The sequence below is a fragment of the Lipophrys pholis genome (assembly GCF_963383615.2).
Source record: "Lipophrys pholis genome assembly, chromosome: 22".
Lineage (NCBI taxonomy): Eukaryota > Metazoa > Chordata > Actinopteri > Blenniiformes > Blenniidae > Lipophrys > Lipophrys pholis.
Window position 1 is genome coordinate 4348584 of NC_137644.1, and position 121126 is coordinate 4469709.

General features: G+C 46.1%; 1 protein-coding gene across 1 annotated transcript; it reads left to right on the forward strand.

Annotated features, from left to right (window-relative positions):
* Positions 1-29547: 29547 nt before the first annotated feature.
* large1 (LARGE xylosyl- and glucuronyltransferase 1) lies at positions 29548-109152 on the forward strand. Its single transcript, XM_080492085.1, has 15 exons — positions 29548-29786; positions 55248-55434; positions 70454-70752; positions 71531-71613; positions 75067-75190; positions 75317-75488; positions 92980-93084; positions 95029-95141; positions 97293-97418; positions 99406-99561; positions 101484-101647; positions 105460-105738; positions 105811-105957; positions 106879-107074; positions 108504-109152. The coding sequence occupies exons 2-15, from the start codon at positions 55329-55331 to the stop codon at positions 108699-108701; spliced, it is 2268 nt and encodes a 755-aa protein (XP_080348211.1). The 5' UTR covers positions 29548-29786; positions 55248-55328; the 3' UTR covers positions 108702-109152.
* The last annotated feature ends 11974 nt before the right edge of the window (positions 109153-121126 follow it).

Below are 121126 nucleotides of genomic sequence, written 5' to 3' on the forward strand. Positions count from 1 at the left end.
TGGCATCACTGGTTAGTTGTAACGAGCAGGTTCAGTCAGACAAGTTTTACTGATCCTGCAGAAAACCTGCTGAATGACAGGCTGTGGTGGAGATTTGGTGAAAATATTTCCTGGAGTTTTGACGTAATCCTTAGAAGCCTGTAAAATGAAATCCTGATCCAGAATCCAGATCCTGATCCTGATCCAGATCACCTTTACCAGAATCTTACATGGCCTAATATCTACCTGCGGTGAAAATTCCAACAAAATCCGTAGTTTGGACGTGATCTTGCTGACAGACAGGAAGCTGACTTTATTACGTCTTTGGTAAATATAATAAAGTCTCCAAATTCCAACATCTCAGCTAAAGACTGAGAGTTTTCACTGACGTTAAAAACAGAAATGATCAATGCATGTTCAGACGCAATGAATCAGCCTTTGCACATTAACCTATCAGCTCTAGTACTCACAGATTTTGCACGATCTGATATTACACACTGTAATTCTGCTAAAAGGACGTATCGTCTCACACACAAAGTCTCACTGAACCCTGTCAGGTGTGTGTGCTCACATTGTGTCATTTGTATTTGTGCTTCCTTTAGTAGATCCGGCCCGTGGTGATTTGTGCTGTCACCCATCATGTCACTCGTTATCAGCAACAACCAGCCAGAGACTCCGGGGAGGAACGGGATTCTCTGTGAGTTGGCAAAGTATGGGAAGAAGTGAAGAAGTGAAGACACAAACATGTTATTGTTACTATGAATGTCTCAAAATAGCCTTTTGAGGAAGATCAATACTTTCATATTGACCAGTCAAATTCGACTTGACTGAAAACAAAGAGTCAACAACTGCTTCCATTAATGTCCCGTATGTCATCGAAGAAGGTATTTTCAGAGCGAGATGATTCAGATGTTTTGAGGGAAGTGCTTTTAATGCAGACACTGTGAATAATTAAGGATGACACTGCAGTGTGTTTAGTTTTGTGCACTCGGGTGTTGGTTTCTGGTATTGGGCTGCTTTTTCCTCTCAGATCTGGCAACCCTGATAACCTCTTCAAACCCGGGGACTCTGTAACGTCACGCTGAGGCAGATGAAAGTGAGCGACTGCGATAAACAGCCTGCGCTTCCCCGGATGATGTTCAATAGAGGAGAAGTGTTGGTAGCTGACTGTCAGTCCACAGAGATGACGGCAGCTTTCTACTGTATATTTATAGTCGCTGAGTCAAGGTGACATTGGAAGATTGTTATTGCAGCGGCAGTGGGTGTGTTTCATTGGAGTGGAGAATAATTCTCAGGCCCCTGCAGGAACACCTTTTAAAACAAATCACCGGCCCTGAGTGTCAGACCTCCAAGTAAAGCATGTTGCCCTCAACAATCGTATCGTTCATGTGACTCGTGGATCAAATAAAACATCAACAGAAGAAAGATTCACTTCAGCCAAGATCAGTTTTCCTCCATTGTGATATCATCAGATGTGACATTTGTCTCTCTCGCTCTCTCTCTGGAGGACCAGGACCAGGACCAAGACCAGGACCAGGACCAGGACCAGGACCAGGACCAGGACCAGGACCAGGACCAGGACCAGGACCAGGACCAGGACCATTAGAAACATTTCAGAAAAGTTGGGGGTCAAAGTGAACCGGTTAAAAACCACAATTCCTGAAAGATTCACGATTCGATTCATTAGGATAAACGATTCACCTCTTTGGGTGCTTCTGATAAGGAGCTCAGTGCAACTGGAGATTTTTGTTACTTTGAAAAAAAGAAGTCTGTATTTATGCTGATAAAAGGACAGTTTGTCACTTTGAGCAGGAAAGTGTTGTGTGGTTCTGACACTGGACTCCAGTGTCGTGGTCAGTGTTTCCTCACGGCGCATCAGCGGGTCAACTTCAGAGATTGAGTAGGTTTACGTCTGAGTTTCTGTGTTTACCTTTGTTTTTGTTTTTCACCCTGAAGCCCAAAAGCATTTGGATAAGTTTAACTTCTGACTTGTGTGATGATGTGTGTCAAAAACGCCACTTGATATGTTTCCATCGAGGAACAATGCAACTGAGGGAATGACCTCAATCGGACCTGCGCAGCACCAACATGTGCAGTCGTTTTAGCGACAGCAGGAAAAGCAAGAGCCCATATATCTTTTTAGGTTTTTCTTTCTGTCATTTTCCAGAGCTCAGAGCCGAGCAGCCGCTCCCTGAAGGGACTTGGTTTGTATTCCACAGTGGGCAGATGCGCTGGTTATAGAGTTAGAAGGGGCGACAGCGGGCTTTATGAGTTTCTTGTCCAAAGCAGGGTGCCATTACTCAGCCATGTCAGAGCAGATCTCATCTCAAACCCAGCTGCCCCCGCTCAACACCCAGCCACATAAAAAAAATTCAGTTTATCAGGCCCACTAAAGAGCCGGGCGAAGGGCGCAGCACTGCGCACTCGTCCCAACGCCACACGTCAGGAATTTAAAAAGTCTCAGTGTCGGGAAGGGTAAGAATTGTATGAATGTGTCAGCAAATGAAGTCGGTTGGAGCTTACGTGATGTGGATTCGCCTGCTGTAAAGACGAGTCTGCAGTGATTTCATGAAGCAAAGCCTCAAGGTCATGAAGCAAAGTCTCAAGGTCATGAAGCAATGTCTCAAGGTCATGAAGCAAAGCCTCAAGGTTCATGAAGCAAAGTCTCAAGGTCATGAAGCAAAATCTCAAGGTCATGGGGTAAAGCCTCAAGGTCATGAAGCAAAATCTCAAGGTCATGGGGTAAAGCCTCAAGGTCATGAAGCAAAGCCTCAAGGTCATGAAGCCACAAGATGTTCTCTCTCTGTAATGAACAAAACACAAACTGCGGCCAAACGTCTCCAGGAAATAAGAGCTTTCCAAGAAAGCCACAGACTGCAGAAAACATACTTAAGGCCTCCACCAGTAATTACTGAAGGTGGATGTGAGATGTTGTCGGTGGGGCAGAAGTGCCGTCCTGTGTTCAGTTCTGTGTTTGGGGCTCTACGGGGAGATCGAGCATATTGATTTAATCTTCCTCCTTCAGGCCAGAGTGTGTGTGATGTCATGAGAGTTTGTCCACAGCTTCCTGGTCCTGAGCTGGGAAACAGGATCCAGACCCCCGAATGACAGACTGTCATTTTCTCCCATTATCATGTTGGAATCAGAAATGTCGGGATGATGTGTTGAATATAAATCAAACATGATGCAGTGATTTAGAAACAATGTTGGACTTTAGGAGAAGTTCTTGCTGCTCAACAATCCCAACAAGTCTTCGTCTTTCTGCAGTTTAGTAATTCAGTTTTAGCGGCTGTGGCTCTCCTCAGCTCTGGTAATGCCACTCAGCTGGAATGCCACCTCGTGCTGAAGAGGAAACCAGGTTCACACACTTTAAACCAAAGTCCTGGCTGTACTTCAGTCCAAACTCATGGTGACTTTGTAGATCCATGTTTCCAAAAACAGTCTGTTGTTCTTTCCACTGCTACTAGTGTTGAAATTGTATATCGATCACCAGTACTATTAAGGAAGTAACAAAAATGCTATTTTGATGCTATTTCAGAACACAACGCGTCACATCCGGTTTCATTCGCATTGTGCTGTCAGTGTTCGGTATTGTTCAAAAATAAAATGGTATCTAATGTGATTTTAGAGAAAGACTGTTGGTTTGGCAGATTATATACTGGGTGTAATATGAAGGTCAATATGAGAGGAAATGTGCTTATTTAGTCGTTTCTACATGAGGACGACTTGTAAAGAAACGTCTTGTTTCTCATTTCAAAAAACTTTTGTCCATCATCTGGTGTCATCATGTAGGAGCTGCATGACCTGGACCTGGACCTGGACCTGGACCTGGACCTGGACCTGGACCTGGACCTGGACCTGGACCTTCCTGTCGACCCTCAGGATTCAGGACTCGTTGGGTCTTTTGCTGCAGATCTTCCTCAGCAGATGGATTTTGTGGGTCAAGTCCATCCAGGAATTGGAAATCGTTCAACACTGCATACATTTAATTCAAATTTCACCGACCCATGCATTATTCACGTAGCTTGAAATGTTCCCCGGTTCTTGCAGTTGGGTGGAATTGGAACTGATTCTTCCCACAGTCCTCCGACCCAGAGCCGCTCCTGCACAATAGGTCCTCCTCCACAAAGCTCCTGGTAAAGTGGAAACCTGCAGGGATTTCTGTCCCCGGAGTCGTCTTCCGCAGAGAAAGTGCTTCTTCTCAGGCTCTGCAGCCGCTGAGAAATGGTCAGGTGAGACTGAGGGTCAGAAACTGTGTGTGAAAACAGATTTTAAAGCTCAGAGGAAGGTCTGGAGTGATCAGTGGAATCCCCGGAGAGTGAAACGCTCTGCAGAGAGGTTTCTTCAGTTCCTGTGAGCACAGTCTCGTTTTCTCTCCCGTCTGAGCCACTGGAATATCTGGCTCCACTCAAACAGAGATTCTCGTTCCACAAAACGGTATTTTTTTCCTGCCATTTTTCCACACTTCCTGTGTAGCTCTAGTTGCAGTGCTACCTCCACAACGTTGACGTGACGTGTGTCTGTCAGTCCTGATCAATTCATTGATACAGACTGAGACGAGATGTGGCAATCCAGTCAAACCTGTGCTATTTAACATCAGAAAATGTACTAAAATGACTAAAAGACTGAACTGAGCTCAGAAAAACACTCACCGGTAGCTCCGCTATTGATTTCCTCACACTGAGTAACGTAAAGCTGCCTCATACCGAGATCAGTCCGCCTTCACTGGCTTTACTGGTTTGGTGGTAAGCTCTGATACTTCACACTGCTGAGGCCATTCTGCGAGGAGTTTGACTGTGTACTCTGTCCCTGTGGAGTTTTCTAATTTCCTCCCACAATCCAGACAAATGCCTCACACTTGCTGCTGAAATGATGCACATTTCCTAAATGGCTCGAATAATACGACCGCTTTAGTTCAGTTTGTGGAAAAGTGTTGCCAGCAGACCCCTTCCCCAACACACCTGGTGCCATTACACAATATGATGGTATGTGTCAGGTGACCATTAAAGAACGGTGTCTGCCGGGCCACGGGAGGGCGCTGTTGCTTATTTTTGTAATGATCAACACACTATAAGCGTGAACAAAATCAAGAGTACCCGACGTTCGAATGGACAGATGACTAATTGGATGCTAATTGGATGCAGAGGACTGTGACTGCCCCATGCTCTCAGCCAGTCACCAATTGGTGGAGGCTCCCAGGATTCAACACCTTGGAATGTCCCCACCTTACCAAACGCATTTTTTTCTCTCAAAAAGCTTTTGCTCCAGCTCTTTGATGGACGAGGTGAGCTGCATCCCAGCAGCTCAGCTGTAGCCTAGCCTGCTAACAGCTAACACCAGGGGCCTGCAACCAAAGGCCTCAACTCCTCTGCTGACCGACCAGGAGGGTCAGACCTTCCCCCTGATCCAGAGACCTGCACCCAGCGTCTGATCTCTCATCAACCAGGGAAAACCAACCAGTTTCCCCAGGACGAGGTCTGGGAATCGACACCTCACAGAACCTCTTTGTGCTCCTTCCTGAACAAGCAGCTAAAGTACCACAGACCCGAGTGACCAGCTCCTCCGGTCTGGACAAGAGAACAACAAGGACGCTGCCAAGAAAGACTCTCCTGAATCATCAACTTTGTCATCTTCTCATCCTGCAGAACGCAGCCAACCACAGTTAGCAGGAGGTGCTAACTGCTACAGAGGCCAGCAGCTTCTCTCAGCCTGGACAACAACCAAACACCTTCAAGACATCAAGGAAGTGGTAACAACCAACTGGGCGTCACATGAGACGATTAGTTAAACATGATGCTATGCGGAGAACCGTTTAACGTTTATGGAGATGTTGATTCTATTATAGTGATTGAGTTCTATTGAGAATGATATCAGGAGTAGTTATCAACCTGTAAACCAACGTTAGCTCTGCCACACACACACGAAGCATCTGCATGCTACTCTTTGCTTTACTAACCTGGTAACTCACAATCCTACACATTTCACATCAGACAACATCACACAGTAACTAACCACCTTCTGACGACTCCAGACGTTTTACAAAGCAAATCACATTCACATCAACTCATTTTAGAAATGTTCCTTTAGCAGAGACACACAGGAAGTAGACGCTAAAGACTAGCTTCTATGTTCTATTGTTCTCCAGCACCTGGTGGAGACCGAGGACAGACTTCCTGCTCTCTGGTAACCACCATGCGGAATGTAATTTATTGTGATCCGCCATCTGATGATGTCGCTCTCTTTCTCTCTTTCTCTCTACACACACACACCTACAGGCACCAAGCTGTATCTAGGTAGTTAGAATCTGTGTTTTATTTGTTTTCATTGTAAATAAATAGAATTTTTGGAATCATACTTGCCGTTTTGTTAATGAGCACAAAGGTGAATGAAATGTCGGCCCCTTCTGTGTCAAGGACTCCAAAATCCTTCAAGCTTTACTGTTAATTCTGGTAATTGTTATTCATTTAACTATTAATTCAAATTCCTAATTAACTGTTTAGTATATCTTATGAGACTGATATAACTGAATTAGCTATAATTTTCTGTTAAACAGGTGGTGCTCCTGAGGTATCTGATGCAGATCAGATTAAATGTTCAGTAACATAATTAATAACTATCTTTGATAATTATTAATCATTATCGATTGCCAAACTGCCAAAACACTACATAAATGGTACCAAGTGATCCTTATGAGGTAAGAAATCCCTACCGCTGTAAAGCAAAGCTCCGTGTTTACTGGTCGGTCTCCATCTCCACCCTCGCCTGTGGTCATGAACTTCAGATCTCGGATACAAGCGGCGCAGGCGTCAGTGACAAAGTGAGAAGCTCAGCCATCAGGAGAGACTCAAAGTCGAGCTGCTGCTCCTCCACATGGCTAGGAGCCAGTTGAGGTTGTTCATCTGATTAAGACGCCCCCTGGTGGCCACCCTTTATAGGTCTACCAGGCACGTCCAACTGGGAGGAGGACCCCATCGGCCCAGGACTCGCCGGAGAGAGTATATCTCTGGCTTGGCCTGGGAGCGGCTAGGGGTTCCCAGGAGTGGAGGAAGATGGAGGGGACCAAGATCTCTGGGCTTTTCTTGCCCTTCCTGCTGCCGCGACAAGCCCAGATGGACTGAGTGGGAAAGAAGATGGATGGATGTTGTATTCTGTAACAATGAGTTCCTTTTCTCTGAGGATATCCTCTTGGGTTCACGCTCTGTCTGATGATGTTTGGTGGTCTGGAGCCGCTTCAGCTTGAAGTTTCAAACTTTCATTTGCCAGTTTTTCATAGCAGAAGATGCATTCAGCTCTAATTCCATCTGTTGCTTCAATGAAGCTGCTGGCACTTCTTTTCTTTTTCATCAATTCATTTTCTCCCACTGCTGACTTTGTGAGCTTACCTTCATATGTTTTACATTAAGTAGAAGATACACTGTCATTGTAAGTGTTTATGACATAAAGAATTACACATAAAAACAATGTCCTACCCCATAAACCGGAGCGCTTCGGGTACCTCTGGTTGGGAATCACTGCTCCAGGGTATACGCAGGAATACGGTGTTTACCTTCGCTGTGTAAACCCACTTCTTTATCAATGCATAGACAAGTCAAAAGTAAACTGATGTGTCCAGTGAGCCACGGTGTTCAAACAGTATTACTTCTAAATCCAATCGGTGTGATACCATGAAGTTAAACTGGAGCTATCAGACGTACGAGAGCAAACAGAGCAGAGCATTGGGCACAGGTGAGTGTTGTTTGCGGAGCTCATTGACGCAGGTCTGTGTTACCGTATAGTACAGTCTCACACCGGGACTGTAAGAAGTGTGCATCACCGGCTCTCTCTTAGCTTCGCTGCATAATTTGTATCTGAAATGCTAATGTTAGCCGAGAGTTTGCTTGAAAGGCTTTTGAATTCTTTAAAAGGTCAGCAAAAAATACAACGGGCAATATGAAGCCCCAAAACAAATATGAATTGCACATTAGTTTGGCTCCCCAGAGGTCTCATTAAGATTAAATTGATTTATTTACTGAGTACTTTGCATGCGAGTCAGAGCCACCAGGCTGAGAGCCGTCCTCTGCTCTCTAACAGAAACTTCAGTATTGTGCTGGTCGATCTTTCATTACTCCGCAGGCCCAGAGCAGAGCTGCTGCAGCACCGGTCCAGGCCTCTGCTGGGTGGAGGGACATGGCAGTAACCCCCACCCCACCCCCAATACCTCTGCTGCCTCCAGCAGTGTGCTGCCGAGAGGCTCAGTGGGAGGAAGATCAGTGCCTGTTTACATCAGGGAAACCGGCTCCGATCAGTGCCTGGCACTCTGTGGGGAGTTTTCATTTCGGCTGTTTGATTTAATATCGAATGAGAAACAGAAGAGCTGTAATGTGTGTGAGCGGGAGCATGTTATACAGCTGCTTGTAATTACTCTCCAAGGGAGTCCACAACCCCACCGAGATAGAAAAACAGAATCGAATGTGAATTTTTTGTGAATCATATTCAACACCAGAAATCCTGACCTGAGAGACTGCGTTGATATAAAAGCCTGAAAGGGTTAACGTGCAGTAGGAGTCTTATCCTCAGAAAGAAGCTCTGCGGTTAAAATGTCTCATGCTCGGTGGAAAGCTGTGATCCCAAACCTTTCAGTCAGGCAGCAAAGCTGATGGAGCATCCCCTGTTGTCATGACAACAGCTCCAGCCTGGTTATTTTTGCAGGGTTTCTTCCATTCATCAAGCTTTCACCCGTGTCCTTCCCACTCCCTGCAGGTGCTGTCGGCTGGCTGGCCGCCTCTTTTACCCTCATTCTGCAACATGTAATCACAGCTCTGCGAACGTCACCGTTGTTTCTGCATGTCTGACGCTCTGTGGTGGGAGAAAAAAAGCAGAGGACGGGTCGACTGGACATCACGAGTAAAACATCTCAACGAGAACATGAAATAATCACTTATTCAGGGCGGTCCTGTCAGGGTCCGTCTGTTCATTCTTTCATTCACCTGTTACTCCAGTAGATTCTTCAATCAGTTGATGTTTTTGAAAAGATTCCATGACAGAAGGTCAGGGAGTCATCATCATTAGAATCACAAACAGATTCAGAATAGTAAATAGCTTATCATATAGTTCTCTGAACAACGACTCTGGAACTGTTAATGTCCTTCTTTAAATGACTGATTTATGACATGGAACATTTCAAATTTAGGTCTCTACAACAATCATCTGCTGATTTTAAGCGGTAGATTTCTTGTAGAAGGAAATATCTTTTTTTTATATTGTGACATGGCGGATGTGTGGATGTCATTACCATTACAGAAGATCAATCATTTCCCCAACAAACTGGAGGTTGAGTGGTGTGTGGAAGAACCAACCAGAGCCGACGGCCGGAGGTCTGAACTATACCATCGCTACCAACAGGAGTTTATTTTCTTTTTTTTACAGAAAATCAACCTGTGAAGTGAGAATTGTAATTTCAGAGTGTCTCTCTGGACGTCACTGATCTGTTGGTAAGAGAAGCTGAAGGAACATGCAGACGATGTGAAGCTTCTTGTTGAGACGCCAGAACACTGGTCAGTGTGCATGAACATGCGGCGCTTTCAGTGATGCTCTCTCTCGCTCTCTCGCTCTCTCGCTCTATCTCTCCATCTCCTCTCTCTCTCTCTCTCTCTCTCGCTCTTTCTCTCTCTCGCTCTCTCCTCCACAGTGAGGCTCAGCTGCGTTTCAGGCGTCTGATTCAGTGACACTTTGTCACATTGTGGCACTCGGCGTTAAAGCAGTAACTGATGCAACACTTCCTCTCCCCTCACAACTCTTCATGGCAACACAATCTGTTCGCTCACTTAACAGAGCCCACAGGTCTTCAGTGTGGCCTGTCTCAGCCAATACAGTCAAAGTGACTGTCTGCTGAGTGCAGCGCAGGAACAGGACGCTCTGCACAGCAGCCGTGTCGTCGAGGTGTCTGTGACACGTAGGGGCCCGGCGAGCGACTGTAGAGCGAGCACGATGAACAGGATCTGAATGTATGTGAACTGAAGCCATCATGTACATTAAATGATGTGCTGCAGCAAGAACCACAAAGCCCCCTGGGCCTCAGGTTCTGCTAAATGTTCCATCAGCCACGGCAGAACCAAATCTCTTCTGATAGACAATATGAATTCACATGACAGGCTGTGGGATTTTTAATTATTGGCTTTGAGTTTGATTCAATTATAGATATAGATGGCAGTTATTTCTGCACTTTAGAAAAGATGTGATTAGATTTGTGTGCACTGCTGTGAGGGGAAGGACGTCTTCTTAGAACTTTACGTTAGGTTTTTACTTTTCTAAAAAAAAAACATTCATGTTTTTTTTTGGTAAAGATGTGAAGAGAAGGCAAGAGGAGGCGGCAGCAGAGTAGACTAACAAAACACCACAAGAGTGTGAACACAGAGCTGAACCTCCACTGACGTGGCCGGGGGAGGAGTAGAGACCAGACATCATCTGAACAGTGGAGGGACAAAGTGTTTCAACAAATCAATAGAACGACAGAGTGAACCAAGCCTTCATCCAGGTCATTTAGGAAGTTACAGGCCAACATCTAACTGTCCCTGTACTTCTAAGGGTCTGGAAAACGTTGTGCATCAGCTATGTGACCATTTCTGTCCAAACGATGTATGAGACAATTATCAGTTTGCTTCAGAGCTTCATCATAGCACAGAGACTCTTCTCATGAGCCTCTAACAAAAGCTAAAGCAAAGACTGTGGAGCCATGTTCTTGTCCTCACATGTTCTCTTCTTCTTTTAATAATGTATCAGGATCTATTTCATGGACCTTCGTTCTCCATTAACCTCACTGAGTATTGATGCGACACATTGCCTAAGAAGTGAAGACACTGGACAGGCGTGACGTGTTCTTGTTCTTTAAGGTTCTTGGACTTTGTTTCCTTCATTGACACGGGAGACGATGGTTCATCTGACATGTGTACCTCGTCATGACAGAGCTTCTGCTGTGTTCCTTGAGAAAGGTTGTTTGAAACAGACCTCGCCATCAATGCCTGCACATCCTGCAGATGCTGACTCCAAGTCCAGTCCCAATCCAACTTGGTGGTCTGTCCACTAGAATGCCCATGTTCTCCCACCATTGACGTTTAGAGCTCATTGTTCTCTGCTGCATGTGTGTGTGTGGTTTCATTACAAAAACAACCAACAGCACCAACTAGTGGCCCAACCTGCTAACTACATTGTTTTCAATGTTTCTGCTTCTTTGTTTCAGAACGTCGTCATGTAAACGTGAAACTTTTCTGAAACGAAAACACAGAAACAAGTGTTTTTGTTCTTGAAATGTCGTTGTGTAAACTGTGCTTTCTATTTCACGTTTCACATCTCTGCTTAGCCGAGGCGGCGGCCTGACGGCCTGCTGAGAGTCACACAAGCGTAGAATCCAGTGTGAGATGATGTAAACAACTGTAAACTGAAACATCGTGAGGAAGTCAGTCGCCATAAATAGACTGTCAGTCGATGGGTTCCCACTCATTTCTGAGGGGAAACGTAAAATAAGGAGAGTCTCCTTTTGTTTCTGTTTAATGTAAAGGTTAGTGAGTGAAAGAAGTGGCAGGCTGACTACAAATAGTCCACTGTTTGAAATCAGATCTGCCTTTGTTGCCTGAATAGCTGTAAGTCTGAATGAGAATTTAAGTTTATGCGTCAGTGATGGCCAACAGCATCAAAGTTTCTCCAACATTCAGGGTCTGCAGTCAGTGTCAGGGTTTTGTCTGGTACTTTAGTTCTCTCACAGTCTAAAAACATGCGGCTCCGAGCATCGTGGTCATGTAATTGGATGAAAACGTTGTGCAAACGGGCCTCAGTCAGTAGTTGTGGAGCAGCTGAAAGCTTCCTGGCGGCAGAATATGAAATCAAAGGGGTTAACTTTTACCAACAGGATTTTTTTCCATTCAATTGTATGAAGAAATGCTGGTGTAAAGAAATAACTGTAGAGTAAAAGGCACTAAGAATATCAGTAATTTGTGGCTAGTGACGCCAAGATGCCTATTGGTGGGTTTGTGTGACTGCCTGACCGGAGTGTTCACTGTGTTTTGTCAATGATTATTTATTAAAAACCTGAAACTATCATCTGTCCTCCCGTCACATGGTGTCCTTGAGCATGGCACTGAACCCCACAGAGCTCAGAATCATGAGTGAAGAGAAGCCAAACATCAGGACGAGATGCCAGGAGATGCCAGGAGGGCGGCAGCAGAGCTCACGACTCCCCTTCGACTGAAACCAGGGTGCCATCGTTCTCCGGGCTCAAAGCTGATCCGTCAGACCATCAAGCTGCTGGAGATGAAAGTTCAGAAAAACATGAAGTTCGGTGAGAAACGATCTGACTTTATGAGTTGCAGTTCCACCAGGATGTAATATTTTGTATCGTGGAAACTACAGGAGAGGTACAGGCAATATCAGAGCCACCGTGTGATGTCTTCATCACACCTGGAAAAGGCCTGCGACACACTGCTGATGAAGGAGCGGGAACCACCAAGTACATTCAGATTACATGCACACCCAGAGCGAAGCGTGTCTGTGATGTCGTGCTGGAATAACTGAGCTTTCTCCTTTGAATGTGGGACTGTGTGATATCATCATGGACAGGAGGAGTCAGGGAGGGGGCACCTTGGCAATCATGTTTATTGATGATGTCATGCTGCGGACCTGGAAAAGTGAGGAGCTGCAGGGAGCCGAGAGGGTGGGACCCCTCCAGGGACTGAAGATGTTTGACTACATGATGATGAAATGTAAAGGGCTCTGAGGAGATGGAGGTTATTTACCTCGACAGCACACTGCAGGTGGAAACAGTCGGGGTCAAGAGGAGAGAGGAGCCAGGCTGGAGGAACTGCAGCAAGACGACAAGGCGATGCAGTGGAGGGAGTGAAGGGTGAGATCCACAGCCCTGAAGACCCTGTCCCTCGGTCGGCCCAGCAGATCGGCATCTGGGTGGACGAGGAACGCCGGGCGGAGAAATGAAAGAGTGGAAAACACCAAGAGAAGGTGCAGAAATATAAAGGTGAGATGGTTTGATCATGTAGAGATGAACAGAGCTGCGAATGAAGAACCTGAAGACTGATGGAAAAGACAGTCGGCTGGCAATGACACTGACTTGTCTGCTGTACTTAATCATTCTATTCATCTCAACAGCTGCTAAAAACTCAATGGAGCATCTTCCTCTCTGGTTTGACATCAGCTCGATTCATTTGAGAACGAGTGAGAGTAGAGATGTTTTCAGGAATTTGTTAATTTTGCTCGTTTATAAGAGGTTGTGACTCAGGCCTTCGTTGTTCTGATCGTCTTCCATTTCTCGGGTTGCAGTTCGATGCCCCATCTCCTCCCGTCCACATGTTGATTGGACTCTGATTTTAAAGGATGTATAGACATGTACAGACCAGAGGTAAAGATTTCGTGAGTAGTGAGGCTTCCAACGTTGATTTTTGTTGTAATGTGGCAACATCCTTGAATTTCAGGCTCTTCTTCCTTTTATCTGTTCCTACAGTTGAAGCTCCGACCACATTCTTCCTCTAGAGCAACACATCGGCTGAAATGTTAAATCTGACATGGATGTTCTATTTAAGGTGACAGCTGCCTTTTTCACCAATTTCACTGGTTCTCTCAATCACAAGTTGATGATAAAGCAGACAAATGATGGATTTCTTTTGACATTCACAAAGGATCCATATGCTCACCTTTGTGCTGACATGTGGAGGAACATATGTACTGTGTAGTGTTGATGTGCTTGTGAACTATGACTTTACATTGATGATAATGTATCACAAAACTAGCTCTAATTCTGTGAAATGATATCTGGAGTCTAATGTGATGGACTGACGACCTGTTCAGGTGTGTCTCTTCTCACCCATTGTAAGCTGGGATTGAATCCAGCATCCTAAGAGCCTGGCTCAGTGACAGCTGACTGGTGTCAAACATATGATGGCTGATCATCTGTGGCCAATTCAAAATAGCTATTCTTCACTGTATTGACAGTTTTCCAGAACTGAGGCTCTTCCTGTCATCCATAACATGATTTATATTAATGACATGAATCTGGCATGTACTCCGTGTCTGGTGTATTTGTGTGTCATGGCCATTATCACTCGATTTTCTGTGCCTGTGGAATATTTTTCCATGTGAGAAGCTTGGAGTTGACAGATGTTTATCAAATGTTGTAAAAGATGAAAAATGTTTGCATCTCATGCATATTTGTTGGATTGAATTTGCTTGGAGGGAAATGGGGGAGGTGGGGGGGAGAGGGTTGCTGCACAGCTCTGCTTCTGCTGAATTATTTCTATATCACTGGAGTAAAATTGTGTGGTTGACCAGATTATGTAAATATATATTCTATTCTCTTCCTGATGTGTTCTCTATGATGTGAAGCTGTGGCTCAATCTGGGGGCTCCGAGGACAAATGACTAGGAACGACCAATGAAGTGCTGCTATTGTTAAACTAATGAAATCAGTGATGGTTTTTTACCCTCAGAATCAAAACCTATGGAGATTAGATGGCTGGTATGTTAACTATGGTGATCCTATGTTATCAACCCACAGTCCAGACTTTGAACTGTCCAACTGAGTAAGACAGAACAGAGGAATAGAAGGAAGGAGGAGGAATTAACCTGCGGCCAATGCTGACATTGGTGAAACCCAAAAGGGTTCTACTATATTATTCACACACTCTTCATGATATACATCCTAAATCTATTAAAACCACGATGAAAAGTTACATGATGTGGTTAAAATTTCTGTTGGGCAGATTTCAATGAGTGTGCTCTGACAAAGTGTAACTGGAGTGCAGTTTCAATATCAGTGAAGATTAATTGTCATTGTCCCTTTTCCACATATTATAACCTTAACTGCAGCTAATGTCATCTCATCAATCATACCAATGAGTTCTCATGCAGGTAAATGAGGGAGGATGACTGTAAATGATGCATTGGCCTAATTTATAATGGCTGAACAGCCTCATGGATTTAGTGAGGCTGCGGATGATACTCTGAGATTCCTGCAGGAACACTGCAGCACAGGTACTTGACTTGTGAATATATTTTAGCCACCTGTGCACCTCAAGTAGTCCAGAATGCAGAATCCATGGTTCAAGGGTCCAATAAAGGGTCAGGACGAGAGTCAAAATCCCAAAACACAAGCGACAGAGCTGAGCTAAAACTACACACAAAACATTGTGAGACAAATTGCCACTAGAAAAAAGACAGCACATTTATCTCCGCAGCGACAGAGAAAACAAACAACTCTCAGTTGACAACAATCAGGATTCAAGGGATCTGCAATGATATAGGAGAGGCGTCAGAGGGTCTCCTGAAACAAGAGAAGAGTCAATTGGAAAGCTCAGCCAGCCACAACATGAAACAGGAATAAAATTACAACAACTTCAGACAAGAAATGCATCAACTTGAGAAATATTAGATACCCGCCTCAGAGCAGTGGAAGAGCCTGGGGCCCAAGATGTTGCTGGCTGAACCACAAGAGCATCTTCTGAGCCATAACCTCCTGACCATGGCCTTGGCGGCGTTCATCAGCGAGTCATTTGACAGTTTAGGCCTCATGGCTCTAAACGACCCAGGGTGTCAGGGGGCTTGTTCGGGGACACCAGAGCACTTTCTCTTTATGCTTAAAACATGAAGTGTAGGGTAATTGTAGAGGATACTTGGCAATTGGAGATGGATAGATGCTGGGTTTGCTACAATAGAGATATTGAATGGGCCCACGAAGCGAGGAGCAAACTTCCAGAATTCCATCCAGTGGGGGAGGTTCCTGATGGGCACACCCTCTGTCCTGGCTGGTAGGTGGGGGCAGAGCAGGGACTCTTATCTGCTTGGGCCTTTGGGAGAACCTGCTTTACGTATACCCATGTGTGTTGGCGCCTGCAATGAAGAGACCAGGCACAGGAAACACACATCTCCACTACCACCGCATGGAACACCGAGGGCTGGTAATCATCGGAACATTAAAAAGGGGAAACGCTCCTTCAGGAACAAGTTGAAGTGTGAGACCCTGAAAGCTTCTCTCCACCTCCTGATTGAGCCCCTCTGTCGTGGGAGGGTAACTGTGAGGTAAACTGGGTCCTTGTTCTGATGTAACCAGAGGGACTCTATTAAGCACACGTGTCGAACTCCAGGCCTCGAGGGCCGCAGCCCTGCACGTTTTGCATGTCTCCCAGCTTCAACACAGCTGATTGCAATGAGCAGCTCGTTATCTGGCTTTGTGCTGAATGTGATGATGAACCATCAGGACATTCAGGGGAGGGAGACATTGAAAACGTGCAGGGCTGCGGCCCACGAGGATCTGAGTTTGACACCCCTGCTATTAAGATTGACATGATCCAATGGTACATCTTCTATTTACCTTGCAGAGGGAAACCTGGACAGAGGCAAGAAGTGAAGTTTGTGGAAATGGTCCACTCCTACAATAGACAGCTCATAACCATGAATTTTATCATGGCATGATCTGACAGACGTCTTCTATATTTTCCCAGATGCTGTAAAACCAGTTAGTGAAGTGAAGTGCCATTCAGACCCAAGAGCTGTCTCAGAGATGAGCTCACTCAAAAGGATTTGTCCCTTTATTAGGAGCATTCGCAAACTGAAGGAGAGTGGCTGAGTGGAGGCCGGAAGGGAGCCAGCTCGTTCAGCAGGATGGGGGACGGAGGGAGTGGAGGGCTGGAGCTAAGGATCGGCGGCTCCTCCACACCGAGACTCAAATAGGTGAAAGACCCACAGTGCAGGCTGAACCTGAGCAGAAGGACACAGCAGATCAGCTCGACGAGCCACAAGGGAAAAATACAAATAGACATTCTCTAGAATGTCTAGTTGTATTCTTCCCTAGTGACCCTGACCAGGGAACTATCACGTGAGGTAAACGGATGACCAGGCGATGAGCTAAAGAAGAGTCTTTAAGGCCGATTCATAGTCCCAAAGGAAGAAGAACAAAGTTTGCATGCTGATGTCAGCTGGCAGCAGAAAAAATATAGTTTTCATCATTATATTTCGTACTCCAAGAAGAAGCTGTGGGAAGCCACGCTCACACAGTAACGAGGCAACAAGCTAAATGCTATATGCTGAAGAGCTTTGGGGCTCACGCAGTAGCAAGGCTACATGATAAATCCTACGTGCTCCATGCCAACGAGAGTCCACGCTTACACAATAGCAAATCTACATGCTAAACATGATTAAAATATGACTGAAGGACTCATTAGCGAGCTGGAGCGTGTGTGTGCAGCACATGGCAGTCTGTAACTCGATGCCATGCACCTCTGAGGAAGACTGCAGAAGCAGCCGAAACATATCAGCAAGGTAGAATCTTTCCTGCATCTACCTGTCATTAAAAAAAAAGAGTGTAATATTTGAGGTTTATTGATGTGTACATTGGAACCTGGGGATCTGTACATGACGCTCTTGTCCTGCGCAGATCCTCCATGTACCAGCAAGCACTGGTACCAGCTGGGTACTTTCTGTTGGGCAAGGGAGGAAGTACTGTATCCACCAGGTACTTCCTGCTGGGTGACGGAGGAAGTACTGTATCCACCAGGCACTTCCTGCTGGGTGACGGAGGAAGTACTGTATCCACCAGGCACTTCCTGCTGGGCGAGGAAGGAAGTACTGTATCCACCAGGCACTTCCTGCTGGGTGACGGAGGAAGTACTGTATCCACCAGGTACTTCCTGCTGGGCGATGGAGGAAGTACTGTATCCACCAGGCACTTCCTGCTGGGTAACGGAGGAAGTACTTTATCCACCAGGTACTTCCTGCTGGGCGACGGAGGAAGTACTGTATCCACCAGGTACTTCCTGCTTGGCGATGGAGGAAGTGCTGTATCTACCAGGTACTTCCTGCTGGGCAATGGAGGAAGTACTGTATCTACCAGGTACTTCCTGCTGGGCGGTGGAGGAAGTACTGTATCCATGCCTGCAGAGCAAAGTTGTTATAACACCGTGCTGGCATCCTGGTTTATCTCAATAATCCCAATCATGAACACTAAGGAAACAATAAATTCTGATTCATAATTACATCAAAATATATCAAATGTTTTCCATGTGAATTTTAACTGCCAAAGCCGCTGGTGCTCCATTTTTCTGAGAGCCCTGGAGATACGTGCTCTTGTTGCTGCCTGCTGCATCCTCCAGAACATCTGTGTGGCAGCGGGTGACATCATGGAGGTGGAGGACAAAGGTCCAGGGATGATGATGGAGACGATTAGGTGATGCTGAGGACGCCCAGAGGGACCTGGCAGGAAGTGATGTGCGAGCGAGACTCGCTGTCCAGTTACCTGCTCCAGAAGAACGACCTGCAGGCCTCAGAGAGCAGAACTACATCGAGACAGGAAGCTCTCCTCATGGACTCATGTTCCCTAGTCATGTGTAAATATATGGAGATAGATGGATAAAGACAGTCTTTTACAATACTGCTCTCCTTGATTTGACAAATTTAACCTTTTGACTGTAAATGATTGTTTATGACTGTAAAATATAGAACTTAACATTTTTCTGTTTTATTTGATAAACACTGTAATGTTGCTTTAAAGAAGAAATTGTCTCGGGTGAATTTCAACAATTCCAATTTATTTACAAGTTTTTCAAATATAGAGCTCTCTCTCTCTCTCTCTCTCTCTCTCTCTCTCTCTCTCTCTCTCTCTCTCTCTCTCTCTCTCTCCCTCTCCATCTGTTTTGTCTGTGTTACGTTTGTGAATTCAAAACAAAGAAACAGGTAAATTACTTTGTATTTCGCCTTTAGATTATCCTTTTTTTTTGCCTATTTGACCATCACATCCAACCCTGTCTATGAGGAGGACATAAAAACAAAAAGAACGACACACTACCAATTCTATAAGTTATTAACACCTGTAAGAATAAAATATATACATGCAATAATTCAAGCATTCAAAAACAATCCTCACTCCTCATCTGGAGGGGTTCCTCTTCTCCACTGGATCAGGCTTCAGGTTCCTCAGTAGTCCTGGATTAAATTAATTCATAGTGTTAGTTTGAATCCACAGCATCATCCAGTAGAACCAGTAGAACCTCCAGTAGAACCAGTAGAACCTGGAGTATAACGAGTAGAAGACATTTGTACGACTGAGACAAAACAATATGGCCAGTAGTACCTTCACCTCTCATTTTAAACATCAAAATGAAGTTAAATAGTTTTAAACATGATCTTTCCCCCCAGCAGCAAATTGAAATTTAAATGAACACCGTTAGATTTAAACATTTATTATTCATGTTTAACCACAGTAGAGAATCACAGCCTCGTCTCGGTCTGGATCCACAATCTCTGAAAACGTCGGAACAAATGTTCTAGTCAGCGTGATCTTGAAATATCAACCTCATATCAACATTTTAAACAACTATATTCTCACCTAAAACCCTCTTAAAACTACACTCTGTGAAACAATGATGCTAATATTTCCGATTTCTTACACACCATTGTGTGTTTCCTCCTCCGGCATGTCTTGCCAAATGCATTATGGGTAATTTGGCTTACCAAGCCTGCACAGGTCGATGCATCCTCGATAAAGTGGGCGGAGCTAAGACACATCCAGGTATTCCATATGCACTCGGAGAGAAACGGGCTAAGAATTGGAACAGCACTTGGTCTCCCACTAATGACGTTTCACGGGTAGGCGAGAACACAAGTATGGACAAGTATGGGTATTGGAAAACGGGCGTAGTGTTCCGCTTTGACAATGGCAGAGGGACGAGTGAAATGAAGAGGAGGAGGTAGATAAACAGATGTTTGAAGCTGAGGAGGAGGAAGGTTTGGTATTGAGACATGTTAGATCCAAACTAATGAAGAAGAAAAGGTGACGGAGGTGCCATCTGTTTTTGTTTGCTCGCTGGCGGAAGTAACCAAGAAAAATCTGACCAATCACATCACAGTTTGCAAACCACACAGCGGAACAAATTTTGTCCCAGACAACGGAGCCAGGTGCCAAATTTCTTCTGACAGAAGGAGCTGCGCAAAGAAATGACGCCATTTGTTCACTCAGACCCCCGAGTGTCAGAAGTTTCTTCATCCTTCTTCTGGAGTATGAATCAACCTTTATTGTGGTGGTGATGATGATGGCTTCCAGGTGTGCAGCTCAGCCAGAGGGTGGATCATTCTGACTCCGCCCACCACACAGACACGAGAGAAGGGGAGACATGAGGCAAGGAGAAAAACACCAAGAGCACAGTCGACGCTGTGACACTCAATGAAAATTCAAACAATTTCAGAAAGTGGTCTGATAAGGCTTGTGAGAAAAAAACTTAATTGGTGGATGAATATACCATAAAGGGGAGGACGAGATCAAGGGTGTGATTAAAGTATTGAGTGTACTTATTCACCTTCTGTGTTTCATAATGAACTAAATGTAATGTTGAGACTCATTGTCACCTTCTAAATGAACGTTAACATCTCCCACTATAATGACTTTGCCTGAGCTCAGGACTAAAGAAAGTCTGAGAATTCAGATCAAAATCTGAGTCTGGACCTGGAGGATGATCCACTATGATAATACAGGAAGTCCGGCATTGAAACAGGTCCTATTTGTTTAGTTTGAGACAAACGGCATGCGGATTAAATGTAATCGCATACGCTTTGCTCTCCATGTGTGACGTGAGCCAGTCAGGATTTACTTCCATTCTAAATTCGATGTTTATGATGTGTTTTGCTTAAGTAGTCTGTTTACCATTTTCCCCGCAACAATAAAAAAGAGTTCAACAGAAGAGGAGATACGGAAGCCTCAGGGGATCACACATCTCCAGGTAAGTCACACCCGGGGACAAACTATAAAGTATTTAAAGACTCTGAATTTGCTTCACACACTTTCAGACCTCCAGAGAATGACAAGTCCATTATTTATCATCTCCATAGTATCCGGTAACAGAAGCGTGTAAATTGGTGTTTCAGATAAACAACGGTGGCGGTCGTCTGGCAGTGTTCATCCCCACCACTCTGTCATCGGGTGAGAAGAATAGAGCCAAACTCTGATGTTTCTCTCAAGAGCAGCCGGCAGTCATGTTTGAATGTATCAGAGAGATTCCTCAGTGGGCTGGAGAGTCGGGCCTGGCGCCGTCTCCCTGGTGGGGATGAGATTTGGAGAGTAGCTGAGGCCGTGCCAGCCAGCGGTGCAGCCCAGGGACCGGCTCCCCGCCGAGGGCTTTGAAGACAAGCGCTGCAGCTTGCATCCACTGATCCGGCTGCTTGGACTTTGACGTTGTCACCCACATGGCAGAGGCAGGAAGCTCCGTCCTCCGCCCAGGAAAGACCCAACCTCATCGGATGAATGGCGATTGTTGCTTATGCAGGAACATGACCTTCATTCCGCGGAGGAAGAAAGATGGCGGCGCACATGGGCACAGCGGCAAGGAGCTCCGCCATGTTAGTGTTTTGTTTTACATTTTATTTTGGTGGTACTGGTAGTTGGGAGCTCGGCTGCAGATTGGACCCTGCAGAGGGACATAAACACCACACAGAAACTCATCAGCTGACCTCTGCCTCTCTGGAGGAGATTACCAGCTCCGCATGCCGAAGAAGGACCACTGCCATCCTCAAAGACCCTCCCATCAACATCTCCTGTTCCTCAAAGACCCTCCCACCATCATCACCTGTTCCTCAAAGACCCTCCCACCATCATCACCTGTTCCTCAAAGACCCTCCCACCATCATCACCTGTTCCTCAAAGACCCTCCCACCATCAATCACCTGTTCCTCAAAGACCCTCCCATCAACATCTCCTGTTCCTCAAAGACCCTCCCACCATCATCACCTGTTCCTCAAAGACCCTCCCAACATCATCACCTGTTCCTCAAAGACCCTCCCATCATCATCACCTGTTCCAAAGACCCTCCGATCAACATCTCCTGTTCCTCAAAGACCCTCCGATCAACATCTCCTGTTCCTCAAAGACCCTCCCATCATCATCACCTGTTCCTCAAAGACCCTCCCATCATCATCTCCAGTTTGAACTGATGTTACAGGTCGATGAAGACCCGCACATCCAGACTTTAAACACTGTTTATCCTTGGGTCATCAGAGCCTTCAATAACAGCAGATCTGGGGCCTCATTTATAAAACCTTGTGGAGGATTCCTCCGAAAAGCTGAAAATGGCGTGCGCCCAAAACAATTTGGATCATTAAAACCGTGCGTGCACACATCTGCACGCACTTTCCTTTTGTAGATCACAGTCCACCTGGAAGGTCGACAGTTCAGGCCACGCCCCCAACACGTCCACTTTATACCATAAATGGTCAATGCAAAGTACCTCGTCAATAGTTTTGCATCTCATTCAGCCTGTTGATCGCCGGCATTTGATGCTAAATCCTGACAGAAAAAACGAAGAAAAGGAATTATACTGAGCGAGAAATAGTGATGGAGGAGGTGGAGGTCAGGAGAATGATATTATTTGGTGTCACAGTAGTGGAATCACTAATATAAGAAAATATAAGCGATCAGCAGCGCGTCACTGCTGTAAATAGTGTGAGAGTCACAGAGAGATCAGTGACTGTAGAGGTGGAGGAGAAGAATCTGATGGAGGTCAGAGGAGAGTGACATCATGGAGGTCAACACCAGAGCTCATTGCTGGACCCCAAAACAGCGTCATGGTTGTGACAGCCAGCATGTGTCAGAGTGTCAGTGGACTTTACGTTTTATCCTCAGTCACTAGAGGTGGAGGTGGAGGTGGAGGGTGGAGGAGGAGGTCGTCTGTCTCCAGCAGCAGTGTGTCCAGAGCACCTGACTGTACCGGTGTTGTGCAAAAAACTGATTCCCGTCCACGCGAGTGGCTTTTATCAGGTTTTACAGCCATTATGTAAAAATATACTAAACTGTACTACGTATGTATGATGATAAAATAAGCAATATAAAATCAATAATTTCTTTATTTTACATGTACCCCATTAGTAAATCATCTCAATTGCAGTTTGTTTTTTGCCTGAGACTTTCCCAGAGCCTCACTCTAGTTGTTACCGTGTACATACAGTTTAGTGTATTTGTAGGTTATAGCTATAAATCCTAATAAAAGCAGCTGGAACAGAACAGACGTCCCCAGTGACTGGGGACAGCCAGTCAGTGTGCTCCTGTGGACAGGAAGCAGTTTTTGTGTCTCTGTGTTTAATTATCTACTTTTTACATACTTTTAAACTTTCTATTGGTGTATTTTTATTATGACTGCCTTTACAATACTGTAGGTACTATCTATGTTAAGTGTACTTTTGCAAACTTTATTGATTGATTGATCTTAAAGGAAGCAGCATCTGCAATGTTATTATAGTACACATACAACAAATTAAGTAATATATTCTATTCATTGTGTTGAACGGAGCAGATGATGAAAAATGAGGTGATTTTAGTCTGAGCTCCAGCTCTCAGGGATTATTTGTAGTAAGACTTAATTATAAAATCTAATTGGTTGTTTGGAGCTGCTGAGTTTCCCCTTTGTAGAAAACAGTAATTACCAACTATCATATAAATGTGAAGCTCAACAAACTAATTTAGATTTGCTGCAGGTCGTCACACTGAACCAACAGAAAGGAAAGGCCAATATTCCGTCAGCATGAAAGCCACAGATATCAGCGTACAAACCGCCTGCAGGACTCACACACCCAGTGGCACCCCGGACACACCGCAGGGATGAACTGGTGGAGGAACCCGGCGTAACTCCATCACGCTGAAGCGTCATGTTACTGTGACACCACAGCGTCGGTCAGCAGCGAGGCCCCGGGTCACACCACATCCTTTCAGGCGAAAACGCATCGTTTCTACGTTTTCATTTTAGAAAAGTTTCATGTTTACATAGAAACGCTGAAAACAATGTAGTTTTCATGTTGGTCCACTAGTTGGTGCTGTAGGGAGTGTAGAATAGGAATGCCTGAATGTGGAATGAAATATCCCTCAAGCTAAAATGTAGTAGTTTATTTTATAAACATGGGTATGGTTTTTAAACTGGTTTGATGGATTTACATCTCCAGGAGGAGCCGGAGGCTGAGAATCTCTGAAACACTACCAACTATTACCAGATTACAGGATTTCCGTTATGTTCATGTTAGTTGGTAAAAAGAAATATCGTCAGCTTTGTCTCTTGATTGCAATTTGGTTTTTTTTGAGAATAGGAGTAGAATTCATGCAGTATTCACACATTCCTGCCAGGTTCTGTTAAAGCCATGCAAAGAGCTGCCAGTTGGCTGTGCGGCCCCAGAGCGGCAGCTGAATCTGTAAGCACGGATTTAATCCCAGACTTAAGCCAGAGAGATGCCGTTGATGGGGGAGCTGGAGGTGCAGCCGAATGAATGGAACCTGGACAATGATTACTACGATGTGAGGAGAGTCGGGCTGTTTTTAAAAGCAAAGAATATTTCATTTTGTGCCTAAAGGAAGTGCGTGTTATATTGAGCAGCATTTTGGAAATGTTGAGCAGATCAGATGCGCTTTAAGGATCAAAACAAGTGTAATCTAATGCGCGTGAACCGCACGCAGCGGAAACGTGAAATAAAAGACCGAACAGGTAGATTCACAACTGCTTGTATGTAATCGTGTTGGCTTTCTGCCTCTCAGCGCTCCCTCCATCAAGATGGTGAATAAAAGCCTTCATGCTGTTTACTTTGATTAATGTGTAAAACTACACCTTGAACATTACTTGCTTACTTTTAAAAAACAACTACGGTAGCGGCCTCATGTTTTACATTGAAAGGTCTGATTGCGTGCATCGACATACATTTATGTTTGCGGCTTTCCAGTTTAACCTCAATTGTCATCTATGGCGTGCGCGTGGTATGAATATGGCCATGATGAATGTATCTGAGTCGCTTGTTTGGGTCAATATACTTTATTTGTGTCACATTCCTCTGAACATGATTTCTCATTGAGCATAAACACTTTATTCACTGCTGGTATCAGACATGAGAGGGTCGTCATACATCCATGATATCAATTTTAGAGCTTTCACGATCAACCTGTATGTTCAGTCATCACATGACGTGCTCCAGAGGGTTAGTCCATCCATCCAGCTCACCTCCTCCAATCATACATTTAAATGCTCCTTCTCTCTCCGACTACATCACATCCACCTTCCTTTACTCCTGTTAAAATCACCACAATCTCCAACATATCGGCATACACACTTTCTTCCGTTTAAATCAAGTTGTCTGCTTGTTTTTCCTGCGGAGGAATTACACTAATGCCCGAGCACTTTGACAAAGACACACTCTGACATGGTGCAATTAAAGTGTGAGTGTCCCTCACTGTGTCTGACAATAGGGAGACATGCATAAATACATATTGTATGACGCCACATCACGGAGCGGTTATATCACAGGAGGAGAACATTAGTTTCTGTTAGTTTATGTGTGCACCTCAGTGATGGACACAGCTAGAAGACCCATGAATTCATCCAGTCACACGGACGTTGATTCGGTAGAGCAGCTGCTGAATCGGCACGGAGTGAGCGATACCGAAGAGCTTTCTCATGATCTTTATGCTTTAGCAGACAATAGATGACGCAGTGTAGGCAGAGGAACATTTACATCGCAGTGGATTTGTGACAGATGGTAATCTGAAGAGTGAAAACAGAGGAAAAGCTGCTACAGAGCATCAATTCAACAACATTTATAGCTTTGTTGTAGCACTTCCTTTTCCACGTAGGACTGCCAGAAGTGTGTAGACTGAATGGATTTCCGCAGAGTGGAAGCTGGTGCGAGAAAAACTTGGTGAGCTGTGTTAATTAGAAGACACACACAATCAGTGTGTAGAAGCATTATTTTCTTTTGAACACTGGACACGGAGAACAGTAAGCAGTTCTGTAGGAGTGAGAAGCGATTTTGATTTGACGTTACCGTATTTTTCACCTGTTTTTATTTGAAGGAATGAGTTTGGTTCAGAGAAGTGTCTTTTGTTTCCCTTTCTTTTCTTTTCTTTTGCCTGGTGTATTGTTGTTTGTGTTGTTTTGGGCCCCGCTCCATTACTTTGGTGTTATGTCCGACCCCAGTGCATTCAGAGTCGAGCATAAATCGTGTTTGTGTGGGACATTGGATACCCTATACTTAAGACTATTCTATTTTTTATTTTTATTATTATACTTTAATTCTGTACTCATTTGTAAAGTTCAGTCGATGCACCTTGGTTAACACTTTTTAAATTAATTAATTAATTAATTTATTTATTCAATATTCCCTTACTATTCTCCAGAGGGGAGATGTGCTCATGGAATTGACCCATCAGTAGCAGCCACACTGCGCAGCGCTCAGGGGGAGCTGGTGGGGGCCGAGGGTCTTGCTCAGGGACCCACAGTGAGGTTCATGAACTGTGGAAGGAAACCGGCATACCCGGAGGAAACACACACACACACACACACACACACACACACACACACACACACACACACACACACACACACACACACACACACACACACACACACACACACACACACACACACACACACAGGCCCTGGCCGGTATTTGAACCCACGACCTTCTGGCTGTGAGGCGATAGCTTTAACCACTAAGAAATGAATGAAGCAGAAAGAATCACACCGTTATTCTCAGTACATTTAACAACAGAGGGAAAAGATCAGCAGGAGAATAAAGATGAAATCAAACCAAAGTTTGATTTCCTTGGAAATTTGCAAATGGTTGTAATTGTGATGCTTTGATCAGCCTGGTGATGATATGGTAGTGAGGTGGTAGTGAGATGGTGTTGAGATGGTAGTGAGAGATGGTAGTGGGATGGTGTTGAGATGGTAGTGAGATGGTAGTGAGATGGTGTTGAGGTGGTAGTGAGATGGTAGTGAGATGGTAGTGATGTGGTAGTGAGATGGTAGTGAGGTGGTCGTGAGGTGGTAGTGAGATGGTAGTGAGATGGTAGTGATGTGGTAGTGAGATGGTAGTGAGGTGGTCGTGATGTGGTAGTGAGATGGTAGTGAGATTGTGTTGAGATGGTAGTGATGTGGTAGTGAGATGGTAGTGAGATGGTAGTGAGATGGTAGTGAGATTGTGTTGAGATGGTAGTGATGTGGTAGTGAGATGGTAGTGAGATGGTAGTGAGATGGTAGTGAGATTGTGTTGAGATGGTAGTGAGATGGTAGTGAGATGGTACTGAGATTGGGTTGAGATGGTAGTGAGATGGTAGTGAGATGGTAGTGATGTGGTAGTGAGATGGTAGTGAGGTGGTCGTGATGTGGTAGTGAGATGGTAGTGAGGTGGTCGTGATGTGGTAGTGAGATGGTAGTGATGTGGTAGTGAGATGGTAGTGAGGTGGTCGTGATGTGGTAGTGAGATGGTAGTGAGGTGGTCGTGATGTGGTAGTGAGATGGTAGTGATGTGGTCGTGATGTGGTAGTGAGATGGTAGTGATGTGGTCGTGATGTGGTAGTGAGATGGTAGTGAGGTGGTCGTGATGTGGTAGTGAGATGGTAGTGATGTGGTAGTGAGATGGTAGTGAGGTGGTGTTGAGATAGTAGTGAAGTGGATGGATGGATGGATGGATGGATGGATGGATGGATGGATGGACGGGGATGGTCATGGCATCACCACAGCAGGTTTCCACCAACCAGCTGTCTCTCTTAATCCCCGTCTGGTGGAGGTCGTCGCTGCTCCGCGCGGCTGTCAGCCAGATTAACTGGCCATGCTAGCCGTGCTAATCAGTGGCGATAATCCCTCTGGCATAAAGCTCCTGATACGGTGCAAATGAAGTGTTTACTACAGCCTCCACTAATGCGCAACAAGAGGAACAACACGTATTTACATTTGCTATAGAATAGCTTCAATTATCTGTAAGAGCCGAGTGGCGGGGCCAACATTTAACGTAATGGTTGTTATTCTCATGTAATTCACTTTGAAGTGTCAAACTTTAGCCTTTGAATGAGGTCATTTCAAACGGGACAACAATCACAACACAGTTAATGTTCTCTTCAGGCTTGAAGGAGTTACACAAGCATTTACATTAAAAAAAACAACCAAAAAGCTTGTTATCAAACTGCCCCGAGCAGTTTATTTGATCCGTCACCCTTCATTTAGAAAGAGCAACAGAAAGAATGAGAAGACAAAGAAATATTCGTGTTTTATCAATATAAATATTCATCATTTTGCTTGATTGGTTCCCTCGTCGTGGAGGAAATGATTTAATTCATTGTTCATGCAATAAAATCTGCAATTATAAAAATGTAGCAGGTTTTCTTGTCACATTTAACAACATGAGATTTTTATCAGTTGCTGTTATAATATGGAATTATGAGGCTTTGAAAAGCTTCTTACTTCCAATTATCTGTCAAATGTGATTATAAAAAGGTGTTTTTTAACCGTGAGCTTGTTTTAAAGAACAAAATGATAACGCAGGATGAGAGTAGAACAGTAGAACTCCTGAGGAGCTCAGTCATTCTACCTCCTTTGGTCTAAATAATAAATAAATAAATGAATAACGAGATCGAGAAAAATATCTGTGCGGCCTCATGCTGTCCAGACAGGAGGAGCAGCAGGAGCAGCAGCAGGAGGAGGAGGAGGATGGGGCGTCTTCATGCAGAGGAGGAGCAGGAGGAGGAGGAGACAAGAGCAGCAGGAGGTGAAGGGGAAGCAGGAGGAACAGCAGGAGGTGGAGGAGGAGGAGGAGGGGGTGGAGGAGGAGGAGGGGGAGCAGGAGGAGGAGGACACAGGAGCAGCCGCAGCAGCAGGTGAAGGGAAAGCAGGAGGAACAACAGAAGGTGAAGGGGGAGTAGGAGGTGCAGAAGGAGGTGGAGGAGGAGCAGGAGGAGCAGCAGGAGGTAAAGGGGAAGCAGAGGGAACAACAGAAGGTGAAGGAGGAGTAGGAGGTGCAGAAGGAGGTGGAGGAGGAGCAGGAGGAGCGGCAGGAGGTAAAGGGGGAGCAGGAGGCGCAGGAGGCGCAGAAGGAGGTGGAGGAGACAGAAGCAGCGGGAGGTGAACGAGAAGCAAAAGGAGAAGATGACAGGAGCAGCAGGAGGTGAAGGGTAGCAGGAGGCGCAGCAGGAGGTGGAGGAGGAGACAGCAGCAACGGGAGGTGAAGGAGAAGCAAAAGGAGAAGATGACAGGAGCATCAGGAGGTGAAGGGGAAGAAGGAGGTGAGAGAAGAGCAGGAGGAGCAGCAGGAGGTGGAGGTAGAGCAGCAGGAGCAGGAGGATGAGGAGGAGACAGGGGCAGGGGGAGTTGAAGGAGAAGCAGGAATAGCAGCAGCAGGAGTACTAGCAGCAGCAGGAGGAGCAGGAGCAGCAGCAGCAGCAGCAGGAAGAGCAGCAGGAGCAGCAGCAGGAGCAGCAGCAGCAGCAGGAGGAGCAGGAGGAGCAGTAGTCTCCGTGCAGACTCCAGTCCAGTGATCCAGTCCTGGCTCCGCCGCATGCCGCCGCCGCGCTCCGATTGGCCGCAGTCCGCTTTGTGAGGAAGAAAGAGCCGCTGTGTGGAGGCCGAGGACTCAGACTCCAGCAGGACCCGCTCGGCTCGGGATTACCGGAGGAAGCGTCTGGAGCCGCCGGACTGTGTGGAGGCTTCTGGAAGTGTCGGAGCCCCGCAGCGCTCCGTGTCTGCCTGGAGGCCGCGGCTCTGCCTCCTCTCCCCGCTGCGTGCCGCCTCGGAGCGGCTCTCTCTGACCGGCAGCTCGGCAGCCTGCTGTCGGATTCCGGCGGGCAGCGGGCGGCTCGGCCGCCTCGGAGTGTCCGGCGCTCGGGCTCAGGCTGGGCTTCATGGCCGGAGCGCGGCGGAGCGCCGGGTGTCTTGTTGCGCAGCGAAAACAGCTGAGCGGGGCGGCCGTCAGACAGCAGCCCGCAGCCGGCTGCATGGCTCCGGGTCGCTGTGGGTCCAGTCTGGAAGCAGCAGTTTGAAGCGTCTTCAGCAGGTGAGTGCAGCCGCGTCTCGGGCTCCTCTAGCCTGGTTCCCCAGCTCCTCCGGTCGGCTCCTCGGCTACTCCAGCCGGGGTACCCCGGCTCCTCCGGCCGGGCTCCTCCAGGATGGAGCCCCGTCCAGGGCTGCTCCACCGGCCGCAGTGAGGCTCCTCCGCTCCCTGCTGCGTAATGTTTTCCTCCAGTTCCAACAACCTGGACACCCCAGTAAGGCCCGCAGATCAGTTTATAAGCTCTTATTATTGCGGATCAAACGCTTAAAATCGCTTAAATTCTGTTAATCACCAATTTAAGTTAGTTACACACCATAAAAACATCCAAATGTAATTCTATAAATAGCAGCTGCGCATTAAAAAAAAAAAATCAGTGCTACAGTTCCAACAACAGGTTATCATAACAGTAATAATGATATTAAAAATAGCTAATATTATTATTATGATGATGATTAATCCTAATTTCTACAAGCAGAGTACAGATTCCAGCCGGCGCTGATACAAACATGTCGCTCATTTATCTGAATGTATCACTTACCATGGACACTTCACTAAAGACTGAATCATGTCTCTCCATGGCTCCACGTCCCTCCATGTCAACAAGTTGGACAAATCACATGAAGTCCTGCTGCTCTGGATTATTCCTGTTTCCCTTCATTAGTTCAACATGACTTTGTATTCTGAATGAACCTGGTCCAAAAAGAAAAAGGGCACTGTGATTTTAATTGGAAAGACATCAGCATCCAGGTTTAGTGTCTATTTAACACACACACACACACACACACACACACACACACACACACACACACACACACACACACACACACACACACACACACACACACACACACACACACACACACACACAGTGAGAACATGTAAAGTCCACTCAGGACGACTTTATAAGGGACATTACTTCCACTCTCAGATTAACTTGTTTCAGGTTTTTTTTAATAAGCCTGCATTTATAAAGCATATACAGCATTATACATTAAATTTAATTTCTCCGTTGATCCCGCTGGGAGTTCCTGTGTCCAGTTTGGACGCGGAGGTCAGATGATGGCCGGTGGTCCTGAAGGCAGTTCAGCCTCAATCCAAGAGGTTAAATTTATCTCCTTGAATGAACAAAGAGTGAGATTGGGTCCCAGCAGACATCAGAAGAGACTCTTGGTCTTCCATTCAGTCCGTTTTCTCTCCCGTCAGCTCCTGATAGCACTTCTATTGATTATTGACTCAGATCAGCGTTTGATCACGGTGTCAAATAACATGAGAGCACATATTGACAGTGCGCTTTCAGCGTGGATCTACAACCGATTGTTACCTTCATCATCAGCCTGGAGAGGAATAATCCTGCAATAACTCTTCTCAACACTCAAACTAAATGTTTGAAGTTTTCAACAATTCCACCAGTTTGAACTCTGCTGATATTGAAGGCTCTCTGCCCCCTGCAGGACTCTGGAGGTTAGCATTTAGCATGTAGCATTGTCCCTGCAGGACTCTGGAGGTTAGCATGTAGCATTGTCCCTGCAGGACTCTGGAGGTTAGCGTGTAGCATGTAGCATTGTCCCTGCAGGACTCTGGAGATTAGCATGTAGCATTGTCCCTGCAGGACTCTGGAGGTTAGCATGTAGCATTGTCCCTGCAGGACTCTGGAGGTCAGCGTGTAGCATATAGCATTGTCCCTGCAGGACTCTGGAGGTTAGTGTGTAGCATGTAGCATTGTCCCTGCAGGACTCTGGAGGTTAGCATGTAGCATTGTCCCTGCAGGACTCTGGAGGTTAGCGTGTAGCATGTAGCATTTTCCCTGCAGGACTCTGGAGGTTAGCGTGTAGCATGTAGCATTTTCCCTGTAGGACTCTGGAGGTTAGCATTTAGCATGTAGCATTGTCCCTGCAGGACTCTGAAGGTTAGCATGTAGCATTCCCTGCAGGACTCTAGAAGTTAGCATGTAGCATTGTCCCTGCAGGACTCTGGAGGTTAGCGTGTAGCATGTAGCATTTTCCCTGCAGGACTCTGGAGGTTAGCATTTAGCATGTAGCATTGACCCTGCAGGACTCTGAAGGTTAGCATGTAGCATTGTCCCTGCAGGACTCTGAAGGTTAGCATGTAGCATTCCCTGCAGGACTCTGGAAGTTAGCATGTAGCATTTAGCATTGTCCTGACAACGTGCATTCAGACTCAACATCTTCCAGAAACTCCAAGAAGCTGTTTTTGTCAGAAGCTCCCACTTGGATCAAAGGAGAATGAAAATGTGTTTTTGTTGACCTGAGATGAAGCAGAAGTACTCAGAGTCGTTTGGATTAAAGTACTGTTGCCATATTTACAATTTGATTCCTCTTTCTACTGTGACTCAGACGTTTTTACTGAACTGCACTGACGTTTTGGTTCAGTCTCTTCAGATTATCTCTCATTCAACAAGAAACGACACGTTTCCTTTCATTTTACATTGAAATGCTGCAAAGTTTCATGTTTGAAATGGAAATGAAGTCACTGAGCAGATTTGTTGTTCTTCACAGATCTGGAAGTAAGAGATTACAAGTTCATTTGATATCACTTTAAAAAAATATTCTTTTAACACATTGCATGTATGCTTCTTTAGAAAATTTATTATTAAAAAACTAATTTTAAATTTAAAAAAATTAAAACATAAAGAGCTGAGATATCGGTGCTGCTGCAGTGAAAGATAGCAAGCTGGCATTCGCCTCAAAGCCACGCTGTCCCTGTGAGTTTGTAAAAATACCCAGAATGCAGCGGCAGGAGAAGTTTTCTGGACATTTCACTGTATTTTCATTTCATTTCAAGTTTCATTATTATTGGCTTTATGTTGAGATCGGCGTCATTTTCTGTAGTAACTGTTTGATTTTGTGAGAAACTTTGCATCCGTCTTATTTCACATGTTTTTGCTTAAAAAAAAAAAAAAAACACTGCAGAAATTCTCAGTTTCAAAGATTGGACCAATTTTTAAGAAAGTCTCTTCCTCTGAGCCTGGTTCTGCAAGTTTCACCTCTAAGACTGGTTCTGCAGGTTTCTCCTCATGACTTAGTTCTGCAAGTTTTACCTCTAAGACTAGTTCTGCAGGTTTGTCCTCCCCTGAGTCTGGTTCTGCAGATTTCTCCTCATGGCCTGGTTCTGCAGGTTTCTCCTCCCCTGAGTCTGGTTCTGCAGGTTTATCCTCATGGCCTGGTTCTGCAGGTTTCTTCCATTTAAAAAGGGGAGGGTTTCTTTTCCATTTGCTCGTGTGGAATTGATGGTTTTTCTCGGTAAACGTGCCTTGAAACAACCGTTGTAATCGGCGCTATACAAATAAAGTTGAATTGAATCAAGACTCCATCCAGACGTGGAACATTTTCCGATGCATGTTTCTTTTTAGACTAAATGGTTATATGAGACACATTGTCCCGGTCCCCTGTCCATGAAAGCTCCTCCACAGCTCATTTGTTCATCACGTCCCTGTTTCTTCCTGGAAACTCTGTTAGTGGCAGAGCGTCCATCTTGAAGCTGGAGCAGGAATAATGCAGAGCGACATCAGCAAATCCATCTGTTGAACTTCAGGCCAAGAAACGCTTTTGAATTTTATTTGACAGGATCTGAAGGAAATATTATCGAGCGAGAGACTCCTCTTCCTGGCGTGTGCTCAGACTGGCTGGAGTGTGGAACTGACCGCCAGCAGCGATTGGATACTGGGAATGTCAATCAAAACTTTAACACACACCTGCTGGGATTATGACCTGAAGCTAAATTAGCATCAGCGCTACCTCCCACCATCAAAAGTGCATATTAAAGGTAACGCCCTGTTGGGTGGAAAGATTAGGGATGGTACAATGAAACCTCTGCTTTAAACCACCGATGATGATGATGATGATGATGATGATAGAGAAGCACTGTCCACGCCAACATACATCCTCACAGCTCCGTCATATCAGTGGGCAAATGGTGATCTGAACAATGAAGGGGTTTGTTTGGGACTGTGTAGGACGTCTCGGTGTCCCATGAGGGACTCTGAAGTCCTGGACTGTGTTCGTCTCCTTGTGGAGAAACAACATGACTGATTGATTCTGTGTTTAAGTTCTACTTAAAGCATTCTGCAGTTTTACATTTCCTTTATGTCCGAACTGTCTTATTTGTGTTTTAAATATGTTTTGTATTTTATTGTTTGGGGCCTTGTCAAAGTGAAATTTCTGTCACTGCTTGGGACAGATAATTCTGTCCTGTCCTGTCCTGTCTGCACATACCTGTCGTTGCATTATGAAAAACAGTGCTCCCACTGGTGGCCTGGCATGCAAACAACAACATTTTCAATATTTCGAGCTGTCCAGTGTGTCTGGAAGTCTTTATTGTTGATATTGCTGGTTTTCCAACAGATTCTTCTCATGTGAACCGGGACTGAGTCGGTGGTGTTGATCGAGGACATCAGTGAGGTCATCGCTGAGGGCCTTGGACATTTATCTACCTTGAAGGTGTCAAAATTGCACATTAAAAAAAAATCTAACGACTTCCTGGAATCTCGAGCCAAAATATACCACACGCTTTAATAAAATATCACTGTCCTGAAATGAAGCGTTTACGTATAAATACATCAGATTCCTCTCGCTTTCCATTTTTATGTCATTTGTCTTCTTGATCTGCAGAAATCTTTGACTATATAAACTGGGATTTTAACCTGTGACTTAATGATGAAACTCATAATTGGAACGTAATGTGAAATAAAGGTTTCCCAGCATCACTCATGTTCCTCACTACGACACGGCGCCAATGACCTGTGTCTTAACGCTCAGGTTGTCTGTAATGAAATAATTACATTTCAGTGCCAGTAACCACATTAGTGGGCAGTGATGGCGTGAGGCCCGCTCCGGCGTGTTTCCGTGGTGTTGATCTAATAGCAGAGGCTCACGTCTTCGTGAGCTTCTCCGCTAATGAGGTTGATTTCAGTGACTTCCAGAACAGGAACGGGGAACATGCTGCGTCCTCGGAGCTCCGCTGGCCTTCCCGTCCCTTCGTCTCAGTTTGTTTGTCTGCTGACGTTCAAATTACGTTCTCAATGAGCAGCACGGCATGAGTGGAATATTAAAAACAATATATAAATATCAAACTAAATCCAGTCAGTACAAGTAGATTTCATACTAAATTAATTTTTTTTGCAGTTCTATGAGTGAAGAGTCGTTGTGCTGTGTGGCCCCACTCTAATGGGCGTCCTGCTGTTGGAGGTGAAGGAGGACAGCGGCTGCAGCTCTCACTCTCTACAGTGTCTTTATCATTTTCCACTCGGTCAGGCAGTGGTGCTGCCGTGACCGGGCGACTCTGACGAAGGCTCTGACTTTCCTGGTGCAGCAGGTCCTCTAATCTGATTACCTGCAGATTATCCTCTGGGATGTTTGGGTGTGCTGGAGAGTGAAGTGCAGACAGGATCCATACTGACCGACTCAGGATTGGCTTCGTTAATGTCCTGGAGCAGCTCACCAGCGCCCTCTCCAGCAGGGGACGGCTCCGGCGTGGTCGGAGCTTTGCTGTGGTGTTGATGGTGCTGGTCACAACCTGACTGACGAGAACTCTGAGGAACTTGATGAGCAGCACAGTCTGCGCTCACTCACCACCGACAGCTGAGGAACAAATGACGTCTTTAAGACATCTTCAGGGAGGCCAGAATGAACGTTTTTTTTGGACGTCTTTCCTGGACATCGCATGGACATCCTGTCTGGACGTCCTAACAAGACCTCTGGATGACGTGATGCAATGGAAAAAATTTAATTAAATTGACCTGGGATTGAATCCAAACCTCTTTCATGACGGGTACGATTCCCAACCACGAGACCAACAGTGCACTTGTGCTCATGTCAATTCTGACAATACATTTGTAAGCATGTCATTTATATATATGACAAGCTTAAAATAGTACTTTGAACCGATGTTATCGAGGGCACACGCTTCGTCACAATGTGTGTGTGTGTGTGTGTGTGTGTGTGTGTGTGTGTGTGTGTGTGTGTGTGTGTGTGTGTGTGTGTGTGTGTGTGTGTGTGTGTGTGTGTGTGTGTGTGTGTGTGTGTGTGTGTGTGTGTGTGTGTGTGTGTGTGTGTGTGTGTGTGTGTGTGTGTGTGTGTGTGTGTGTGTGTGTGTGTGTGTGTGTGTGTGTCCTAGTTGGACATTTCTTTGATGTCCTGCCAGGTTTCAGGCCCTCCGTCCACAGCCTGCTTCTTGGAGCAGTGCTTTGCTTTCCTCATGCATTTCGTCGCCACAGTTCATCCACAGTTTACGCTGTAGTAACGGCGTATTGTTGCACTTTCCCTACAGTTGGATCTGTATGGTTCTTGTATTGTTCCTGTAGCCTGTCCACCGCCACCCTGGCTGGACTCTGATCGTGCCTGTTGTTGGAAAACAGGCGGCTGTGGTCTGACCGGTTGAAATTGATGATTTGAGAAGCTTTGATATGTTGCAGTGGGCCTGCTCCAAAGTATTGTGTCCTCAGGTCATGAAGTCTCTAAACTGATTAAAATTGTGCAGGAAGGTGTTCTGGATGCTGTAAAAGCCCCCTGCTGTGATAAACACACTGTCCAACCTTCTGCAATCGGTGGATGGAATTCTGAAGGCCGGCCGAGTTCATCGTTAGCTTGTAAGCGCTGTTGGCCGATGAAACGATCTGCATGTGTTGAAACCTTCAGGGAGCAAAACACCTCTACGTGGCAATGAACCATGTTTACACACACACACACACACACACACACACACACACACACACACACCGCTGGTCCGTGGTGATAGCTGCTCGTTTGGGCTCTGTAGACAGTCAGGCCTGCCGTCTGGGACGTTGGGCCGGCTTTCAGTGAAAAAGAAAACACGTGTGCTGACCGTGTGCACCCCTCGTCTCGGTTCGTCGATCATGTTGACAATAGGCCGGCCGTTTGCCATGAGCGGGCTTGGCAGAGACGGTCAGTCTGGTGAGCTCTTTAGCCGAGAGTGATGCCTCGCTTCCTCTCCAGCCTCCACCTGCGTGCTGGCTGGTTGTCCACCGAGTGCGCCACATTAACAGTTTTGTCCTTCAAGTACTCGCATTGTGCTGCTGGTTGTAGGAGGTTGAAGTTAATCCAGGTAGGAAAGAGAAAGTAGAAGGACAAGCTCCATCTAGACAGAGAGAGGTTCAGGATGTCTGCAGGCCGCCTCTCCTTCAGTCTGGAGTGTGAATGATCGTAGCCCATCGTGCTGTTGATCTGCGTCAGTCTCTGCAAAGTGATGCAGCTAAATAAAAAATAAGGTGGGAATTCCCCAGACAGAGGCTGATGTGGTGCATCCATTGCAGCCCTGTTTCAAGTCATTATGTCCAAGCTGCTCTTCAGCTCCTTCTGCACTAAAGAGTTAAGGCTGTGCGAGTGTTTCCTTCTCCGTGTCTCGTGTGGCAGCGCTGGACTTTCTTCAGGACGAACGGTCTCCCTGCAGAGCCTCATGAACTGATCACTTCATTCGATGCCATTGCTGTATCGACCAGCGACCAATGAAATGCATCATGGAGCATAAAGAAACAACAAGTAGGAAAAAGATGCATGGAAATATGGGAGTGTTGCGTTAGATCTTTTTTTACCTGTACAGTACTTGTTCTAAAGTGATGGTTCCCGACTGTTTGTCTACCTTCAAGCCCCTGCAGAAAGGAGCTTTCTTTTCTTCTAAAGCCTTCGCATGTAAACACACGTTTCCCAGATCGGATCCACATTCTGCAAAGTTTGTTATCCTGGTTTCTTTTCTGATTTTCACTGCTTGTTTTTGCTGTTGAATGTCTGAAATGCTCAGAAGATATCAGAATGCCATTGGAAATGAATGAACTGGCTCTGGGGTCGGCAACCTTCAACACGCAGAGAGCCATTTGGACTCGTTTGGTGTGGCTGCAGGCACCGGGTCGTCCAGGACTGGTGTGGCTGCTGGCACCGGGTCGTCCAGGACTGGTGTCAAGGAATCTCTCCAAAGCTGGATCGTTTCCTCTGGATACAAGGCGGTCCGATGAGGTGGTGCTTGAGGCCCAGACCGCTGCGTTCTCATGGACACTTGGTGGACTTTAGAGATATAGAGCTTTTTATTCCTCCAACACCCTCGGCATGCTTTCATCAGTCACATTCACACTCTGAATGCTGGATTCTGAGCTGAACCTGAATCTGAGCAACACAAGGTTCAGCATTTTGCCAGGGGGACCAGGGGGGATGGGTATTGACGCTGATCTAGAAATCTGAAGACGGCCCACTCTTAAGATCTCAGCTCAGTGTAATTGTATTGTTTGCAGCCAGTTGCCAGAATTGCTAAAAATTGATCGTTGAATTTAAAGTTTCATAATCGATTAGTTGTGCTGTGATGAATCTGTCGTCTGATGCTCAACATGACCGTCACTGACAGGCAGTGTCACTCCACCAACGTTTTCAAGCTGTTGTTACAGTTGTCGTGAGCTCTGCTGTTCCACTTGAGAACATCTAAATAATCCGCTGACGTGCTGCGGGATTCGTACCTTCCAGAGTCGGGCTGGTTTTGGCCCACCAGCCACGTGTTTGACATGTTTGGCGTTGATGTTTGTTAGGCCCTTGTTAGAGTACGAAAACTGTGCGAAGCCGTGCAGAATGAGCAGTCGCTGTCAGAAAATCAGTCAAATGTAAACATGGAACACTGCCCTTAACACTTAAGCACAACTGAAGTCTTGCGCAAAGTTTTATTCCAGCGTCTGAAACCAGAACGTCACATTGACAAGCCTGAACACAGAAACAAGAAACTAAACTGCAGGCGCACTGAATGTCAGCTCTGACCATGATAATTCATTCAAACCATAAGTCGTTCCAGCAGCATTACTTTCTAAAAATGAAATCTTCTCTTATGGTTTTATTGCTGGTTTGCTTGTTTCTCCAGTGTCCAGTCTGACCAGGTAAAGTTTGAGAGGATTGTGTCACGTGTGCAGCTGTTGTTACACTCATGGTTTTGCATGAAATAATTAAAAAAAGAACTGAGTTGCTTCTGTTAACGGGTGTGGAAGGCTTTTAATAGCAGCTTTCTGTTGTCATCTCATGGTACCGCATGTCTGGAGAAGCACACAACCTGCCAAACATTTTCTCCCGGCAAATTTCAAGCTGAGCAACACTAAAAGCTCTATAATACTTAGGCTGGACCGGATTATCTAGAACACCCGGTTGCTGTGGTGTCTGGATATTAATTTGGATATGTGATTAATCGCCTCCTCCCCGCAGCGCCGCGCTGCGCTGTGACTCCTCTCGGTGTGCACAGACACGTTTTAACTACACGGCCTAATGAGCGGACGGCCTCTTCACGGCGCCGCCGCGCTGTGATTCCTCCTGGGGAGTCAAACTCACGATACATGGCCCCATTCATTCTTTCCTTTTACGCGGATCAGTCGCCCTGGTCCCTTTGCAGAAAAGCAGCCCCAAAGCATGATGTTTCCACCCCCATGCTTCACAGGAGGTATGGTGTTCTTTGGACGCAACTCGGCATTCTTTCTCCTCCAAACACGACGAGTTGAGTTTTTACCAAAAAGTTCTATTTTGGTTTCATCTGACCATATGGGATTCTCCCAATCCTCTTCTGGATCATCCAAATGCTCTCGAGCAAACTTCAGACGGGCCTGGACATGACCTGGCTTAAGCAGGGGGACACGTCTGGCACTGCAGGATGTGAGTCCCTGGCGGCGTGGTGTATTACTGATGGTAACCTTTGTTACTTTGGTCCCAGCTCTCTGCAGGTCATTCACTAGGTCCCCCCGTGTGGTTCTAGGATTTCTGCTCACCGTTCTTGTGATCATGTTGACCCCACGGGGGTGAGAACTTGCGTGGAGCCCCGGATCGAGGGAGATTATCAGTGGTCTTGTATGTCTTCCATTTTCTAATAATTGCACCCACAGTTGCTTTCTTCACACCGAGCTGCTTACCTGTTGCAGATTCAGGCTTCCCAGTCTGGTGCAGGTCTACAATTTTTGTTTGTGGTGTCCTTTGACAGCTCTCTGGTCTTGTCCATAGTGGTGTTTGGAGTGTGACTGTTTGAGGTTGTGGACAGGTGTCTTTTATACTGATAACCAGTTCTAACAGGTGCCATTAATACAGGTAATGAGTGGAAGACAGAGGAGCCTCTTAAAGAAGAAGTTACAGGTCTGTGAGAGCCAGAAATCCTGGTTGTTTGTAGGTGACCAGATATTTATTTTACCAATTTATTCATAAAAAGTCCTACAATGTGATTTCCTGGATTCTTTCCCCCCATTCTGTCTCTCATAGTTGAGGTGATGAAAATTGCAGGCCTCATCTTTTTAAGTGGGAGAATTTGCACAATTGGTGGCTGACTAAATACTTATTTGCCCCACTGTACTTAAAATCAGCCCCTCTTCTCATTTCCAATCGTTTCTTTGTACAGAACGACGAGTTGATTGAGCTGTTCAAAGACCTGAGAGCGTCACGTCAAACTCAACACGATATTTCCTCCTATAAATGCTGCTAGATTTCATCATTCTGTTAATGTGTTCAAGACCTCCAGTACCAGAGTCGGTAAAGCAGCCCCACACCATGATAATGCCTCCACCATGCTCGGCATAGGGCTTGCTGGACTTTCTGAAAGCCATTCTGTCCAAACTGGTGCTGCGTTCCCAAAGAGGTCTGGTGTTCGAGTATTGCTCCATTATATACCATTTTCCGCTAAAAGAAATATCTATTTTAAGTGTTTTATTAATTTTTTTGGTTTTGTTTTAGCTATTCTGCCTTCGAGCAGTTTCAGGTGTTTAGTTATTTTAGTTGTTTAAGCTCTTTTTGGTGTTTTTTTTTCTCCATTTTCAGCAGTTTTACCAGATTTTAGCCGGTTTAACCACGTGAGCTATGTCCCCTCCTTGCGTGGCCCATTTGTCCTCCCTGATGAAAGATAAAGGAGCAGAGTCTCTTTGAAATGATGCCTCATGTGCAAAAGAATTCAAATGATATGAAAACAGAAGAATGGGTTATTATGGTGCTGGCAGGTTTTCATATTTGGGCTCTGCCACTCTTTTTTATTACTTAATCAAATTATTTTCTCCAGAAGACGTCACATTAAAGCACCTTCATATTTCTTCATCAGCGCTGAATCTATTGAGCAAAGGAATATTGTTGCAGTGGATTCCTCGCTGATTGGAGGTGTAATTGGTTCCTTATTGTTTCCCATTGATTGGTTTTGGTTGGTTGCAGGCGTCTGAAGACGCTTCAGTGAATCTTCACCGTGTGATCAGGAAGGTAATCAACTGATCAGAAACGTCATGGTGGTGACTTTCTGAATGTGAGCTTGTGGTCAGTCTGGTAACGTGTGACGGTTCTGACGTTCCCTTCTCATCTTCCACAGTTCCGTGGGTGTGCAGCCCGGCTCTGCCGAGGCGGATTGATCTCTGTGGAGCAGGTCTGTGGCAGTGATGCCAGATTGGGCTGTTTTTGTTTACGTCAGGCGGGGAAAAAATACATTGGGCTGGTCATTAACATTTGAGCTGCTTTTATCCACATTTGGTGAGTTTTTTAATATTGTCAAAACAGCTCTCTCTCTCTCTCTCTCTCTCTCTCTCTCTCTCTCTCTCTCTCTCTCTCTCTCTCTCTCTCTCTCTCTCTCTCTCTCTCTCTCTCTCTCTCTCTCTCTCTCTCTCTCTCTCTCTCTCTCTCTCTCTCTCTCTCTCTCTAATAAATAAATACCCTAGATAGATAAATGATTTGATTCTGACCTGGCTTCCCGTGACTGTAAATAGTTCAAGTTCTCAACATTGAAGTTAATAGAAAGACGCTGATTCTGTGTAAAGGTGAAATGATATTTATGTCACATTAGCTTATTTGCACTGGGACTGATTTTGGTAACTCTAGCCCACTTACAGTATTCTATTGTCTTTGCTCGTTGAATTAAAAACTCAATCAGCTGCTGTGCGGCCAGGTTGTTGTGAGTCTTTCAGCACCACAGGTGTGGAAAGCGGCGAGGAGAAAATGGAGGGAGGGAGGGAGATGCGCTCTGTATGTGCGTAATAGTTTTGTTTTAAATTGTTTTGCATGTAGTCCTCATACAGGTCATTTGTGGTGTAAATAACGAAATATATGAGTCCTACATGACTTTAAAGTGCACATTTTTACGTGCAGTTGGCATTATTACTAATCAGGGCCTGGCGCTAGGATGCCAGAGGTTCATTGTGCAGTTTGTTTAGGTTGATTTACTGCACTCTTGTAGGTTGCAATTTGCAAAAACCTATTTATCTATCATTTATATGTGGTTAATTGATGCAGATATGAAGCTCTGGGTGTGTTTTCATTTGCATGTGTTGTGATTTTGCGGGGTTTGCACCGGTGTCTGGCAACTTCGAGGTTTGGGCTGGTTTTTATTGGAATGGGCGGGTTCTAAGACGTGATTGGGCTGGAAGCTGTCAATCTGATCTGGCAACACTGGTCTGTGGCTGTGTATCGACCTGATGGTGGCTCCACCGCGCCCGGCTGGTGGCCCGGTGCAGGGCTGCAGATCGAGGTAAAGTTTTCATCACTACAGTTCAGATTAAAAGCCATTGTTACACCTTTAGTGGTTCTGCTGTTCTAGTCTCCTTTGCCATTTTAACTCTTTCATTCCTTTTTTGCTCTTTATAGTGGGTTGAAGTGATTTATTGTTTCTAATCCATTTTTTAGGAATTGCACCTGTTTTCTATATTGAAGTTAGTGGCTCTGTAAGCAAATGATGTAAGAAGTTGATAAAAAGGTTTGAGTGAGTGAGCACTACGAAGAAGATGTAGAGTTGCCAGAGGAGCTGTAGACACCGTTACGCTTAACGCCGGTGACGTACGCGGTTTTCTGGGGGCCCTTTGCGCGTGCGTACGGTGTTAATGACGGAGTCACCTGCACCCTCTGCTCCCATGCCGTTTCAAAGCATGGCTATAGCAACAAACGCACGCACGGCATCACAGCGTATGTTTAGCATGTAGCCTCGCTATTGCGTGAGCTCGTTAGCATGTAGCAGGTAGCACGCATCGGAGTTGGTGATGTCCCTGAACGCGTCACTCAGGGCTGTCAGCTCCCTGGACCAACAAGGTGGCCTGGACACACACCTACACTTGAAATGTATTCCTGAAAACGTTTGTCGACAACTGAACTTTCTTCTTGTTCCTTTGGGAGTATTCAGGGACCTTAGCCCGTGCCTTTATTTGCTTAGGTATACTGGTTTTCATGGTCCAATAACTTGTTTTTATTATTGACCGAGGGCCTAATGTAAACATCCACTGATGCAGTTACAGTGAGTCTGATCTTATTATATGTTCAACTACCAGAGTCACAACATGATGGGCAATGATTAGGAAGAAATGTTGTGACTTTACTCAACTGACTTGATAGTTTAAGATTTTTTAATTCAGTGTTTTACCTTTACTTAATGTTTGTATTAAAGCATTGCTCGTCACCCTGCGAGGCATCAGAGTGTGGAGATGTCGAGGTTCTGCCGGTTGACATATCTTCCACTGATTATAGTCCTCCACGATACCAAATAAGCCGTTTCAATAGCCTAAAACCTCCGAGCTCCCCCACTGATCCCCCGGCCTAACTTACAGTGGACCAACTCCTACGCTGTCAGAAACTCCTGGTGAGAATCCTGATACCGTCACCATAGAGGATACGAGGAACTTTAAGTGGTAACTTGTACTGGATGAGCTCGTGCGATGGGGCTGGCGGGTTACCAGTGGTTTGTATCGGTGTCACGTGGTTTGGTTTGAGTCCCCGGAGAGAGCAGAACAAACTGAAATATTTGCCTTGATGAAATCAGCTCTTTAAAAAGGTGGAGGAGAGGTGACGAACAAAGAGAAAAGACTTGTGTGTGTTTGCTTCTGCTGCTTGATGTTATCAGAGGGGACCGGGGGCAAGATTAGAGATGTTTTCTTTAATCCAACTTCCCCATGAATGCAGAAATCCTTTATTGAAGGAGCCTGTTGTACTCACCTCTGAATATGTTTGGTATTATAAAAGCAGACAGTGGGATGCTGGAGCCCTGTCACCCTGCTGTTGCGGCTTCAAAACCTTGATGTCGTTTTTATAGACAAACATCTCCTGCCTGCTGAGACGTGACTGAAGCTGGTTAAGATTTGGTCGCCGCCTCTAGCAAACTTTAATTGACCTCAAAAAGAAGAAAATGTGTGAAGGAGGTGGAGTCGCTTTGAAAAAGGTTGGTTCATGTTTATCCAGCGTTACGTCAGTGGTGTGGTTTCTAATCGAAGGGCTGATACCATCTGTATGAATTCCAATCAAAGTCTGCAGACACTTTGAGATGCAAATATTGCGAACAAAATGTTTCTCAACAATACGTCTGAAGTCTTTTAGGCCCCGTTGACACCTGGAAGCGCTGAAGCGCTCATGTTGGGCCACTAGTTGGTGCCGTTGTTAGTTTTTGTAATGAAACCACACACAGGGCTCTAAGCATTAACAATGGGAGAACACAGACATTCTCTTAGACAGAGACCAAGTTGGATTGTTATTACAGCGATTGTCAAAATAAAAGTACCAAGCCTAGGAGAATATGGACTCGGAGTCATGACACCACGGAGGAAACTTTGTTCTGATGGGCTCTACTGAGCATGTGCAGGACAGATCAGGGGCGTCATTTATAAAACATTGCGTAGGATTCCTACGAAAAATGTTCATGCGCCCAAAAGTTTTTGGATCGGTAAAACCATGCGTACGCACATCTGCACGCACTTTCCTTTAATAGATCCCAGTCCGCCTGGAAGGTCGACAGTTCAGGCCCCGCCCCCTACACGCCCACTTTCTACCATAAATGGTCAATGCGAAGTGCCTCGTCAATATTTTTGCATCTCATTCAGCCTGTTGATCGCCGGCATTTGATGCTAAATCCTGAGAGAAAAGAAGAAAAGGAATTTTACTGAGAGAGAAATAGTGATGGAGGAGGTGGAGGTCAGGAGATGATATTATTTGGTGTCACAGTAGTGGAATCACTAATAAAAGAAAATATAAGCAATCGGCAGCTCGTCACTGCTGGAAATAGTGTGAGAGTCACAGAGAGATCAGTGACTGTAGAGGTGGAGGAGAAGAATCTGATGTGAAGGTGGAGGTCAGAGGAGAGTGACATCATGGAGGAGAGTGACATCATGGAGGTCCGCACCAGAGCTCACCGCTGGACCCCAAAACGGCGTCATGGTTGTGACGACCAGCGTGTGTCAGAGTGTCGGAGAGGGAAGGAGACATTTGGATGGAGACACAGCAGACCGATAAAGTTCAGTTTTATCTGTTTATTAAATGTATAAATTAAATATTTGAACAGGGACTATGAAAAGGCTCAGTGGACTTTGTGTTTTATCCTCAGTCACCCTGCAGCTTTACGCATGGCGGCTGTCACCGCGCTATTTATGTCTTTACTCTGATTATCAATTGTGACAAAATGTGTAACAACCAGTCTAATTTCAGTCAGTTCTATCGGCTCCATCACTCTATCATGGTGCTGCTGATTCAGTAGCAATGTTCCACTAAAGAAACATCTAGAACACTGCAGCTTGGCTGTTCATCATTATGTCTGATATTTGAAGATATTGAGAGGAATCTGGTTCAATCCTCCACCTCACCATCACCACCAGGTTCCCCGTCTCCAAAATGTTTGTGCGCAAGGTTCAAAGTTTGCGTACCGGTACGCACATTCTCCCGCAAACATTCTCCCAGATCACAGACTTTGCGTGGGAAGTGGCATACGCATCTTTCAGGACCTGTTTTGTGCTCCAGCAACCTTTTATAGATGAGGCCCCTGGTTGTTTGACGGTGAATGCGTGTGGACTCTGTGAAATCAGACTAATCCGTCAAACGCAGTGAAGTGCTGAAGAAAGCGCAGACTTGAATCCTCAGACAGGTTTGTGCAGCGACGGTTGGTTTCTTCTTGGCATGGAGCCTCATTAGGAGCTTCCTCCTCCGCAGTGACGGGCTGAACACTGATGACACCGTTTCTGTTTTTAGTCTTTGGCCTACTTCGCTCCCTGTGTGTGTTTTTGGAGGAGCACAAGGACACTGCAACATGACTCAGGGAAGATTACAGTCTTCTCACATGTAATCATAGTAATGAAGAAGAGAAGGTCAAAGAAGCGGGCCGGGAATCACCCTTTCATTTTAATTCTGTACCTCTCAGTGGAGAGGGAAAAGTATTGCCTGCAAACCTACAAAGTGGAACTGCCTGATATCTGGGGAGCATACGCACTGATGTTTTCAAATATGTGATAAAAACGGGAAGGAAGGAAGGAAGGTGGAGTCGGAGGGAGACGAGGAACTAAACAGAACCCCCTGAAGATGAATGTTCTTTCCTTCTGTTTAGCCTCCAGCTCCGAGTCGGCTGTGATTAATTGCTTCATCTGGGCCACTAAAGGCCTGCGTCCTTCCCTCTGAGCAGCACTTCATCTCCAGCTGCTGCTGGGTTCCGTTGTGCTGCTGGAGGTGAGGAGAGGCTCCGCCCAGCCGGAGGGGTTGTCCTCCGCCGAGCGATATTCAACCTGTCCTCTCGGAAACTGTCCCGTCACGACCCGGAGCCGCCTCGCGCTGCCGGAGTCATTCAGGACGAAGCTTCGTCTCGTATTTAAAGCGAGGAAGGGTTCACAGCCAACGGAGTCATTAGGAGGACTGGAGTCCGCTTTGGGCCGCGAGGTTTTTCTGTTTCTTCTGGGAAACGTGAAAAAAGAGGTGGAGAGGCCTTGTGAAGTAGAAACATGCATGATTGTGCACCAAAAGTTTAATCTTTTATGTATCAAGGGAAGGACAAATTAAATGAAGAGACATTCATTAGTTTTTCAAACTTTCTAAAGAAATTACCAATATCAACTCATTTCTTCTGTCGGCTAAAAACACTTTTTAATTGCTCGTATGAAGAAGAAAAAAACACTCAGAAAAACATCCGATTTATGTGGAAGTATGTGAGACATTCTCCATAAAATACGTTGTGCTGTAGAGAAGACCGATGCATGTTGAGACTCCCTCAGAGACAAACTGATTAAAACACGTCGCTGTGCTGGCTGCTGCTCGGCTTTCAGTGACCGTGACTCCTGGAAGAAGACCCCGGTGGATTCCTCTGTGCAGCATGAAAAGCCAGGCCCGGGATTAGTGTGAATGCCCCTGGGAGAATGTCCCTTCGGTCCCTGGACTCACCGCGGCAGCGTTTTGGCTCGTCCAATCAGCTGCATGTTCACAGCCGGGAAGAAAGCCGCCTCACCCAGAGAAGAAGAGAAAAGCCACTGTGACGTGAGCCGGTGAATCTGAGGAGCACAGCGTGAATCTTTAGCGCTGACGACGTTCAGCACTGTGGCTATCCAACCTTTCATGACAACATGTCCGCTGTTTGGACGTATCTTACGCTCGAAACGCCTCAAAGCAACGCAGCAACGTGGATGTTTGCAAAGCCGCTGTACAGCGAGGCGGTCGCTCTGCAGCCAGACGTCACCGTTTTTAAAACATCAGCTCGCCGAGAAGAACGGCACTTAACCCGCCATCACAACAATGAAAAGTAGCAGGCGATTCACACCTCCGTGAAGCTGCGTCCTACTCCCTGAAAATAGTCCCAATCGTTTGTGCTGCATTGCTGGAGAATTTCCCCAGGGATTAATAAAGTGATTCTGAGGTTTTAAAGGTAGAACTAGTTTATTATGAGATGATGATGTCATGCAGACCCCCACATTGTCCAAATGGAACGAAAATAGTTTGTCCTGATTCCTTTTCTGACCTGATACTAACCTCAAGTTGTCTTTTGAGAGAATACATGCACACATTAGTACATTTCATACTTGCCTGTAGAGAGGAGTTTATTACAGCCTCATATGAAGTCAACAATAATGATAATAATGATATTTAACCCAACAGCTCTGGTATCGGAATAGTATCGGTATCGGCAGATATCCAAATTCAGGTATCGGGATCGGATCGGAAGCGAGAAAACATGAATTGGTGCATCCCGAGTTGACGGTACAAATTATTTCATACATGGTGAAAACTGGACAGAAATCAGAAGCACAAAAATTAAAGTAAAAGTTAAAATGACAGAAACATCGTCTACCTCAGTGTTTTCTCAGAAATGGTATTGTTACCCCAACACTCAAAATCACCCCACGTTTTCCAGAGGCCTGAGCTGAAGTCAAGTCCTTGTGTGCTTTGAGACCAGATCCCCCGGCCCCCGACACACTGAGCTGAAGAGAAATCCTCTTTTAGGATCAGGATCCTTCTTTCTTGACGTTGCTCTGAAGCTCCAGTGACTGTGGATCCTTCTATGTTAGCATTACTAGCTCTGAATGCTAATGAGCACTGCTAACATAACGTAACGCTCTCGATGTCTGTCCCGGAGAGGCTCGGGCCTCGCTGCGCTCTGCTCCTCCGGCAGGATGACGGGGTTGTTTTTAACCTGTTGGAACTATCGATTCTCCTGTCGAGAAGGAGTCTCTGGACTCTGCCCACCCTGGTTGCTGTAACCAGCCAGCCTGTGGCTGTAATGTCTGAAGGAAGGATGCTTGGTGCTGACCCACTCTGCTCGGGTCATTTCAGAAAGAACTCTCTCAGGCTGAATTAGAGTTCGTAACACAACATGGAGACGGGTGGCCAAACAGGAAGTGGCAGATAGCTGCTGGCATAAGAGCATTACTATCGGAGCCATCCCACGGTGTTCATGCTTCAGGCTGCAGAAATCCACAGTCCTGAGAAATGTGTACATGTTGTCATAAGTACATTACGGTAAATGGAAACTATTTCATGTCTTTGTCCTCAAACTGAAGGAAAGATGTTTGTATTTCCAGACGATTGCCTTCTAATTTTCCTGGTTTGGCCCAGTTGAGATGAGATTTGGTTGGAGGTTGGAGGGCCCGTCCTGCCCCCGGAGGCGCCACTTGGGAGAGCCAGAGGTGCTCCGGGGGCTGGGAGGGGGAACGGAAGCAGAAGTGACAGGTTTAATAAAGTCACAGTGCTCTGCAGTAAAGACTCTCCCGCCGGGGAGTTGCTCTTCTCGGGCCGAACGATGAATTCATTATGTGCCCTTTCAAATTCAAAGGGCAAAATTGGTTTCAACTATTTTCAGACTGTCAGAAATGATCCTGACTGAGGCGGGTCGTGTTCCAGAACCTCGTCATGTCGGGGACCTCAAACTCACTACTTGACCACATGACTGATCAGCGTCTGTCACTAGTTCAAAGTCTTCAGTCAAAACTGTCAAACCCGCTGAACTCGTGTCGCTGCTGAAGAACGATTCCTCCCAACGTTAATATCCGAAGCATCTTCAAGACGAGATCAAGGTCGGGTCCAGATTTTCACTTTCGTTTGTAATCTGAGAGATTTGTTGACAAAAGCGATCACTGGAATGCACAAAATAACTCTGTGATGCAAGAATGTCTTTGTAAACGGGGATGAATGAGCTTTCCATGAGCTCCACGTTCTGGCCAACACGTTCAGGCCGTGTCCGACGTCACTGCTGGTCGTAGTCTAACTTCAGTCTTTGAACATCAGAAGCAAAAATCACTGAAAATGACAACAAGCTGCTCCTCTTCTGAAACACGGTGCGAGAGTCCAGTCGGTCTTAAGCTCTATTATTTGGACGTTTCAAATCTCAAAGCACAAAGACATTAACATCATCAAATTGTATTAAAAGTCCTGAATAGTCTATTATAAATGTGTAAACATTCTGTTTTATTCCCTCAATTCGTGTTCTTGAATAATGTCTTTTTCATAATATCCTGTAAAACAAAGAAAAACGCACAAAGTACCATCAGACTTTGCAGAATCATTGTTCGACTGACTTCTTGTGTTAATGTGATGCTGTTCCACATTTAGCTCGTCATTGTTCCCTGGTGACTCGCCACTACTCAAAGCTTTGGTTTTGGTTTCAGTCGGGTTCGTGAGCATCGCTGCAGTTATTGTGTATTGAACTCCGAGCTTTTCCAGAGCGCAGGCAACCTGAACGGCACGCAACACTTCCGGTCTCTGGAGATTTTGCAAACCGCTCAGCTCTGCTGATGGACTCTGGGAATGACCTGAAGACGGTCCAGACTCCCGGCTCAGGCGTGAAGATGTTGCTATGACGGAGAGAAAATCACACTTGACACACTCCCCATTTTAACGCCTCATCAAGCATATTTAATCTTTTCTTCATGTTTCTTCCAAACTAATACTGGTAAACTGATTAAACTGTTGTGCGAAACATTGCGATGGCTTTTGCTGGTTCTACGCCTTCTTCTTTGTCGCTCCACTGTCACTAATCGTTTGATTGGAAAATAAGCAGAGAAAAAAAAAAAACCTGAATCGAACGTTGAACTCTGAAAACATGTATATTTTTATACGCGTGCTTTTTTTTGGTCATAGTCAGGTCGTGATAGTCATATTCAGTATTATGTAGTCGGTCTTTTACTGAAATACGGTGACAATTATCTACAGTGGAGGGATTTTGAGCCTGAAATGTGTGTGGTTTTGACTTTGTTTTGTTTTTTTTACACCGATTGGTTTAGAAATATTGAAAATTCCCTCTGAGGTCGAGTGTTTTAATGAGTTTCCTCTTTAGGTTTAAGGTTGATCAGTGTTTATTGGTTTATAAAATTCCCTTTTTTTTCATTTCCAGATCTGAGCGTGTACGAAAAATTATAAAGTTGTTCACACGAGGTGTGACCTTGTTTAAATTTCCACGAGGGACACAAGAAAAGCTGATTTGAAAAAGTGTTCTTGTTGTTCACGTAGGCCTCAGGTCAGTGAAGGCCCATCAGTACAATACACAGTTAAACTTTGGAATGTACCTGTTGGCTGGTATTGGTACTGAAATACAGTATATTGAGTGTATTTGTGTGTGGTTGGGTAAAGTTGCTTCCTGTGGTTGTGCATTGCTCCAGTGGAGGGTTTTATGTTTTATTGCTGCAACTTTGTTTTCATTCTGTTGATGAAAGTTCTAACGGACAGTGGTAGTTTAGGAGGACTTCCTGGTTTCGGAAGACTTCCTAGTTTTGGAGGACTTCCTGGTGTCGGAGGACATCCTGGTTTCGGAGGACTTCCTGGTTTCAGGGGACTTCCTGGTTTCAGGGGACTTCCTAGTTTTGGAGGACTTCCTGGTTTCAGGGGACTTCCTGGCTTTGGAGGACTTCCTGGTTTTGGAGGACTTTCTGGTTTTGGAGGACTGTGTTTTCCTCTGAGCTGTCACCAGCCTGACTTGCAGTTTTCTGGAGCTCTGCTGAAGGTGGAGGCAGCAGCCGCTTGACTGGTAAACTGAGCTTTTGGTAATTGGACTGACAAGTAGTTGTGGTACCGACTCCTGTGGTGGCGGACATTTATTGGTTTAGCTAACTAGTTGCACAGACCACTAGTCCCAAGTGTTTCCACGAGACAGACGATGATTATGAGCTCCAGGTTTACCTGAGTCCATCAAAAAGGGTTTGACTGAGGGACTTCACCAATGAAACATGGCGTCCATAAAGCAGACACAGTACCTGAAACTCTGATTTTGATTTGAAGTAATAAGTATGAAAACTCGAAGCAGAATCATGTTACCGCCATGGTTTTGTGGAGATGGTGTATTTAAAGTTAAGCTGGACTAACTGAAGTCAACACAAACCAACTCGCTCCGTCACAAACCACCGTCAGCTGAGCTGCAGCTCAACGGAGTTTCAGTTCCTGGATCAGAGAAGAAGTTTTACAAAGGTCGCATGTCACGTTTTCTTGTTTTGTAAAGTGTAAGCTCCTCTTCCACCTTTCCTTGAGGCTTCACCTCATTCAGGAAATAAAGTATTCCTGAGTCAAGTGTGAATTAATGAGCTCGGAGCCCTGAAGCCGGAGGCTGTTTCGCGTCCTTCGTCTTTTCCAGGTTTCCGTTTGAGACGTTTGACGCTCGTCAGAGTCGTTTGTGTCCCTGCACCGTGAAAACAAATACCATTTTCAAATGTTTTCCTGCGTGTGTACACATCCTCCCTCCACAGAGAACAATTCAATCAGCCTCTCTGCATGTTTCCCCGTGGCCCTTTTCCACCAATAAACCGCGGCGCTCGCAATCATCGCTCATCACTTTTAGTGTCAACACACAGCAATTTACTATTGAGCTGCAGATAGAAAATTCCATTTTCTATTAACTGACTGTTGAGCCATGAGGGAAGGCTTGCCATTGACAGCTCCAGCAATGGCTATAAATTGGAGGCCAGTCTGTGGATATCGCATTTCTCTTTGCCGGCGAGATTAGAAGAGCTTTGAAATGAGTCGTCGCACTTCTTCTTTCCCACATAAATATTTGTGAGTTTTGGGGAGAATTGGAGCCTTTACGGCGCGACTTGAGTTGAGTACGGTAAGGAGTCCAGTAATGCTGTCGATGCCTCATTAAACTAAAGACAGTGTTTGTGAGGAACGTCAGCAGTTATTGTCTTACTGCAGTAACTGGGGAGTCTTTAATCCCGGCTGCTCTTCTCAGAAACCAGCAGTTGCAATAACTTACATACGCAATCTTCACGGAAACGCTTCAGGATCTCCAAACTGACCCATAAAAAACAATCAAAACTAAACTAAATGCGGCCAACCGAGAAGCCGTTCTGCACGTTCTCTGAATAAACGTGAGTGGAAATTAAGGGTTTGCATCAGTCTCATTGGAAAGACGTGTTATTTGTCCGTTGTCTCGGTCTTACACCTGAACACGTTGCTGATGCTGGAGTCGGTTTGCTCATTCAGGCAACATTTGTGGGATGTGCAGAGTCTGATCCATGGTCTCATAACTTCCAGGACTTGGCGTCGGACTCTCACACCCTCAAAGTGATCTGCCTCCTTAGAAACACCTTTTGACTGTCTACACGTATTACCAGTTTACATCTTTCAAAACTGATTGAAAACAAACAAAGACTAGAGGAATGGAGTGGAGAGCTGCTGGCTCGATTCTTGTTTACAACAGATTGTGGAACTGCAAACTTTAACAGTATTTTACAGTTTACATCTTCACACGCGAGTAGAACTTCACAGAACTGCTAATAACGTCTCTAGAAACTCCAGCTGGAAACAGGACACCTACACAGTTTTTCTCTTGTTTTCCGCGTCTTGTCAACCCAACAGCAACCGCAGAAGTTCAACGGTTACCATGGAAACCAGCAGGTCAGAAACAAGCTTGTTCAGGTTAAATGTTCCTTCTGCTGCTCCACACGGCGAGCGCCGGACTCTGCTGGTTGCTCCGCAGCAGCTCGGTGCCGGTCAGGTCAAACTGGCGAGTCTCGGTGTTTCAGCCTCCGCCTGCTGCTGGTTTCCTCCATGTCGCATCGTGGAGCAGCTTCTTTTCCGCCGTCCGCGAACGTACAAGTGGATTAAGAAATGGATCGACGGAGGGGCAGCGTGTCCCTGCGGCTCCGCAGACCCTCCACCGCCTGCAGCAGGAGTGTGTGTGTGAGTGAAACCCAGCAGCAGTCTGGCAGTGAAGGGGTTACGCAGCGAGACGGGCGGCCCGGCGTGAGCGTCTGATGACCTAATAGCAGCTGAAGATGTCCTTCATCCTTCTAAAAAGAAAGCGTCTCCTCCCCACATCCTGCTCGCCTGACGTGCTTCCTCCGCGCTGCCACACTCTCCTCGGATATGCTAATGAACGTCTTGAGCGCGGCATTTGCATTGTAAATGAGGGAGTGCAGCGGGAAGCTAATATCGCACCGGGGGCAGAGGTTAAGGATCTGCTGAAATGATTCATAGTCTGCCTATCAAAGCACTGTTGTCCTACTTGAAACACTCGTTTAATCTCCAGTAGCCTGGTTTAACCTCGTCTCACCGCCGCCGCCCCCCCGGCTGCAGAAGTCACTGATTTCTGGGTATACTTTCGTTTATTTTCTCCTCCCTCGGCTGCATTTTGCTGGGTGACACTGTGATAATTGGCGGGGGGGGGGGGGGGGGGGGGGTTGTGTACGTGCCAGCCTCCGCAGTGCCAGCCAGAGGTATTATGTTCCATCGCTGGGCAGACTCTGGCGAAGATTAGAAATCGATTGAGGTCACGCGGGTAATTGGACCAACGTGGTTCTGGCGGAAAGAGGATTTGGACTGATGTCATATAATGAGACTTCTGTACTCTGCAGCCCTGCATCCAAACGTAAATTAACTAATTAGTTTGGGTCATCAAGCCAGATTAGTATGTGTCTGTCTGATTTATGTGATATGTAATATTGTGAACGACTTGGAGCTCAGCTGGCAAGTTAAAGGTTGAAACACTTCCTGCTCACACACATTGGTGTCTGAACCCTCAAAGGACTTTAATGGAGCAGTTTTTCTTTTAAAGGGTCTGGGACCCCCGGGTCTTGGATCCCCGGGGAGGGGGGGTGGGGGGGGGGGGGAGAGATCACAGGGTCTGATTTTCAATTTTTTAAACAGGTTGACAAAGGAAGAGGTTGCGAGGACTATATCTCTTGTTCTAAACCAGGGGGTCTCAACCTTGCTGACCTCTGACCCACTGCTCCCAGTACAGCGTGGCCCCAGTTCCATTTTAATATTAACAATTTAATTTCAACGGATCCGAGTCTTGGTTCGATGTCTATTCAATTACTAAATCAAGTCCACTCAAAAACATTTCTTTATCTGGTGAATGGGAGAGTTATGCTCTCTGCTCACTACCTCCGTTCATATATCACATATTTCCCCTTTGAGGAGGTGGTGGCATCACTCTCGTCTTCTTTTATACATTTCAAAAGTTCATTTACACCAGTGTTAACCCTTCCTGTTCCAGTCACCCGACCGAGGCCAGGAGACGAACTCCTGTTCCGGCCGAAGCCCTCCTCAGCTTCAGGGTTTAACTCCCTCCTTCACAGCAGTCAGGAAGCAGGACTCGGTTTCTAGGATCAACACCTGGAGCTTTTATTTTCCAGTAACCAAACATGTACAGCACGTAGACCTGCTCCCATCGCCCGCTCCTCTCCCTCGTTTCACCGAACCTCCGACACGCTCGCTCACACCGGTAAAGCGACCTGCACACCCAGCATCTGTTAAAGCCCCCCCCCCCCCCCCCACACACACACACACACACACACACACACACACACACACACACACACACACACACACACACACACACACTCACACTCTAATGACTTCTGGCTTCTTCTGCTGCTGCTTATTTGAACATGTTGAACAACTGAATGATGCATCACTGTCCCATGTGGTGGGAAGTGGCATTGCGGTCCCGCAGCCCTCTCAGCCCACAGGATCAGGACTGAAAGTATGTTGCGGCCCAAGGATTGAGAATCAGTGTTCTAAACGATGTTGTTTATGCAGACCACAGCTCATGTCTGCAGATTGTTGTTGGTAACAGAGTTCATGTAAATCTATAACAGGAGATTCAGCTTTGGCCTTTTAAATATATTGACTGAGCTGAAGCCACATCTCCTCCTCTGGGCTCGCTCCTCTCGGCCGGTTTCCTCTGGAGAAGAGTTAAAAACCGTGAGGCCATGTTCAGTGTGTGTGTTGTCTTTACCTGGTACGCTGTGTGTGTAGAGACTTCAGCTGTGCAGGTGTGAAAGCTTTCTCCTCTCCGCCTCTCTTTCAGTGCCATGAATCCGCCTGGACAACAGCTGCTCCCCACATAGAGGTCACTTCACCTCTCGTTCCACTCGCATCGGTCCAGAGGATGCTGGGAATGTGTCGCGGGCGCAGGAAGTTCCTGGTGGCCTCCCTCGCCCTGCTCTTCATCCCAGCGCTCACTTGGCTTTATCTGTCCGTCGGGAGCTTTCAAGGTAAGGACAAGCAGTTTCTCTGGGTTTCCTTTCACAGAACAAATCAGTGGTTTAGACGATGTGTTGGGCCTAAACAGACCGCAGGTGGAGGAGGGTTTCCTTTCTTTGTACATCGGTCCAAGATGTTTAGACTCAACTCTTTAAAGGAGTCATTTTATTCAAAATTGACTTTCTAATGGTTTCCCAACAGTAATAATTGTCCCCATACCTGGAGTGACGCCCCAGAAGTGAAGAAAGTCTGTGTCTCTGTCCCTGCTGTAGCGCGCTGTGGCGAGGGGTTAAAGGTGTTGGTTGAATTCTGCAGCAAACTACTGGACACACGATTTCAGCACCTTGTCTCTTCCCGGTTGGTTCCAGACTCGCCCCAGAAGGCTCCGAGGAACTAATTTCCCACAGACAAAGTCACCCTGTGCTGGTGTCTTCCTGGAGGAGGGATATTAACGAGTTACTGAGGCCTGTCCAAAGTTGATTACTTCCTCCAGACAATATAGTCCAGGAGTTCTTGGAGCCTTTTTAATGACTTTGACTCACAGGATTGAAATGCGGCTGTCGTGCCATTATTAATTATGATTAAATTGACAATTTTGACTTGGGGTCACAGTCGCTGGAGACTGTATGTGAATACACTCCCATAATGCAATAGTCACCGTGGTCTGGAAAGTAATTATTGGATTTGGCAGTAAACTCCTGGCGGTGGGGAGTCGTTGCTTGGAGTGTGATAAGTAGTGAAAGGAGCTGCTGCAGGGAGCGCTGGCTGGAGGTGAGACGGGAACAATGAGCTTCCTCTTCACTCTCCTTCACAGGGCTTCACTGGCAGCAGGGCCGGAGCTCAGGCGGGCCGGAGCGCCATCATGATCACATAATTACATCTCCAGCCTTTCTCTTTGGGAAGAAGAACTAAAGCAGGTTGGACATTATGGATGTAACAAACATTCAATTAATCATTTTTACTTTACTGACAAAAGAGAACCAACGAATCCTGAAGCAGGTGATTTATGTGGGGAGGGGGGGGGGCGAGGAGGAAATGATTAAAGTCGGTGGTTTCTTCTGAGAAACATCACTTGGTGAGCTCCGGTGAGACATGCCAGCAACATTGACCCGCGTGTGAATGTGAACCAGATGGATTGTTGAAGAGGAATTGTTAAGCAGCTCTCAGCTTTGTGTTGTTGATTCAGATTAAAGCTGCTCGTTTTACCGGGTTAATAAAGTTATTATTGAAATTGTCTCAGTTCAAACGCTGTTAGCGGCCGTATCCAGGACCCGAGTGACGCTCTGCATGTTCTTAATTGGATCATTTTTCTGCTTGTCAAAACGTGGAATTGTTTGAAGGAGCGATAGGTCAGTCACATGAAGATCAACTGTTGAATCCCCACATCCACTGACTGCTACAATTAGCGTAGCTTCTCTCCAGGGTGATGCTCTGCAGCGCCGGTGTCGAAGCTAAAAGGACAAAACTGTCTTTAAAGGCAAGTTTGTTAGAAACTAATGCCGAGACTAAAGACGGAACGTTGAGACTGAAGATAAGACTTTGAGAGAAAAGACGGGACGTTGAAACTAAAGACAACAGGTTGAGCTTAAAGTTTGTAGTTTGACACCAGCCTCACTAGTTGTGCTGTGCTTTGAGCAGAAGCCTGTGCTGAGCGTTACGTCAGGTGTTTGTTTTGTGTTGAGTTGAAGGACTTGTTGAGTGTTACTGCATAATCAGCAGGAAGCTGAGAGGTCGTAATGGAAGAATAATGAAGTACTGTCGAGGTGCATCAGCTCCTCGTTTCTCTGACATGAAAACAAACTTCACTTTTACAATGAAACCGCATCCTGACATCCCTGCGATTTCACTCCAAATAGAAGCTTGTTCCTCCTGCTGTGAAGCATTTCTCTGATCAGGACTTGTGCAGCAGATTCAAACCATCAGCAGCTGACGGAAGCCGTTTAATTCAAAACTCACATTGAACATGGAGACGGAACATCTCGCATCTCCCTCTGACACATTTCAAATAATTATCTGCAGCCTTTTGCATGACGTCCAGCATCGTCACCGACAGATCCTGGTGACTGAGCCGAGACCAGGAGAACAGCTTCCTGCCATCGGCAGGTCAAATATCAAGGTTCCTCCGTTCACATGGCGTTGTGCTTTAATCTGGTTTGGTTTGGTCTGGTTTGGTTTGGTCTGGACGATCTTGGGCTGTGAGGTAATGAAAACACTGATCTGCTCCCTGGAGGTCGAGATCTGTCATCTCCTGGAGACTCCAGCTGACAAGTCCTCGTGACGAGACGGATTCATATCGGCAGAGTTTCTCCTATTCTCAGTTTGACTTAACAAACTGAACAGAAACACACGTGTTCAGTTCAATTTCTTTTTCCTTACTTTCCTATGATTCAGTTCTTCTGACGTCTGTCCTGTTGTCAGCTGGTCTGACGTTGAAATAAAGGAGAGCAATGCGATCGGTGGCCAACAATCTGAAGCAGTCAGACTCGTCTGATTAAATACGTCGACACGCAGAACGTGAGCTTTCGTCTTTTCCCGCGGAAATGTTTTGTGATGTGTGCACGGCGGTGATGAATGGTGCAGCCCAGTGTGATTACTTGGTTAGAGCAGGTTCTGAACGCTGGTCCAGGAGTCGACCTGCTGCTACTCTGATGAGCCATTAATGCTGCGAGCTATTGAAACACAGTCCTGTGTGTTTCACTGCAGAGGAGCAAAGTGACTAATCTCAGCACGACGGCGGCGACGGCGCGGCTGTGCTAATGTTTCCATGCTAATTATAATGTAGCAGCTCTTTGGGCTCGAGTGCTCGTCTCTTACTGCAGAGCAAAGGTGTGACGTGCATGACTGAAGTGCTGAGAGACAAAGGCGCATTCTAAAGAGCAGCACAGCCTCGGCGTTTATCAGCGCAGTGCTGATGATTTTCAGTTCAAGCATTCTCTTAGCAGATCTCACGAAACCTGAACCCCCGATGGTTCACGCCCAGGCACACTCCAGAACATTGTTCATCCCTCCACTCGTATGCAAGCTGTGCTGTGAATGCTCATGGCAGACGAACCCCAGGAGGCCGTGGAGGCGTCAGCGCTCTGGCATGCCTTCATCTCGGCATTATTGTTGGCTTTGTCATGGTTTTCTCTGGAGGAACCACCAAGCATCGGCAGTGCCAAATCGGAGCTGGCTTCCCCCTTGGTTGGAGTCGTTTGGATTCGTGCTTTAATAGTGTGTGTTGTTCCGGCGGTGCCAGGCCTCCTAACGACCACTGCGGGGCACGCAGCAGAACAACCACTGCATTAGTCAATGAACAAGCCACTGAAAGAGTATTAGCTGGAATCACTCATGTATGCATATCTATGAAAACAAATTACCCTTGGCCCTGGAAGGCCAGTGGAGTGAATCCCATGTTTTATTGAACTTGGCAGTAATGTCCCCAAAAATGCAGGATTTCTTTCAAATTTCTCAATGAAGTAAGTATTTTCTTTAGATTTCCCTTGAAACCATTGAGCAAGTGCTACCTTGTCTCCATAAATCACTTCCCTGTTCATTACTTCATTACTTTGACCTGCCTGCCTGATTCACGTTCTCCTCGAGGAACCTTGTGGGTCTCATCCGTTCATCCATCCAGTCTGATGCCCTGTCCATCTCCTGGCTGGTTGCAGTGTGTGTGTAGGCAAGTCGGAAGTACAGACATCAGCTACTGAAGTACACACGATACACAACCACATCACTGTTATATCACCTGTTTGATAGCCTGCAGGCTTCTTGTGGTTCTGAGGACGACATTTGTTCCCCCGGACCGCTGACACGACCCTGAACGGGTCAGAAGGTCCCACAGTGACCTTCACCTACTGAACGTTAATGTATAGTCGGATCATAAACGTCGGTGCGACGCGGAGCGAGGAGCATCGATCGTGTGTCACAGCAGCTCATAGAACCAAAACACTGGAGGAACAAACTCCAGACGTGTGAAAGGATGTTTTTCTCCTTTTAGCAGAGAAATGCATTCCATTGAAATTTCCTGAAGTACTAGAGAATTCAGCACAGAGGAAAACCTTCCAGTTTAATGAGCAGTGAAGGTGAAGGATGAGCAGGTACCGCAGCAGAATCCCAGAGTGAGTATCACTTCTTACTTATCACTGTTTGTGTAGGACACACCAACCCATCGTGATACTCCCCGACCACGCGGAGAAGAACGTGAACTTTGAAGTACTTTTGGTGGAATATTGACTGAGAGCAGCTTTGGAAAAGATCCTGAGATCTTCCTGCTCTGCGGTGGTCTCTTCACACTGACCAGTAAAACTGTCAGACCCTCGTCAGCTTTATCGCTGCACATAAATGGAAAATGGACTTCACTTCTACGGCACATTTTCACCGCTTCAGCAGTCTCCGGGTGCTTCGGCTATCCGTCACACACACATTTACAGTCGGGGTGGCCACCGGCCACTGTTTGGGCCGGCTCGGTGCCGGAGGTCACGTGCGGCTCCATGGAGCTTCGTGTTTTTCATTCCAATTGCAATTTTTTTATTCATGTTTTAATTCAAATTGAGAACCAGCTGTGAAGATATGAAGATCTAAAGTAAGTAGAAACAGCTGGAGAAAGATGAACCGACCACCAAGGGTAAAATCTCACCTGTTAGGATCACAGCTGCTGTTTGAAAGGAAAAAGGCAGCGTCACCGTGGATCCCTGATTTACGACCTTTGACCCTCATCAGCTCCTGGAGCACCCGGATGTGGCTGTAACCAAGAAATAGGAAGGAATTTCTCGAAGGGGATTGATAAATAAATATCTTTAGTGTGACATCAGCTCTTTTTCTTTTTTAATGACCCACCTTTAAAACATTACTGGATAGTTTCCCATTGCTCCACTTGATTCTCACAAGTTCTGCTCAACAGAGCAATTTTCATTCAGAAAATCTGTGAAATGTAAAAAGTCATTGGCAGTATTTCTGGGAAAAAGGCTAAATTCACTAATGCACATTTACATGACAACAACTTCAAGTGAAAACAGAAAAGTTAGTTTACTTTAGTTCTACACGACGATGGCGTCTGGAGCCACTGAAACACAGCTTTTAGAAAACGGCTCCCAAGCTGGAACTTTTTGAAAACGCTCCGTCTCTGTGGAGACGGTTCAAACTCTGGTCCTGGCCCTGGTTCCCATCAATAACTAGTAGTTCTGCACATGCTCAGTAGCTGGACAATCAGAACAAAGTTTCCTCCGTGGTGTCATGACTCCCAGTACATATTCTCCCGGGACTTGGTACTTTTATTTTGACAGTCACTGTAATAAGACACTTGCTGCCACTGCCAGTCAACAGACATTTCTCAGTGCTCATCAGAAAGTCCCTTTCAGTTGTGTTAGTAAGTGAAATGAAAGGATGAATGTAGCTTTCACTGATCTAGTAGAGGGCCGAGCGGGTCTAGAGGGTGTAGAGGGCCTAGGACTGGGTCCCCCATTAGTTTCCCAGCAGCAGCAGTAGTAATAATTCAGAAATGAACCTCAAACCTTGAGCATCACTCGAGAAAAGACGTTGCACTGTAAACAAAATCAGTCCAAAACCAGTCATTTAATTACCTAAATGCCCAGCTGTTGTAATTGCATGACGTTTTCCGGGCGGTTTGTTCCAGTCCCAGAATGCAGCGTGAATGCAAACCGGACCAAATGAAGGTTTGAAATCCTCCCCTCTACCTCAACCACCACCACCACCACCACCACCACCACCACCACCAGGTGAACCGAGTCACAGACAATCCGAATGTGAAAAGCCCCTTAAAGAATCTCCCGTCTGCAGACATCCCCGTGTTCGGTTGCCTGACACATGACATCACATAATACTCGCCGGGTTGTGTTGAGGATCTGGAAAGGGCACGAGCGCGAGTACTCTGTGCAGTATCAGATGGTAATATCAGTGCTTCCTTCGCTGCTTGGTTTAAAAAAACACAGGGTTTCAGTTTCCTTGTTATATCTGCCAGGCCCTCTTGCAGGCCTGGTTTGGCCTGTTTTAGCCTGGTTCAGCCCGTGGGCCATTTGTTTGACACCCCTGCTCTGAAGCATCACTGTGACTCTGGCAGCTTCTCACTTGTGACCCAACCAAGTGTCCATGAACACCAGTTTCCCATTTCTGATGAAGGAGCCGAGCTTTGTTCTGCTTCAGGCACCAATTCACGAGGACGCTATGATAAATAAATGATGCACTGGAATTTGTATCCAATATGACTATTCAGCTGCTGAGTAAGCATCTTTAATGAACACTTTTCCTCCTTCAGTCCACTCAGAGAAGAACTTCAGACCCTTTAGGTTCAGTCTGAACACACCATCTGAAAGTCAATCTTCTCCATCACAGCACATTTTAATGAGCTTCTAGTTTTAATAATTCGGCAGAATAATAATGCTTCAGGCTAAAACACCTGGAAATGCTATGAAACCTTCAAACCTCCTCCTCTTCCTCCTCTTCAGGCCGACTCTGCAATGTAATTAATCCCCGGGACGCCGCTGGTGTTTTTCATCCTGATATTTGTGGCTTAACATGTGACTTTCTTGTTGGGGCAATTAGGACTGATGCCTCCCGATGAGCAGCAGTTGGATTGTGGCTCTTGCTGCTTCCTTATGATCCAGAATCAAACAAGGCCGGGCCGGAGCAACGGCTGGGCTGGTTTACACTCCTGACTTGGAGGAAGTCCAACCAGGAAAAGTGAGGCACACGGAGGATCAGTTTGACCTGAAATCAAGTTCAAAATGACAAACATGAATATCACCTACAGTGTTTCAACAAAAGTGACTGTGACTGATAATTCCATCACTCCCTCTTTAAATGCTCCACCGCTGTGAGGGCAACTCTTCATCACTTCGTAATGAGCTCTCTTCTAAACAATCAGCTGCAGATGACGGGTTAGGGTTAAGTTGGATCAGTCAGAGAGTGAAAGTGTTTGCTTTAGGTATGGAGGACTTGAAGTAGTTGTGTGAGCAGATCTTTTTAAATGTACAAGCTTCATAGTAACACGAGATCTGTTGGACACTCGAATCACAAAACTCCAGAGCCGACTCGGCACAGTGAAGACATTCCGCTCAGTCACAAAACACTTTGTAAAGTGTGTCAGAAAGGCCAAGGAATGACTCAAACATGGCAGATGGAAGGACAAACAGAGCTCGGAAAAAATGTAAATTCAGACATTTTTCTGAATGACCTCTGAGTGAAATAATACCAGAGACCTAAGCTTATCAACAAGTTGATCTCTACCAGGGGCCGGACCACAATCCTCTGCAGAATCCATTCAAATCTCAGTAAATATTCAAATTTCTTCAAGTAAATAGTTTCAACCTGCGATCACTGGCGTTATCGAGGTGACCGCATCGCTGTAAATACCACAGTTTCACTATACTGTGATGAGAATAAAGTTGGTAACTAAAGCCTCGTTTGCACAACGTTTTAAAGTGAAAGTCAAGTCACCGTTATTTCGAGAGCACTTTAAAACAACGGCGGCTGAAACTAAGTGCTGAACATAAATGGACAAGAATCCAAAAACATGAAAAGGAGGCAATAAAACAATAAAATACAGGAACTCAATAAAAATGGTAACAATACAAACGGGCGCAGAGTCTCAAACGTGGTTAAAAGCCAGGAATTAAAAGTAGATCTTGAGAAGTTTGGAAAGTGTTTAGTGAAGGTTCTGGTCTGACGAGCAGTGGCGCTCGTGACACAACTGAGGGGCAGGACAGAAAAAGCTCCGCCCCCTCTGGCCGTAGTAAAACAGCACCCACCGGTGGCCCGACGTGAAAACTACAACGTTTTCAGCATTTCTGCCTTTCCTGTGGAAACTGACATCCTTTTCACAGCATTGCCGAGTCAACGTGAAACTTCTGAAATGAAAACACAAAAACAATGAGTTTTCATTTGTAACGTCATGTCAGTGCCGCTTCAGTATGTTAATCACCTCTCAGGGCGCCGGTCAATCGAGAGCACGTGAAAACAGAATGTGGTGATAATTAATAATGAAGGAACCCGCATGATCTTGTGTCCTTTATGGTTCTGATATTTCTTCAGGGAGAATGGCACGGCTCATGTTTTAAAAATATATAGAAAAGGTTAGATAACATAAGATGATCCTTCTTTTCCTGCTTTTTTTCTTATTTGCCGAAGCGCTTTTTGCAAAAAATGTTGATTGTCTGCAAAGGATGTTTGTTTGCTGACTGAGCAGCTTGTGCAGGATGGTGAAACTGCAAAAGTTCTTTCTTTCGTGTAAATTGCTGTTGTGACATCTTCAGCGACTCAAAACCAAAAGGAGCCGCGCCCTGGTTGTCATTTGTTCCCCGTCCACGCCGATATCCTGCAGTGTCGGCGATCCCACATGCAGACGACACGAGGCTGTGAAGGGTGAGATCGCTGCGCTGTTCTGGTGACGGAGGCTCCAGATTGTGCGTCCGTGCCTGTTGATATGGAACTAAATCAAGTTCCAGAGACCTCAAACTGTCATGTCGTGTCTGCCTCACACCAGCATTGTGGTGATTTTGCGCTCCACCTTCAAACATGGTGATTCACTTACAGGAGATCTGGGACAAGGAGGTATGATGGAATTAGAAAGTGACCGAAATAGAAGCAAGAGCAGTCAGTCACGTGAAGCTGCGCCGTTGTAACAGTCTCACGTCCCAAATCCCATTGGAAGTAAACAGTCTGCGTGTGGCAATGTGAATTAAGACGACCAGCTGGCCCAGTTCCATTCTTCTTCCTCTCCACAGCGCCGATCACCATCGGGGAAACTAATTCCCGGCTTAAAGCCGTGATGGATGCCAGGCAGCCCCCCCCCCCCCAACCACCACCACCACCGTCCCTGAGCCCCCCCACCTCTGACATGACACCAACGGCTGCCAGTCCCCTCCCCCCCCCCCCACCACCGCACACACAGCAGCACAAGCTCAGTCTGCCAGCGTCCAGCCAAACACAAGAACATTCAGAGACGTTAATCAGCCGCTCCAGTCTTCATGCTCCTTCTGTGATTCCTTCACTCAAATACCTGCCGTGGAAATCTGGTTTCTCAGAACCTGAGGTCCAATCTGGAGCGACTGATCAAATTTCATCCAGAAACCGGGGGGGGTTCAAAGTTAGAAATGTAGTTTTCACCTTGGACCGCTAGTTGGTGCTGTTTGTTTTTTGTAATGAAACCACACAGGCCTGCAGAAGAGAACAATGGGCTCTAATCATAGAACACAGACATTCTCGTGGACAGACCACCAAGTTGGATTGTAATAATGAAAATAGCTCAACATAAAATATGTATATAGTTATTCACGTTGCTGCACTCTGAAGTTTAGTGCTTCAGTATGTATTCAAAAACAGGCTCAGCCTTGCTTTTTCCAGAGCAGTTTCGTCGTCTTTGTTCTTCCACAGAAAAGGTTTTTATGTGAGCAGGCAGATGTGTCGTTCCCGTCCAGCAGGGACACCATTGGTCTCGGCCAAAAGCTGCAGTCTGGGTCTCGGTAGCTGGACGGTCGACTCCTGAACCACACCGGAGCAGACCTGATGTCGAGCTTCTCAGCGTTCTCCGCCAGCAGATGTGGCATCTGTGCGAACATAAAATCCAAACGACTGCCGGGGAGCCGAAGAGTTCACTTTTATGTTTTTAACTTCACTATAATGCTTCTTCGGCTTAACGAGAGCTGTAAGTCTGAGCCGTCAGGTTTCCGCTTTGGAGTATTCGCCTCTGTTCCCGACGCCTCCCGTCTGCTCGCCGAGCGAAGATCCTCTGCTCACTGGCGTGAACATGGACGCTCCACATGTCAGAGTTTTAGTTTAATGAACAAATGATCAAGAAAAGAAGGTGAAGAAGAAGGTGCTCTTTCTTTTCTTGGACCTGTTTTGTTTTATTTAAATTTTTTTTTAATGTTTCCGACTTGCTCCGCGTCACACTGACGTTCATGATCGTACATCAGCGTCGCCGGAGCCTTCAGACCTTCTGTTCTGGGTCGTGTCGGCAGCTCTTGCTCTTATTTGTCCTTCAGTCCTGACGTTCAGTCCTCAGCACCACAGGAAGCATGCACAGTGTCAAACATGTGACTCGATGACATTGTCCAGCGTGTGTCCACTTCCGTAGATGATCCGACCGTCTCTGTGCTTTGACCAACTGTTTCTTCTCTTGATTCCAGTTTGAAGTGGATCTTACTGACCTCATGTGTCTGCAGTTTCGTCCAGCAGCGTTTCACTTTAAAAACTTTGTCTTTTTGAATGTTTTCTTAAAGTGTTAGTGGTCAGTGCTCTGCAGAATGAAGCGTGCACAAAGAGCACAAAGTCACCGACATCATCGCCCGCTGTGTTTTTATTTCTTTCTAAATCAAAAACGTTCACAGACGTGACGTCTCGTACATTCTGGACAACCAGAAATGACTGAAGCACAAAGTGAAACACAAAAAGAAAAAAACATCTGGCATCTCAGCCCGAGGATTCTGGTGAAAACCTGTGCAGTCTTTATTAGTGTGCAGTCTTTATTAGTGTGCAGTCTTTAATGGTGTGCAGTCTTTATTGGTGTGTAGTCTTTAATGGTGTGAGGTCTTTAATAGGGTGCAGTCTTTATTGGTGTGCAGTCTTTAATGGTGTGCAGTCTTTAATGGTGTGCAGTCTTTAATGGTGTGCAGTCTTTATTGGTGTGTAGTCTTTATTGGTGTGTAGTCTTTAATGGTGTGCGGTCTTTAATGGTGTGCAGTCTTTAATGGTGTGCAGTCTTTAATGGTGTGCAGTCTTTATTGGTGTGCAGTCTTTATTGGTGTGCAGTCTTTAATGGTGTGCAGTCTTTATTGGTGTGAAGTCTTTAATAGGGTGCAGTCTTTATTGTGTGCAGTCTTTAATAGGGTGCAGTCTTTATTGTGTGCAGTCTTTAATGGTGTGTAGTATTTATTGCGTGCAGTCTTTAATGGTGTGCAGTCTTTAATGGTGTGCAGTCTTTATTAGTGTGCAGTCTTTATTAGTGTGCAGTCTTTATTGGTGTGCAGTCTTTATTGGTGTGCAGTCTTCAATGGTGGGCAGTCTTTATGTGTGCTGTCTTTAATGGTGTGCAGTCTTTAATGGTGTGCAGTCTTTATTGGTGTGCAGTCTTTAATGGTGTGCAGTCTTTATTGGTGTGCAGTCTTTATTGGTGTGCAGTCTTTATTGGTGTGCAGTCTTTAATGGTGTGTAGTATTTAATGGTGTGCAGTCTTTATTGGTGTGCAGTCTTTAATGGTGTGCAGTCTTTAATGGTGTGCAGTCTTTATTGGTGTGCAGTCTTTATTGGTGTGCAGTCTTTAATGGTGTGCAGTCTTTATTGGTGTGAAGTCTTTAATAGGGTGCAGTCTTTAATGGGGTGCAGTCTTTATTGGTGTGCAGTCTTTAATAGGGTGCAGTCTTTAATAGGGTGCAGTCTTTAATGGTGTGTAGTATTTATTGCGTGCAGTCTTTAATGGTGTGCAGTCTTTATTGTGTGCAGTCTTTATTGGTGTGTAGTATTTAATGGTGTGCAGTCTTTATTGGTGTGCAGTCTTTAATAGGGTGCAGTCTTTATTGGTGTGCAGTCTTTATTGGTGTGCAGTCTTTAATGGTGTGCAGTCTTTATTGGTGTGCAGTCTTTATTGGGTGCGGCAACAGAAGATAGACTGATCACTTTAGTCTTCCGTCTGTCTTCAGAAGACCGGAGCAGGAGCTCTTCCAGGTTACGGTGTGGAGGACAGGTTAGTACCGAGTCCAACAGGAGAACAATGAGCAGCTCTGTCAGACTGTGATGACGTTATATTACCGGACTGGAAGGAAGTTTGTTTCCTTTCTTCTGTCATCTTGCATACAGCTTTATTCTGTTGTGAAAGGAAACGATGATGAAGGTCTCCTTGAAGTAATTCAGCAGAAACATAAAAGTAACCAACCTTTTCCGCCTCAAAGCTTTTTCATGCATGAAACAGATGGAATCCGACGAGTCCACCTCGTAATACCTTCCCAAATCAGATGTGACAGTGTCTGAGTTTGGGCCGTTCACCCCATACTAATGTGGTCAGTGTGAAAACAAACAAGCTGCTGTTGACTCTCTGCGGTCGGAAGACGGCCTCATTGTCCTGAGCCAGCAGCTTGTCCGGTGTGTCCTCTGCTGGGACAGTGGGACTCGCCGGCCTTTGCTCAGGCTTTTGTTTGCATGGAGACGATATGACAAACATCTCAAAGCCAAATGAATTGGCTGGGCTGCATGAAAGGACCAGGTGCATCTGCTGCCTGGAACGGACATATGCAATCTCCGAGCAGCACAAACAAATGGTCATTGAGTCCATTTCAGTGGGACTGGGCCCAACAACCCCACTCTGCAAATGAATTACAGCGCAGACGACAGCCTATCCAGAAGGTGCTTTGGTCCTCCGGGTGCCTGCGAATCGTCTCTTCTGCAAAATGTGTCATGGAGAAGCACTGGTTTTAGACAATGACTGTAAGTCTTGTTGAATTATATTTAGTTGACAGCAGCAACATTCAGCAAATTTTATACTTTGATGTCCCCTGAAATATGCCAAGAGTATTCAGATGGTGAAGCCTTTAATCACAATCTTCACCAAGATTTTAAAGTCTGCTGAAGTTGGAGGTTCTCTGCTCCCTTCAGGACTCTAGACGATCGCATTTAGCATATAGCATTGTGCCTGCAGGACTCTGGAAGTTAGCATTTAGCATATAGCATTGTACCTGCAGGACTCTGGAAGTTAGCATTTAGCATATAGCATTGTACCTGCAGGACTCTGGAAGTTAGCATTTAGCATATAGCATTTTGCCTTCAGGACTCTGGAGGTTAGCATTTAGCATATAGTATTGTGCCTGCAGGACTCTGGAGGTTAGCATTTAGCATATAGCATTGTGCCGGCAGCGTGTATTCAGACTCTACATCTTCCAGAAACGTCCTGTAGGACTCCTGTGTGAACCTCTGCAGCTCCCTCTAGTGGATGAAAAAGCAGCTTTTTCCTGATTAAAGCACAAACAGAATAATAACATAATAATAACGTTGATATCAGCATAATCACAGATTGTGAACGGGTGAGTGTTTTGCGGTGCAGATGAGCGTGGGCTGGGTGTTTAACCGTTCACTGGACTCGTCCCTGCTGTCGGTTTCTTTTTTGATCTGTGCAGTTGGAGCTGCGTCAACAGGACACTTTGAGCGTCCCAGCTGGCTGGAAGCAGCTGGTTTTCATGTGAGATGACAGATGTGTCATCCTGGAGAACCATTTATTTCCCAACAAGGATCAATAATGTAATCTGAGCGGTGGCCGCTCTGCTCTGCTGCGGCAATCTGACACCGGGATGAGGATTTCTTCTCGGCTGTGTTTTCCCCCAGTGAGCTTCTGAATAGAGAAGCTATTGTGTTCTTTAATGATCTTCTACCAAGTCCTCCCCCTCCTCTGTGGGAGCTGAAGTGAAGTGAGAGTGACGCTCCGGCTCCTCTCCAAGGACTCGTGTGTTCACGACTGGAGGCTCTTGTTCAGATGTGAAGGAGTGAGAGCCGAGCGGAGGAAATGGCAGCAGACTGGGATGAGACACTGAGCGTGGGCGGCTCTGCTGTCGGCTCTGTTGATTGAAAGATGTTTGAGCTGAGATGTAGCGGCGCTTCGGGTCGTATGTCACACCGAGCATGAAGTGTAGCGCCCTCTGTAGGCAGATCGGCACAGCCGGGATTTTACGGTCCAGCGCCCAAGCTTCTGTGGAAGATCTGTGTGCCCTCCTCCCTACTGCCCCTCATGCCCCTCCTCACTACTGCCCCTCATGCTTCTCCTCACTACTGCCCCTCATGCCCCTCCTCACTGCTGCCCCTCATGCTTCTCCTCACTACTGCCCCTCATGCCCCTCCTCACTGCTGCCCATCATCACTGCTGCCCCTCATGCCCCTCCTCTCTCCTGCCGCCCCTTACTACTGCCCCTCCTCACTGCTGCCCCTCCAACAGGTGATCCTTCACCAGGTGTTCCTCCACCAGGTGTTCCTCCACTTGGTGATCCTCCACCAGGTGTTCCTCCACTTGGTGATCCTCCACCAGGTGATCCTCCACCAGGTGATCCTCCACCAGGTGTTCCTCCACTTGGTGATCCTCCACTTTGTGATCCTTCACCAGGTGATCCTTCACCAGGTGATCCTTCACCAGGTGTTCCTCCACTTGGTGATCCTTCACCAGGTGGTCCTCCACCAGCTGATCCTCCACCAGGTGTTTCTCCATCAGGTGTTCCTCCACTAGGTGTTCCTCCACCAGGTGGTCCTCCACCAGGTGATCCTCCACCAGGTGTTCCTCCACCAGGTGTTCCTCCACGAGGTGATCCTTCACCAGGTGATGAAAGAAGGATTCAGTGACTCGTCAGATTTTCTGGGACGTTTTGCTGAACTGAGGTTTTGTTGTGAAACGAGTCCAGTGACTGGAGGAGGAGGGAGAGTCTGTGATGCAGGAGAACCATGTCGGGGTCGGAGCTGCTTTAAGAGCAAAAGAGGTGAAGAAACAAAGAGTCGCTGCTCTGATAAAGTCCCCTGTCGTCAGGGATTCAAACCTAAAGTCCAGCGTGGCGTTTTAAAAGCCACACTTCAGGATCTGATGTTGAGTTTTGTGGGACTAAAAAAAATGATTTAGTTTTAATGTCGAATTAACATTCAGCTCGTATCAGAATCACTTTCTTCAGACAAACTCTTGTTAATTTTTCATAATTTTCATGTGAATCTCTGCACTTTGAAGGAGGAGGAGGTGGTGGTGGTGGTGGTGGTGGTGGTGGTGGTGGTGGTGGTGGTGGTGGTGGTGGTGGTGGACCTGAAAGATACATTTTCTAAAATGTTGTCTTTATTCTTTATTTTTGCTACTTTTTAATTTTTTATTTGAATATTTAAGGATTTGGTTTTAATTCTGACTTTGTTGTGAATTGTTTTTGATCTGATTTGTCGTCAATGTTTATTGTTTCAAGGCTTTCAGGAGTTGAAAGATGTGAAACTTTGATTATTTAACAACCTGAACAAAGTTTTGGTCCCAAGCAACCAGAATGTTGGAGTAGCTCCTGGTGCTGACCCCGCCCCTCTCGTCCCTCACAGTGAAGCCCCTCCCCCTGTCTCCGTTGGAAGCGCAGTCGTCCACGCCGGTGGGCAGCGCCGGCGAGCGGCAGGCCTTGGAGCTGCGTGTGCGGGCGGTGGAGGAGGAGAACCGGGCGCTGCGCCGGGAGCTCAGCAGGCCCCCCAGGAGCCCGTCGGCCCGCCTCCCGAGTGCCGGTCGCCATGGTAACCACAGCCGGACGCACTCAGAGGAAGGAACAGGCGACAATGATGGACAGAAAGCTGCGGCGGCGGGAAACAGCTCGGACTGCGTGCAGCAGCCGGGCGTGGACAAGTGTGAGGTGAGATCACAATGTTCCAGCACACTGGCAGAACATTCCAGATGTTCCAGCACACTGGCAGAACATTCCAGATGTTTAATACACGTTCCAGATGTTTAATACACTGGCAGAACGTTCCAGATGTTTAATACACTGGCAGAACGTTCCAGATGTTTCTGCACACTGGCAGAACGTTCCAGATGTTTAATACACTGGCAGAACGTTCCAGATGTTTCTGCACACTGGCAGAACGTTCCAGATGTTTCTGCACACTGGCAGAATGTTCCAGATGTTTAATACACTGGCAGAACGTTCCAGATGTTTAAGCACACTGGCAGAACGTTCCAGATGTTTCTGCACACTGGCAGAATGTTCCAGATGTTTAATACACTGGCAGAACGTTCCAGATGTTTCTGCACACTGGCAGAACGTTCCAGATGTTTAATACACTGGCAGAACGTTCCAGATGTTTAAGCACACTGGCAGAACGTTCCAGATGTTTCTGCACACTGGCAGAATGTTCCAGATGTTTAATACACTGGCAGAACGTTCCAGATGTTTAAGCACACTGGCAGAATGTTCCAGATGTTTAATACACTGGCAGAATGTTCCAGATGTTTAAGCACACTTGTAGAACCATCCAAGTGTTTCAGTACACTGGAAGAATGTTCCAGTTGTTTCAGTACACTGGCAGGATGTTCCAGTTGTTTCAGTACACTGGCAGAACATTCAGCTCCTGTTAACTGAAGGTACATATTGAAGTGGTGGAAATCTTTCATATCACCTCTTTCCTCCTCAGACGATCCACGTGGCCATCGTGTGTGCAGGTTACAACGCCAGCAGAGACGTGGTGACGCTGGTGAAGTCCGTCCTCTTCCACAGGTACCGTCACTCTTTTTGCTTGTTTAATATCTCTGTGTTTAGAAACGTGTCTTCTGGTCGTCCAGACGGCTGATTTCAGGTTTAAGAGTTTAAGATTGTGTCTCTGGGAGGAGGAGGAAACATCCCCACTGCTCAGGTAGATCATTGAAACTCCACCTCGTCACAGCAAAGCTCCAATCAATAATCAAAAACACATTTCCATCCTCCTCAGGTGAAGTCGACCTCCTAAAATACCTCAAATCTTGAACATTGTAAAGCAGCTCATGTCCCGTAACACCAGAAAACCTCCAAATACACCGATTGGAAGTAATCAGTCATTTATTAACATCAGAGAGGCTGTTTGATGATACAGTGGACTGGGTTAGAACTGACGCTCCGGTTTACAGACCAGTAGGGAGGGGACGTCTCTGTGGGACGGGTGTCTGTGTGTGTCGAGTGTCTCTGTTGGACAAGTGTCTGTGGGACGTGGGATGAGAGTCTCTGTGTGTCGAGTGTCTCTGTTGGACAAGTATCTCTGTTGGACGAGTGTCTGTGCATTGGTCCTATTTAGCTTTGGGACTTTGGGAGGTTTGGACATTGGGAGGTTTGGACGTGAGGACGTTGGGAGGTTTGGACGTGAGGACATTGGGAGGTTTGGACGTGAGGACGTTGGGAGGTTTGGACGTGAGGACATTGGGAGGTTTGGACGTTAGGACTTTGGGAGGTTGGGAGGTGGGCGTGTTGCTGCTGAATGACTGAAGACATCGATCGTCTCACCTGCAGCTCGTCTCCGTTCTGTTTAAGAGTAATGAAAGACTGAATATTGCTCTAAATTCCTTCTGGGACTTCTGAGAGATTAATGTCATTTGCTTCTTGGCAGTCACTGTTCCGTTGTGTCATTTCTGCAGTTGAACTGACTTTCTAAATTCAATATTTGCCCCAGTTCCTCTCTGGGATCAGTGATGAAACTCTGCAGAGTCTCTCAGCAGGACGTGCCAGAGGAAGCAAGGCAGCCACACATTATGATGGTGCCGCCGCCGTGTTTTAATCCAAGTGGAATAGATTTTACATACAGTAACACCTCTGATGTAGGGACGCCCTAAAATCAAAGGGCAAGTGTCCCCTGAAGACAAGTGTCCTTTCTTCGGAGGGACCGGTCACGAGGACAAATTGTACGACCAGTTGATGTTGAACAAACCGAACACTAAATACGTTATTGTTATTTAAAAACACGTAACTGAACCAATACAAAGATGGATACTATATATATATATATAGTATCCATCTTTTATATATATATATATATATATATATATATATATATATATATTATGGATGCACCGATACCACTTTTTTCCAAAACGAGTCGTGCTTGCATTTGAGTACTCACCGATACCGAGTACTTAGGCCAATACACACATTTATTTTTTCCACAGATGTTATTTGAGCAACATTCTTACATTGTGATGTACTGTCATTCAAAAGTACTTCTTTTATGGCACTGCCACATATACTGTAAGAAAACGTGTGTGTGTGTGTGTGTGTGTGGGGGGGGGGGGGGGGGGGTGTTGACGGCCGACGAAATAGCGATGTGCGCTCCTCACTCAGCGCCAAGTACCGTAAACCGCGCGCTGCCATAAAGCGGTATCGGGTGTCGCGGCATCATTGGCAGTTTTGAGTACAAGATACCCGATACTTGTATCGGTCCATCCCTAATATATATATGAAATAATAATTAGATAAGATTTAATTTACTGCAGGGACCACATACAGTCCAGTTTCATCTTAAGTGGGCCAGACTGGTAAAATATTACTATAACAACCTTTAGATTTACACTTAAAAGTTTTTCTTTGTTGTGGTCACAGTTTATGTGATGATTACAATCTCAACATTCTGGTGCAAAATACAATGGAATGCAAAAAACTAAAACTTGGTTTTGGCCGACGAGCCTTAAGTTCTCTGCCGTAAAGGAAAAGTGAACCTGAGGCCCATCCATGCTACACGCCGACTGCTCCAGAGCTCCTGGACGCTTGTGTGAGGAGATCCTCCGTCTCCTCGTGTGAACAATCACAATTTAATATAAAATAAAGATCCAGAGGCTCAGAACTCCTGAAGTGAAACATAAACTACCTGAGGAAAGGTGGAGAACGCCGGGCAGCAGAAGTGGAGATATTTTCGGGATCTTTACGGTACGTCATGGAACGTTAAGGAAGTGAGCATGGACGCTATCATGTAGCACCCGCGGCCGCGCACAGCGCTTGTTTACTCGCTAAATTCCACGCCACTCAAATGAAATGGAGCCGCTGCTTGTTTAGCAGCTGATCAACTTACAATATTATTACGAGTGCTTCCTAATATTCATGAATAGAAAAGAGCTAAATAGATGGTGTGTATACAGCCTGTGTGTTTCCACCGTACACACACACACACACACACACACACACACACACACACACACACACACACACACACACACACACACACACACACACACACACACACACACAGCTCAATCCTCACTGAAGGTCCAATGGAAGCAGAAAGCGGCGTCGCTCAGTTCCTCAGGATGCTCTACACACGCTCGCTTCCTCCTTGGCGTGATCCCGAGCCTCCCATTCAGAGGCGTGTTTGCTGGTTGTGGGTGTTCCTGCGGGCGCCGCGGTGGCTGACGGCCCGTCCGGACTCTGAGCTGCGACTGCTCTGTGGCGGCTCCGGGGCCTCCAGCACTTACTGAGCAAGACGCAGCTGACGCATTCAGACCAGCGTCATTCAGCTGGAGACGCCCCGGAGCGCTCACATCCTCGGCTCGGTGAAACTCTATTCAATATCTCGTCCTCCCCTCCCTCCCTCCCTCCCTCCCTCCAGCCGTATCACCAAATTCCACCAACGTCTTCGCTCCTTCAAAATATAGCAATGGTGCTTTCTTATTCCGCTCTTTCCTTATGTTTAGGTCGACCGTATTTCTGGCCTTTTACGTTACACTTCTTTTCTGCTGCTCTGCTCTTGTGAGTTATATGAAGAAGCTGGAGAAAAGACTGTTGCTGTGATGAAGGAAACGACGAAGGCTAATCGTGGCTGAAAGCTGAGGACGCCAGTGGGACAGGACATGTTACCCCACATCGGCCCACCTAAAATACAATCTTAAAAGGGTTAGAGCTGTGCTGATTGTTAGGACATGTTAGTTCCCTGTGGAAAGCTTGAAAAGGAAACGAATGAATGAAGGTCATCAGCTGTCCTGACCTGGAGGGACGGATGTGGTTGAACACCAAAGACACTTTGTGAAAACTCTTTGTGGAATTGAAGGCCGTTCTTTGTGTGTGTGTGTGTGTGTGTGTGTGTGTGTGTGTGTGTGTGTGTGTGTGTGTGTGTGTGTGTGTGTGTGTGTGTGTGTGTGTGTGTGTGTGTGTGTGTGTGTGTGTGTGTGTGTGTGTGTGTGTGTGTGTGTGTGTGTGTGTGTGTGTGTGTGTGTGCAGGAGGAACCCCCTTCATTTCCATTTCATCACCGACTCCATCGCCCAGCAGATCCTCTCCTCTCTGTTCCACACCTGGATGGTTCCCGCCGTCAGGGTGGACTTCTACGACGCCGACGAGCTGAAGGTGAGGAAAACGAAACGCCGCACTTCCTGCGGCTTTGTTTAGCGCCGGCCTCGTCTGTAAACTGTTTCTTTAAGGATTCGGTGGCTCCGCCAGGGAAACGATGCAGATCTGCTCTGTTGATTTCAGTCTGAAGTGTCGTGGATCCCCAACAAGCACTACTCCGGGATCTACGGGCTGATGAAGCTGGTGCTCACCAAGACGCTGCCCTCCGACCTGCAGAGAGTCATCGTCCTGGACACGGACATCACCTTCGCCACGGACATCGCTGAGCTCTGGGCGGTTTTCCACAAGTTCAAAGGTGATCAGCTGTTTGGTTCAGCCTCAGAAGAACTCAATGGAAACTCTAAACTAGACCAGCGTTATTTTATTTTGTAATAATGACTTCCACCAGGACAAAGCAGCAGTCAATTAAAATGTGATGCACTGCAGCTCCCAGCCTCAGTGTTGGAAGATTTAATGTTTTTTTACTGAACACGGTGTCAAATCATGTGTTCATGTTCTGCATGTGCACATATGAATCCAGTCTGACGGTGTCCAGCTGCTCCAATCAGGTCTGTCCTACGTGAGGACATCTGGTGTTCTGATGCTGAGACCGTTTCTCATTGATGCCGATGCGTCTTTTGACAGCCATGAGATTTTGTCATGAGAAGCTGTCGACGTTTGACGTGGGGATGGCGGGCGATGTGTTCAGGGTGGCTGGCTGGGATGTTTCAGAGGTTAAAGGCTTCAGGTTGCTGCTGCCGAGTCGAGACGTTTCCTCGGCTGGCTCCACCCGACTGTGAAGGATGGACTTTATCGTGAGAGTTTCTGTGTTGTCGCCCTTCCTTTGTCTTTATTCCTGCAGATGAATTTGCAGTAACGCTCCGTTATGTTTGATAACTTCAGGTGATTGTCTCTCAGAGCTCCGTCCAGTCCTCCCACGGTGAACTCTCATTTAGTCTGTATAGTCCTCTCACGACCCTTTTCTCTCTGAAATCTGGAATATGACGAACGTGATGATTGAATGGAACACTTGGGCGCTGATTCCCAGTGAGGGGAATTGATCCGTTCATTCAGGTGATGGCAGCCGTTGTGTCGCGGAAGAAAAAGCTTCTTTCCACGCCTGCGTGGCGGATTATCCTCACGCAGGCGTGGGCTTGATTGACGGCTGGAAAGCAGGACTGAGAGCGTGTGAGACGATCCAACGGCAGGATTACTTAAGAAAACACAGAACAGGAAGACCTTGACATGACCTGCTAGGATTGCGTTAGCTATCTCCTCTGGAGACATTTATTAAATGTATGACGGCAGTCATCTGCTGGAATTAGTGGTGGACTCATTTAAAACCATTCATCTAATTGGAGAAATTAATTGCTATAATTCCCATTTTAATTGCATGTCAGTGTTTGACTCGTTCTTCTCGCTGAGCGGTGACGTCGGGGTCGAACTGATTTCGGTTCAGGGACCAGTCAGAGAGACCAGACCAGTAAAATAACCACAAACTCTGAAGGAGCCCCTTTGAGACGGTGCCGTGGGACCAGAACACCACGAGCACGTCCTCATTGCATTAAGTTATCTTTAACCAAACATGGAACTGTTTCACATTTATAATGTTGCTTCTCGACGGTTCCGTCTTGGTTGTGTAACGTCACTGTTTGACACCCGCGTTCAGTCGTGCTTAAACCAAACAGCATCGTGACGCTGCGCTCCCGCTGAGAGGCAGGCCGAGGCCTCCGTCACACCGGGATCCTCGCAGCTTCGTCAGCTTTCCTTTCCCGGTTGTGATCAGCTTCTTGTAGATGACGGTGGGTTTGTAGAGTTGTAACGCAAACATTGCAGTGTGGGTTTGTGTTTCTGTCTGTCCTGTTCAGGGTCTCTGTCACCTCCTGCTGGGCGCTCAACCTCCTCCTCCTCCTCCTCCTCTTCCTCCTCCTCCTCCTCTGTTTCAAACGCTCCTCTTCAGCTTCACTCTCTCGTCACTTTATTCAAACTCTGTTGGCTTGATTTTTTCGAGTTCTGCGTGTTCCCCGACACAAGCGCCGCTTGCTCTCATTAACTTGCTGTACAAACATGTTGCCTGAGATTAGACTTTCAGTGTTAAACCAAACAAATATATATATTTTTAAATGTCTTTAAAGGTTCTCCTTTTGCCACGACCTTAAAATTATACCTTTTTATACTTTGCAGCACATTCAGATTGCTTCAAAGTAAAATCTATTAACTTTATGCTGCGCCACCCACCTGTTTACACGCAGGTTTTCACTCTGACCAGACATTACTTCATAGAGGGTTTTTTTTCTTGTGGACATATTTCTGGTCTGTCGTCATTTACGGGTCGGAGGTTTGGACGCCATCATTTGCCCTTTGCCCCTCCACTGCTCTCTCCATTTTCATTGTGAAGTCTGCGGTGACACTGAATTTATTCACACGTATTCCCTGTTCTATCGCCTCTCTATGTACATTCAAACCCTGTTTATACGCAGTGAAAATCTGCAAACACTTTTGAGGAGTCCGTTTATGTGACACCGGCGGTCAAATCCACTGCATCCGTGAAGTTTTTATACCGGCTCCCAAGGTGGGATGTTTCTGTCACGGGTGCGATTCCAGAGCCTGCTGGAGGCCACGGAGAGCTGCTACTGCACATGAGCTTCTCCCGCCGTGGTAAGTAGTCCCTTCTGCTCACGCGCCAGTAAACCGTCATGGCGGCCCCCGACGCGGTTTGACTCGCCGTCCGTATTCTAGTTTTGTCGTCCATATCAGTAGTTTATTGGTTGAGATTCTCTTCTGGTAGCATCAGATTCGTCATCAGTCCATACCGATGTCAGGTTCTCTCCATCTCTCCACACCTTGTCAGTACAAAAACAAGCAACAGCGCCCTCCTGTGGCCCGCCATGCTTACTCCCAATATACAGTACATCGTTGTCAGTGCGTCCGCTGCTGAACGGTAAACGCACCACTTTTTTTTTCTAACTGATCAGGTGTTGTCACATGAAATGTTGTCATGGAAACGGGGCCTTAGACCACATTAGACTTGTCATCTTACCGGCCACCAGGAACGAGCCCTCGTGTTCAGATTGTCTTCATTGTGGGTTTGGAGGCTGATTGTGAGTAAATCTCACTCTGGTCGCTCATGTTACCAAACAGACCCGCGCTTCTCTGCTGGTTTGGTCGCGTTGTCAGTTAATGGCTCTGTTGTATGGATTATTTCCGGGGCCCTGCCTGCAGGTGTTTCCTCTTCCGTCCCTCCGGTTTGCCGTTTCACCTCTCAGCTCATTGGAAAGTCAAACATTCAGTGACCTCTGCTGCTTGTATGTTGCTGCCGGCCCACTCAGAGCCGTGACGCACACCATTTATCCATCTATTGTTAGAAATCACCGGAGCCTGTCAGGAATTTATTGAAATTAACCCACCACTCGTAATCAGCAGGTATTCTGGGCCTGAAGCCCCGGGGAAATTAAAGCTCCACTCACGTCCTCGTATTTCATCTCGGCCCCGTTCACATACAGCAAGCCCACCCGGGACTACAACCCGCGACCTCTGCCACTTTGACAAATCTGAGGCTGGCGTGGGTCTTGGGGGGGGTCCAGGTGTTTGACGGGTGTTGTAATGCTTTCAAACTCATTCATTCCCAAACGTCTCCATGGATCTCTGAGGACTCTCTGACACGTTTTTCTAATGAAACACTCGGATACTTTACGGTCCTTGTGTTTCTGAAGTGTTTAAAGCTTTAAAGGAATCTAATAGAGGAAATATTGATCATCAAAGTGTAAATGATTGACTGTAACCTTTAACTGTTGAATCTAGAAAAGAAAAAATCCCATTGGATTGAAAGATTAAATGAATAATGAGGTTCATTGTTATTAACTGAGAATCATTAAACATGGGACATGATGTTAAACTGTCCTTTGTCCCAAAAGATGGTCGTCACATGAGGTTTCCTGAGAGTGGCGTGGGAGCTGTGTCTCTGATATGGGAAGGATGTAAATGTTGGGACACATCATCAGTAGCGTATCTTTGAATCAGGGGGTGTTTCAGCCTTTCAACACGACACACACTCATTAGAGGTGATCAGGCCTGGTTGTTTCATTGGCGCAGCTCACGGCATTGAGCAAGGCAGGGGCGTCACTTCCCTGAGTCAAGCCTAAAGCTGAGCTCAGACCCTGATCAAGCCCTTCTGCTTGATCCATGTCCACTGGCGGTCCACTGGCTGATTTAATTGTCTGTCGTGAGCCTGACCATGGACCCCAAGATCCCTCAGCAGCCTGATGGAGGAAGCAACAAAACCTCTGGACTTTAGTGTTCCATCCTTGTTGTTGAGCGTCTGCAGCTGAATTCTCCCATGGGACTGTGATGTAAAGAGACTTCAGTGAGGGGGACCAGACAACCGAGTCTGGCCTGAAGGTGGCTGGCTGACATCAACCAGCATCTTCCAATCCCAGACCATGGCGAGCTGTCCAGCTTCTGGTGTGGTCGGTGGATGGTCTGACTTTTCCTGTCCCTCTCGGACAAATGATGTTGCTGTGATGGACCTGGTTGCTTTCTGGACCAAGAAATTACTGAACATCCTCTTGCTCTCAATTGCTGCGGCCAGATTTATTAGAAGCTGGTTGTGCCTCCAAGAGTAACGGCCTCTCCATGAGTCAAGATGTGTTTGAGAGATGCTGGAGCAGAGAGGACAGGTTGGGTCGTCGCCACACCATTGGTGGAGGTTATTTGCAGAGCTCTCTCCAGCTGAGCTTTCTCCTCTCCAGGCTTTCCCTTCTTTCTTTTCCCTCCATCGACCCTGATTGGCGAGAGCGAGCCTTTGCACTTCTTTCAGCCTCCTCCATCTGATGGTGTCCATTTCTGTCCGGTTAGCAGGGGAGGTGCAGCATTGCTGATGGTATGGTCTCTGGAGTCCTTCAAAGTCGTCTGAAGTCCCACTTTAGAGCGCTGGTACTCTTCGGTGAGGCTCGTGAACGACTGACTGACTTAGAGGGCGAAGAAACACCAAAGACACTGATCATTTTGAATATTCCCAACTCCAAACACAACTTTACTTCATCTGCCGGAGTTTGGCCAAAACGTTTCTGACACAACGATTCGTACTCATACTCCTTTTTAATGACGTTGCTTCATGGGTGGAGCAGGTTAAAGTTGCTTCATGTGGGTGGAGCAGGTTAAAGTTGCTTCATGTGGGCGGAGCAGGTTAAAGTTACCTGCTTTTCATTTTCTAGGACATTCAGACGAGCCACGCTGGATTTTAGAGGCCACGTCTCTTCATTTCACGCAGTCACCTTTGAAACTGCTTTTTACTCCAGTACTGCTGCAAGTACTCGAGTACTGTTCACTCCATTACTGCTGTTTGAACCTGTGTAGCTCCCTCTAGTGGATGAAGGGTGATTAACAGTTAAACGGCACCTTGTTCACGAATGAAACACCAACAGATTGATAGAAGAAAGACAGATTAGGAACAGGTTAAGGTTGGTGGTACTGACTGGTCGAGCAGGTGGAGGTTTTTGTCATTTGAACCAGGAATTTAACTAAAGTCATGTTAACGGGCAGAGTTCTGTTAAAATAACTAAAGGAAAAGCTTCTGTCGCGTTCAGCTGTGCTTCACTTTGCCTGTTTACAGGAGCCAGGATCAATAAGAGGCACAGCTGGAGGCGTGGGGCAGATTATTTGCATGTCTTGCCCAAATAAACTGGAGGCTCAGCAAACAGCAGTGTTTGTCAGCAATAAAGTGCACGAGAGGCTTTTCTGTCAGGAGGAGGCGGAAAAGTGTTTGAAGTGAACATGAATGGAGTCAATCACTAACGCTCACACTCTGCAGCTCTTCCTTTACCTCCGTTTGTACCGTCGCGAGTTTCACCCCCGTTACTTCAGCTTTTTGGTATCTGCATCCGCGACTTTGTTTTCTCGATACCACAATGCACGTGTCCTGGTGTCCTGGACGGTGTCATGGTTTGCTGCATACTGCACAGAATAAATCTTAATTCATGGAGCTGCACTGCTCCACCTGCGGTCATCCCGCTCTTCTCTGTGCGTTTTATTTAACCAGGAAGGACTCGTTGAGGTGGAGATCTCTTTTACAAGGTGACCTGGCCAAGACGTCACATCATCATATTAAAAAGCAACAGAAGCATCTCGGCCGCTACAACATCCTACTTCTATTTAATCAGACTTGGTGACGTGTTCATGACCAAACAATGAAATAGTGATAAGGCCTATCATGTTTTTTTAATTGAACCTTGAAGCCCGAATGTTTTATTTGCGGATTATCGCCACCTTAGAGCTTATGGGAGGAATTTTTTGCAGAATCAATTCTTTTCAGTGACACTTCAGTTCACCGGCTTTAATTTCATTTATACATCTTTAACTCTTCTGTCCACCTTGTGAGCAATGTCCTTTTTAGCTTTTGCTTTCATAAATCTTCTCAAAACCTCCAAATATGGAGTCATTTTCAGGGTAGGAATACTTTGAGTAATCTCATTGTGATTCCAGTATGAAATAGTGATGTTTTCTGTGCGTTTTTTTTAATCAAAATAATCCTGATGCAATCAAACTCAGTTTGTCGTTTCCTTTGTTCAACCTGCACGATGTGGGCTGCTGGAAGTGGCTGTAAAATACAAACGGTCCTCGTGTTTTAATGAGTGTGAGCTGGTTACGCTTCACCCAGTGTGACTGTATCACCGCTCCCTGTTTGATTTGAACAAAGCAGCGGCCTCTCGCCGGTCCGCCCTCGCCACTGTCATGAAGCTGCTTGCCGCTCTTTATCGCCGAGCCTCGCTGAAACCCGTCATACTCGCGTCTCTTGCACTATTAAATATCTGCCTTTAAGAGCCGTCGACGTTGTGACAGCGTCTTCAAGAGAAGCCCGTTTTCCACCGTTCTCAGAGCTTTACTTTCCTTGTTTTTATCGTTTGTCATCAGCCGTCCGCCACGAAATTGTTGTGGTGATATGAGAGACGGCAGCAGAGGAGAGACCCCGGCCGAGGAAACGCTTATCAGTGAATGGAGACTCGGCTTGAAGTCCTTTTGATTGACATGAGCAATAATTGGCCATCAGCAGTGCGATGGAGACTTAACCACAAAGCCGCTGAGGCGTGCATGACAGTGGGACTGTAACCCGTCAGACGCGCTGCAGCCGGAGGCCCGGCGCTCCGCCCGGCGCTCCACCAGGCGCTCCACCAGGCGCCAGCTGTTCCTCACAGCTGTCTGCCTGCTGGACAAGCTCATTCCACAGTGGTCAGTTAAATATAGCTCTAGATCTGCGCTCCACCCCACACAGCTTCACAAAGATCCGTCTCACTCAAAGCGACTGCAGATTCTCTTTCTCTAAAACCAGGAACTCTGAGTAACCGTGTTGTAGCCGCCATCTAACTGGAGAAGAGACTCACACATCAGAGTGAAGGATATACTCCCAGTTCAGTCCTCTGATCTGCTGTTCTGTTTGATGAATTACCTTCAAATTCACACTTCGCCAACGTTAAAGTTCCAATCGGAATTCAATTTAAAAACATATTTTTCTCCCCGAGGAATCGATGACGGCCAAAATTTTCTAAATGAGTTTACGTAACAACTGTCAAAAGTTTGCGTGAAAGCTTCGCCTCGATCGTCACAGTGATGGAACCAGTGAGAAGAAGTTTTTTAAAATAACGCATTAACACAATATAGTAAACGGATGTAAAAGCTTCTTGAAGTAGCTTCATTCACACCTACAAGTCCTTTGGCCAAGTCTCCATCCAGCCTCTTGACTGCTTGGTTTCACGATCCCTTCACTGTAACACGTTAAAGCAATGAAGCTGTTTCACTTTCAGAATGGAAAAAAATCTAAAACGTTTCTTATTGACCTGAGAAAACTCTCTTCTGTCTATTGTGTTTCACAGAAAAACTGCGATTTGGAACCAGGCAAACCAAACAAAAGGTCCAAATGTCAGAAAGAGACAGAAAGAGGGGGGGGGGGGGAAACGACTCGTCGACTATTAAATTTGTTGTCGCCGATTTTAATAGTCAACATAATCGTGACTACTCGACTAATCGTGGCAGCCCTAGTCTGGATGGTGCTGGGTGGTGCTGGATGAGAGGAGTCTTTGAGAAAGGACGTGGTTCCTCACAGGGATCAGCATTCACAGGTCTCTGAGACAAACCATGAATTCTCTTACAAAAACACTCATTCATTTTGTAGCTTTTATATTTGTGTGGGGTTTTTTCTTGGACTCTTAGCTCGGGAGGTTTCTAGAAAACATTCATGTGGCTCAGAAGAACACAGAAGTCTGTTGGAACCTGTCCCCTCGATGATGTTAGAGGTGATTCATCGTTGTGGTGCCGTCTATACAATTGGCACATGCTTTCTGTCTAGATTTTAAAGTCGTAGTGACTGAGGACTTTTTTTATTGCTAATATTGACCAACCTTTATTGCTGACCCGTCTTGGATGGTCTCTCTCAATGTCCTGGTCATAAAGTCGCTCCCATGCTGCTCTCCAGCTGTTCCCCAGCTGTTCTCCAGCTGCTCTCCAGCTGCTCCTCAGCTGCTCTCCTCCTCAGCTGCTCCTCAGCTGCTCCTCAGCTGCTCCTCAGCTGCTCCTCAGCTGCTCTCCAGCTGCTCTCCAGCTGCTCCTCTGCTGCTGTCCAGCTGCTCTCCAGCTGCTCTCCAGCTGCTCTCCAGCACCTCTTATAAGCATCTTCATCAAAGCACCAGCAGCTGGATTTTCTTTTCTGTCAGACGAGGCAGGTTCGTCATGAGCCGAGCGCTGAGCCTCCTCCACCTGTCGACACAGAAAGGCGAAGGCGGTGTGAAGTAACACAACTGAGTTGACCCTTTGTGGGTCTGTAAAGACCTTCGCTTTACACAGAGATGTTCATCACTAGGTCGTCTTCTCCTCCTGTTCTCCATTTATCTGCTGAAGGAGGAGGAGGCAGAGTGGGAGGTGTGGAGAACAGTGCTGCACTGTATGGATGAAGTCTTCTCAGATGGAGTTTGTCTCTTCAGCTGCCTCACCATGAATACGTAATCCCCACCAGCAGTTTCACACCATTTACAGATATGATGCAAATGCAGGACGTGTAAATCCGCAGGGAGCAGACACAGAAACTGTGAGGCTTGAAGATGTTCTTCTATAAAAGCTTCTCCTTGTTTAATATGCTGAACAGCGTCTGCCTTGACGACGGTCCGCGCTATATCTCCCATCATCCCGAGCGACTGCAATCAGCTGAACTGAAAGCTCGGGAGCTTCGGCTGTCGACCGGCCACCACCTGTCCTTGAATTACAAACACTTAAGAGTATTGCAGTTTTTCTAAGTGGATGAAACGTCATCTTTCTCCGATTCAGCAGTTCAAACTTCACCTGACTGAGATGCTTTTTAGCTGATCACTCACCGTTCAAGGACACGGGACAGTCACTGGGCTGCTGCCTGTCACTTTGTCATTTCACTGGGGTTTTATCCATATTTTAAAAGTTAAACAAAGGCACACACTGGACAAAAGTGTCTTCTTCAACTTAAAGTTTTTTTCAGTCTTCGGCTCTTCAACAGTCATGTGTTCCAGGAAGTTTCTTAACTCTCTAAATAAATCTCTTAAATCTCTAATTTCTCTGGAAAACGTTGGAAAAAATGTGTTCTATATTCAATTCAACTTAATTTCTATATCACCAAATACAACACATGAGCAAACATAAGCAACTGTGGAAAGGAAAAACTTCATTTAATAGGAAGAAACCTGCAGAACCAGGCTCAGAGGTGGAGACATTCTGTGATTGCATGTTGGGGTTTGAGGATAGAAGGAGAGAAAAGGTGAGGACAGACAGATAAGACGGAGTCCAGACCTCAACTGTCCTCAACCACCACAGTCCAAACAGGAACGTCAGCTTCATGTCATAATGTAAGTTCTGGTTCTGAGGTAGGAAAAGTGATTTATTGATGGATATTGATATGTACTTGATGGAAGGTCGATGTGGACTTTCTCTTCTCTTCCACCAAGGTCCCCAATTCCAAAAAACAACCAAACATTTGTGTCTATTTGTCCCTGCATTAAATAAATTAGCTCACGCAATAGGGACGTCCCGATCAGATCGGTAGATATCGGCTCGTGGCCGATATTGGTGATTTGTGAGTGATCGGAAATCGGCAAATCCAGCCGATCACCACGCCAATCTAAAAAAAAAAAAAAAAAAAAAAAAGCTCAGGTCGAGCTGCAGAAGCTAGAAGCAGGCGGAGCGGGGCCATATACCTATAAAACTAGAGTTATATATAGTGGTTTATGTGTTTTTGTGCAGGAGTCTACATCTAAATTTCTATGTGGTCTCTTGTGTTTGGTGAGTCACAGCGCCCCTAAAGGCCTGGCATGTGTACTACATGCCCTGAAGCCTCATGTTGAGCCGTGTTCATAGTGATTTATTTGCCACAAAATCCAGGTGAAGTTGTTTAGGTTAACATAAATAAGAGATACAAGACTGCAGAGTGTAATTGTTTTGTTTTTTTTGTTGTTATGACTGAATAAAGTTTAAATAAGTTCTGAAGTCATTCTGAGAAGAATTTTGATTCAATAAGTGAGTTTTACAATAATTTCCAGCTAAACAAAGCTTCTGACAATAGTGCTTTTAGCTTCAGACGTCTTAGTTGCTCCAAAAATAGACTTTTGAGTATATTTGCAATAGCAATGTAAGTATCGGATCGGGAAAGTATCGGTATCGGCCGATACTCATTTTCTGAAAAATCGGATCGGTATCGGGGGCCAAAAAGTGTGATCGGGACGTCCCTATCATGCAGTGCTTTCCTCATTGGATTAAAATTCACCGTTCAAACCATTCTCAAGTCTCTGAGTCTGATTGTTTGAACAGTCAGACAGACGGAACAGTCCCGACAGGCCATCGGTCCGCCGTCGCTCCAAAACTCCACCGCTAAGACAGGATGAGAGAACAAACTGTGGATGCTGGAACAGATGCCACTCTTACCTGGCTGTGCTGTGACCTTTAATTCAACATGTGACGATGGAATATGTGCTCCGCTCGTGGATTTCTCGCCGTGTGCGTCCATAAGGACTCGCTGGATTTCTGCTGTTTTGTCTTTGATGCTAATTTGCCTGAAGCAACAATCTGTAAGGATTATTCGAGGGAAGTTAGTGAAGTTACTCCAGATGTTGAGTGGGTGAAGATGTCAGACTCTGGAGGTGTTTTGGGAGTTTGTTGAGCCATTAATAAGCATGTGACGGTTCGTGATGCTGGTTTGAACATCAGGAGAGGCGAGACCCTCCGCGGTAACAGTAATTATCTTTTAGAAAGAACATGAGTGTCCATCTGTCTTCCAAAGCCCAAATCACCAGCGGTGTACTGCTGCCTTCATCATCAGCATTTCGAATTGATCCGCTCCTGCGCTGCCATGACATCAGAAAACCATAAAGCTCTTTCTGCTCCGCTGACGACTTGCGGGTAAGCGAGGCCAGGGGAGCCACGGAGCTGCTTTAAAGACTTTATCTGCTGGTCGGAGCAACACTTTCTCCAGTCTGATAAATCTAAATGTGGAATAATCCTGTTTGGTTCCTCGCATCTCAACCTCCCTCAGCCTCCCAGCAACATTAAGTGATCACACAGTAAATCTGGTGTCCAGTCATGTTTCCTTCAGCCTCAGTCGGTCCCCAAAATCAATCTATACATACTCCCAGCTCAGAAAGTCTAAATAACCCCGCGTCCACCTCACGCTCTATCAAACTTGAGCATATGGGCTCTTCACAGGTTCTAAAAAGACGTCGTCTCGTCGCCTCTGAGCTGCTCTGCAATGGCTCCTGGGCCTTTTCACAACTGGTTGTAAAATCTCACCTAGTTTAAAGCAGCCTGCCGAACATGAGCCTTCGCCCCGGGACGCGACTTTCTGACCTAAAGTCCAGGTTGAAACCCGAAGATGAGTGTGTTTTCCATCGTGGCGCCTCGAGGCCAGTGGAATCACCGCCCTGATAAGACTATATACATTTACTTCTGTTTCACTGATTTCATTTCAAATCAATTTGTAAAACGCTGTTTTGAGTGGTGCTTTAAATCGTGTCATTTTCATATTGTACTCCAGAAACTCTATAACCCCACCAGCAGGACTCGGTGCTGTAACTGCTCACTGGTCCAGTTCTCCTCCAGGTAACACCCCCCCCCCCCCCCCCCCCCCCCCCCCACAAACAGTGCAAACCAGTTTCTCCTCTGGATTCACAGAGTTCTCCCACTGGCTGTTGAGGAGTCGGGACGTCAGACGGTCGCTCCTCGCTGTGTGATTTCAGCAGACACTGACATTAGCTCACACTGTGAGACGTAGGTTTCATAAAACTCGGATACAACAGTAAATCTGCACGATGTCACTCTTCACTGGATCGGAAGTGACAGGCGCCGGAATAATGTTGTTATCCTGAAAGTCATCTGAGCGCGCCGCCGGTGGCTTCAGGAAATAAATGAATTAAGCCAACAGAGAATTGATCTGCTATTGCTGTGGCATTTCTGTCCGGGGAACAAGTTTGGTCTGGAAGCAGGTGGAGAGTGTCACGACAGACTGCGCCTCATTTCTGCTGGTTTCTCTGGTCCAATGAGACGGCAGCTTCAGAAAATAAGTTCAGGCTGTCTGGCCGAGACGTCAACCGTCCATAAAGCTGCCTCGCTTTCCAAAATAAAACCACAGACTTCAAGCCATGATCAAATATCATCACAATGGCTAATCAACCATCTGAGAGCCGCCAGAACCCCCCAGTGTCTTACTGCCAGAACCCCCCAGTGTCTTACTGCCAGAACCCCCCAGTGTCGTCCTGCCAGAACCCCCCAGTGTCTTACTGCCAGAACCCTCCCGTGTCTTACTGCCAGAACCCCCCAGTGTCTTACTGCCAGAACCCCCCAGTGTCTTACTGCCAGAACCCTCCCGTGTCTTACTGCCAGAACCCCCCAGTGTCTTACTGCCAGAACCCCCCAGTGTCTTACTGCCAGAACCCTCCAGTGTCTTACTGCCAGAACCCTCCAGTGTCTTACCGCCAGAACCCCCTAGTGTCTTACTGCCAGAACCCCCTAGTGTCTTACTGCCAGAACCCCCCAGTGTCGTCCTGCCAGAACCCTCCAGTGTCTTACTGCCGGAACCCTCCCGTGTCTTACTGCCAGAACCCTCCAGTGTCTTACTGCCAGAACCCCCGCCTCCACCCCCTTCATGCTTGATGATGTGATCACATGACCCACATCCAGCAGGAAGTTCTGAAGGTGATTTGTTAGCTGGTTGTGAAGCTTTTTCCTCGTTCAGTCTGAGTCTCATTTATTTGCTGGCTGCGTTTTTGTTGCAGGTTAATTGATTTTCCTGTAATTTCTCATAAAGTTGCTTCATTCCCCGTCATCGTTTCATTTACAGTCATTCAGCATCATTCAGATTTAGATTTTTGTTTTCCTTTTAACTTTTTGTTGCAGTTTTATATTAAATAGTGGAAGTGTGGTCAGTACAGAGGACGATGTAATACACACACACACACACACACACACACACACACACACACACAATCACACACACACCTGGCCTGACCAATATAGTCACCATTGCCCCGCTGGCCTCGTCGCTGAGTCGTTGCTACACGATTGCAGTGGTTTGTTCAGGGCAGTAGGTGATGCTGCCGTGTGTCGGCGGTGAGCTGGAGGAGTGACGAGTCGATGTTGGCTGTTCTGACCTCCCAGCCTCAACACGGCTGAGTCAGCAGTAAAATCCTACGGCTGACCTCCTGGTACCTCTCACAGCTATTTAAAGAAGCTCGCTCTCCACCCTCAGCCCACTGACATGCCGTAACATGTCAAGCAGTTCGCTTTGTTTAGCACAAACATGTTAATGTGTCTGACCCAGACGGTAATCCCAAAATTGCTGCTTTAATCCCTCAGCGGTTCCGAAAGCCGCCGGACAACGACCAGATCAATAGCCGCTAAACACTGTGATGTGCATTAATTAGTTTTGAAGTTTTAAAGTGTAGCGTGGTGGCTCACAGCTCTGTCTGACTAAAGAGAGCGGGAATGAAGAACAACCTTGTCTTAATGGGATCTTTTCTGGAAGGTATTATTCTAAAGCCGGCCTTTCCTGCTGAAACAAAGTGGAGCTGTATCGATTCACTTTCCCTTTTTTTTTCTTGCCCGTCATGGCTGTCTGCCTTGGAAAGCCAATATCTGACTGTTTTTGAGGGAGCGGGTGGTTAAGGCTCCACGGTCAGCTGCACATCACTTTTTCTCTCTTTGAATGTTGAGATTGAGTCGGAGGCTTCGGTAGGAGAGAGAGAGAGCGGCTGTCAAGCTCTGATTGTTGCTTTGTCTGGAAGGTAAACTATAGTATCGAGAATTGAGGCTTAAAGAGGACTTAAAATCTGCGCCGATCGATAGAAAACTTGGATAAAGTAAAATGAAATCCAAATCTATGAGTAAAACTTTAAAGACGGGCTGTTTACTGTGGCGCCTCAGAGCGCGATTAAACCCAAGCTGGAGGCTTTTCTGTCCACTTGTACTGTGTTTTGATGCAGCTGAAGTCACTGTGGAGTTTACTTCCACCTCCTTCTTTCTTTCGTTGCAGAATAAAACAAGGGGGGGAAAAAAAAGTCCTGGTTGATTTATTGCAGCTGGAATATCAATTCCATAGTTAATCAAAGTAAGAGCAGCATCAGAAGCAGGGAGTGTCATTGTGTGGCTGCCTGGAGGTTTAAAGTGCTGTTGAGTCTGTTTGGGGAGTTTTGAGGAGTCAGTGCTTCGGCACACAAACAGGCGTCCAGAGAGACGGGGTCCTTAGGCTTCGTTCAATAATAATAATAATAATAATAATAATAATAATAACAATATATTTTATTTGTAACGCACATTTAAACAATCTCAAATTGCTGCAGAAAAGATAAAAACAAATAAAAAGTTAAGTCAGGGAGAGAAAAACAGTTAAAGTTTTAAAGGAGCACATAAAACACAATTAAGAAAAGGTTGTTGTTTTTTTTTAAATAGGTTTTTAGTTTTTGTTTAAAAGCATCAGTCGTTTGTGGAGCCCTCTGGTGGTCGGGGAGGGCGCTCCAGAGTTTTGGGGCCGCTGAGGAGGAGAAGGCCCGGTCACCCACTACTACTCAATTCTGAGTTGGACAGGAAGCCAGTGAAGGGATTTCTGGATGGGGGTGACGTGGTCGTGTTTTCAGACCCTCATCAACCTTGATGGTTGTAACGATTCCTTTGCACGATCGTTCACACTACATTGTAAACACGACCTCCATCAGACTGCAGCGTGAAGGTTCTACGGCCACAGTTACCTGGAGACGGAGGCGTGATGTCACGGCGAGTACCTGGGTCAGGTGTGCAGACATCCAGTTGCATTTGCCTGCAGTGTGAACGTCTCCGTATAGAAGCAGCCCATCTGATGTTGTGGCGGTCCAACATATTTCTGTCTCTGAGAGGAAGGGGTGGTCTGTTTGTGTCGGTTCTCCTTCACCACCTGCTGCAGGTCCTCCGTGTTCTCTGCCAAAGGATTTGAACTGAACCAGATAAACAATGTTAAAGAGACTTGGTTCAAAAAAAATGTTGTCTTCCAGGATCGTCGTTTCAGCCCCTTGATTGAAAACGTCTCCAAACAGTTTGGTTCTCTATTAAAAAGTCCCCAGACCTTGGCCATTGTAGATAAATGAAGACTCATTATGTTGAGGCCCTCCATAGGGCTCCGGACGGTGTGGAAGACCACAGTAAGTGGACCGTGACTGACGTTGAGAACAGATTACAGTCTATCACAGTTCACATGCGTCTATTTATTCATCTTCCAGGATCATTTTATCCAGTTTAGTGAACTGCAGCCAATCTCCACTGGAACTAGACGTTAGTGATGAGCCATTTCCAAACGACAGTGGTGTCCAACACCAGACTATTCATGTCTCCAAGATTTGATTTTCTAAAGAAATGTCTCAGCAGTTTTCTGGTTTTCTTTGTAGTTTCCAGTGTTTACAGGTGATCTGCATGACCATTTCACCAGTGTGGCAAAATGAGACCTGGCTGGGAGCGGCACGTGGCCCCTGAGGGCAAATCGGAGGTCAAATGAGTTTGACCGCTGATAATGGAGGTCAATTGACTGATTGAGAGGAACATCAACGATCATCAAGCTCATCACAGCCTCAGAAACACATGATTTTGTCTCGGATGGTTAAAAAAGAAAAAATGTTGGGCAAGTTGAGCAGAACATTTTCTAAGTTTTATTAAAAATAACATCTTGTTGTTGTTGTTGTGGCTTGAGCTCAACTTCCTGAATGGTTTGTAGTTGTGTATAAATAAACCTAATCCGCTCCGTATTATAAAGCTAAATGTGTAAATGTGCAGGAATCAGGGCCACATTTGATTCTGGCACTTTTCCCGTCCGCATGTGTGATTGTTTGACCTGATGTGAAGATGAGTGATATCCTCGGAGAGTGGGCTCTGAGGAGGAATCGGATCGGCACTAATAGACTGGGGGTCTGTTGAAATGCACCTCGGGAGGTAGAGTGACCCGTGAAGTGGGAGGAAATCACAAACAGTGATGACGTTAACTCCAGTCCAGTGACTCTTGAGTAACTGAGGCTGCGGCTGCTCCCTCTGAAATTCACCATGACTAGAATATCATTAACTGGAATTATTCACACGCCGTCTCATTGCTTTATTAGCATCCAATTCAATTAACCTTTCGAAACTTCTACTGGTGCTGACCCCAAACTAAAGAGGTGAAGTCCCTGGGAAAGCAGCGTCAGTAATGTTCGGTGCTCTAATTGTCCGCTCAGGCGGCGGCTTGATGGTCTTTGTTTTGGATGCTTTCTAAAGCCGCTGCCTGCTCCAATAAGCTCTCGTTAATCTTCCTTACAGCCGTCATTAAAGCTGCCACAGCTGCACCCTGCGCCCCCTCCACCACCCCCTTCCCCACCCCTCCACCCCCGTTATCTCTGACCAGCTCACCTGTAATCTCTCTGTCCAGCCTATACACCTCTTTCTTCTCCTCTCATCCCTCCATCTTCTCTCCTCTTCATTGCCCTCCTCTTCTCCATCGTCCCTCCCTCTTCATACCTGCCTTGCCTCGTGGCTCAGAGTTAGAATTCCTGAGCGGAGTCATGAGTTGAACTTTGACCTCCACTGGTGGTATTGGTGTGACTGCGTCACCAGGAGAAGACTGCGGAGGGATTTGCCCCCGAGGGTGTCGCTGATGTGTACGGAGGTGAAGAGCAGGATGTTATCCTGAGGATGTGACTCGCTTTTCTCTCCATCTGAAGAGAACACGTTCTTCTACGAAGGATGTCTTAATCCAGCTCTTCCATCAGATTCACAGCCACTGTGCTGAAATCGAATCCATCCAAACTGAACTTGGACTAAAAACAACGATATGAAATGTTGCTCTCTGACCATGTTTGGTCTGTCCCTGAACCTCAGGCTCCACCAGCGGGGGCTCCAACCCTCCGTCAGCTTTCTGCTGGCAACGTCAAGTCGTTCATCAGGAAGATATTTTCTAATCTCTGCAGCTGATCTGTGGGATTTCTCGGCTGCACTTAATTATCGGGGAACTCGGCTGCACATGCACAGCAGCCCCGTTATCAGTTGATCGATGTATTGCTTTGAGCCGATTGTCAGTCTGGAGAAAACCATATTTCTGGCTGAGGAAGACAAACGGTCGAACACGTTCTGAAACATTTACCGTCCCAGTGGAATTCCTGTTCATGTGCAGAAGAGACTGTATTCTCCGTGTGTTACTGTGGAGGAATACCTGAGGAGTAAACCTACAAGGACGTGACTGTTTTTATTGAAATCCGCAGTGGGATTCCTTGGATTCCTCAAACTTTGCGTGTTAAAGAGAGACGGTGTGTTCCTGTGTTCAGGTCAGCAGGTTCTGGGCCTGGTGGAGAACCAGAGTGACTGGTACCTGGGGAACCTGTGGAAGAACCATCGACCATGGCCGGCTTTGGGCAGAGGATTCAACACAGGTGAGTTCTCACTAAAATCATCCTGCGGATCCATAAAGGAAACAGTCCATGTGGGAGTAAATCAGTATTGTTGGCGTGTTTGGTTTGTTTGTGTGCAGAACTTAAACAACTGTGTGACTCCACTGATGTCTGTTTGTCCGGAAATTCTTACAAATTCTGTCCTCTGTGAGGAGAAGAGAAACACTGTGGGAATGAAGTCGACTACCTGAACACAGCGGCGATGAGCCTCTGCCGCCTTCCCAGCGAACAACCCGGGACTTTAAAGTTGGACTTAAACAGGATCCAGGTTTTATTCCACTTTATCTCAGTGTATTATTGATGGCGAGCTTTAAGCTCCCTGAGCAACCCAGTTTACCTCCCAGCAGCAACAATAAGCCGCAGATTTCAGTCAGGAAAGAAGGAAGTCTGTCAGACTGAACCCATGCTCAGAGGCAGAGATTATAATCCACAGCCACACGCTGACTGTTGATGTGAGCAGCTGCTGAGGCTCCATGTGCCTCTCTTACTTTCTCCATGTAAAGCATGTCAAGGCTCCATCCTGCCTAATTACTTAAACTCGTGCTTCAAACGTGAGTCACATCCAGGATCAACGCTGATCCTGCTGCAGCGATCACTCTACTGACAGAATGGACCGATGGATCAGGTGAACTGGACTTGTTCGTAATGACGTTTGGCCCGTTGTCCGGGCGGCACAACCAGTTCACTCCTTCACACAACAACATTTTCACAAAACTTCTGGAGCACAACTTTTCTGAACTCCTACTCCTCCTCCTGCTCCTCTTACTTCTAGAAACACATTGTTGAGGATCCAACAGTAGTTTTTGGAGTTCTGTCCAGCGTCTGTCCAACACGTGGACATTTCTGTCTCCAGAGGAGTGAGATTGTTCCTGGAGCTGTGAACATCAGCTGATTCTGGACGGCCGATATGAAGCTTATTGCATTGTTAGTGTGACTGAGTTGGAAGCGACGCCAGGAGGTTGGTTGAAGACCTGACTCTGCTTCTCAGATGCAGCAGCTGCAGCATGTCCTTGCTCTAAACTGAGGTAAACTCTTGGACTCTTGGAAGTCAAACTGGACTTCATGTCCTGCTGGTTTGAATTCTGCTCATTCTGTCTTCTGGAGTCGAGTTTGTTTAAAAGACGTGAGCGTTACTGTTTTGATCTGCAGCAGCTTCTGCAGCGTTCACGTCTCGCCGGGCGTCTTATAGCTGCAGAAACATTTCCTGGGTGGAGGCTGTAATTTCAGCAGATCTCTGACTGGCTTCCGTTACACCGTGTTATTATCTTTGCCTGCCTGTTTACGTTACCGCCGCCGTCAAATCTCCTTCGGGAGGATGATCTCTCCACCGGTAGAAGCCAAACAAACAGCGGCGGCTGTGTGACGTTTTCAGCGGTGTGTTAAGAACCGTCAGCGGTTTGTTGGGCGAGCTGTCGGTGACGGAGTGGCAGCTCTCAGCAGCAGGAAGGCCCAGCTCAGCGGCCGACTGACAGGAAGCAGCAGCGCCCAGCAGGAACTCACCAAGTCGCTCTGGAAAGTGGACCTGGGATTTTTGTTTGTGGAAGCACAAAGCTCTTTTATTGGCCAAGGAAGCAAGAAGAAGTTTGTGGGCAAACGAGAGTAATTTGTGTTTTGTTTTCACCAAACTTTAGTCAATCTTCAGTCTGCAGCTCACCGGAGGAAAAACACACGCCTTGATTTCACAGCCTGCTGACGGACATTTATCTCCTCTGTCTGTGTCTGTGTGTGTGTGTGTGTGTGTGTGTGTGTGTGTGTGTGTGTGTGTGTGTGTGTGTGTGTGTGTGTGTGTGTGTGTGTGTGTGTGTGTGTGTGTGTGTGTGTGTGTGTGTGTGTGTGTGTGTGTGTGTGTGTGTGTGTGTGTGTGTGTGTGTGTGTGTGTGTGTGTGTGTGTGTGTGTGTGTGTGTGTGTGTGCGCGCGCTTCACAGGAGTGATTTTACTTCTTCTGGATCGTCTGCGGAAGCTCAGATGGGAGCAGATGTGGAGGTTGACTGCAGAAAGGGAACTGATGAGCATGCTGTCCACGTCCCTGGCAGACCAGGTAACACACACACACACACACACACACACACACACACACACACACACACTCATCGTCTTCTCCTGCTGCCTGGCAGTTTCATCCTCATTCTTCATCTTCTGTCCTCAGCACGTCCAAATCATCTCGAGTTGTATTTCCAGACCGCTCAGTGTTCTCCCTGATCTGTTCATTCTGACTGATCTGTCATGGTGGCTCCCTCCATCACTTCCACCTCCTCCTTCTCAGCCTCCATCACCTCTCCCTCCATCACCTCAGCCTCCTGTCTTTAGCCGCGGTCCTACCGCACCTTTTGTTCCGGGGCGGAGTGTGTTTTCACGTGGGCCCACTGAAAAGGGTGTGGATGGTCCGCTCCACAGCACCGTGGTCTTCCAACGAGGTGCAGACGCTCCTCTCAGTAACCGGAGAGGAGGAGCTGGATGCTGCTGTTTACAATGAGAAAGTTGCGGCCAGGGGAAGCCGGGCGTCGCCCAAAGCGTCCCTGCGTCCTTCACAACCCTACATTTTAACCTTACTTTCTGTGGTGGGGCCTGGGTTTGCCGTACCGCAGCCTCCCGCTCTGCTACGTACTGCGTGGTGGAACCGCGGCTTTTAACTCCAAGCATCACCTCAGCAGGTTCTGTAAACCTTCACCTTCCTTCTCACACGTCAACTCTGACACTCGTCTCCCCTCCATCCATCCATCCTGCTCTCTCTCTCTGCACCTCTGTCCTCTGCTGTGGACAGGTCATCTCAGGTAGAACTTATCCGCCTTCAGTCCCTCCTTCAGTCTTCACTTCACCTCCCTTCTGGTTCAGACATGTTTTGTGTCGGGTCTCTCCAGAACCTTGTTCCTCTCCAGCTTCTGTGAAGAAGTTTTAACTTTCACCACACTGGTCATTTAGTTCTGGCTGACTGGTGCCTGCTGCTCGAGGCTGCTGGTTGAGGAAACAGGGAGAGCTTGTCTTGTTTGAGGACTGGAGGCCGTCCTCGGGTCTGAGCTCCGCCTTCTGAAGGTCACGGTTCCATGTTATCATTGATCTCGCCCTGTGTGGGCTCCGTATCCAGCAGACGAGCGCCCGGTGGAGGGTCTCTCCTTTATCGGGGGGCTTTTCAGAGCTCATCTAGATGAGCACTACGTTTTAATTAAACCTTCATTAGATAAAAGTCCCTGAAGGTATGCAGTGTGAAGATGAGCCGGCTCTGGAAATGGCGTCAGCATTTACTGGCTTTGTGCTGGATAAGCTCCTCGGACGGCCGTCAGCCTCTTTATCACAGCAGTCGCTATGAGGCTGCAGAGCTTTATGTCTCCTTTCAGGAAGCTGGAATCTGTCGCCGAGGCTCTTCTCTCCTCAAACATCTCAAAGTCAAAGAGTCTCTGGTACAAAACAAAGTCCATTTCCTCCAAATGTTTCCATGATTCAGCTTTCTGAGAGCGCTCACACATTTAATCCAGTCTGAGAGCCGGAACATCTGGAGGAACAGGAAGCAGAGAGTGACAGAGTCCAGACTGTGGACTCAGGAACATCTAGAGTATCTTTCACTTTGTTCTGATGAAGGTCAGACCATCAGATAATTCTTCTTGCCTAGACAGCGACTGATAGTGAGCAGATTACTCTTCTGTGCAGAGCTGCTGAGACGACTGTGAAACTCCAACCAGTGGAAATACAATTTGTTTCAGTTCTGGACTTTTCTCCGTCTGACTGCTGACAGTCAAAAGATCCAAGTATTTTTTTTCTAGTACCTGCAAAAGACTGAACTGCAATTCATGTCAACACATTTATCCAATCAGATGCAGTCATGCTGCTTTTGTCCCGCCCCCTTGGGCGAAGTGAGTGTGAGATGTTGACCTGGTAGATAACCTCTCTGGTCTGTTTTCAAGAGGAAGCAGGAACCTTTGGTGTTCTGGGCGTCGGTGTTTTCACTTCCTGTCGTGTTCCGTGTGACCGGATGGTTCTGCTCCAGGAAAACGTTCCATTAACAACATCCCCGTGTGTGTGTGTGTGTGTGTGTGTGTGTGTGTGTGTGTGTGTGTGTGTGTGTGTGTGTGTGTGTGTGTGTGTGTGTGTGTGTGTGTGTGTGTGTGTGTGTGTGTGTGTGTGTGTGTGTGTGTGTGTGTGTGTGTGTGTGTGTGTGTGTGTGTGTGTGTGTGTGTGTGTGTGTGTGTGTCTACAGGACATCTTCAACGCAGTGATCAAACAGAACCCCTTCCTGGTCCACCAGCTGCCGTGCTTCTGGAACGTGCAGCTGTCCGACCACACTCGCTCTGAGAAGTGCTACAAGGACGTCTCAGACCTGAAGGTGAGAGCAACTCCACAAACACCTGGATACACCTGGAAACGCCTACATACAGCTGTGCCTTCAGGAAGAAGCATATACAGAACTTTGAGGCAGAACTTTCTGTCCTTTAAGATCTTTAACACATGTCCAAGTAAGGTCCAAACCTGGTCCAACTCTGGTCCAGCAGAGCCCTTCTCGTTCATCTGTGACACAGTGAGGAACACTGAACACTGCCGAAGCCTCTCCTGCTCTCGCCGTCGTACTGAAACAGGAGCCTTCAGAATAAAACCAACTGACGGTTTTCTAGAAACGTTCAAACCAGTAAACTTCTGGAGCCTCTGCTTCAGAGGACGGTTCTGTTTTACTGATGAAACGTGTGTGAAGAGACTGATGTGTTCACCTGAAATGTCTCCGACAGGAAATCGTCTGTGCACATCTGTCCTCCCGCCTCCATTAATGACCAGTAATGACCAGTAATGACCGAATGAGCTTTTTAATGGGTTCTCAGCATCACAGCGCAGTTAATATGATCACTGCAGGAACCACTCAAGATGATTTGGCATCTGAATATGACCTGATAAGTGGTTCTGGGGGCAATGTGGTCAAACACACACACACACGCACGCACACACACACACCCACACACGTGTTGGTCCACATCAGGGCCTCTGTTGGTCACAGACCAGGCCACCATGGATCAGAGAGTCTTATTAATGTTATTACACGTGACAGATGGAAGTAGAGTGCGTTTATAAAGAAAGTAGACCATTCATGCCTCTGAGAGTACACTTATCCGTTACTATTTTAATCACAATAATCAGAATAAATGCAACGAAATACCGAAAAAACAACAGCAGCTTATAAAAGCTTCGGAAGAAACGGGTTTTAAGGAGAAATACTGGATATTATTCATAGTTTTTCATGAGATGGAAACCTACTGCCCGCTCTGCTCTCAGTTCACACTTTCGTTGAGTTGTATTGGCCGATCTTTGGTTGACCGATGATGTTAGAAACTCACATCCTTGGAAATGCTCAGATGCATGTGTCTTCTTCAGTTTGAGCTCCTGTTGACCTGTTTCTCCTTCTGTCAATAAACCAAAATCTGAATTCATACCGACCGGTCGATAGTCGACTGGTCCAAAAAGACAAAAGAAGCTCAGAAAGCAATTCACAGTGGAGTGTATTAATCTTCTCCCGGAAATATAAAGTTTATAATCAGATTCATGTCGCGTTTTTAATCTTCAACAACTTCAACGACTCTGGCAGTTAGCATGTAGCGTGTAGCGTTGTCCCTGCAGGACTCTGGAAGTTAGCATGTAGCATTGTCCCTTCAGGAGTCTGGCAGTTAGCATGTAGCATTGTCCCTGCAGGAGTCTGGAAGTTAGCATGTAGCATTGTCCCTGCAGGACTCTGGCAGTTAGCATGTAGCATTGTCCCTGCGGGACTCTGGCAGTTAGCATGTAGCATTGTCCCTGCAGGAGTCTGGAAGTTAGCATGTAGCATTGTCCCTGCAGGACTCTGGCAGTTAGCATGTAGCATTGTCCCTGCAGGACTCTGGCAGTTAGCATGTAGCATTGTCCCTGCAGGAGTCTGGAAGTTAGCATGTAGCATTGTCCCTGCAGGACTCTGGCAGTTAGCATGTAGCATTGTCCCTGCAGGACTCTGGCAGTTAGCATACAGCATGTAGCATTGTCCCTGCAGGACTCTGGAAGTTAGCATGTAGCATTGTCCCTGCAGGACTCTGGAGGTTAGCATGTAGCATTGTCCCTGCAGGACTCTGGCAGTTAGCATGTAGCATTGTCCCTGCAGGACTCTGGAGGTTAGCATGGAGCATTGTCCCTGCAGGACTCTGGCAGTTAGCATGTAGCATTATCCCTGCAGGACTCTGGAGGTTAGCATTTAAGCTGTGTTTTGAAGTCAACATTCGCTGTAACGTCTGTCAGAGGGTCAGGTTGTGGCGTGTTGAATCTGATGGAGTTGATCTGGAGGATCTTGTGTGTTTCCTCAGGTGATCCACTGGAACTCTCCCAAGAAGCTGCGAGTGAAGAACAAGCACGTGGAGTTCTTCAGGAATCTCTACCTCACCTTCCTGGAGTATGACGGCAACCTGCTGCGGCGGGAACTGTTCGGCTGTCCGAGCGAGGCCGACCACAACAGCGAGAACGTAGGTGGAGCTCAGAGTCACTGCTTCAGTTCTTTAAACTTGTTCCTACGTGCTTCCACCTGTTTCTTCCTGTTTCTAGTGACAACGTTACACAAGGTGAAGTCCTCCGCTGGAGGTTTTTCTATCAGGTTTACTGCTGCTGAAGTCCAGGAGTTGAGTTTGGAACTTTGTTGTTGTGGTGTTTTAATCTGCGTCAGAATAGATTTAAAGTGTCAACAACAGAAACTGGAGTGTCGCATCATCATCCTGAAGTTTCTGTAAAACCTTGTCTTCACAGTGAATTTGAGCTGCGATCTGATTGGATGCTGCAGTGTTCTATGATTGGTTCTGTTGGATGTTACAATGTTCTATAATTGGTTCTGTTGGATGCTGCAGTGTTCTGCAGTTGGTTCTGTTGGATGCTGCAGTGTTCTGTGATTGGTTCTGTTGGATGCTGCATTGTTCTATGATTGGTTCTGTTGGATGCTGCAGTGTTCTATGATTGGTTCTGTTGGATGCTGTAGTGTTCTGCAATTGGTTCTGTTGGATGCTGCAGTGTTCTGTGATTGGTTCTGTTGGATGCTGCAGTGTTCTATGATTGCTTCTGTTGAATGCTGCAGTGTTCCGTGATTGGTTCTGTTGGATGCTGCAGTGTTCTGCGATTGGTTCTGTTGGATGCTGCAGTGTTCTGTGATTGGCCCTGTTGGCTGCTGCAGTGTTCTGTGATTGGCCCTGTTGGCTGCTGCAGTGTTCTGCGATTGGTTCTGTTGGATGCTGCAGTGTTCTATGATTGGTTCTGTTGGATGCTGCAGTGTTCTATGATTGGTTCTGTTGGATGCTGCAGTGTTCTGCGATTGGTTCTGTTGGATGCTGCAGTGTTCTGCGATTGGTTCTGTTGGATGCTGCAGTGTTGTATGATTGGTTCTGTTGGCGGCTACAGTGTTCTATGATTGGTTCTGTTGGATGCTGCAGTGTTCTATGATTGGTTCTGTTGGCGGCTGCAGTGTTCTATGCTTGGTTCTGTTGGCGGCTGCTGCTCCTCAGCCTCTGACCTGAATACAGCCGCTGTGATTGTCCAGTCTCCCCGGGCCTTCGGCGCTGTGTAGCGTCACTCTGTGGTCAGTTCATCACGTTATAATTCTCCATCAATAAGTTCCAGACACGTTTTTACACCGACAGTGGATTCTGGGGGGTCCGTAACTCAGGAAATAGTTTCCTCGCTCAATTTTCCAGTTTGACCAGCGATTTAGTCTCGTGAAAGTGATGATTAACCTCATGAAGCCGCTGAGGGACTTTCTCCAACCACACGCTGCACCGGGGCCTCCGTCAGGGCCGACGCTGCACCGCAGCCCTGCTGGAGCTCCTCCACCTGCTGGAGCTCCTCCACCTGCTGGAGCTCCTCCACCTACTGCAAGTGGCGTGAAAACTTGTCTGTAATGTAAAGAAAAATGTACAAGTTGTGTATATTTTGTTTCCTCAGTGAATAGATAATAATATATCGTCCTTTAGGACTGTAAAAAAAAAATGTACATTTGCTTTACTGGAGCTGCAGGAAGGAGTCCTGCTGACTGAACCTCTGTAGCTCCCTCTAGTGGATGGAGGGTGACCAACAGTTAGACAGTCTTGTACGTGAATGAAACCTTAACAGATTAGTTTGAGATTATTAACAGATAAATAACAGATTCATCTTTCTGGGGTTGACGATACAGTTATTTACCAGTTTGGCCTCAACATCTGCAGCAGTCTGGATCCTGAACTTTGTACTTAAAGAAGTTCCTGGAACATGGTGAAAGGCATTCTGATCAGATTTTGTTCCAATAAAAGACTTTTTTAAATAAAGAGCTGGTTCATCTAGATGAAACCTTCTCGGGCCTCGAGCCTCAGAAAGTCGTCTTCCTCACATTTGACATCCGCTGCTCACGCTCTGTCCTTTCTGCCCGCAGCTCCAGAAAACTCTGTCCGAGCTGGACGAAGACGATCCGTGCTACGAGTTCCGTCGAGAGCGATTCACCGTCCACAGAACGCACCTCTACTTCCTCCATTACGAGTACGAGCCCAGCTCGGACAACACCGACGTCACGCTGGTGGCTCAGCTGTCCATGGACAGGTAGGACCGGTGTCCTGACGCCCGGGTTCAAGAGTCTTGGATCCACATCATCGGGCTTTCAGAGTTACATGAACACAGTGCAGAAGGTTCTGTCTCTTATGATATAATACGAGATGTTCAATTCAATTCTATTTCTGTAGCTCTAAATACAACACAGCCACGCAGGACACTTAGACACTTTTACAAATCCACATGAACAACGAGAGGAAGAAACCTGCAGAACCAGACTCGGAGGAGGAGACTTTCTGCAGAACCATGTTCCTAAACTTGTGTTTTCGGTGACTGTGAGCTCCGTTGTCATGGAAACAGACCCGAGACCAAACCAAAGTTTCGTGTTTTACTTGAGCAAGTTGTTGTGTAAATGGGGCCTCAGTTAAACCAGGTCACCAAGATGACCTGGTTTAAAAACAGCCTGGAAAATGTTCTGAGGCTGGTGGATTTGACTTGAATGACTCGGGTGTGTTCAGTCTGCCCACAGACAGAAGAACGTCCCAGAAACACAGTTTGCCAAAGTGGCTTCATACAACAGATCTGCTACTAGTGAAGTGGATGAGTTGCCTCCTCTCAGCTCTTCTCAGAGGAATCCTGAAAAACTGTATTTTCCGAACTGTACGTCACATTTTTTAAGTTGTTTGGCTGCTCATGCAACTTATGTATCAAAATATTGACTAAACACCACCTGTGACCACCAGATGTCACTGTATGACAGCAGAAAGCTGCTACAGCAGCACAGAAAAACCTCCATTGCTCCTGTAACTGAATTTCCTGTGTAACTGAAAGTTGACGGTTCCCTTTCCTTGGTAAAAAATACTTCACGTGTCAAAATACGAGTCAGCTGTGTTCTTGGTTCTGCTTTGCTTTGTTTCCCAGTCCAACCAAAGTGAAACACAGACGTTTCCACTTCGACAAATTTATGCAAATCAATATCCTCTGTTCAGGAGATCACAGTACCAAACTGTCTCGTCCAGCCTTCAGTTTTGGTGATTAGCCTTCATGTTCCTGAGAAAACGTTGCTCCTGTGATTGTTGAGCTCTGCCACCAACACAAGTTTCAGTGCATTTGAAAGAAAGTAGTTGAACACACACTCCTAAGAAGACGAATATTTTCCATTTAAAACGTCCCGCAGGCTTTAATAATGCTGCAGAACGTAAACACTTCCACTGGAGACGATCGTTTCTCATTCTATTGACGCTGCGGTGGAATCTGGAACTCGCAGAGGAATCAAGCTTCAGATTCAAATGAGTCTCGTCCCACTTAAAGAGGGAAAACACCTCAGCCTCACGCAACTGGACCAGGACCAGGATGGTGGACGGGGACCAGGATGGTGGATGGGGACCAGGATGGTGGACGGGGACCAGGAGGTTGTGGACTGGGACCAGGAGGTTGGGGACCAGAAAGTCTAACTCGTGGTCTAAGGTGAAGTGCACTTCATGGTACCCAGCTGAGGTGAGACCAGCACAAGCCCGTCTCACCAGTCGTCTTGAAGTCCTGGGACTGAAGAGCCTGTAAGAGGACCAGAAAGATGTCGAGTCCTTCAAGTCAGTCGTCCATCCTGAGTATAGTGATGGACGACTTCTGGGACCAGCTGTTCCCCCCCAAGGTTCTCTCTGGATTCCTGCTGCTCAGGTTCATCTGATGAACTGAACTCTGTTGAAGCTCGGCGTCGGCCATCTTTTTACGGACATGGAACCTTCCAGTGAGACGCTGAAGGATCAGTCATGAGCTGGTGTCGATTAAGTCCCTCCCCTTTGACCACCTCTGATTGGATGGTTCATCCAAGTAGTTGGTGGAACAAGACGATGACCTGGACTGTAGACAAAGTCAAAGTGGGAACTGGTCTGTAGCGTCCCTGCATCGGGATCGAGGGTTCAGAAGTGAAATAATCCTGAGTCCTTCTCATCTCAGTCCAAAGGAAACCTTTTCAACTCTCAAAAGAAAAGCGCGTCTCCCACTGAGGCTTGGACTCGTTATCGTGAACAGGAAACAAACAAGTCCAAGGCTGCCTCACTCATTAGTCGCTATCTTCAGGAAATGCAAAGCCGCGGGACATGGCGGCTAATTGTACAGGTCGCACGTCTCTTGTTGACGTCACCGCCGGCAACAGCAATGATCCCTGCAGCGCCGCCCGCAGGCCGGACGTGGTCCGACTGCTGCGCTGCTTCATGTTTAGTGATCAGAGCTTCCTGGGCAGCAGTGAGTGATATGGACGGATGAATCGGTCTATCAGTAGGCAACTAAAGGAAGATCGAAGCTCCATATTGTAAACAGTATTAACTTGTATTGTTTGTTTTTACTGGCGCACATCAGACCTCTTTTAAAACCACTGCAGCGGCTGCCCAGGATTGATTTTAATGTTTTATTAGTAGTTTATAAGAGTCCTTGGGCCTTCTTCTCTTTCTGAATTGCTTTTACAATATGAGCCCTCGCGGTCCCGAGGTGCTCTGGCGCCGGCCTGTATAGGGTTCCTGGTGTCAGAACCAGAACCTCTGAGGCCCGTTTCTGTCACTACAGCCCACATTAGAGGAGCAGCCTGCCAGAGGGCGTCAGAGCTGCAGACTGTTGGTGTTTTTAAAACCGACTCAAGACCCACCTTTTTAATTGGCATTTAATTAGTAGATTAATTTACGTACTTTTTATTTTTCTTATTTTTCTGATGTAGCTAATGTTTGAGTTCAATTTATTTTATTTTATTTAGCAATTCATTTTATAATCTCTTATTTATTTTACCCCAGCGGCGCTCTGCGTCTGCGTGTCTGGTCTGCCTGTGGGGGGGCGTCGTCCTGGGGACGGTTCTGGCCTCGATGGTGTGGCCTGTGGCTGCTCTCCATGTGATGGCCCTCTTAGATAGTGTTCTCTCTCCTGGCTCCTCAGTGCCCGGCCATTGTTAGATCTGCTTTCATTAGTGCTATCAATCCATTCCAAAAAATGAACGAATTAATTGCACAATTGTCTGTAATTAATTGCACTTTAATGCTATTACATTTTTTCTGCTGAAGACTGAAGCTTGTAATGAATATTTATTCAGGGAAAACCCCGGAATTAATGTCGACTCGACACACAGAGACGATATTTAAATTCAAAGACTATTTTAATAACGTCCTTTGAGCTTTGCGTGATGCTGCTTCTCTCCAAGATTATCAAAATAATAGAAACAAAAATTAATTAATTAATAAACATCTAAGATAAGTCTGGGTTTTGTTAGAGTGCAGGTCCACCACCATTTCAATATTTCTAGAACCAAAGTTTTATACTTATTACATGAAGAAAGTGGCAATAATTGATTGTGATATCCACACACACACACACACACACACACACACACACACACACACACACACACACACACACAGACACACACACACACACACACACACGCACACACACAGTATACAGGAGAGCCAGGGAAAGAGACAAAGAGAAGAAATGAATATTTTACCAGTATTTCCTCCGGCTTTATCAGTTTGGTGGCTGCTGGTCAGCCAACATGGCAACCTGCCGTTTTGCTGCAGAATTACTTCTGTGGTCGTTAAATTCGGCTTTTCAAAGTAAAACTAATGACTTTCACTTTCTCAATCAGCCGTCAGGGAACTTTTTAAAGTGAAACTTTCTGCCTTAATATTCTTCCACTCTGTGTTGTGCTGCTCTGGTAAGGGGAGGATATTTGTGTTTTGTTTGTATGAGAAAGAAAACATTGACTGCAATTTATCGGTGAAATAAGTTGTAGCTGAAGCTTTATGGGGACACGAGAGACTCGATGTGAGTCCTGAAGGTCTGCTGACATCCTTCTGTTCTGTCCCCTCCCCCCCTTCCAGGCTCCAGATGTTGGAGGCCATCTGTAAGCACTGGGAGGGCCCCGTCAGCCTGGCGCTGTACCTGTCGGACGCCGAGGCCCAGCAGTTCCTGCGCTACGCCCAGGGCTCGGAGGTGCTGATGAGCCGAGGGAACGTGGGCTACCACATCGTCTACAAGGAGGGTCAGTTCTACCCCGTCAACCTGCTGAGGAACGTGGCCATGCGGCAGGTCAACACGCCCTACATGTTCCTGTCCGACATCGACTTCCTGCCCATGTACGGCCTGTACGAGTATCTCAGGTAAGTCCGACCGAGCAGACCGACGGCCTCCGGGTCGGAACCAGTCTTCAGGTTCTGTCTCTGTGTCTGCAGGAAGTCAGTGGTTCAGCTGGACATGTCCACCAACAAGAAGGCTCTGGTTGTCCCTGCCTTCGAGACGCTCCGGTATCGTCTGTCGTATCCTAAATCGAAGGCGGAGCTTCTGTCTCAGCTGGACATGGGGACGCTCTTCACCTTCAGGTGGGACACTTTCCGTCCAGATTCCAGATTGTCCTCCTGAACAAACTGTCTTCAGCCTTCAGTCATCTTTGACCTTTGACCTGAGATCTGTTCCATCATATTTCAGCTTTTTATTCTCTTAATATTTCCTTTAGCTTCTTTAGATTCTTTCTTTTAATATTTCATTTGTATTTGAAGCTTTGAAGTTTATTCCAGGATGAAGGTTTTGACTCGATAATCTAAAGAGGATTTTTGTTTTTCTCGTTTTTGTTTTAAAATTTTGACAATTTAACATTTTCCCTTTTTTTTTCAATAAAATCTTTCATTAGCAGCTTTTGGATCGATAAATAATTATATAAAAGTTACTCACTTTTCAGAAGCAAAGTTACAAACTGTTTTACCCAAAAAGTCCACAGCAATAAAACAAAAGTTTATTATAGATTTTCAGAGGTTTTCATCACAGTTGCAAGTTTTCCCTGCAGCAGCACGAGGAGCAGGAAACTCGTCTGAATAGCAGATTAGAGCAGCCAGACTCCTGCGAGGTGCAGATTAGCAGATTATCCACAGTTCTGACACCGACGTGTCTCGGAGCTTCGTGTTCAGTGGCGGAACCAGTCAAACGGTGACAACATGAATTATGAGCTTTGGACGAACAGATGAGGGTGAACACATGAAGTGAGCGAGAAATCGATCCGTTCGTTTAATGAAGTGGAATAAAAACACAGATTAAAACATGTTATTGCTGCCAGATCAGAGGAGAGGATCAGTGCTGTGTCAACTGGCAGGTCTGTAGCTTGAGTCTTCTTTCAGTCTGTAGCTCTGCTTCAGTGTACCGTCAGTAAAAACATCTTTTATGGCGGCAGTTTGATAAGAACCCCCCCCCCCCCCCCCCCCCCAACACACACACACACACGCTGCCTCACACACTCGTCTCCTCCTCAGGTACCACGTGTGGACTAAAGGCCACGCCCCCACCAACTTCGCCAAATGGCGCACGGCCACGACGCCGTACCGGGTGCAGTGGGAGGCCGACTTCGAGCCGTACGTCATGGTGAGACGGGACAGTCCCGAGTACGACCGCCGCTTCGTGGGCTTCGGCTGGAACAAGGTGGCCCACATCATGGAGCTGGACGCTCAGGTGACTGAAACACATCTGGCCCTCCGTCTGTCTGTCTTTCCCTCCTTCTGTCTGTCCCTCCCTCCTTCTGTCTGTCCCTCTGTCTGTCCCTCCCTCCAGCTGTCTCTGTCTCTCGTCTATTCCTCCCTCCTTCTGTCTGCTTGTCCCTCCGTCTGTCTCTGCCTCCATCGGTCTGTCCCTCCATCTGTCCCTCCCTCCCTCTGTCTATCTTTCCCTCCTTCTGTCTGTCTGTCCTTCAACCATCTGTCTGTCTCTCCCTCCATCTGTCTCTTCCTCCTTCTGTCTCTCCCTCCATCCGTTCATGTTACACCACTGGTGTCACATCCAGCAGACCTGTAGCAACCAATAATGTAATAATGGCCAATTACATACTGGAGATGCAGCAATATCTCTTTTTAAAGGACGAGTACAAGTACAAGTACTCACCTTTAGTGACTTGTGATACCGAGTACCAATACGAGTACTTCAGCTATTAAGCCTACTTAATCCTCCGTACACAAAGAATGTGCGAAGGATCTGCGTCGCTGTGAACCACCAGCCTCCATCGGCGCTACGTCGCCTCTATCGACGCTACGTCACCTCCACCAGCCTCTGTGAACCTGAAACTCTTTAGCATGTAGCACTGCTGGTGTGTGAACCTGAAACTCTTTAGCATGTAGCATGTAGCTGCAATACAACAATATAACGTGACTGAAACGTCGGACTTGATTGCAGCCATTAGCCGCTCCGTACCGCTCAGTTAGCCCTGCACAGTGTCCAGATTTCAGGAGAGGTAAATGAACTGGGATACATTAGCATCGTGCTCGCCGGCGTGTTTGATGGCGGGTCGAAGAAGAAGAACTGACGAATCATTGATTCACAGACAGACAAGAAGTGGAGACGTGATGAACTCAGACCCTCTTTCACTTCATTACTGAAACATTATTTCAAACTTGGTGGTCACCAAACAATGGTAACAAAATCCAAAGTGTTTGAAAGAGCATGTGTCCTCCCGTCCAGCAGAGGGCGCCACTCTGCATCAACTGACCCCATAAAAAAAACTAAGAGTAAAGATGAACGATGCAGAGTTGTTCAGGTGGAATGTTGAGGAGCGACAATGTTTTTACCTCCAGAAGAAACTCAGACGCTTTTCAAACTCTTCTGGTCTCCACACTACCCCCTTCTGGCTTCTGCTAGTCCTGCAGGGACTGGTCGGTTTTACTGCAGGACCAGGACTGAGACCGAGACCAGGACTGAGACCAGGACTCAGACCGGGATCCAAAGCGTCACAAAGTGTCTTGTTCTCTGGTGGTTTGTCTTGTTTGGTGCTTCTGGATGTTTGAGAACTGAAGCTGAACGCTCTTCATCTTCCTCTTCCTCCTCCTCCTCTCCTCTTCCTCCTCCTCTTCCTCCTCTTCCTCCTCCTCACCTCCTCTTCCTCTCCCTGCAGGAGTATGAGTTCGTGGTCCTGCCTAACGCCTACATGATCCACATGCCTCACGCTCCGAGCTTCGACATCACCAAGTTCCGCTCCAACAAGCAGTACCGGGTCTGCCTGAAGACGCTGAAGGAGGAGTTCCAGCAGAACATGTCCCGGCGCTACGGCTTCGCCGCCCTCAAGTACATGACGGCCGAGAACAACAGCTAGCCACCGCCGCGGCCCCCGCCGCCCCAGACCCCCGGCTGCCGACATCACCCTGAGCTGGAGGCGGGGCCTGCACGGGGACTTCATTGAACTTTGGACACTTTGGTGCGGCGTTTGTGTCCACGCTGCTGGACGTCAGGACCTGACGCTGCGTGAGCGGCGAGAGGGCGCCACGCCCACTCTGGCAGAGCGCCGGGCTTCCTGGAACCATGTGCGAATGTGAGGCTGCAGGAGGAGTGAAGCATTGTGGGCCTTCAGCCTGTCTGTCGCACGCTTCAGAGGAAAAAGCCTTCAAGTGCCACGAAGTCACAGAGCAGCCCGTCTGACTGACCACACACACACACGCACACACACACACACACACGCACTAGAACTAGACGACCACCTGCCGCCACTGAATGTTTCATCACTGATACTGATCAGAATGAATCTGGTGACTTTAAGGTCGTCTGAAGGTCGTCTTGGCTGATATTCAGTGCTTCTCCACGTCAGTCCGAGCTGGTGTGTGTGTGTGTGTGTGTGTGTGTGTGTGTGTGTGTGTGTGTGTGTGTGTGTGTGTGTGTGTGTGTGTGTGTGTGTGTGTGTGTGTGTGTGTGTGTGTGTGTGTGTGTGTGTGTGTGTGTGTGTGTGTGTGTGTGTGTGTGTGTGTGTGTGTGTGTGTGTGTAGGACAGTTCTGACAGACACTGCTACCTGAATAAAAGCAAGGAGTCAAACACTCGACTGTTGTTTGTTTTATGACGTCTGAAATCTGGTTAGTCTGCTGAGCCCTGAGTCACATGGAAGCACCACACACACACACACACACACACACACACACACTCTGTATCGTGGTTCAGAGCGTACGTGAAGAACATGTCTATATTCACCGTTGAAAATGTTATCAGTCTCAACGTGAAGCCAATTTTACTGAAGCTTTCTGGTGAACATCCAGTGAAACGTCCAGAGACCTTCTCCTCCAGCTGTTGCATTCTGGGTACTTCTTTATGGCTTTGAGGCTAAAGCTCGTATCAACTCCCACATCGTTTGAATAAAGATTAAAGTAGTTATTTCTTGGTGAGTAACTTATTTTAACCTTTGAAAACGACTGGAATGCCGTTTGCTGTGAGAGAAGAGAGAAGAAGCTCATCTTCAGCTGGATTATTTCGTCCTCAGAAATGAAAGTTTAAAGAGTTTCTATTATCCAGCTTGTCGACACTCACTTGGTCTCGGTGCTTCAAAAACCTTGTTTTCAAAGTTTGTTGCTTCTCCTTGATTTCCCTCCATTTGAATCCTGGATCATAGGAGCTGCATTCAGAATCTGCTGTGTCTGTGTGAGCTGGACTGGCTCCGCCCACTCAGATTCATCTTAGATTCTTATTTTTGGGAGATTTTTCTCGTATTTTCTCAACAAGCCTTGGACCCGGTGGAGCTGCACCTTATTCTATTAAACAAATACCACTTTTAAACTCTACTTCTTCATTACATTGAATAGGAATGTTGCATGTCCCCGTTTTCATCTGACGTAAATCGTCGTGACTCAATCGACTCTGGCGGTTTTGTTTGTTGATTATTTCTCTGATGAGCAGCTGAGAAACTTCCCTGTTGACTGAGAAGAAGACAGGAGAGTTGGAGGATGAGTGTGATGGTCACACGACAGGTATGTCCAGGTTCAGTGTGTCAGAGGAACACACACACACACACACACACACACACACACGTAACCCTTCCACTCATGTTTTAAACCCATTTTAAAAACTGAGCTCGATGTGTTTTTAATATTTGAACTTTATGGTTTCAGACTGACACCTGGTGGTCATTAGAGAGAACAGTGTGGATTCTGAACAGGAGGAGTTACAGGAGGAACTACATCAGGAGTTACAGGTGGAGCTACAGGAGTCAGAAGAGGAGTTACAGGAGCTACAGGTGGCGTTACAGGAGGAACTACATCAGGAGTTACAGGTGGAGCTACAGGTGAAGTTACAGGAGGAACTACATAAGGAGTTACAGGTGGAGCTACAGGAGTCAGAAGAGGAGTTACAGGAGTTAGAGGAGCTACAGGTGGAGTTACAGGAGGAGCTGCAGGTGGAGCTACAGGAGTCAGAAGAGGAGTTACAGGAGGAGCTACAGGAGGAGTTACAGGTGGAGCTACAGGAGTCAGAAAAGGAGTTAGAGGAGCTACAGGTGAAGTCACAGGAGGAACTACATCAGGAGTTACAGGTGGAGCTACAGGAGTCAGAAGAGGAGTTACAGGAGTTAGAGGAGCTACAGGTGGAGTTACAGGAGGAACTACATCAGGAGTTACAGGTGGAGCTACAGGAGTCAGAAGAGGAGTTACAGGAGTTAGAGGAGCTACAGGTGAAGTTACAGGAGGAACTACATCAAGAGTTACAGGTGGAGCTACAGGAGTCAGAGGAAGCTTAACAGGAGGCGCTACAGGTAGAGCTACAGGAGTCAGAGGAGTTAGAGGAGCTACAGGAGGAACTACATCAGGAGTTACAGGTGGAGCTTCAGGAGGAGTTACAAGAGGAGCTACAGGAGTCAGAAGATGAGTTACAGGAGTTAGAGGAGCCAGAGGTGGAGTTACAGGAAGAGCTACAGGAGGAGTTACAGGTGGAGCTACAGGAGGAGTTACAAGAGGAGCTGCAGGTGAAGCTCCAGGAGGAGTTACAGGAGGAGCTACAGAAGTCAGAAGAGGAGTTACAGGAGTTAGAGGAGGACCTACAGGTGGAGCTACAGGAGGAGTGACAGGAGTTAGAAGAGGTGCACCAGGTGGAGTTACAGGTGGAGTTACAGGAGTTAGAGAAAGAATTAGAGCTTTCAGCCGCTCTGCTCCTCGTCTTTTCACTTTTCACCTCCTCAACTGAGAAACCTGAACTCTTTCCTCCGTTTCAAAGCTCAACTCAAATCATCTTGTGTTGTTTTTACGGTTTTTAATGAACTGTTGTAAATAAGGATGCGCCGATACCACTTTTTTCCAAAATGAGTATTCTAATGCATTCTGCACTACTAAATACTACGTTGTGACATGTAGATTCTGCTTCTTAACAGTAATACATTTCCTTTTCTCCTTGACATTTTTGCTGATGCATCAAATATCCTTTCTTACTTTGTCTTTTTTTTTCCTTAAGGTAATATATTGGTGATGGTTTTCACTTGTACCTGTACCTGACTCACCTCACTCCAGACTTCACAACCTGTACTTGTTTATGCCCCCTGTAGTTTCATATTGCTTCTATCTGCACCCTAAACTGAGCACCTGTAGACTCTGAACTGTGAAAAAGGTTCTATCATCTTCTTATTAGTTTATAATTGAATATTAGATCTTATTTGTTCTCTGCAGGCCTCCTAGAGCTCAGTCTCAAGACCTCAGTATGTCACAGTCGCACATAATTTGGTGATGGAACAGACATGATTGTCAATAATTAAATCAAAATCAGCATTTTCACAGCAAAGAATATTTTATTCTTCAATGAAAAGCATGAATGATGTGCAGATATACAAACACGTGTCAACATTTTGGAAACGGATCATAGGTCTATAGGATTAATACCGCCTGTGTGGATTCTGCAGATGGAATTCTTCAGCATTTTGGAAAAGAAAATATGTCAAAATTCCTCCCCTCTGCTTCAGCATTGGAACACATCAGAATAAATCAGGGAATTACGAACCAATCAGAGGACGCCTTTCAAAATGTATATACCACATGGTATCAATTGTCCAATCACGTTGCTCGTTACCGGGCGTAATACAAACCGGCAGTGGCGAGTTGTGTACTCAAGCTAATAATTTGCTATATTTTGGGAAAAAAGATGAATTTAAGAAAAATTACACAGTGACAAGTAGTGTAGGACATTATACGCATATTTTAGAGGCTTTGAGCAACAGGTCCGCTATTGTTTTGGTCCAAATGACGGCTGGACGGCTCGCTGCCTAAAAACATGAACTGGGGTGAATAAATGTAAAAATGTTTTTTTCTTCTCTTTTTAAACTGTGAAGCACTTTGAGCAACATTAAGTTGTGCTATTTGAATCCGTGTATTATCATTGATGTTAATGCTTTGGATCATGAAACAATCTGCCAGCTATATTTGACTGTTGTGTATCAAAGACAAAAGCACAAGTTTGACTTTCTATTTTATTTCTAACTTGAGAAGGAAGGTTTCTTTTTTTTTTTTTTTTTTTTACTGTAAACATGTGGAAGACACATGGATTTCTCCTCTGAGCAGGTTGTGTCTAAGAAACATTTAAGAAGCACGTTCACTTCCCTAACAAAGACAGCTGAGTCTGCGAAAACCTGCAGTTCCTCCACTGGACAGTAGGGGGCCATTAGTCCAGTGGAGCCTAAATAGATAAAGTGCTATTATAGGATGAAACTGTGAATGGATTTCACTTCTAGAGCATTTTTCCAACATACTTCCCAAAGTACTTCACTGTTAATCACATTCACCCTTTCACACGCCAGTGGACAGACATGGAATTGAACCTACAACCTTCCGATTGAGAGTTGTGTTTTGATTACGTTGGTCAGCAGAATGAAGGACGGCATATTGAAGTAGCAGTGCTGGTCAGCAGAGACCAGTACCAGCGTTATCAAACTATTCCATCGTTTGGAGGAATGTTGTTTGACGGAGAGGTGTAGTGAGATCCTCGGCCAGTTTTATGGAGCTTCAGTCTGATGGACGCTGCGGAACACCAGCGATTGGCTGAATGAAGCGTTGTTCAGCGAAACATAGTGCAACTGAAAGGTGATGTTATGTCTTTATAGCTTTTTGGTTTGGGAAAAACAAAACACCATCACCTGTCTGATTTTGTGCGAGTGAAACATGAAGACAGACCGGTGGAGTGGCTCGTTACACCAGTGGATGCTGCATCACACTTTATATATAACATTTTATATAGCACCAGTCTGCAAGTCTTTAATAGGACTTTGGACCATTTATTAATTGGTAAGAGTTCAACCTTCAATAAAACGATACCACTGGTTGACTGAATGTCGTGCGATTGAGAGATGAAGTCAGACCATTGGACTTCTGGGTGGATGCAGGAGGAGAGGAAGAATTGCTGCTCCTGCCTGAGTTGGTTCTAAAGTAACAGTTTCTACTCTAAAGTAAGTTTCTACTCTAAAGTAACAGTTTCTACTCTAAAGTAACAATTTCTACTATAAAGTAACAGTTTCTACTCTAAAATAACAGTGTATCTTCTAAAGTAACAGTTTCTACTCTAAAGTAACAATTTCTACAATAAAATAAAAGTTTCTACTCTAAAATAATAGTTTCTCTTCTAAAGTAACAGTTTCTACTCTAATGTAACAATTTCTACTATAAAGTAACAGTTTCTCCTCTAAAGTAACATTTTCTACTCTAAAGTAACAATTTCTACTATAAAGTAACAGTTTCTACTCTAAAATAATAGTTTCTCTTCTAAAATAACAGTTTCTCCTCTAAAGTAACAGTTTCTACTCTAAAGTAACAATTTCTACTATAAAGTAACAGTTTCTCCTCTAACATAACAGTTTATCTTCTAAAGTAACAGTTTCTACTCTAAAGTAAGTTTCTACTCTAAAGTAACAGTTTCTACTCTAAAATAACAGTGTATCTTCTAAAGTAACAGTTTCTACTCTAAAGTAACAATTTCTACAATAAAATAAAAGTTTCTACTCTAAAATAATAGTTTCTCTTCTAAAGTAACAGTTTCTACTCTAATGTAACAATTTCTACTATAAAGTAACAGTTTCTCCTCTAAAGTAACATTTTCTACTCTAAAGTAACAATTTCTACTATAAAGTAACAGTTTCTACTCTAAAATAATAGTTTCTCTTCTAAAATAACAGTTTCTCCTCTAAAGTAACAGTTTCTACTCTAAAGTAACAATTTCTACTATAAAGTAACAGTTTCTCCTCTAACATAACAGTTTATCTTCTAAAGTAACAGTTTCTACTCTAAAATAATAGTTTCTCTTCTAAAATAACAGTTTCTCCTCTAAAGTAACAGTTTCTACTCTAAAGTAACAATTTCTACTATAAAGTAACAGTTTCTACTCTAAAATAACAGTTTATCTTCTAAAGTAACAGTTTCTACTCTAAAATAACAGTGTATCTTCTAAAGTAACAGTTTCTACTCTAAAGTAACAATTTCTACTATAAAGTAACAGTTTCTACTCTAAAATAACAGTGTATCTTCTAAAGTAACAGTTTCTACTCTAAAGTAACAATTTCTACAATAAAATAAAAGTTTCTACTCTAAAATAATAGTTTCTCTTCTAAAGTAACAGTTTCTACTCTAATGTAACAATTTCTACTATAAAGTAACAGTTTCTCCTCTAAAGTAACAATTTTCTACTCTAAAGTAACAATTTCTACTATAAAGTAACAGTTTCTACTCTAAAATAATAGTTTCTCTTCTAAAATAACAGTTTCTCCTCTAAAGTAACAGTTTCTACTCTAAAGTAACAATTTCTACTATAAAGTAACAGTTTCTCCTCTAACATAACAGTTTATCTTCTAAAGTAACAGTTTCTACTCTAAAATAATAGTTTCTCTTCTAAAATAACAGTTTCTCCTCTAAAGTAACAGTTTCTACTCTAAAGTAACAATTTCTACTATAAAGTAACAGTTTCTACTCTAAAATAACAGTTTATCTTCTAAAGTAACAGTTTCTACTCTAAAATAACAGTGTATCTTCTAAAGTAACAGTTTCTACTCTAAAGTAACAATTTCTACTATAAAGTAACAGTTTCTACTCTAAAATAACAGTGTATCTTCTAAAGTAACAGTTTCTACTCTAAAGTAACAATTTCTACAATAAAATAAAAGTTTCTACTCTAAAATAATAGTTTCTCTTCTAAAGTAACAGTTTCTACTCTAATGTAACAATTTCTACTATAAAGTAACAGTTTCTCCTCTAAAGTAACATTTTCTACTCTAAAGTAACAATTTCTACTATAAAGTAACAGTTTCTACTCTAAGATAATAGTTTCTCTTCTAAAGTAACAATTTCTACTCTAAAGTAACAGTTTTGAGTAAAACATTCATGTAACCATCAGTGTGGATCAGAAGAACCCTGAGGACTCACTCTGGCAATGAGGCATGGATCTGTAAGTGACTCACAGTTTAGATTGAATCAACACACACACACACACACACACACACACACACACACACACACACACACACACACACACACACACACACAGCGCAGGTTGAAGATGTTAAAGGAGCACACAGAGCAGGAGCGTATATATTCACAGTTTATATGAACGTAACACTGTACAGTAAAGCTTTAAAATCATCCTTATGTACACGTGCATATAAAGGAAGGAGACACATTGGACACATTCAGTGACAGTTAACAGTCTGCAGCTCAGAGCGCCTCAGACAGGTCAGCGGTCAAACAGTTCAGCTGTAAACCAGGGGTGTCAAACATAAGGCCCGCGGCCTGAGTGCGTCATGAGAACGTGAATGAAGACGCAAAGTGTTTTGGGTTCTTTTGGACATTTCTTGGTGTTTGACAGCACGAGGCGTTGGAGATGAGACATACCAGTTTCCTGGTCAGGAGCACTCAGGCGAGAATGAGACACCCCTGCTTTAAACACAGTGGTAGGATCCAGCCCAGATCAAACTAACACAAGCAACACAGTAAAATCTGGAGAACGTGTGGAGAGCGTGAGAACTTGTGGAGGACAACTGGAGAACACAAGGTGATGATGTGGAGAACATGAGGAGAACGTCCAAAGAACATGAAGTGACGATGTGAGGAACATGAGGAGAACATGAATTGACGATGTTGAGAACATCAGAAAGCTTTAAAACAGCACATGAAGGTTTGTGAAGGTATCACATCCAGAGTATTATCAGGGGCAAAAAACAACATCTGACAGTCTTCAGTTTGTTTTTGGTTTGAAATTTTGACATTAAGAAGGTTCTTACTGGACTGGAGGTCATGGAAGTCATGGAGGTCGATGAGGTCATGAAGGTCATGAAGGTGTTCTTCTCATCGCTGAGACAAACTTCATGTCATTGTACCTTCAAAGTGTTTCAGTCTCGATGTTTGAGAGGTGAAGATTGTTACCAGCAGCGGTTCTCTTCATTTCCCTTCTACATTAGAATCACCTCTTGGTCGTCCTCCTGATGTTCTGCTCTGTCGCCTCTTTATCCACAGTGGAGTTCATGAAAGAGGAACGTCGGTGGATCCACTCATCGACATGGACGACGTTTCTCCACCAAACACTGAAGAATCAGCAAACGTGTGAACATTTTCAATACTGAGCCAAAGGACTTTTACTCAACTTCGTGAAAGCGTTTCACTAAACGATGACGAAAAAGCCACTGAAACCTTTTGTTCCATCCTAGAAGACGTTTGGCTGGGGGCACTGACCTGCTGCGTTTACCGAACAAATCGTTTGAGTAACGTCCTTCATCAGTTGGACCCAGTTAAAATAAAACTATGTTTTAATGTTTAATAACGGTTGTAATTCACTTCCTGTCATAATGGATCAATAATGTGTCTCACTGTTTTTTACAATGAGAATTCAGAGCTAAAAGATAAATGATGAAGTGTTTTATTTAGTTTCATTCTTTAAGTCTTCTATGAAAGTTAAAAGATAATTTTGTCCATTAAAACATGAAGTGGAAACGAACAGCTGATTTTACAGGAAGAAGGAGGCTGCAGACAACCTCCTGACCACCAGGGGCAGTAGATGACCTCCTGACCACCGGGGGCAGTGGACGACCTCCTGACCTCCGGGGGCAGTGGACAACCTCCTGACCACCGGGGGCAGTAGACAACCTCCTGACCACCGGGGGTTGTGGACGACCTCCTGACCACCGGGGGCAGTAGACAACCTAATGAACACCGGGGGTAGTAGACAATCTCCTGACCACCGGGGGCAGTGGACGACATCCTGACCACCGGGGGCAGTAGACAACCTAATGAACACCGGGGGCAGTAGACAACCTCCTGACCACCGGGGGCAGTGGACGACATCCTGACCACCGGGGGCAGTAGACAACCTAATGAACACCGGGGGTAGTAGACAATCTCCTGACCACCGGGGGCAGTAGACAACCTAATGAACACCGGGGGCAGTAGACGACCTCCTGACCACTTTGGGCAGTAGACGACCTCCTGACCACCGGGGGCAGTAGATGACCTCCTGACCACCGGGGGCAGTAGACAACCTAATGAACACCGGGGGTAGTAGACAATCTCCTGACCACCGGGGGCAGTAGACGACCTCCTGACCACCGGGGGTAGTAGATGACCTCCTGACCACCGGCGGGAGTAGACGTCCTCCTGACCACCGGGGGCAGTAGTAAACTCACTAATCCTCTAGAGAACATTAATTACAGAGTCAGATCTTTGCACACAGAATGTCGCACAAATCCATTTTGGGGATTTCTATCTAAAAACATGTCAGATAAATGTTCACAATCTGTTTCAATGTGATTTGTGATTTATTTGTGTATTTTTGTATTACGTGTGTATTTCTTTCTGCAGCTGTAGTTTTGTGTCTCTTCCTGAAATGAAGTGATCGTTTTATGGAGATGTTTGGGCTCACTGCACAAGCAGCGGGACACTACCATCTTTAGATCATATTTAAGTGTCATTTTCCAACTTTTCCAACAAACTCTACTGAGCTGACAGCTGGCTAACGATGCTAACAAACAAAAAAGATGGCTGCTGCTTCTTTTGTAACGTGGAGATGAAACTGCTGGGCCTTCCTGTGGACTATGTAACATGGGCAACTTTTTGTCGATAAATCACTGGAGTAAAGTCACACTGGAGGGATTCACAAACATTCAGAAATGATTCTAGGGTCATCAGCAGATTGTCGTCACGTGAGAAACTGGTATCTACGCTGCTAGCTAATCAAGTAAGCTAGGTGGCTGACTACAGGTAAACAAGATGGCTGGTCGTCTAGCTGGACGTCTGGGTGTCGTCTGGGTGTCATCTAGCTGGTTGTCTGGGTTTCGTCTGGGTGTCGCCTCGCTGGACGTCTGGGTGTCGTTTAGCTGGTCGTCTGGGTTTCGTCTGGGTGTCGTCTAGCTGGTTGTCTGGGTGTCATCTCGCTGGACGTCTGGGTGTCATTTAGCTGGTCGTCTGGGTGTCGTCTAGCTGGTCGTCTGGGTGTCGTCTAGGTGTCGTCTAGCTGGTTGTCTGGGTTTTGTCTAGATGATCTGTGGTAATCCATGAGCTTACTAGTAACTCGATGGCTGGTAACGTCGCCATTGAGGCTATGAAGTGAAAGTGATTCATTTTTATTTGGGGGTTGGCAGTTCAGAAAACCTACAACTGCTCCGGAGCAGGTTATGTTCTGGATCAGGTAAAGCTCCGCCTCCTGACCGATCAGATCTCTTGAAAAATGACTTGCCCCTGCTTAAAAGATCCCGATTAGTGTGTGGATGGTGTTAGGAGCTTAGGAGAGAAAGAGTTCTTAGGGAGAGATGCAATCTTTTAACACAATAAAATAAATCTGTGTCACTGACGTTTTTGTTGTTGACTAGTTGAAAATGTCTGGCTTTGTTAATCCATATATCTGAGAAATATCCCGATATGTTAATCCCACTTCGCAGTGCAGGTCTTAGGTCTCCAATTTGAACTCCTCAAACCTTGAGCACCTTTCTTTTTGAACAGGGGCTCAGTTATGTTGGAATATTAGAAAGGATTTCTCTGTTGGAAGCACAGCTCCGGCCAAAATGCCTTCATGTGATTGGTCCTTTGAACATGTGGCCGCAAGTCTGAATTCAGTGAAGAATACTTTTCTCCATTAAAGTCTAGTCTTCAAAAATCTGTTTGTTCATGCAATTCAACGGGTAAATTTACATGAACTGTATTGATGAAACATGTAGTTAGTGGATGAACTTGATGTGAGTTTTCACATGTTTTAGACCCGTTAGAGGCTTTACTGGGTCTGGATGTGTGTGTGTGTGTGTGTGTCATGAATCCTGGATGTGTGTGTGTGTGTCATGGATCCTGGGCCTGTGGTGTGTTTTCTTGACATGACTGTGCTCAGAGTGACTCTGGTCTGGTTCTGACTCTGGTCTGGTTCTTACCCTGGTCTGGTTCGGACCCTGGTCAGGTTCTGGACTCAGCAGGATGAACAAGGCGAGTTGAAATCCCTGAGTTTGCTGCTGCTGTCAACAACCTGAGCAACGATCCTGAACGTCTGCACCCTGGAGTCACTGCCCCCATGACGGCTGATTTCAATGACGTTCTTTACGAAAAAATACAACCAATAAAAAAGTGCTGATTGGATAAACAAACTAAAATACTCAATTCGCCCAAAATGTCAGTGCCCAGTAGAGATTTCCCAGCAAACTAAACAAGACGAGAGGCAACCTCTTGGTTTGGTTTGATCAGTTGTTGACTTTTAAATTTATGTTTGATTGAAAGTAAAGAAGAAGAAGCCCAGTTTATTCAGACAAACTTCAGATCAGGTTGAACGTCACTGTGAGACTGAAGGACGTGTTTCCATCAGTGTGACCTGCTGACATGTTTGAGTGCTCCTTCACCCCTTCACCCCTTCACCCCTTCACTCCTTCACTTCTAGATTCCTTCACTCCTTCACTCCTTCCCCTGAGGTCCAGTCCTCACTGTGAGCAGGTCCATTGTTGATATGGGAGAAGAAGAAGGCATCCAAACTGAACATGCAGTGCTGAGTACATGGCTATATCAAGACTGACCACTGGGTGGTGCTACAGATGAACAAATCAGAACCAAACATGGACGAAGAACAAGGTGAGGCCCATTAAAGACTATGACTGTGCACATCAGCAACAGTGTGTGTGTGTGTGTGTGTGTGTGTGTGTGTGTGTGTGTGTGTGTGTGTGTGTGTGAGTGAGAGAGAGAGAGAGAGAGAGAGAGAGAGAGAGAGAGAGAGAGAGAGAGAGAGAGAGAGAGAGAGAGAGAGAGAGAGAGAGAGAGAGAGAGAGATGTGAAACCTGCAGGAATCAGTGTGGTTCAAACTGGATTTCTGAAACACTCCACATTTGGAATTTGTTGCCTGAAGTCCAAATGTTCTTGTTTAAAACTTGTTAAACAGTCATGAAAGTTGAGAGTTGAATTAGTGGTTTTAATTGCCAGTTGAGGTTTATTTTTGGAAACTTGCTGCTCAAACGAGTCTTTTTGAATCAAGATGAAACCGAGACATTGAATCACACTGAATCTTGAAGTACAACCATGAAGAATGCTTGCGCTGAAAGGTGTATAGTCTACAGTGTGAGTACAGTATACGAGTGTACCATTTAAAAGAGCGTGGCGATCACAATGAAACACAGAATGTTACTGGATGTTGTGAGTGTCACTAAATGTTCGATCTCTGTGGTTTGATTCACTTCATGCATGTGTTGTCTCAACCTGAAGAACCTAAACATTAAAAACTCTCATTAAAAAGTCTTGATTAATGTCCTCCTGTGGACCAATCAGCAGTCTCAGAATAAAAGGAAGGCGGGG

Excerpts from the sequence above, each read along its gene's own strand:
- large1 (XM_080492085.1), top strand. The coding sequence starts at position 55,329 with ATGCTGGGAATGTGTCGCGGGCGCAGGAAGTTCCTGGTGGCCTCCCTC. Across the intron at positions 70,753-71,530 it reads CGGGCGTGGACAAGTGTGAG|ACGATCCACGTGGCCATCGT; the intron begins GTGAGATCACAA and ends TTTCCTCCTCAG. Across the intron at positions 105,958-106,878 it reads GGGACGCTCTTCACCTTCAG|GTACCACGTGTGGACTAAAG; the intron begins GTGGGACACTTT and ends TCTCCTCCTCAG.